Genomic DNA, 144,179 nt, shown 5'->3' with positions numbered 1-144,179 from the left:
CACTAGACAGTGCTCTGAACCTTTTTTCTTCAATGATTTGTGATCTTTACTGGTGTCCATGGATTACATGGAATCTTTCCACCTTTATCCACCTTTGTCATGGTAGGGAGAACACCTCAATGGAAGGGGGGGGGGGGGGGGGGGGGTCACCTAAGATAGCACAAGGGTTAAAAAGAAGAGGTTCTCTTTCGGTCCCATTCAGAAACGTCTAGTGCATGGATGGACATCACATTTTTAGACCTCAATGACTGGGATGCAGATTTTTGGGTTTGGAAACTGTAGTGGAGCCACCTATATATATATATATATATATATATATATATATATATATATATATATATATATATATATATATATATATATATATATATATATATATATATATATATATATATATATATATATGTGTATATATGGAAACCCTAACAAAATATGCAAATTCAAAATATGACCTTTGATTTAAAGGGAAGCTGTTTTGTTTTAAAACTGGATCTTTAAAGGTCTTATCCAAGCCTTTGTCACTTCATGGCTGGATCCAGATGAACCTCTTTTTTTTTTTCAATGTGAGTCAGTTCTCCATCCCCCCCCGTAACTTATCAATATGAGCACTCACCCCCCCCTGTTATTTTTTTTCATTTTTTCTCCGTGCCTTTTTGTAAAGTTTCTTTATTGTCAATGTTTTCATATTAAAGACAGTGCACAAAGTTAAATCAAAACGGCTTTTCTCTCAAGCCACCGTGCAGGACAGAAAAAGAGAGAAGAAAAATAAAATGAGAAGCTACATTTTTGGTCAAATTTGACAAAAACAAATAAAAAGCAAATCACATCTTAAAAACTCACCTGTTGTCTTCGGCTTTAAAAACTCTGTGATGCTGATATTTAGTAATTACGCTTTACAACTATGACTGCACTGCTGCTTCTAACAGAGCAGATATGTCCAGATGTTGAAGTCAACCCCTGGACCTCAGTGCCACCCAGTGGTGACAGTAATGTTAAGAAGGATGTTGACAGTAATTTCAAAAAGTGATGACAGGACTATAACACATCCATCTTACCTACAAATATTGTCAGAAAAAGGTTGATTTGAAACGTGCTATAAACAAGGGTCATATTACAGGAGTTATAGACAAAGATTTTAGAAAAGCCTTTGGCAGTCAATCATCAATTTTTACTAAATACACCTTGTTCTTTTCTTTTCTCCTCAGAATTAGATATGTTTGATCACACTGAAGTGACAGGTCTCAAACTGTAAAGATCGCCTTGGTAACATCACAAGCACTGTAATGTTGTATGGGCGTTCCACCATGCACTATTTTGGGACCATTTCTTTTTGTTTTGTACATTAATGGATTACCTCATGTGCTACATTTTTTCAGTTTTCTTCTATATGCAGATGACACTGGTATTTTCTTGAATGGTCTAAATATTACTACAATTGATAACAAACTTAATGCAGATCAACACTTCCATGACTGGTTGCACAAGAATCACTTAACACTAAGAAACTTAATGCATGTATTTTTCTTCATTTCCAAAACTGTTATCCATATCTAATCCTATCACCCTTTCTGGCAACAAACTCTCAGTGGTCCCTACCTAAAAGTATTTGGGGGTCTTTCTTGACTCTCTCCTCAATTACAGAAATACTATTCAAAATGCAACCAGAAGGCTAACAAACACTGAATGATTATGGCAAAATTAGATCACATTCGTCTCTGTCGGTTTCTGAAACATATCTTCATGCAATCATCATGTCTACTGTATCCTATTGCCTGTTTGGTCACTTACAATAAATGAAATTCGTGAACCAATAGCAAGACTTTACAAATGAGCCTTTAAGATCCATCATAGGCTCCTGGGGCCTCATTTATAAACGTTGCGTACGCACAAAAGAAGGCGTACGCCACTCTCTACGCAATAGTTGAGATTTATAAAAAGCAAACTTGACGGGAAAATGTGCGGTCCTCCACGCAAGCTCTGACCCAGGCGTACGCACAAAAACGGGTGAAATGAGAAACGGCGACGCCGTCGGCAGATGGAAGAAACACGTGAAAGTGAAAATGACAATACTGCCTCTGATAAATAACATGAAGACTTCACAAAGCAAGTCTTACAATTAACAGCTACACCAACACCTGTTGGACCGATCAGCAGTGAAACAAACAAAAAAAAAAATCAAACGAAAATTACAACAGAAATTCAAATGAACACTTATTTGGAAAAAGAAAAGTGAAATATGTTCTGCAATATTGGCATGTTGTGCAATTCATCCTCATAAATAATATAGTTAACAGAACGAAATAATGTACAAAACTGATATTCTCGTCAGTGTGTCCGTCTGGAGGAGCAGACAAAGGTGTGGGCGTGCGGACGGACAGACAGACAGACGCACTAATTATCCACTGGGGAAAGTTGTTTTCATATTAAAACATTTCTTCATAAGCTATGGAATTATTCATGCATATGCCTTTAGTTTGTTTTATTTTTGATAAAACAATATATGGCGTATGTCTCAACCATTCAGAAAGCAACAAGAAATTACATTTGCGCTGATCAATTTCCCATTTCCACGTCGATTATTACCGACATCTGCAGCTTGTCAGATGTAATTAAATAGATGGAAATAAAATGCCCCATCACAATGCGTAATGACGCACAATGGCTGATCTTACGCTCTTAGAAGATGTGGCAAATGGAAGAATTCGGAGTGAACGAATCTTTAGACAGCAAGAAGACGTGCTGGCAAATGAAGACGAGTGGCTTATGAGTCGGTTCCGACTTCCTCGAGCCGTCCTGTTGGACCTCTGCGGGCTTTTGGGCCCGGCGTTACAGAGGAGCACTCGGAGGAACCACGCGTGTCACCCGGTGCATCTGGCGCTCCGGTCCCCCCGGCGCATGCACCTGGCGCTCCGGTCCCCCCCCCCCCCCCCCCCCCCTGGCGCTCCGGTCCCCCCGGCGCATGCATCTGGCGCTCCAGTGTCCCCCCCCGCCCCCCCCCGATGGAGCGCTGTAGCCTCACAACCTCGAATGGTTGTGAGGCTACAGCATTAACGGCGTCCGCCACCGTCTGCCACTCACGTGCCTTTTTGGCATTAGTAATGCCCACACTGTGCCCTCCAAACAACACTTTTCTCCTCTTTTCCACCTCGCCAACGATAACTTCTACTTCACATTGAGTGAAGTTACGTTTTTTTGATTTCCTCTCGGTGTTTGCCATGGTTCCGCAATCAATGAATATTCATTTGTGGGCGTTTCACGGACTATTTATGGGCAACTATGGGCATGTCATGAAGCCGCAAAAAGCTGCGCTGCATTTAGAATCGGTTGTGATTTATTAAGGGAAAGATGCGTAGGATGTGCGTGCGCACGGTTTTATAAATCCGAATATTTCTTTGCGTACGCATGTCCCATGTTTCATCCGTACGCCATTTCTGACGCAAATCCTACGCAAAGCTTTATAAATGAGGCCCCTGGGCTGGATTCACCATTGCTTTGTATTATCACTGCCAAATGCTTTAATGTTTCAGAATTATACAATAAGAATCAGAATCAGCTTTATTGGCCAAGTACAATGCACGTACAAGGAATTTGGCGTCGGAGTCTTGTGCTCTCGTGCATCATTTTAATTCACCTTGGTGTGAAATAAGAAATAAGACAAGGTAAAGCTGGGAAAACATTTGTTTCAGTTACAGCTCTACTTTTTCTTAAATAAAAGGCATTTGAAACTTGGAAGAACAAAGAAAAAAATGGGAGACAATAGATTTGTGAAGTGCCAGTTAGGAGAAAAAAGACCTGACTGACCTCTCCTGGCTCACAGATGTGTGTAGCTTCACCACAAAAGTCCAACTAACAATTCAGACAAAAAGAATTTAATCCAAGTTATTAATGCATTAAATTATTCCCCAACATCTACCATGCTAATCCTTACAAGTTGAAGCATAACATTCTGGTTTGGAAATTTTCAGGACTGGCAGCTAAATCTGAGGCAACCCGTATAAAGTCCAACAACAACAACATCTATAAAAAAATCTGTTCAAATTCCACAAATATTAACCGGCTGTGCTTTATAAATGAATGTGCCTTGGAATCTTGGAGGGCGTACGTTTCTCCAGGCTGGTTCAGTCAATCCCTGCACTGGAATTTAAGTCAGCCACAAAGGGGGGGGGATTTCCATGTGTGCCTCAGTTACTGTGCACGGAATACATGCCATGAACTTCTGTGGCATCATGCCTCAGAGGATCACCTCATTTCCTTGTAGCTACAGGGCATAAGAAGAACAAACTTCCACTTGTGATTAAGTAATGCTTGAAACACATGTCTGGTAAAGACTGAATTTATTTGCCATAAGGGAGTCAGGCTTTGAAGTCAACACCTGGACTTCAGTGCCACCCAGTGGTTACAGTAATGGCAAGAATGATGTTGACAGTAATTTCAAAAAGTGACGACACAGAAATGATGACAGGAATATAACACAACCATCTCACCTACAACTATTGTCAGAAAAAGGTCGATATCAAACGTGCGGAAGAGGATTAGGGCCATGGAGAGAGAAAAAAAATGGCATAGAAAATTCTGTCTTTAAACTCAGAATTCTGATTATTATGGAGAAAAAAGTTGTTTCTTTTTGCCTGTGCTGGGGGGGCTTGCAGGGGTCCTGCCTGCGCCGGAAGGGCTGCCCACTTCACCTGGGGCTGGGGGAGGGGCTGTTTCACCATCCGTGGGTCAGTCCACCAGCTGTCCCTGGCTTACTCTCCTTCCTCTTACAACCAATTATTAGGGTGATGGGGGGGGGGGGGGGGGGGTGCACCTTGAGGGGATGAGCTACTTGGCAGTGGTCCCACTCCCATGGTTGCGGTATGGAAACGGGCCCCTTCCCTCTCGATTTTAATTAGACCTTAGACATGTAGGGCCCCCGCCACTTTAAACTGCACCCTATAGTGCACACATCCTTTAGCCCACAACAGTTCACACTCACACACGCACACATTCAAATTCAAATTCAAATTTTATTTGTCACACACACAATCATACAGCGTACAATGTGCAGTGAAATGCTTAGGCGACCGCCCGCGACCTCAAACAAGAAAGAATATCAATAGGAATAGGAAGATAGATATAAAATATAGGAATATACAAATATAAAAACATAAAAACAGAATGTCCGAATGTGTGCAAATATGCTCTAAAAGTGACATGTGAAAGTGGCTTGTGTGTATAGTGTCCATGATTACTGGTTAAGAGTCCGTATCGCCTGCGGGAAGAAGCTCCTCCTCAGTCTCTCTGTGTTAGCCTTCAGAGAGCGGAATCGCTTTCCTGACCGCAACAGCGAGAACAGTCCGTTGTCGGGGTGGCTGAGGTCCTTTGTTATCTTCCTGGCCCTGGTCCAGCACCTCCTGCCGTAGATTGAGTGCAGGTCAGGGAGCTCGGTGTGGATGATGCGCTCAGCTGAACGCACCACCCTTTGGAGAGCTCGTCTGTCCTGCATGGTTCTGTTCCCGAACCAGGTTGTGATGTTTCCCGTCAGGATGCTCTCTATGGTGCAAGAGTAAAAGTTCCTAAGCACCACAGAGGGCAGTCTAAAGTCTCTCAGGCGTCTAAGGTGGTAAAGACGCTGCCGGGCCTTTTTTACATATACACAAACACACATACAAAGAAAGTGGGACCTCTGATCATCTGTCCTCTACCCCATCTCTATCGGGGGTAAACCAGGCCCTCTGAAACGGCTGCAGCACACTTGGGTGCTGGCTTCCTGGGCCTGGTCTCTGGCAAGACCATGAGCCGGGGGTGTCCATGTCCCTGAGGTGTGGGTTCTGGTCCTTGCCCTTGAGCACCTGCGTTCTCCAAAGCTCCAAATGTAGGTGAGCCTGGTTGGGGAATGTTCACAACACTCCTTGGGGTCCCCTACTTATCTTGGCTGTCCTCCTCCAGGGCAGGAGTGGGCGGCCCCTGCCTTGCCTCTCCTGGTCCTCCCTTGGGCTGGGTGTGTGGCTGCCTCGAGCATAGGGCGAGTCTCCCTTGGGGGCTCCTTGGTTTCTGTTAAAAAATAATTTAATGTGAAGTGTATTAACGACAAGACTTAATATTGCCCAATTTTTTGCATTTATTGGATTACAAACCATCCTTTGTTTAATATTTTAATAAAATGTGGGATCGCTAGTTCTTTTGCTAATAATAATTACTGACGTGACTCCACCGGTTCAACAAAAACTCAAAGACGCTTGTATTCGATTTTTGCGTTTGTATTTAGATTTTTTGAGTTTCTACGGTGGAGGGTAGACGTGGAGATGAAAAGCACACCGACCCGTCGGCTTCCTTACCGGCTAAGGAATATTTGAGCTGGTTCCACCAGTTGCTGAATCACTACCAACCGAAGTTTGTTCCCCTGCATGGAGAAATGACATCAGAAGTGGACAGAAAATATCTGGAAGATAATCGTAGAGAAAAATTATCATCCAGAGCACGTCTTTGATATGAATTAAATCTGCCTCTTTTCAAAGAAGATGACCTCTCCCACTTCTCCCACCCCAATGGAGTGTATACAACAAACAAAATATGGACTTTTTTACCCTCCTCTTAGGCCCAAAGCGCTTTGACCGTCGCAGTCCCATTCACCCACTCACACACATTCACACACTGGTGGGGGCTCCGCTGCCGAACAATGGCGCCAACCTTCCACCAGAGGCAGGAATTGAACCAGGAATCTTCCGATCAGAGGTCGACCCCCCAGCCGCTGCACCACGGCCGCCCATGAGTTATAAAGTAAGCTATGGTACAAGTCTATTGCTCTGACTAAAAAAAAACTATGTCGAGCAACATTTCAATGTTCTTTAATAAATGTTTTCCAAAGCATCTGAAATGTTTTAGAAGGGTTTTTGATGAGGCCGTGGGGGCGGAGGGTGGGGATTCGTAGGTGTCTCTGGTCCCTAACCCGCGTGAATAAGGGGGGATACTGAATAGGTGCAAGTTTTTTTTCCACACCTCACTTTCAGCAGTGGCAAGGAACACATGCATTGTAACTTATCTAAATTCCAATACAGCCAGATCATGCCTTGACTCAGGATCATAATGTGTACAAGGTCATAAAGTTAAATGAAAGACAAGAGGATCTTGCTTTTCCCTTGAGAATTTGTTTAGGACTGGAAAAAAAATAAAGTAACGAGTAGTAAATTACTTTTTCAAATAGGTAATGAGAAAATTAATTTAATTACAAGTTTGATCCAGTAACTAAAATAAAATAATCAATTACATTTTAGAAGTAAATTCCCCAATAATGGTAACAAAACTACATTTAAAGGCAGTATTTATTACCTCTCCACCTCATCTTCATTTGAGGCTTCAAGCTGCTCTAAAACGATTATTTGAAAAATGCGGCACTGCATACAATCATACTACAAATCTTTTTCTAATATATGCCAGTTCGTGTCTAGAATAGATAAATGTGCAAGTCTTCGTCTGTGTATGATTTTCACATTTTTCCTCTGGAGTTATTCCAAGTGTCTTGTTATTAAATCTTTGTAAATACTTGAAATGTCAAGTGAATGATGAGAATGTTCTTTTCTGCTTATCAGCAATGAGCTGCACACATCCAGCAGATTTTTTGGATTTTATAATTTTTAGACGTGTTCTTAATAAATCTGTAAAAGATTGGGAAAAAAAAACATGCTTATTACTTTGGTTATTTATTTTACTAAATTTGATTACAAAAACATAATTCTTTTAATGCATTCAGCTGAGACCAAGAGTTTATATATTGTATGGTTAGACAAAAATATTTATTTCCCTGACAACTTAACATTTAAAAACTCTTCTCTTGTTTTAGGGCAGTAAATATTATAGACAGTTTTTTCATACATGCATAAAGAAAAGGACAACCATTTATTTAGATGTCTTTGGTACTCATTAAAAATGTATTAACATCAAGATTACTGAGCCTTTAACCCTTGTGTGGTGTTCATATTGTTGTTACTCAGCCAGTGTTCGTGGGTCTGGTGGACCCGTTGCATGTTGTGGTTTTTAATGCCTCACAATCAAACACTTTGATGTTAAAATACTCGACAGATGTTTGCTTCATCCATTTACAATCAGTATATTTGGTTAATTTTTGCCCTTTACCTTTGTTAGATCACATTCATAACTCATTATTTAAAATGTGATAAAGAAAATCAATTAAAATCAAGATATGAGTGGAAACAAATTTTCAAGTGAAGCAAGGGTTTTCAAAACTACTGACTTTTATTTATTTGAACACAGAAACTGAACCCATTCAGCTGCACAACACAAGCTGAACACATAGAGTAAACCTATTAGTCAAGACAACACATCAGCCCCATTGAACACATGGCCTTCTAGCCACTAGCCTATACAACACATGGTCCTGGCTGCTGACGGCCTGGTCCTGTGGCTGGGTGCTGATGGCTTCGTTTTGGAACTGGCTGATGCTCAATCTAAATGGTAAATGGTAAATGGCGTATACTTATATAGCGCCTTTCTTCCAACAAGGACAAAGGGCTTTACAGTCACAGACCCATTCACCCAGTGACACACACATTCACTCACACATTCAGACACTGGTGGCGGCTCCGCTGCCAAACACAGGCGCCTGCCTACCACCAGAGGCAAGGTGGGGTTCAGTGTCTTGCCCAAGGACACTTCGACTCATGGGCGTGCAAGGCGGGAATTGAACCTGCAATCTTACGATCATGGGCCAACCACCCGACCGCTGCTCCACGGCCGCCCCAATCTAATCATCTTCTTCAGAGTCACTGTCAGACTCTTAATTTTCAGAAATGTGATCCTCTAATTCTGAAACCTCCTCTTCTGAATCGTCTCCCTCTACATCATCATCAAAAACGTCACTCTCTTCTAAAATCGATTCCAGGGCCCTCTGCGCAGAAAGCCTTTTGGCCATTTTGATCAGTTGTGATAAGAAACCACACTGGCAAAGCTATATTTAACGTGTCCCGCCTCCAATTTGTAGCAGATAAAGAGCGAGACATGAAAGATTCCCGCAAGAAAGTCAAATGTGCGGGAGAACGAGAGCAAACAGAGTTGATTCTTGAATTATTCTAACAATGTTGCAACCTTGCGCGGGAACCGCAGGTGCAGAAACAGAACTCACATTTACAGTGAAACTTTCTCTCTCTGTCACTCTCTCTCTCTCTTTCTCACTGGTCACACATACACACACACACCTACACACACCCAAACACACACAACAGGCCCAGACAGGTGGAGGACAGAGTGTAGGTACATAAAACATCAATTTCCACACTTCTATTAGCCCCGGGTCCAGTGGACCCGAACATCTTATATGTAATAGAAATGTGTTGGGGGGTATACGGTGTGTGGTCATTAAAAATGTATTCTGATATATGTTCTTCACAGAAAATGAGCCAAGGCCAGTGAGTCTGAGTTTGAAAAATTAATTAATTGTATCATTTTTCTTTTGATAAAAAATGAAAACGGGTCCCACAGACCCGAACACCACATAAGGGTTAAATTGAGCCTGAACTCTTATAAAAGCTTCAGCTTTCCCAGTTTACCTCTTCACTGCATTTCTAACTAACACAAGACAGAACAGGTTTCAGCTAATTTACTGTTACACAGTCAAAAAAAGAGTACACTTGTATCGTTACATTCAGCCTTATCGGACATGTGAAGAAGAGAGAAAGGATTAAAAAACTGCTACTGAATGTTTGGATTTGTACAGCTGCAACAACATGCCGGAAAATAATTCAACTCAAAATGCAGAAACATTTTTGGAACTAAAAGAGAAAGTCAGCTGTGGTTTCCAGGTTTGTTGGAAAGACCTCTGCTGCTGGAAGTCACACCACGCAGAGCTCTGCTTCCTCTTTGCATCCAGGGGACACTTGTAAAGAAAGATTCAGCAAATGTTTCCTGTTCATTGTTGCCTGATCCCCCCCCCCCCCCCCCACACACACACACAGCTGATCTGGGCCTGCACTCCTGAAAATAAAGCTGCTCCATGATTACATGAAGCAGCTGAGAGTTTGCTGATGGTTGTTCCTCTATAGATGTCAGTCCACAAAATGTTAACGGTAAGTTAACATCATCAGCTATTAGTCACCATGGGGGGGGGCATCACTTCAGAGTAATCTTGCTTTCCCAAATTATTAATGTTTAAACTTGCTGTCTAAATTGGTGGTTCTTTACTGAAGAACATGACTTCCATTTGTCTCATGTTTGCATGTTAAAAAAGCAAAACATCACACGTGAATGCATGGACCGACAGCTTTCCCATAGCATTTAGTCCTGATTCAAGTCCATAGCTGTACTGTCGGGAGTACGGCAGAAAAACCCTGTGAAGTTCCAGCAGAAAAACTTTTGTATGCGTCACACTAGATGTGTGTTACTTCTTCTGCATCTTCTGCATTTGCAAATAATTCCAGAGATCCTTCACCACCTGAAGAAGGTGAGGAGAAAGAAAGATCAAAAGAAAGGGGAAAACAAGGGTAAAACATTTGAATGAAGTGTGATACAGTACAGGGCACATGACTCACTTTACTATGACATGCTTTTGTGTGTTTTGCCTGTGGGAACGATGTGCTTGGATGGGGCTGCTTAGAAACGACAAGGGGTTGGGTGGGGGTAGCTGTACATACCAGAGTATATGACTAGGTGCTCCAGGTCTGACAGATCTCAGCCTTGGCTGATGAAACTAAAGCACTTCCACAGATGTTTCTACACACTGGGATCAACAAGCCCTCCCTGAAATGACCCCACCCACACTCTTCTTGTGCACTTCCTTGTATTACTCTAAAGAACTCCCAGCAGCTCTCGCATCTGTATGCTTCGCTTTTGTAACACTGCCATTTGAAATGACAATTAAATAATCTGATTCCAGTGAACGTTACCTTCCAGCAGAAGGAATGCAGCTTCAACATTGATCTTAAATTGTAATTCTGCTTTGATTTCCTAAAATTGATGGGAAAGTCATGCTATACAAACAGAGGGTTCAAGTTTCTCCCTGAGACTGACAAACAGACGAGGAAAAGATTTCAGTTCAACTTTTGGTCAAAGGCCTTGAATTGAAAAAGACTGGCATAATTCACATCCCACCATTAAGGCAACAAAACACAAACTGCTATCAATCATGCAGAGCTTCGCCTTGGCAGGTGTACTCCCATTCCATCTCGTAAGAGCGGTTCGACACAACAAAAATACATTTCATAAGGAACACTTTGTGCTGAAGAGTCAGCTGGGCATACCAGCCAGTGTGGGGACTGTGTGAGAAGCAGCAGGAAGGATCCATCAAAACGAAGAATTTGAATGCACCCTTTGTCAAACATAGGAATATTTATAAAACTTTCACGTGTTAGAAATTAGGAAGGGTTTTTTAAGCAATACAGGAGACTGCAACTTTTGTAATTAATATAAGGATAAGGATAAGGATAATGCTTTATTGTCATTGTACAGTCAGACTTGGTACAACAGCACAACAAAATTGCAAGCTGTCCCACATTGGTGCAAAGAGAAATAAGAAATCAACAATCATCTCACACACAAAAGAGTGTATAAAAAATATATACAAATATATACGTATATCTATGTACACAAATATATATACAAATATACAGATATGCAAATGAACCCAGGTGTATATACGGGATCTACATTCCTCCATCTCCTAGAGAGACTGAGCCATATGTGTGTTCATGAGGGCTATGACTATTTTTAACATCATAAAATGTAAACAAGGCAAGGAATGCTTTTGTTTCTTACCTGTTTGTCTTTCATTTTAAATGAAGTCTTCACAAAATTTTCAAACTTTTCTTCAGTTTTTGGTAAAGGTTTTCCCTTAGGGAAAAAGAAATATCTTAGCAATGAGAATTAAGAAGAAAGAAAAAATGGAAACAATTTCAGAGCCATCTTTACCTCTTTGGTCGCTGTGGACAACTTGTTGTTAATTTGAGTCAAAGACAGAGAATTGGATGAGACAGCCTGGAGCTCGTCTTTTCCTGGGGTATGTAACTAGGCATCCAGACAAGAAAATCTAGTTTAATATGTCAAATAAGACAGACTGACAAAGTTGCAGATAACATTAAAGTTTAAAATTCCAGAAATGTTTTATTTTTTCCCCCCTCAAGGTCAGGTCTCAATAATCATTTCACGTTCTCTGTTCTGGTAATAAAAAATAAATATATAAAAACAAGAGCTTGAGATACTGACAGGAACTATGGTCTCAAAACACGACATCATAGCCTGGGTCTTTGTTTGTGGGCTCAGTGTGATGAATGAGCTGGAGGAAAATAAAAGCATTACAAGGGGCTAAACATTTTAGTTTAATGACATTATTTTCCTCGTTTTTAAACCAAAAACACCAGGTACAAATTAAATTCTTTGCAGAAGCAAGCAAACGATGACTTTTTAATAACTGACAGAGTGGTTTTCAATTCACAAAGGGCAAATGCTAAATTTTATTGTTGCTTTACTTCTGATACAAAAAAGGCATCCTTTCAAAAAAGATAACAGTTGCAGAAAACAAACACAGCCACAATCAGTTTGGCTACAGTAAAAGTGTTCTTCAAAACTCTCCTGTGTTTGTGTTCACCATGAACATTGTGTATTCGAAGGGTACACCCAGACCAGGGCAGCCAAAGTTCCAGACATCTTCCATTCCCTTAGTGTGACACATCAACATACAGAGACTATGAAGCACAGCTGCATGCTACAAAGCCTGTCCTTACACGCTAAACCAGTTTGGAATCTGGTGAAATTGCAGGGTTTCATTAATGGCCAGAAATGCGTTCAAAAGGCAACAGAAACAATTTTACTGAAAAGCCTCACTCTTGTGCTTTCTCTCACAATCAGCACTGTCAACACCACAATCTACTATACTATAGGAATAGTAGATGGTTCCTATGTTGTTTTATTGCTCTTTTAGGAGTTTAATGTCATTTTCAGTGGGGCAAAAAAGCATTTAGTCATCTAACATTTGTGCAAGTTCTCCCACTTAAAAAGATGAGAGAGGCCTGTAATTTTCATCATACGTATTCCTCAACTATGAGAGACAAAATAGAAAAAATAAAATCCAGAAAATCTAATTATCTGATTTTTAGAGAATTTATTTGCAATTTATTTTTGGATCCTCTCTTCTCCACTCGTAACCTGTATTAATGTCTCCTGTTTGAACTGAATGTCTGTGTGAAAGACACCTGTCCACAACCTCAAACAGTCACACTCCAAACCCCACTATAACAAGAAGTGTCTAAGGACACCAGAAACCAAATTGTTGACCTGCACCAGTCTGGGAAGACTGAATCTGCAATAGCTTGGTGTGAAAAAACCAACTGAGCAGTTATTAGGAAATGGAAGACACAAGTTTCACCCAAAGACCACCATACTTACTGTAAAGCATGGGGGGGGGGGGGCATCATGCTTTGGGGCTGTTTCTCAGCAAAGGGCTCAAATCCACTGATCAGTGTAAATGCAAGAATGAATTGGGCCACGTATCATCAGATTTTAAGTGAAAACCTCCTTCCATCAGCAAGGGCATTGAAGATCAAATGTGGCTGGGTCTTTCAGACAACAATCCCAAACACACTGACCAGGTAATGAAGGAGTGTCTTCATAAGAAGCATTTCAAAATATTTGACTGCTGTCATTGCCAACAAAGGGTATATAACAAAGTATTGAGTTGAACTTTTGTTATTGACAAAATTCTTATTTTCCACCATAAATTACAAATAAATTCTTTGAAAATCAGACAATGTGATTTGCTGGATTTTTCTTATTTTGTCTCTCATAGTTGAGGTTTACAGTCAGGACCATAATTATTTGGACAGAGACACATTCTTTCTCATTTTGTTTCTGTACATTACCACAGTGACTTTTAAATAAAACAACTCAGATGCCATTGAAGTGCAGACTTTCAGCTTTTTTTCCATGGCTTGAACAAAAAGATTGCATAAAAATGTGAAAAACTAAAGCATTTTTTAAACACAATCCCTTCATTTCATGGGCTCATAGGTAATTGGACAAATGAAATAAGTGAAGACAAAATGGTCATTCCTAATATTTGGTTGAAAAGCCTTTGTTGGCAATGACAGCCTGAAGTCTTGAACTCATGGACATCAGCAGATGCTGGGTTTTCTCCTTCTGAATGCTCTGCCAGGCCTTTACTGCAGCGGCAAACAGTTGCTGTTTGTTTGTGGGCCTTTCTGTCTGAAGTTTAGTCTTCAACAAGTGAAATGCTGCTCAGTGGAGTTAAGATCAGGTGACTGACTTGGCCATTCAAGAATATTCCACTTCTTTGCTTTAATAAACTCCTGAGTTGCTTTGGCTGTATGTTTTGGGTCGTTGTCCATCTGGATTATGAAACGAGAAATGAGAAAGAATGTGTCTCTGTCCAAATATTTATGGTCCTAGCTGTATCTATGATGGAAAAAGAGGGAGAACTTGCACAATTGGTGGCTGGATAATTACTCTTTTGGCCCACTGTACATGATGTTACAAGCATGAACCGTAATGCCAACTGTCAGTATATTTTTGGGCACAAAAACAACTGACTATACTGACCTTTTATGTGGACAACCATCTCTATTCTAACAAATAGGGAGCAGAAGGGAACATGACTCATTTAAGTATAATGTTGTGCTAATGTCACAGGCCTTCCTGATAAAAGATAAACCAGTTGATAGTTTGTTTATCTTTTTTAACTTTGGTGGAATCATCATGGGTGAAGCAGATCTCAGACACACCTCTAATTGTTTTTGAATCATGCTTTTGAGAACTCTAGACCTATTTTAGCATTTTTAAATTGTGTAATATAACAGTTAAACTGCTAAATAATTAAAATAGTTTTTCTCTTTGTTGTTTTCATTTAATTATCTAAAAATATTAGGAGGCACTTTTCTGAGGCTTTCTGTTCAGCCTTCACACAACCACTTTCCATAGTGAAATTGTTCAATTAAAAAAGTGAAAACCTAATTTATCCATTTTCCAAAGCCACTTAACGGCTTTCACAGGGCAGCTAGAGATCATCACAGCCACTATTAGGCAAAGACAAGGTACAGCCCAAATGGTTTGCCAGCCCATCACAGGGTCATGCAACCAAATTGTTACCTAGGGACCAGGGGACAGCTGGAGAAGAACAGTCCTTCTTTCTCACTGTGAGGCAAGAGTGCAAACCACTACACCACTGTGAAACCCAGAGGATGAAAGTACATAAGACAAGTCTAAAAAGCAATGCTAAAGACTGCTTTGAAAAACTACAACAACAATGCCTGACTTCTTGACTTCTTTCCAGAAACAATGGCTGAAAAAAGGCTTTTGTATAGTACAGTAATCCCTTGCTATATTGCGGTTAACCTTTTGCGGTCTTGCAGATCTGCTTCCTGATTGGCTGTTGACCTCATCAATCAATCTCCTTCATGAGGCGTCTCCTGCACAGAATGTGTTTAGCTTGCCATATTTACCCATTTACAAACGTAAGCTGAACCTTGTTTTTAATGTCTAGTACTGATCGTATATGGATTCAAGGCATTTTTCTGCCCCTATTCAAAAGTTCAACTCGCTGCACTCAATGTCAGATCTTTATGCAACATATCATTTTTAATCAATAATCTTATCTCTTCTTTTAATCTTGATTTTATGTTTTTAACTGAAACATGGCTTGACAAAAACACAGGAAACATAGTTCTAGTCGAATCAACTCCCCCCAACTACAAACATGAATCGGAAATACGAGAAAATAAAAAGGGTGGAGGCGTTTCTGCACTGTTTAGAGATAATATTGCAACCCGCAGACTATCATTTGGTGTGTTTTCATCATTTGAGTATGTGTCCTTTAAGATTGAGTTAAAACAAACTCCTCCCTTACTCTGCATAGTTATGTACAAACCTCCTCAGCACAGCCAAAGTTTTATTGATGATTTCACTGAAATGCTCTCAGTTGTGTGCACAGACTTTGATGGTCTAGTCATTACAGGTGATTTTAATGTTCATGTTGATAATGTCAATGACAGAAATGCAAAAGAGCTCAATGCTGTCCTTGAAACCTTTAGTCTAATTCAGCATGTGAGTTGCCCCACCCACAGCAGAGGGAACACTCTGGACCTGCTCATCACAAGGGGGGTTACTATTTACAATGTCAGTGTGGTTGATGTCGCCCTCTCTGATCATTTCTGTGTATTCTTTGACCTGTCTGTTGCTCCCAAACCACTGCCTGGCCCTGCAGTTGTCCAAAGGAGACAAATAAATGAGAGCACTAGGGCACAGTTTGTAGAAATGATAAACCCTGAAAACGTCTCTGGTGCCAATGTTGATGAAATGCTGAATTCTGTTACTTCTAGCATCTTGAATGTTCTGGATGCCATTGCCCCTATGAAAGTTCAATTGAGAAAACATAGACAGAAAGCTCCCTGGAGGAATGATGATCTAGTCAGGGCACAGAAACAACAGTGCCGCAGAGCCGAGCGAAAGTGGCGCAAGTCAAAACTCCAGGTTCATTATGGAATATATAAGGCGGAGTTGTACGCTTATAACCAGATCTTATGCAGAACAAGGGAAAGGTACTTCTCTGAAATAATTGGAAGTTGCAGCAGCAACTCTCGTATCCTGTTCACAACAGTTAACAGATTAACTAACCCTCCAACCCAGCTACCAATAGAATTGGTTTGTACACCTAAATGTAATGAGTTTGCTGTATTTTTCAATGACAAGGTTCAGGGCATTAAAAAAGCCATCAACTCCACAACACATATAACTATCGAACGGCCACCTACTCACTCTAAGCTGACTCACTTTATACCTGTCACTGACCAAACTGTCCAAGAGACCATCACCCGTCTGAGCTCGTCTACATGCTGCCTTGATGTGTTACCCACTAGATTTCTAAAGTCTGTCTTGAACAGTGTGTTGCCATCAATTACTCAAATAGTTAACATGTCTCTTCAATCTGGAATATTTCCAGAGGCCTTAAAAACTGCAGTCATTAAACCCCTCCTGAAAAAGAGCGGTCTTGATCCCACTGTACTGAATAATTACAGACCTATCTCTAATCTGCCATTTTTAGGAAAAGTCCTTGAAAAAGTTGTCTACCAACAGCTCACTGACTTTCTCTTATTAAACAATTCGTTTGATGTTTTCCAGTCAGGTTTTAGACCCCATCATAGCACAGAAACTGCTCTTATCAAGTTAACCAACGACATCTGCCTGAACACTGATGATGGAAAAGTCTCTGTCTTAATCCTGCTAGACCTGAGCGCTGCCTTTGATACTGTTGATTATGGGATCCTTTTGCACAGACTCCAAGACTGGGTTGGCATCTCTGGATCTGCCCTAAGTTGGCTCAAGTCTTATCTGGAAGACAGGAAATATTTTGTTGAAATTGGGAGTTGTGTCTCAGACTACATGGCCTTGACTTGTGGTGTGCCCCAGGGATCGATCCTGGGACCCCTTCTGTTCAACCTCTACATGCTGCCACTAGGGCAGTTAATACGCAGTAATAACATATCTTATCAAAAACTATGCAGATGATACTCAGATCTATGTGTCACTGACAACAGGTGAATATGGGCCGGTGGATTCTCTCAACCACTGCCTCCAACAGATCAGTGCGTGGATGCAGAACAACTTTCTCCAGCTAAACTCAGACAAGACCGAAGTTATTGTTTTTGGCCCACAGAAACAAAGAGAAATTGTCAGCAGCTACCTTCATTCTCTGTCTCTTAAACCCTCAAATCAAGTCAGAAATCTAGGGGTAATCATGGACTCTGACCTGAACTTTAACAGCCATATCAAGTCAGTAACATCAGCGGCATTTTACCACCTGAAAAACATTGCCAAAATCAAAAACATAATCTCAAAGCGAGACCTGGAGATACTTATCCATGCATTTGTCTCCAGTAGGTTAGACTACTGTAACGGCCTGCTCACCGGCCTCTCCAAACGAGCTGTAAAACAGCTTCAGTACATCCAGAATGCTGCTGCTCGAGTCCTGACCAAAACCAGGAAGTATGATCACATTAGTCCTGTGCTCAGGTCTTTGCACTGGCTCCCTGTACCTCAAAGAATAGACTTCAAAGCAGCTCTGCTTGTGTACAAGTCTCTCCATGGCCACGCACCAAAGTACATCTCTGACATGTTAGTGCCATATGAACCATCTCGTACTCTGAGGTCCTAAGGGGCCGGCCTCCTGTTGATTCCCAGAGTCAGAACTAAACAAGGGGAATCAGCGTTTCAATATTCTGCAGCTAAAATCTGGAACAGCCTCCCTGAAGGCGTAAGACAGGCCTCTTCTGTGTTCATGTTCAAATCTAGACTTAAAACATTTCTGTTTAGCCGTGTATATGACTGAAAGGTCCTATCTGCACCTTTCTTTCCTTCCTTTCTTTTTAAATCTTTTTTTTTTCCTTTTCTTTTAAAGTAAATTTTATGTTGATTATTTCTATGATGTATTGTGATTTTAATGCATTTTTCTGTTTTGTGAAGCACCTTGAATTACTTTGTGTACGAATTGTGCTATACAAAAAAACTTGCCTTGCCTTGCCTTGCCTATGTTCTACAGATAACAAGTCAAACAGCTGCCATTTATAACAGGTAGTGAGTGGAGGATAAACTAGCTTTTTAAATAAGCAGCACGTCTTTAAGGGACAGAATTATTGATTGTATGTGGCGAGAAAGATATACAGAAAACTTTTGGCCTCTGTCATTGCCAACTAGGCTTGAGGTATTGAGGTGAACTTCTGTTACTGACCACCAAATACCTTTGATCTGCACCATTATATGTATACATTATTTAAAAATCATACAATGTGATTTCTTTGATTATTTATCTGTGATGAACACTACAGAACTTTCATCTTCTACACTGTAAACCCGAATAAGTTCAGTGAACTCAAAATTTTTGAGGAATAATTTTTAAGTTGACTTACTTAAAAAGTATAAGTTATTTGAACTTAAAATCTTTGAGTTGAATAAAATTAAAAATAACAGTAAAACAGTAAATAATAACAGTTAAAATAACAATTTAACTAAGATTAAACTATAATTTCTTATTTAACTAACTTAAAGATTCTTACTTTACTGAACTACAATATTTTGTTTTTATTGAACCTTAATACATTAGTAAATTAACTAAAAAACTTTAATATATCTCAACTCAAAATTAATCATTTGAAGTCTAAACTACTCTTATTTGTCCTTCTTAGTCAGGACCATTCTTACAAAAGAAAAACTGCGGCAGAATTGTAATTGCAAGTTTAATTTTAAACCACCTTACACAAGTACATTTGAACAACTTGTGGTACTAGAAAATGTAAAACACTGCACAATTTGTGTAAAAAAAAAAAGTGCACAAGCCATAAAAAAATACATCAGTCTTCAAGAAAAGCAAAAAATGAGCACTAATCTTTTTTACACCATTTCCTTATACAACTTTATAAAAAAGAGCATTCTTACATTTCAAGGAAAGCAAAAATGGTTTATTAGCCTTTTTTTTTACACTTTTCCCACATAAAACAGCATTTTCTTAGGATGCCCTTTCCCTATAAACATTAGCGCTCAAAAAAATACCCATTTGGGAATGTCGCCTACCACAAGCTCATCTTCCACCACAACTGCTGTACTGAGCGGACAGAAATGAACTGAATTTGTATTGTTCTTGTTGACGGTCAGAATGCCAACAGAGGTGCTGCTGATGTCTGCCTCTGGTGACTAATCTGCAAAGAAAAAAAACCAGTGTAGTATTAAAGAAAGAATTGATCGCTTGAGGGAAGAAAACTTTATGCAAAAACTACAACCTGAAATTTACATTTTAAGAGAAGGTCAGAAATTACACATCAGGAAAATTATTAAAATTGATTTAAATGTATGATTTCAAGCATTGTAGTCAAAGCAATAAATAATTTACACATATTTATCAAACTCATTACAGAAATGATGAAATGTATAGATTAAAAAGACAGAAAATAAAACAAAAACGTCACTTAAATCACATTTGCTTAATTCAATACAGTGATCTTTAACTAAAGTCATGTAGAGCTTGATTTATTGCTTGAAAAGGATCTGGAAGAACAGAGCTTATATAATACGAAATCAAATGAAATCAAAATAAGACTACTTGTAAGAATACTCATGATTCCATAAGGCACTGTACACAAAAAAATAAACAAAAGCTTTTGTAACATGACAATCTGAAAACAGGATCACATTTATTCACCCAAACCCCACCCCTCCCTCCACCTAACCAGTTTCACCAACATAACTCTCAGCTTGTGCTGGATGCTCAGCACCTTTCAGGACACGACATCCGGCCCAGCTTCTTACCTAGTATTTACCCTCTGGAACTCTTTCCTGATGTCATGCTCTCACAGTTAGCACTCGTTACTCTCCACCAGGTTGTGTCTTTGTTATGGGGCAGTTTTTCAACTACAGCACAGAACATCTCCATAAAAATGACACAACCTGCTGGAAAGAATGTCACCTTCTTGCCAATGCAACTTAAGAGCAAAGATTCAGTTCAATTTTGTTTATATAGTCCTATGTCACAACAGAAGTCGTCTCCATGGGCTTCATACCGACAATTGTACAAGAACATGAAATCATAATACATTAGGTATTGGCTAAACTAAACTAAACAGACTAAACTAAACTGGGCATCCCTGCCATTAGACCCTCTTACACAGTTAGTAAAAACTCCTTTATAAAAAATAAGAAAAAGACTCCTCCCCCAGGACGGACAGGCGATGTACCAGAACTCTTAGAGAAGAATTACATTTTCTAGCTCAACAACTGCATTTTTAAAGTCCAGCAGATTGGCGTCATCCAGATGAAATAGGGGACGGCTGTGGGCCAGAGACGAGCCATAGTCGAGATCCACGGTAAGGTACAGGAGCACAGATGAGCTGGAGTGCAATATTTTAGGAGACTATGTGCTTTGCCACATAACATTGCTTTGGCACGACTTTCTGGTTAAGTTGTATTACCCACACAGCTGGAGTATTAACCAGCACACTTTCACTGGTACTATTTAGTGAATAAAACATTATCCGTCATAAAGTACTTACATTCCAAACTTTGAAGAACTGTGGGTCCTCCTCACGTTTGTATATTAGAAGCCAGTACAGGACAGGAGTACATTTGACATCAGCAGTCTGCTCTTGCTGCATAGAGACAAAGACAAATTAATATGGCAAACATATATCAAATGACTGCACCCTTTGGTCTGGCTCAGTTCAGTTCATCTAGTCTTTTTAATAATCTTAAAATTGTACAGTTATTTAAAAAAATACACCAAACATAAGATGACATTAAATTCATATTTACAAATGCATTGGGATCAACGTTGATGTTTTTTTCTCCAGTGAAGTAAACATTTACAGTCATTCACTTTATTAGAAACGCTCAGTAATTCATATGAACCGATCCAAGTCATTCCCGTCTTTTAGCTATACTAATGCATAATGTTGATTATGCCATGCAGTTACACCTCACCTGTTTATCATAGAGGTGCAGAATGTCGCATAGAGCCTTCCGGTTCGTGCTGCCTTCTGTCTCAAAAAGATCAGCATCCTCTGCGTCTGTCTATCCAGGTCAAAATAAAACCGTTTTCGCAGGTTGACATTTGTGATGCGATGAAACTCAGCTCACATCTACAAAAAAAAATTGAATGTTACACAATTTAACAATTTAAAGCTTTTTCAAGCTACTGGTAGCTTGGAAAAACCGCTGCATTTTACAATGGCCTCAATACTCTGTCCACAATATGTAATCTAGGATGCATATTAATATTTTTTTAATATTTGTGCATTAGCTAAAATGACATATTTCAGAGGATGTTTTAGGAAGAGACAAAACAGTTTTTTTAAAATATTTGACATTGTGAAACACAAATCACAACCAAACCATTGGCCAAAATACCGTTTTTTGAGTCTTAAGCAAACTATATGATACATTTAGTATTTTAACTCGAGCCCAATTCAGGACAAAGTTATAACTGTTACATAACATTAAGGTAGCTTGGACATTTTTACTTATTTATAATTAATTTAATTTGTCAATAAGGTCAAATGTTCTCCATAGCCGGAGGATTCATTGGACTGGGAGCTGCTCGTGTCTTAAATATTGCAGCCATGTTATTTACAATCAAAACTTACCTCCGCTCTTATTTTTCAAACGCACCGCCCCGGTTCACTAAAGAAGATACGAGAACACGTTAGCGTAAGGCAGCTAGCTTAGCCCACATTTGCATTTATTAGGTTACTACGTGAAATACAAGTTACACAAAAACATAACGATTACCAAATCACAGAGCCTGTGGTAAAAAGTAGTAGAAAAAAAGGCAATTCCCACCGAGTCGTATATGTGGCTGTGGCAGCCGCTCTGCCAGAGCTAGCTAGCGGTTAGCTAGTAGTAACGGTTAGCTAGTAGGAACGGTTAGATAATTTAAAATGTGCGCCAACCAACTCGGTAAACGTAAAACTTGAAACTTTGCCCCAACAACTTCTTTTAACCACAAGCAATAATTCTCTGATGACATGATACTGCAAAACATACATAATTGTTTAATTCAGAACAAATATTCGAAGATACATACAAACTCGTGGAGCACGTCATGAATACAAAGGATATACTAGAAGGAACATCAAAATAAGCAACAAATATATAATACAGAGGCGAAAGTCATAAAATATAATAAAAAATAAAATAATACGACTTACCTAGACGTATGTGAGTTATCAACTTGGGCCAGCTGACACTCGCATCATACCTCCGCCATCTTGAAGACTTCTGTGGCTGAGTTCACGTTCATGGGCGTACGTTATGACGTCATCACGTCTCATTACTCATAAGTTTTGACTCCAAGGTTTCGTTTACTCAAAATGTTTTAGTCCAATAAAGTTATAACTGTGGTCAAAGTTGAATCGGCTTATAGGTTTTAAGCTGACTTAACTTGTTTGTTACTTTTGAGTTCAGTGATTATAAAACTTTTGAGCTCATTGGACTATCCGGGTTTACAGTGTAGAGTCGAAAACTTGCAGAATTGTGCCTGACAAATACATTTTCCGCCTCGCTCTAGTAGCTTATCAGCAGCTAATCTCCTAGTCATTGCAGGAGGAGCAGTTTTTCAAAATGGAGAATTCAATCGTACACACATTGGTGGAAAGAACAACAAAGTACTCAACACTTTCAGCTACATTTATTGGTCTTGAAGGTGTTCCCTTCACCCAGCCTGATTACAGTGGATCGTTGAAAGTTTAGGCTCACTAGAAAAAAAGCATCTTTACAGGGATTAATAAGACATGCAGCTGATGTAGCACACTTCAGTCAGTTGCTATTACAATGGCTTATACCCTCTAGAGACAGGGCTGTGTAAAATGGTTAACAACTTTATGATGGTGACGTATACTGGAAGGCATGACCTTCTCCAAAACCATCAATCACCAAACACCAGCTGCAAGTTTAGCTATATCCCAGGGTCAGCTGAATTAAAATGAGTTGGTTTTTACATTGAGCTTGTTTCACACATCAGAGTGCAGCTACACTCCAGGGATGTAAGAGGTGAGAACGTCGGTACTGGCAGCAAATCTGACAAGCTAATCTAATGACCCTTCACCTGTCTTTACAAAGGAAAAAACCAGACATCCACGCCTGCTTCCTTGCTCCTCAGGGGCATCTGGAAGTGCAAGCTGCACTAGACATCAAACGCTATAATGAGAGCAATTGGGAGAAGGTGTGTCTAGGAAGTGAGGGGTGTGAACAGATTGTAGAAGGAACAGTTGTGAACAGTGAAGAAGGGATGGGAGTACTAAAAGTACATAAAGCCAGTGTGTTCAACTGCTGGGAAAGTTTTAGGAGTTTCCTTGCCCATCTGTGAATTCCCACAAGCACAGAAAAGCTGCTGCTTTATGTCTCAGAGAAAACTACTGCCGTGTGTAACATTGCTTTTAAGAGCTCAACTTTTGAGCCTTTATAGTTAATAAATCCTGCAGCTTAGTGTTTGATAAGAAACGCACACAAACTCTCATGACCTTAGACACAACAGTTTCCTCATGAGGCACAAGTTTACATGTTTTGTTACACCTGACGCCAGCATTGCCATGCCAACATGTAATATCTTATCTAAAGAGTTTCTGCCAAAAGATGTTGTGTAACAGGAATAGGTTTGGGAGATATTCAAGCTTAAGTTTACCAATAAGGTTGTTTCTCGAGTGCTTATGAGCTACGAAAAGGTGAGGGGCATCAAAGGTGGCTCCACCTTAACAGAGAAGGGGTCACAGGTTTAAACCCTGCCCCAGGAAATCCATTTAGAGGTCAGGTGTGTTTGCTTAAAACAAAGCTGGAGTTCAGATGTGGGTTTGGAAAGGTGTTCGTCTAAGACATTCCATCCAAGAAATTAACCATTAGGTTGAACTAATTGTAGAATGTATTTATTACATTCTTTAGCTTTGGAATGGAAAAGCCTGCCGAGTTATTTCTCCCTCATACTATGTGCATTTTAAGCAAAAATAATTGTACTCGCATTTTGCACTTGTTAGTTTGGGGTCTAATTTTTGGTGAGCAATACATTATACTAGCACAATACATTTTCATGACACCATACATCCTGTTATTAGAAAAAAATGGTGCTAGTTTCGGGAAGTTTCACTGGGTTTGAGGTTTCCCTTTCCGGTATTTCCTGATTTTTAAACCATAAACACCATTTGAAAGATTTACTAAGTACAATTTGAAATGTCCTTTATCAATGTAATAGTTAACATAATAAAAACCTCTCAAAAAACTTAACTGGTTTCTTACATAAATAATACTATTTATATTTCTAGCTAAATAAATAAAGACATATAATTAAAAATATACATGAGAATGAACTAAAAACAGCTTTAGGAGAAGAGAGCTAACCTATTTTATTTAGCAAAGAATATACAGTCTTTTTCTATTTGTTTATAACTTCTGTCAAGAAATCATGAGGAAATTCCACTCATGGGTACATCAGCAACAGGAGGTGTACTCAGAAAATAACGTGAGCATGGCAAACAGCAGGGGGATAATAATACTACTGGAAAACACAAGATGGCTTTTCACTGAGATGAAACCCGTGTTTCAGACATTGTGTATATTTGTGAAGCTGAATGGACACAGCACTGTAGGAGTTTAAATCAGCTTAATGTTCAATTAATCATTTAAACATATTTCAACGTGTCTACAACACACAACTATCTATCACAGCCATTATGGTTTGCTTTTTTTAAGTATATGGCGATATCTGGATGCTCCACTACGAACAGTACAGATAATTCGTAAGCACACATAATAACATCACAGTTGAACAACAAATGAAGAATCAGCCCAGAAAAACTTCTCTCTAGCTCAAAGGTGTAAAGATGACAAAAAACATAACAGAAAAGGGGGGGGAGGGGTATAAAAAAAGAAAGGCATCAACCACTGACTTCATGTGATGGACTTCTCTGAAATGGAATTCTCTGAAATCTCTACTATGGCAATACGGTTTATTTTTAACCTTTTTTAAAAACCTATTGAGATCAAGAACTATTTTACAGGGGTGGCCCGGTCAAGAGGTCAGCAGCACATGCACATAAATTTAGTTTAACTTTGGATTAAAGAATCAGAAATATAACCAGCTGAAATAAAATGCTTGTTAAAATAGTCTAGTATGGCTTATTTCTCTGTTACATATTTGACATCTTTAGTTAGGAAGTTCGGAAGGTCATTTGCTTGTGCGTGGTCACAAGTGAATTTCACTGTCTACCAAAACTTTTTAGGAGTAAGCTTTTTGTTGTTTCACCAAGATAGCATTCTGATTTTGAATCTCTTTTTACCAGGATATGCGATTTAGTTTTGGGGAATTGGACATTTTTAAAGGTGGCAACTAGAGCTGTGACAGTGTGGGATTTTTGATGAACCAGCAGGGAGTGCGGTGTCGCGGTTAACCGCCCCCCCCCCCCCCCCCCCCCCGCCAAACACAAAATCCCCCGGCGGCTGCGTTGCAAATGAATATTATTACAACCCAGTATTCTGACAAATAACAGTAACAACTAACTACTACCTATCTAACTAATGAACTAACTAAATAGGTTTTTTTGTAGAATGACTATGTGTGTGTATCAGAGCGCTGCGTATGTAGGAGGATGGAGCACACACAAGTGTGTTGGGGGTGCGTGTTGATTCTTCTGCAGCGGACTGCTCTGGAGCTGCAAGCGAGCCTTCACCTGTGCTCTCTGGTACAGACATCTTCTCAGATTATTATATATTGCCCAGTAATAAACAGACTGCAGACACTTTGTCACCTTTCCGGTAGCCATGAAGCCTGACACCCATGAAGAACGCGGGGCAGGAGGCTCCGCCTTTGTTTTTACAGACACGCAACTTTGCGCTGCACAAAATAGTTCCCAAACAAAACATGTAGTGACATTTTTTAACAGTGGGCGTTCATGTTTGGTGTTAGGGAGTGAAGGAGAACAGTAATAAAGCCCCCCAACACAAAATCCTCCGGTGGGCGGCCGTGTCGCGCACTCAAGAACGCACGCTGCTTGTAATGGAAATTAAGAATTAGAACACAGTAAATTTGTCGTATTTCTCGTGAGCTGGAAACTTCTGTTGTAGAATGAGAATGTGTGTGCTGCTAAAACAGCGCGCGTGTGTGTAAGAAGAGGGAGCGCGTGCAGCGCAAGAGGGAGTGAAGGAGAACAGTAATAAAAGGTTTCCCCCAGAAACCCTTGAAGTCTGAACACAGGACTAGCAGAAAAGTAAATTATCAGCAAAGATGAATGTTTTTTAATGTGTTTATTATAGTTCCAATCATGCACCATATGCAGAACTTTCACACACAACCCCCCCCCCCAAAAAAAAACAAGTGCGGTTATTGTCACACCCCTAGTGGCAACTTTTTTGTTTTTTTTTTTACAGTTTGGGTTTTTTACAGTTTTTTACAGACTTGGGTCGTTTGCAAAAATACATATAATCAGTGTACTTGTGTGGGACAAAATAAGATCAATTAAGGAGGATCTAGAGGGGCACTTAATATTATGACGGGTAGGACTATTGATTAACTGAGTGAGCTTCAAAGAAGCAAAGTCAGATTTCAAGCTATCTGATATTGGACTTCACTAATAGATAAAATAATACGAAACTACAAATATTTGATTAAATATTTGTTCCTTGTCTCGAAATGCAACCCAGGGCCGGTTGTAGCCACACAATCCAGCCGCACACGGCTAGCTGCCAAGTCAGCTGCTAACGAGCAAGTCGCGCTCCATTAGAGTAGAATTACCCAGCTACCAACATGGCTACTTGACTTCAGCACACCACTTAATGTTTTTAGATCTTATTACTGTGTATTACATTAAACATTTTAATTTAAAACCAGGTTGTCATTTATTTCATTGATCATCACAAAACAAAAAACAAATGAAGCCTTGGCTCCTCCAATTTACTAGGAACAGGGTACTGCTAAGTAAGACACACAGTAAGAATTTTATCAACAAACTTTTACAAAAAATAAGTGCCGTCCAATTTTACTAAAAAAATCCAGCATTAAAATGACAGTGTTTCTTTGTCAATATCTGACCAAAGCTCAGAACTTTTACAGTTTTGAATACCTCTAAAATGTCTCGAATTTAATAATTTCATGGAATTTTACAGATTACAGATAAGAATTTGGTTTTCTGTCTTACAAGATACATTGACTGATGCCACAGCCTTTATATACCTGATGTCTCACTGTTGATCCAAAGGATCTTATGGAGATTTGTGGTTCACGGTCATCTTGTTAGGTTTATCAGCAATCTGGAAAAAAAAAGCATATAAACAAAAACAGCCCCAATTTTGCCATTTTATTTATGTAAAACTGTGAAAATTTTTTAAACAGAAAAATCCTTGATTAAATAAAAACCATAACTCCTCTTTTTATTACACTCAAATTTTCCCTTAAGACAAATTAAACAAAGTATACATGCCACTTTAGAGCTGTTTGAGAGGCATCCCCATATTTTTTCTTACAGAATTAATTTTCTTTCTACTTGTGATAAAAAGACTTCAGTACTTTGTAAACAATGTAACCAAATTGTACAGACAGAGTTCGCCACAAAATGGCCGCCAAGCCGTAGGTCGTGTGGCCGTCCCATAATGATTTCAAAACTTTCTTGGGATATCCCCAACATGTGTGTTTGGTTTCGTAACTGTTTTGAAATACATCTTTTTTGGCCCCATAAGAGATTTTCGGCCCATTCCTTTTTTTTTACGGGATCGCTCGCCGTGATGTCATCGTCTTCGGGGGTTACGTTGACTTTGTGGAAAATTAATTTTTAATTTATCCTAAGTGTGTGCAAATTTTGGTGACTTTTCGAGTATGTGGCGGGGGTCAAATTTTTTAAAAAGTGATGCAATCAAAAGAAAGCCACAACGGAAGTGAATCAGGGATTGTTTTGCCGGTGACACCTCTCTGTCTGCCAGCAGCCAGCAGTGCGGGGCTGGCGGAGCTCGCTTGCTTGTTACGCCTGCAGACAGAGATCCACTGCAGGAGGAGACGGCTGCCTGCTTGGGCATTCCCTGCTTGTAGGCTGTCCAACAATGTGATCCTGAGCTCGATGTCGAGGCCGTGTGTAGGAGGAGCTTTCAGCTAATGCTTTTAGCCTGATTGCTACATGGACCAGTGTCTGTGTTTATGTCATTTACAATGCATGGAAGACACAAGTGGTGTTGAGAGATCAAGTTCATTTGTTATGAAGAGTTCTACTGTAAACTCTACTCAGTAATCACGTCTCCATTCAGAGTTCATGAGGCTACCGGCAGCTTCACACTCGCTCTGAGAGCTGTCTGCGTGACAGTTGCTTCCGCAGTTCGGTAGAGTTAAAAAGATATTCAGAGATTCGGACTTCCGACCTCGATAACTCTTCCGATAAACGTTCAAATGTGACAACAGGTATCAATCATTATGTATTAACACAGAGAGTGAACTACAAATGCATTTCAAAAGATAATAGATCATTTTTTATTGCCTTAATGAGTTGTGTTGTCATTACAGTAACTACCTCTAGATACTTTACCTTAAAAACCTTAAAGGACAAACGAAAAGAACAAACATTTTGTTTCTGTGATCGAAATCACAATTGTGATAACTGTTTAATGTTGACTTGATTTAAAGTTTGAAGTTTTACTCTTCCACCTACCTCCCTTTCCTCCTGTCTGTCTAAAATAAAAACCTGGTTCACCTTAAACTTCCTAAAAAGTAACAGTGATAAAACTGACTTACTCCTTATAGGTTCCAAATCCAACCTTTCCAAAGTTTCCAATTTGACACTTTCCATTGATTGCTCTCCAGTTTTTCCCTCCCCTCAGGTAAAAAGTCTGAGTGTCATCCTTGACATTACATTATCCTTTCAGTCTCTACGGTGGCCGAGAAACGCCATTAAAGCAAAAAAAAAAAGAGAGCAAAAAAAAAAGCAACTGCAAACAAAAAGAAAATGAAATGCAAATAACAAAAGAGAAAATGCAAATAATAAATAAACGCTGCAAATAATAACTGGCATCACAGCAAACAACAAAAAAAAGCAATGCTAAAAAAAGAAAATGAAATATAAACATAAAAAAGCGATGTATCCAGGAAAACAGCTGCAATTAGAAGGAAAAACTTAGCGGAAGTGACATCATCATGAAAGTGACCCCACAACAGATGAGGTGTCAGATTGCAGAATGTACACGAAGAAGTGGATTGGCTTTTGCTACACACACCGCTGGAAAAGAAGGAAGAATCCTGGAGTATGAATCGGAAACTGAACGAGAAAGTGAAGTAAGTGAACATGTTGGTGTTAAATGTTACTATGTGTAATTTTGATGTTTTTTGGTCTGGCCAGAGGTAACCCTAGGTTTTATTCCAGTTATTGTTAGCTTTGGCTAACACACAGACACACCCAGTCCAGTGTAAAGAAAGACCACTAATGAAGCTGTGTTCACGCCGAACACGAATGATTCACGGGCACATTTGTGTCTTCCGCCTCTACTTTACCGCGCGGCAAAGTCTCTGCTGGCCGTCAGTCTAAAAAATGTATTTCAGAGCTTGTAGCTAGCTACTAGCTGCACACACTTGGGAGAAGCTCTAAGCTAATGTTTTTATCCTGATGGCTACATTGTGGACCGACGCTGAAGTTGGCTTCTGTTTCACAGCTTTCGCGCTTTGCGAGGGCACTAAAAGAACATTCTACTGCATTTTTTGCACTATAATCAATCAGCTAAAACCAGGCCCTGTTCAAAAACCACAGGACCTGGACTGCTTAAACCTGGATTAAATTATGCATTTGATTCTAAACATTAAACACAGTTTCTGCTTTGTGAAAATGTGAAAAAGGATGATTTTTTTATCGCATTTTATGCACTGAGTCCACCTCAGACCAGGTCCTATTGAAAAACTGCTGGACCTGGACTGCTCAAACCTGGATTCAATTATCATTTAGATTGTAAAGAATACATTAAACACAGTTTCTGATTCCTTAAACCTTTTCCCTGATTTGTGAAAATGTGAAATAGTATCATAAAAGTGTAAAACATGATAAAAATAATCCTATTATCATCCTAAATTTTAATAAAGGTGGTTTGTATTGTCAATTTTTTCTATCTACTTTTAGAAGATGACAGCGCCGTGACCTTGGAGGAGGTGTTAATGTTAGCTGCAGGTGTGCCACGTGTTCCTCCTGCTGGTATGAGTCCTCTGCCACGCCTTCACTTCATATCTTCCTCAACATCAACATTACCAATGGCGAATACCTGTGCCAACATTTTAAAGATTCCTCTTTTGGACTCCTATAGTGCCTGTAAAGCCAACATGGACTTGGGAATCAATCAAGAAATCAAGAATTCCCCTGGCTTTGGGTGCTTTTAGACCAATGAATTTTTTTTCTGTAAAAGTTAATTTTGCCACACCCAGTTATATTTCAGTGCTACAATATTTGTTATACTTTATGTTACACTTTGAAACATGAGTTGTACTGCAACATTTTACTCTCTGTAATAAAAAATACTGGACTACAGACATTTTTGTAAAGTTTTTTTCAGGCACAGAAAACTTTATTTGACACATGAAATGACAGGAGAGAGAGGAAAATGACATATAGCTAACACCATACATTGAAAGGTTGTATTAGTTTAGTTCTGGGTGCCCAAACCCAGGTTTGAGAGTCTGCTTCCTGCTGATTTTGGGATCCCCTGGTTTAGTTACAATGCAAATACATCCCTAAAGGTTTTACAGACCAGCAATGTTTTTTAGGGTGATGTAGTTCCCAATAGCTGATTCCCACTGCAAAGAAGCTCTTAGACCAATCTGTTGTTGTAGTTCTCCAAAGAGGGTTTCATGCTCATGCCCACCAGGAGTTGCTGGCACTGGCAAGATGCTGGTGATGTGGTTCAAGGTTTGGTCAGATGCCAGGAAACCGCAATTGCTCCTATCAAATCTAAAATAAAGTACAGAAAAACGTTAAACGTTCATACTGATGTGATCATGTGGGGGGATTGCATGTTTTAGTGTGTTTTTTCTTCTTTTGTGCATGTTTGTGGTGCTACCTGTGTTTTGCATGCTTTCTATAGACACACCCATTGGTCGCACGCCAACAGCAGGCACACGCACGCGGTGCTCGATTGGAACGCCGGGAACGCCAGACGCTGGGAGGACCCCTGTGATCGGGGCACACGCTCCGAGAGTGCTTGGAGCGCTGGAACCACCAGTCTGCAACGCAATCAACACGCAGGGGCAGGGCAGGGTAGTAAGTAGCTGGACGTGCTTTAGCAGAGTGGTAGAAGTAGGCGGGAAGGCTGGTGGCAGCCTGCATCAGGGATTGATTACTTTTTGTGCTGCCGCTTGCCTGTTTCCGCAGATTCCAGCGTGTCCAGGGGAGCCAGCTGGAGGTGACGCAGAGGGGTGCCTGTGTGACGCACAAACCCCAGAGGCGGAGGGGAGCCCCGCCTCCCAGGTCTTAGTGTGCATGATCAGAGGGATCCTCGGATCAGCGTCGGGAGAAGTCGACCCCAAGAGCCAAGTCTGGCGTGGAGAGGAGGCCCCCTTGGTTTGGGATCCGTGATCCCTCCCTTTAAGCTGCCTTTTTAGACCAGTTTTAACTGTTCTTTGGACTTTTAGCCTTCCTTTATCCTGTTTTAACTGGTTCTGGGATTTTTATCTTGTTTTACTGTTTTTAATCTTTCCCTAGAATTTTAGAATGATTTTATGCTCTTTTAAGTGTGTTTAACTGGAACCCAGTGGCGATTCATATTTTTATTGCCCAATCATTGTGGCCAAGAACTCGGGTCCTCTTTTGTGGTCTGTGTGCTCTCCCCAGATCATTCCCCTAGCTGTTTAATATCCTTATTCATTTTATTATTTAACCCATCTTTCAACCCTTACAGGCCTTACATACCTTTCTAATTTGGCTTCGTCGGCAGGATCTGGGTTTCGAGCACACTAACATACCAAAGAGGTACCAGCCAAGATGATGATGATGATGCCAGTGTACCCAGGTGCTCCTTGGCTCCCAAGGTTTAAGGGACCAGGTGAAGAGTTAAAGCTCTGTGATTGGAAGGAGCAGATAGATGGTTTGTTGGGGTCTCAAGAGGTCACAGAGCCCAGGAGAGTGGCCATAGTCTTGGGAGCATTAGCAGGGGACGCCAAGCGGCAAGTTGGTGTCTTGCAGGAACCTGAAAAAGACACTGTTCGGAAAATCTTTCTCTACTTGGACTCTCTGTATGGGGACCGGACCCCAGTTGCTGTTTTAAGGTCACAGTTTTTTAGTTGTAACCAGAAAGCAAATGAAACTGTTCCGTCTTTTATTTGTGAGTTACACTGCAGGCTGCAGCAGCATGACCCTGACGAATCTCCCTCTGCTTCGGCTCTTAAGGACCAACTACTCCTGCGGTTGTGGGCAGGACCGCTAGCCCAAGCATTAACAGTGTATGCCCGTCGCCACCCAGAGGAGGATTTTGAGGACTTGCGGCAGGAGGCCTTTCTGTTGGACGCTGAATATGGAAACTCATCTGCTGTGGTAACATGCTTCATGGTCAATAACCAACCCAATTCATCCAAAGGGCCGCTGTTGGATTAGAAAGAAACCCTCAAACAGGAAATCCTGGAGGAGGTGCGGAAAGAGATGAGAGGAGTAACCAAGAACTAATTAGAGAACTCGAGCCTCACCAGTCATCTGCTACAGCCACCACTGAGCCACCAGTGGCAGCTAGGGGGCTTCGTAGGCCAGTCACATACAACCAGCACGATGAACAAGGTAGGCCCATCTGTCGACGGTGTAAAAGAGCAGGACATATCGCTAGGTTCTGTCAGGCACAATCCACCCCAGAACCAGGGTTAAACTAGTAGTACCCGCCGCCGAGGTCCGTGGGGTGGGGATGGCTGAGTTAACATCAGCGTCAAGGGCCACTGAAGCATTCGTAGGCCAATGTCCAACAATAAAAATCACTGTGGAGGGGGTTGAACTAAAAGGGCTGCTGGATACTGGGTCGCAGGTCACCCTGATGGCGGAGGGTATGTTTAATAAACACTTCAGCCAGACTAGGCTTGGGAAGACCCCACCACTGTTCAAACTACGAGCAGCTAATGGTCTGGAGATCCCCTATGTTGGCTATGCCATCGTGGACTTAGAGGTTGAAGGGGTAAACATTCCTGGCCGAGGTGTGGTGGTGGTAAAGGATGATGACTGTACTCAGCCTCTCATTGTGGGCATGAATGTTGTGACTGCATGTCAAGAAGTCCTTGCTAAGTTGCCTAGAGAGTCTCCTCCCCCACCACAGAAGCTGGGTAGCCCATGGAGGGAAGCTTTTGCAGCCTGCCAGCATATTGAGGCCACCACCGCAGAAGATGGATTTCTGGGTCACGTGCGGCTGGCTGGGGCGCGACCGGTGACTGTTCCCCCTAACAGTGAACTGCTGGTGTGAGCTAGAACCTGACTGCAAAACGATGGACGAGACTACTCCGCCTTGGTTGAGGCCTCACAGAGTGCTGGAGAAGTGGGAGTGGCCAGAACTATCGGTGTGGTGAGAGATGGCAAAATTCCTGTACGCATCTGTAATCCGCATCCCTACAGTCAGACAGTTGGCCACTACCAAAAATTTGGACGTCTTTACCAGATCAACCCAGCAGATGTATCCGGTCCAGACAAAGTTAGCCTGTCCTTGGAGGAAGGAGGCGTGGTTGAGGTGGCGCTTGTACACAGCACTGCGGATACTAGACAGCATAACCTGACTGAGGGGGTGAGAAACCTAGTTAATAGGCCAGACCTGACAGAACAGCAACAGAAAGAACTGGCCACTATGCTGCAGAAGTGGGAGAAGGTGTTAGCGCAGCATGAGGAGGACTTTGGGTGCACTAATGCAGTCCTACACCGCATTCACACCGGAGAGTCTTTGCCAGTTCGTGAGAGGTTTAGAGCACTTCCACCATCACTCTACAAAGAGATGACCTCACTGCTTGCTGCTATGTTGGAAAGGGGTGTGATTAAGGAGAGCAAAAGTCCTTGGGCAGCACCAATAGTTCTAGTAAGGAAGAAGGATGGAACTCTGCGTTTTTGTGTGGACTACAGGAAGCTCAATGCAGTGACCCACAAAGACGCATTTCCGCTGCCACGGATCGAGGAGACACTGACCAGTTTGAGTCAGGCAGAGTGGTTTTCCACGCTTGACCTTGCCAGTGGCTACTGGCAGGTTGAGATGCACCCACAAGATCAGGAAAAAACAGCATTCACTACTCCTCTGGGGCTGTATGAGTTTGAGCGTGTGCCGTTTGGCCTTTGCAACGCCCCTGCAACTTTTCAACAGCTAATGCAGCAGTGTTTAAATGGCCAGATCGCCCAGTCCCTGCTCGTCTACCTGGATGATATAATAATTGACTCACCTGACTTTTCTTCCCACTTACAGCATCTGGATGAGGTCTTCAACCGGTTGTGGCAACATGGACTCAAATTGAAGCCAGACAAATGCAGACTGCTGCAACCAGAGGTTAAGTTCCTGGGGCACGTTGTTGACCGTTCGGGGGTAAGACCGAACCCGGAAAAAGTGAAAGCAGTACTAGATTGGCCGGTACCATCAACTGTTAAAGAGCTGCAGGCGTTCCTAGGACTGGCCGGATATTACCGGAGGTTTGTTGCCGGGTTCGCAAAAATTGCTCGCCCCCTGAATTCCCTGCTAGTCGGCATATCGGCAACCAAAAGATCAGGTGCACAGAAGGTTCTATGGACTCCTGACTGTAAGGCATCTTTTAATGCTTTGAAAGAGGCACACAAGCACCAATTCTGGCTTATGCAGATTTCAACAGGCCCTTTGTGGTGTATACTGATGCCAGCCATCAAGGACTTGGAGCTGTCCTTGCTCAAGTGCAGGAGGGGAGGGAGCGCGTGATAGCGTACGCCAGTCGGAGCTTGCGTCCTTCTGCGCGTAATGATGCGAACTACAGCTCATTTAAGTTGGAGTTGCTGGCACTTAAATGGGCTATCACAGAGAAGTTAAAGGACTATCTGATGGGGGCAAAATTTACTGTGTTCCCGGACAATAATCCACTTGCACACCTGCAAACTGCCCGTCTGGGGGCTGTGGAACAGCGTTGGGTTGCCCAGCTAGCATCTTTCGACTACACCATCAAATACCGATCAGGAAAGAACAACACTAACGCAGACGCTCTCTCCAGATTTCCTCCCTCTGTGATTCAGAAAGACCCAGACACGGATGCTCCGGCTATAGCTTCCACTGCAGCGGTGGAGCTGATCCCAGAAGGGAAGAAGCCCAAGCTGCCAACCCAGACATCCAGATGGTGAGACAGTATGTGGAGAAGAAAGAAATGCCCAGGAAAGCAGACCGTCAGGCCATGTCCACCAGGGGGCAACGTCTCCTACAACACTGGAAAAGGCTGCAACTCAGGCATAACGTCTTGTGCCATAAGCTAATGGACAACAAGTTGCATAAAACCCATTACCAGATAGTCTGCCCAAGTTCCAGGTGTCAAAAGGTTTGGAGGAGAGTTCATGAAGCTGCTCCCCATGCAGGTTTTGACAAGACCCTTGCGAGCCCCGAAAGAACTTTTATTGGCCTGGCATGGAGGGAGAGGTACGTCAGTTTCACCAGGGGTGTGCTGCTTGTAGTTTGCAGAGGAGTAGGGTGGAACCCAAAGCCCCTTTACACCCAGTGGCTGTTTCTTACCCCCTCATTGCGTTGGACTTTTTGTCGTTGGGCTGGGCCGCTGACAAATTCCCAAATAATTTAGTGGCTACAGATCAGTTCACTCGGTATGCGTGGGCCATTCCTACTAGGGATCAAACGGCGCAAACAACAGTTAAGGCAATATCCGCAAACATCATCCAAAACTTTGGTTGCCCAACACGTTTCCATTCCGACTGGGGGACCAACTTTGAGTCAGCTCTAATGAAAGAGTTGTGCGAGACTTATGGGGTTGTCAATAGTCGGACCACACCTTACCATCCGGCTGGTAACGGTAGTGCTGAACGGTTCAACCAGACTCTGCTTAAAATGTTGCGTGCCTTGGGGGAGGAGAAGCAAAACTGTTGGCCACAATCTCTGGCTGAGCTTCTGCATGCCTATAATAAAACTGTTCATTCAGCCACTGGTTACACACCTTCCTTTTTAATTTTCGGTCGTCATTTGCACCTTCCGGTTGACCTTAACCTAGCTGTGGGGCCCCAACAACCCAGTCACCTTGTGGGTGGGTGGGTGAAGGACCACCATCAGAAAAAATGTCTGTAGCCTACGCATTGCTAGAGACCAGATGAAGACTGCTTCCTTCCAGCAGAAGAAACGTTATGACCGCTCTGCCAAAGCGTTGCCTTTTTTGCCTGGTGAAAGGGTGTTGGTACGCCTTCGGAACAAGCGGGGTAGGGGAAAGCTGGCACCGTGGTGGTCTCCAGAGCCATTTGTTGTTTTGGAACAGGTAGGAGAAACAGGACTGGTTTACAGAGTTCGTCCTGGGAGAGGAGGACAGGAGAAGACATTGCACAGGAACTCTTTGAAACCCTGTGTTCTGCCCCCGGCTGTGGAACAGCCAGTTGAACAGCCTCAAACTGTGGGGGGATGTGATCATGTGGGGGGATTGCATGTTTTAGTGTGTTTTTTTCTTCTTTTGTGCATGTTTGCATATTTGTGGTGCTGCCTGTTTTTTGCATGCTTTCTATGGACACACCCCCTTGAAACACAGCTCGCCGACCCACGACACCTGCTCCTCATTTGGGGGGAATTGTAAAAGTCCTGAGGAGGAAAGTGCACCAAGTAGGTCTCACGCCGACAGCAGGCGTACGCACGTGGGACGCGATTGGATCGCCGGGACCGCCAGACGCAGGGAGGACCCACTGTGATCGGGGTACACGCTCCGAGAGCGCTTGGAGCGCTGGAACCACCAGTCTGCAACGCAATCAACACGCAGGGGCAGGGACCCTGCCTGTGTTTAAGTAGCCGGACGTGCTTTAGCAGAGTGGTTGAAGTAGGCGGGAAGGCTGGTGGCAGCCTGCATCAGGGATTGCTTTTTGTGCTGCCGCTTGCCTGTTTCCGCAGATTCCAGCGTGTCCAGGGGAGCCAGCTGGAGGTGACGCAGAGGGGTGACTGTGTGATGCACAAACCCCAGAGGCGGAGGGGAGCCCCGCCTCCCAGGTCTTAGTGTCCATGATCAGAGGGATCCTCGGATCAGCGTCGGGAGAAGTCGACCCCAAGAGCCAAGTCTGGTGTGGAGAGGACACCCCCTTGGTTTTTTAGACCAGTTTTAACTGTTCTATGGACTTTTAGCCTTCCTGTTCTAACTGGTTCCGGGATTTTTATCTTGTTTTACTGTTTTTAATCTTTCCCTAGGAATTTTAGAATGATTTTATGCTTTTTTAAGTGTGTTTAACTGGAACCCAGTGGCCATTCATATTTTTATTGCCCAAATAAATTGTCATTGTGGCCAAGAACTCGGGTCCTCTTTGGTGGTGTGTGTGCTCTCCCCAGATCATTCCCCTAGCTGTTTAATTTCCTTATTCATTTTATTATTTAACCCATCTTTCAACCCTTACAGGCCTTACACTGAGCAACACATCAAATAAAGTTTAGCCTTGTTAATTTTTTTAGTTTGATGGTCATTCTAATTAATTCTGTCCGCAGAGTAGCAAGTGGATTGTAGTTCAGTCTTCTGGTCAGGCCTGCATCTTTTTATCCTCGTTTTAGATCGCAAAGAGAGACTGGTATGTTGTGTTTTGTTTTCAGTAAGTCGATTATTATTTCATAACTTTGGCCCTCTGTGAAATATTTTTGGATAAGTCCATCAGGTGAAGTAGCTTCATGATCTGAGGGTTTAAAAGGAGGACACTATTTTAGAGGCTAACTGATGAACTGCATAATATTTCTTACTATTATTTACAGAGGTGAATATATAAGATTGTTTCCATTATCATATATGTGTGACTTAATAGTGATTTGAGTTCTTGGGGAATCTTACAATTCAATGTAAAATCAATTAATTAAAAATGTCTTTATATTTAAGTAAAAGATTGCTTTCAAACAAGTATTATAATAGTCGGTAAGGAAATAAATAACTTGAGTAAGAGATTTTTTTACAGAGATGAGTCTGGGGCAACTTCAGGAATTTTTTTTTTTACTGGAAAAGCTTAGAGGTTTCTAAATGACTGTAAGGAGTAGCTACCGTATTTTCCGGACTATAAGTCGCCCTTTTTTTCATAGTTTGGCAAGGGGTGCGACTTATACTCCGCAGCGACTTATATTAGAAATAAATTGAAATAAATACATTGTTAACCCTCCTGTTATGTTCATTTGTGAGGAACAGAGATGATGTTCCTGGGTCAATTTGATGTATGAGGTATGTTAAGTGTTAAAAGTATGTTAAGTGACTCAGAGAATCAGCAAACTTTTTTTACAGTAAGATCTTGAAGGCTAACAACATAATATTCTATTTTCCAATGATTTCATAGATTCAGAAATGCAATAAAATGACAACTGTTTCTACAAATACAGGATGAAAACAGAGAATTAGTTGGCCAATGATGCTTCATGAAAAGAATAAATAAATAAGTATGAGAAAGAATTACTGTGAAATTATGAGATAAACAGTCTGCTATGATTGTGTCATGTGAGGTTGTGAAAGTTATTAGTTCTTGGTCACAGATTTTGTCAAATAAATTTCCTGTCAAAATGCGACTTATAGTCCAGTGCGACTTATCTGTGTTTTTTTCTACTTTAAAGTGCATTTTTGGGCTGGTGCGACTTATAGTCCGGAAAATACGGTAATTCATTTTTCTGTCAAATTACAATTCAAAGAAGGAAAGTAACAGGGATGCATATTCATACAAGTCATATGACTTCTGGCGGCAGTGGCTCAGGCGGTTGAACGAGTCGTTCAATGATCGAAGGGTCGGCGGTTCGATCCCCACTCCCTCCAGCCAACTGTCATTGTGTCCTTGGGCAAGACACTTCACCCTCCTTGCCTCCAGTGTGGCTCCACTGGTGTGTGAATGCGTATGAATGATCCAGGTGATGGTCAGAGGGGCTGTAGGTGCGAACTGGCAGCCACGCCTCTGTCAGACTGCCCCAGGGCAGCTACAACCGTAGCTTACCATCACCAAGTATGAATGAGGAATGAATGAATTATCGACACAATGTAAGCACTTTGAGTGACTTGAAAAGCGCAGATAAATACAATCCGTTATTATTATGACTAACAGTAAAAAAAAATGAACCTTCATCTTGAAGACTCTTTAGGAACCTGACATTTTTACAGCATGAGCTCCAGTTTACCAGGATGCAAGGTTCACCCCTCAGAACGGTCAAAACATGACCTGGTAAATGACAAAGAAAAAGACAGCAAAGTTTGAAATTAACTCAGGTACTTTCTCAAAAGTCCCTCTGTTTAAAAACTTATTTAATAAAATGCACACTATATTAACCCAACCTTTTTGTTAAACATCGTAATGTTTGGCTTAATCTAAAAAAATTAAAAAATTTGCATCAACATGATTATTTGTCTGGCTTAAATACAACATATGACAAATACAAATAATTGAAAAAAAACCCTCCCATAAAGAAATATTAACAAATTAAAACTCTACCTGGAACACTTCAGTGGTTGACCATTGTGACACCCGGTAAACCCGAACTTAGTTATATTTTTCTTATTTTCATAGCGACAATGAACACTTGTGCTATCCTAGGCACTTTAATGTTCGGAGTTGGGTCATCTAGACCCACTAGACAGTGCTCTGAACCTTTTTTCTTCAATGATTTGTGATCTTCACTGGTGTCCATGGATTACATGAAATCTTTCCACCTTTATCCACCTTTGTCATGGTAGGGAGAACACGTCAAAGTAAGGGTGGGGTCATCTAAGATAGCACAAGGGTTAAAAACATGCAGAACCGGAAGCGGCGGTCAGGCAGCTCTCCTTCTGCCAACCAGCCTGCAGCCGGGGAGCTGATGGAGCAGATGGAGCCGGCGAAGCTCCCTCGCTCATGAACCCTGAATGGATGACGTGATTGCCAATGTTTTTGTAGAACTCTTCATAATAAATGACCATGATCTCTCAACATGACCTGCGTGTCCAACGCATTGTAATCGAAATGTGATAAACACACACACTGGTCCACCATGTAGTAATCAGGCTAAAAACATTAGCTTAAAGCTTCTCCCACGTGTGTGCAGCTAGTAGCTAGCTACAAGCTCTGAAACACATTTTATAGACTGACGGCCAGCAGAGACTTTGCCGCGCGGCAAAGGAGAGGCGGAAGACACAAATGTGCCCGTGAATCATTCGTGTTCGGCGTGAACACAGCTTCATTAGTGGTCTTTCTGTACACTGGACTGGATGTGTCTGCGTGTTAGCCAAAGCTAACAATAACCGGAACAAAACCTAGGGTTACCTCTGGCCAAACCAAATAACATCAAAATTACTCATAGTAACATTTAACACCAACATGTTCACTTACTTCACTTTCTCGTTCAGCTTCCGATTCATACTCCTGGATTCCTCCTTCTTTTCCAGCGGTGTGTGTAGCAAAAGCCAATCCACTTCTTCGTGTACATTCTGCAATCTGACCCCAGATCAGTTGTGGCATCACTTTCGTGATGATGTCACTTCCGCTAAGTTTTTCCTTCTAATTGCAGCTGTTTTCCTGGATACATCGCTTTTTTATGTTTATATTTCATTTCTTTTTTTAGCATTGCTTTTTTTTGTTGTTTGCTGTGATGCCAGTTATTATTTGCATTTCCTATTTTGTTATTTGCATTTCATTTTCTTTTTGTTTGCAGTTGCATTTTTTTTGCTCCTCTTTTTTTTCTTGCTGCAATGGCAGTTCTCAGCCACCGTAAGTCTCACACCAATAGCATTACTCTGTCTGCCTACTTTCATTTATGTAATATTAATAGTCTCCGCTCCTCCCTCACGTCCACTCCGCTTCCGTTTTAGTTCATAGTCTGGTCAATTCTCGCCATGACTGTTGCAATGCACTTCTCTCTGGTCGTCCCAATAAAACTCTGAATAAACTTCAGTTGGTCCAGAATTCGGCGGCCTGGATCATCACCAGAACTCCTTCCTTCCATCACATCACTCCCATTCTCGAGCAGCTGCACTGGCTTCTAGTAGCTTTCAGGATTTTATTCAAACTTTTCTATACATTCAAAGCCCTCCATAAACTGGCTCCCTCTTATCTTTCCAATCTCCTCCATATTGACACTTTCTCTCGCTCCTCCGGTCTTCTTCCCTTCAGCTTTCCGTCCCGTATGGTCACTATGGAGAGCCGTGCCTTCAGCCTTTCGGCTCCCCAACCCTGGAACTCTCTCCCCCCAGACCTCCGTAATATTGATTCCTCTTCAATTTTTTGATACAGAATCAAAACCTGTTTAAATGTGTTTTTTCAAATCACAATTTTTCATCATTTGTTTTTTGATTGTGTTAAGATGTCCATTTATTTATTGTGCTTATAACATGTTGTTATTTTATTGTGTTTTACTTTTGAATCTGTACGGTGTCTTTGAGTGTTTTGAAGAGCGCTTTTAAATAAAATGCATTATAATTATTATTATGATTATTACAGTGAGCATTTAATAGTGAATAATATGTTACATTTCTTATATTATATTCTTATATTTCTTAGATTTGTAACGGTTTCGGTTTCTTTGTGTTTTGTTTCCTTGGTTTCCTGGTTTATTTTGTAGTATTTCCTGTTTGGTTGTTGTTTCATGTTTTACCTTTCCCCATCAGTCCGGAGTGTTTCCACCTGTGTCTCGTTTGTCTGCATGTATTTAAGTCTTGTCGTTCCCTTCCTCCTGTGCTGCTCCGTAGGTTAATGTTTCCCTGTCTAGTGTATTTCGAGTTTCGAGTGTTTCTGGCCTGCTCTGCAGTGGTTTTTGGTTGGTTTAGTTTTGTTATTAAAGTTCCTGTTCCCCTGCAACCTCCTGCCTCCTCTCCTCTCTGCGCCTGGGTACGTCCCCCCTATTCCCCCTGTAACATTATTTTTTTTTTTTTACTTGTCCTGTCCAACAGCTAGGCAGACAGATGAGAGCTGAGGGCCTCTTGTGTTGGACATATTTTACTTTAACAAAAGGGGTTATTAATCTTCAGACAAACCAAAGGTATGTCTGAATAAACCCCTTTTGTAATTGAGGCCAAACTTTATTAATTTCAATCATGTTTGAAAATCTTTGGTGTTGGACCGGACGGAAAAGGAAAGAGGGGAAGAAGAGAGAGGGACGTTAGAGAGAGAGAGAGAGGGGGGGGTAGGACGGTGATAATAGGAGGGGAAGGGGGGTAAGACCATGAAGCAGCATAAAGCAACAAGTTTACTGGTTGTTAATCATTATGGTAAGGTTCAAATGTAGTACAAAGAGGGCGGGGCCTGTCCACTAACACGCTCAAATGTTATAAACACACCTGCTAGCTGCAAAAATGTCCACCTGTCGACATGTACACAAAACAGATAGTGTTCACACGTATACTTATGCCTTAAAACCAACTAGTGTGAAATATTTCAGTCATTCAATCATGCAAACTGTTAGTGCAAAGGTGAGCTAACACCTGTGCTCAGGTGAGTGTTTATGTTCTTCTAAAATGGATGGTGGAACGTGAAAAGAAGGAGGGAGGGTGCCCAGCCATCCCCACCCCAAGACCCCCACCGCAGCAGCGGCAGCCGGAATCCCCCCAACGCCACACGGGAACCGGCAGGGAACAACCACCGCCCGGGCGACCAAGCCCGCCACCCAGGCCAGGGCCAGCAGGACCGCCGCAAGGCCCCCAGAGCCAGAGAGCAGGGAGGCACGGAGGGAAAAGAGAGCGCCGCCCCAGCCCAACCAGGAGAGCAGCCCCCCCGCCGCGCCGGGAGCGCCCAACGCAGGGCCGCACCGGAGAAGGACGCCCACAGCCCCGGACGAGCACCCCACCACCACCCAGGTGTTCCGGGCATCCCCCCGCCCCAACCCCAGGTACGAGCCAGGACCCCCCAAGGGAGACCCGCTCTGCACTCCAGGCAGCCATCCGCCCGGCCCACGGTTGGTCCAGGGAGGAGCAAGGCAGGGGCCCGCCGCCCCCGCCCAGGAGGGGGAACCCCGGGGAAAAAAAGAGGGCCCACAAGGGGTGTTGTAAATATGGCCCGACCAGGCTCGGCCACAGTTGGAAATTTGGCGGGGCCCAGCGCTCAGGACCGGGGACCAGAACCTACCCCCCAGGGACACGAACACCCCCGGCTCAGATGTAATGTGAACCCCCCCACTGCGCGGAGAGAGCACCGCCGGGCCCAGGAAGCCGGCACCCCGGGGACACGGCCGCCGTTGCAAAGGGGCCCGTACCCCCCGCCAGGGAAGAGGTAGGGGACAGATGGTCCTAGGTCCCACCTTCCTTGCAAAATATGTGTGCGTGTATGTGTGTTTGAGAGGGTGTGTGTGTGCATGTGTGTGTGTTTATGTTGGGATGTATATATTGAGGGGGGAGGGGTGTGTGTACTAAGGGCGGTGCAGTTAAAATTGGTGGGTAGGGTGCTAGGAGGACATCTGCTGCTTGCTGGCAGTGATGTCCAAGCACCCCCCCTACCAAGGGCCCTAAATGTCTAAGGTGCAAATAAAACCGAAAGAGACAAGATTTTTGGTTGACAATTTATTTTTTCTCCTTACAGACTTTTTCTTTATTTTATTTCTGGTCCTGAAACATGACATTGTACGACGGAGTATTAGGGCCACCAAAAAAAAAAAAAATTAGAGCCACCAAAAAAAAAAAAAAGTAAAATTACGAGATTTTATCTCGTAAATTTAGGAGATAAAAACTCGTAAATTTACGACTTTTTATCTCATACATTTACGACTTAAAATCTCATAAATTTACGAGAAAAAAGTCGTAGATTAAGGAAAAAACACCGAAGTTGTCCGTTTATCGGAACCTAGCTTGAAGATGAAGTATGTGGAGCCTTTTGTGAAGCTTCATTTCCGGATTATTATAGGTTTAAAACAAAGAGATTCTGAACCTTTTGGCGACTCAAAATCAGATTATTTTCCGTGTAGCAGTCTTTCCGGGGTTCAGTGTCAGTAAAGCGGAGTTTAATATGTAAAATAAGGAGCTCAGAGACACGTTTGGGTGTAGACAATCGCTGCAGCCTTTATTCTCCTTTTCATTCACATAACCTGAGGTTCATTTGTCTCATTACGTCATGAACCTGTCATTCCAACACCAATGCGGAAGTAAACAGTGTTACAAACGCCCCCTCCTGCAGATGAAATGTCCCGTTTCAGCATAAAACAATAAAGAGGAATGAAAATAGTGTTTTATATTAGCTTTGGAACGTTGAAAATGCCAAAAAAGTGCTCCTCCTTTTGTGTGACGGAAGCGTCACACAGACGTAGAGTCTTGTCTTTGGTGAAGAAAGGATTCAAGCGAACAGCTGCAGGGACACCGACGACGGCTTCATCGGGCTGCAGAGATCCTGCAAACCAACCATCAATAAATAAAACTTTAATGAATTGTAAATCAAACAAATGACCTTCCAGACATTTGGAACGTTATCAATAAACATTCAGCTCACCTGTTCAACAAAGTTTAGTCGGTCTGCTCTGCTGCTGCACGGCGTTCACCTGCTGCTCTGCATGCTAACTTCCACTGTAATCTCCTAAAATTACGACTTTTTTTCTCCTAAATTTACGAGTTTTTATCTCCTAAATTTACGAGTTTTTATCTCCTAAATTTACGAGATAAAATCTCGTAATTTTACTTTTTTTTTTTTTTTGGTGGCTCTAATTTTTTTTTTTTTGGTGGCCCTAATACTCCGTCGTAACATTGAAAGTAACTTTTGTAAAAATGTATTTAGATGTAATTCTGTTTTATGTGAGGTATCCCATTGCAATAGAAATGTCATTAAATACTTTATTATAATTTTTTATTTAATGTTATTGTAGGGGTTTAAAGAATGCAGGTCGACCAATTGGCTGTCACTCATTTTCCCCTCACCAAATCTGGCCCTCTTCCCAAAAACACTCTGGCTTACACAGACTGGCAGATAGCTGCTGAATTTTTCCAAGCGGCAACATCTTATGCAGTCAGGTGAGAAGTGTTCAGCATTCATGGTTGGTGTAAGTGAGAACATGCTGAGTAACTCAATAACATGTCATTGTTCCACTCTCTGAATGCTTTCTCATCAGGTTAACATTGCTTAGTCAAGCTATGTAAGCTATGTAATTACCTCCTTACAGCCAAGACAAGCACCTGCATTCCCTCAGTTCTAGCCTTCTTTGCAAAACAGGTTTTTAGAATTGACAAGAAGTATACATCAACAAAACTGCTACAAGGCAATTACATAAGCAAAATAAGTGGTGAAAGAAAATAAACAAAAGTAGTTGGAAATTACACAGAGGATTTAAAACTTTTGTCAACCGATTTCCTTTTTAGTTCAAATAGATTCATGTTACTTCTGTCTCACATTTTTAAGTTAATTTTTTTCTTTCTCATAATATTAAATATACATTAACACAGTTGAGAATGCACAGTGGCTGTTTAACATATGAACCCTTTTTTTCTGGAATCAAACAGTATGGCATCTGTCTGCCATCCACAGTAGCATTAAGGATTGCTCATGTGGAAATAGGTCCAGTTGCTTTGATTCTTAGGTCTGATGCGTGCAGGGTTATTTATATGACTTCCGTTGTCTATGTCAACCTGTCCTAGGATTCTGAAGGGCAAAAGTGATACCTAATGTGACATGACCGTATTATTGAGTAAAGTTTGCATCATTCTGAAATGGCCAATTGGGCAGGACCATAGATATAAGACTTTTCATTAAATCAAGAGACCAAGAGTCAACTCGTATGCCAATAAAAGGATACATTTCCCTTGTTATGCACAAGTTTGAGCTCTACTAAAATCAAGATGGCCAAAATCAACACTTTCAAACCAAAGCTTTAGCTTCACTTCTTACATTCTTTTGACTGATGCAACTCTTCAACTCAAAACCCCATTAACGTAATTCCAATGGATTCTAAAGCGTGGAGAAAAGCAGCCTTTGTGATATACAACACTTCCATGCAATGAAGTGTTTACGCACTCAGAGTAAATCCGCTCATCCTGTCTCCAGGAAAGGTGGTTTTGCACTGTTACACAACAATTTACATTAGTGATGCGACATATCGGTGCAGAGTCGAAATAAATAATGAAAATGCTGCTTTTCTCCATGTCATATTAGCCAATTCCCATTGATTGGGTATATGGTCAAAGAATTGTTGTATGTCAAAGACTATGTGTTCTTTAGGTGTTGCCAGCGCCATCTCCGGTGTAAAAGGTTTAAGGAATAATTGGTGTAATGATTAGTGAACTCCGGCTAAGGCCTACGTTTTGGTGCTTCTTCAACCACTACATTAATGGCATTCTTTTCCTCAAGATGAATCATTTCTGTTATTTTTCATAATGCACTTGAACACAACCAGGCTTATTGGGATTAACTTTTTGATACCTCTGAATCTTTAACAAACTAAACAATGCAGGATGAGATTACTGCATCACCATAATCCCCTCCGCTTAAGTATGATATAAGGTGAGCTGACCCTATTGTCTGCACACAGAGTGGTTTGAGTACGGAGCCCGTGTCCTGACATCAAAAAATTAAAATATATCTCGTTCCCACAGATTAATATTTTGTTCCCACAAATATCTTGTTCACACCAAATAATATTCCATTCCCACAAAATAATATTCCGTTCCCTCGAAATAATTAAGTTGTGCGAACGAAATAATTATTCACGTCATAAATCACTAATATGTGACGGTTTCAGTTTCTTTCCTTTTGTGTTTTGTTCTTTGTTGGTTTTGGATAGGTTGTGTTACTTCCTGTTTTATTTGTAGGGTTTCCTGTTTTGAGTTTTACTTTAGTCCCCATCCTTCCTGATTGTGTTCACCTGTGTCTCGTTTGTCTGTATGTATTTAAGTCTTGTCATTCCCTTCCTCCTGTGCTGGTCCATAGTTTATATTTCGGCTCTTCCCCTGTTTCAAGTGTTTTATACTGTTTTGAGTTTTCTAGCCTGCTAATGCAGTGGTTTTTGGTTTGTAGCCTTTTGTTAATATTAAAGCCCCTATCCACCTTGACCTCATGCTTCATCTTCTCTGCGCCTGGGTACTCCCCTAACCACCCGCCGTAACATTATGCACCAGCCTTACCTGTACCCAGCAGAGAGGGACTGCCAGGAGGATCCGGGAGACGCCCCGACCCATCCCCGCTCCCAGGAGGATCCGGGAGAAGCCCCAACCCATCCCTGCTCCCAGGAGGATCCGGGGGGAAGCCCCAACCCATCCCTGCTAGCTTCATAAACACGTATATGAGCGTATATGAGCAATAGTTGGATTTACAGCCGATCTCTTCACATTTCTGTCTGTGTGTGTCTTATTAAATTGCATTGAAGACACAGAGGATGTTTCGAGATCAGATTTTTTTTTTTTTTTAAAGCACAAAAGCATCGGTAATTACGTTTTCATGTCTGGGTTCATTCACACCCTGGTATGCTCTCCTGCTGCAAAAGCCGTTTTCTGCCGCTACTTCCGTGTCTCTGTGACCCACATTACGTTCAAGAGGGGGAAAATAAAAACAAGAATGATCGATCTATTATTGTCTCGATGAAAATCAGAAAAATATCACAAGATTTAGGATGCCCAAGCTGGCTGCTTCGACTACCAGACTAAGCTCCGAGCATCACAAACACTGATGTGAGCAATATCTCATCATGCATCACACAGATCCCAAGATGCATCTTGACCAATCACTGTGTCCCTGTAACTCTAGTATAACAACAAGACCAATGATTGGCTGGTCGCGATGCATTATGGGTATGCTGAAAGCTGCTTTTGCAGCCGGACCAAGAGCACATCCGTGTTTATGAATGACTTATGACGTGAATAATTATTCCATTGGCACAAATTAATTATTTCGAGGGAACGAAATAGTATTTCGTGAAATACTATTTTCGTTTCGGAAAAAAGTAATATCTTGTGTGAACGGAATATTATTTTGTAGGAACAAGATATTAATTTCTGGGAACAAGATATTAATTTGTGGGAACGAGATATATTTGAGTTTTTTTAACGTCATGACATGGGCTCCGTATTTGAGCCCTCTCCCACCACTGAACAGGGGGCATGCATCACACAAAACGTTGACACATGCCAAAATGGGACGTTTAGAAAATAACTATAAAAATGCTCAATAATAAAAATAACACGACCCCCCACCCAGCTCAATCTTTTATTAATTGTATTCATCTGAAGTTCAGCTCTGAGGAAGTGTGTTGTTGCACTTCAATTAGAAAAGGCAGGTTCGCTTAGAATACAAAAATCAACACATACTTATAAAGAAAGTAATCACTGGTGCACACCTTCCATCACAACTCTGGACACACTTTAAGTTTGATGACATTTACCCTAAAATACAACCAAAAAAAAAGCAGTCAAAGAAAAAATTGTTGCCATCAGTTTTCTCCAGCTCTTTGTAGTTTTATGATTAAAGAATGAGTCAAAGTATGTGAGGATTAAACACATGCATGCCAGGGGGTCTGGGCTACACGAAGACAGGGATGAGAAGACAACAAAATCATCAACAAGGGACAGAAATGCTCAGCAGTCATTTGACCCTCAGGGAAGGGTCAGCACTCATGCCGCAGGTATGCACATCTGTCCTGCTTTGATCTTTTGCCTGGCACAATTTGCACTTGAATTGCATGCTTTTAAAAAGAAGAATCACAAACAGATACCGATGTAAAATTTAAGCAGATACACACATGCGCTCACTTGCAAGTGATTGTGGAAACACGCAAAACAAATGTTCAAAGGCAAAAGCCAGGTGCAAGCTGAAATGGTATGAGAAAACAATAAAAATGGAGCAATCATATTAACAGTGGGATGACAGAGGGACAAAGAAATGCAGCGCTTCAGATAAATGGTTGTAGATGTTTCCTATAACTAAAAAAGGAACCCTAAAGGACGGAGGATACACATGGTCAATGCTTGCAGGTTTTGTATTATGCAAGTGTTCAAACACATTTCCAATAATAAATGTACAGTGTGTAACTTTGAGGTTTGTGTGTGTGACATAACATGGCCCTGCTGGTGAGGCGATGAGATTTGAAGGAGATTACAGAGGGGATATCCAATCATTACAATTCACTAACCCTATATTTTTCCTGGAGAAAACAGGTGGGACCAGGATGAAAAAGATCCATGTTCTGTCTCATCCACAGACCTGGACGGTCAGTGGGTGCAGGAATGGGTCGGGCTTTTTGAGATGCAATGCTGCTATTGCGTATAGTCTGTTGATGTTTAAGTGATGAGGGAGAAACAAGACTGAGCGGGCAGATGACACCTACAAATGCCTGTGCAATGAAATAAGTATGAAGAAGTCAATGACGAAACTGACACCTAGTGGACAATAAACGACTGAGAAAACAGCCGAGAATCTGCTGTCTAAGGCCAAGTAAACTTTTACAGGTAGCACTCACGTTTTGTATTTTTTTGGCTATAATGATTTGCCCAAGCTTTTATCTGCAACATTGTTTTACCCTCGACAGTATCAAATGTCCATTTCTTCTGAGAGTTTAGGTGATGGTACATATGGCTGCTAACACAATGTTGTTATTTTTTTCAGGTAACCAAAGTGCAATACATTTAAAAAGAAGAAGCTGGAGTTTCTTTTGTCTGATTTTCCATTTCTCTGTGTGCTTCAATTGTTCAATTGTTAGTGGACAGAGCTGTGGGAGGGCCAGATTAACATCAAAACTGCAGACTTGTCCAGAGGTGACATGTCCAGAAAGCTTTGGGGTGGCAGTTGCTCAGTGATGTTGATGTTGGGTGTGTATATAGCAAAGCTTGTGATTTCAAACTACATAAATCAGTGTTTTATAATAATCAAACAACTTTTCAACTGCCATCTGACCTCAGGAGGTGCTCAAGTTCTTCAACTGCATCCATACATTTCGCAGTGTTTAACCTGACTAGATCGGTTTACAGTAAACGCTTGTTTTTCGTGGGGGTTATGTTCCAAAAAAAAACCCGTAATGGGCAAAATCTGTGAAGTAGAAACATTTTTTTTGTTTTTTTTTAATTATGACAATTAAATACTCTATAATACATTGAAAAGACAGAACAAACCATTTTACAGGCTCAAGCATTTGTTTCACAGATAAAAGTACTTTAGAAACATTTTTTTCAACTAATAACTTCTGTACTGTACTGTCAAATAATAATTTTAATCATCAATGTGAACAAAAGGCTTCAAATCGCGGATATTAGTACCGCCCACCGCGACCCGAGTAATTGGATTAAACAGGAGAAAATTTAAAATGATTATGAAAAAAATACAAAGTACAGTGGGACAAATAGTGACTCAGGTGTATTTCACTGCTCTACAGACTGAGCTGCTGTATCCTGACTCCGTTCTGCAGTGTTTTCTTCTTGAAGCCCGCGGTGCAGCTGTGTTTGTTCAGGAGAAGAACATAGTGATAGGCAGTTGTTGTCGCTCTTTTTATTATGGATTTTAGGGAAACTCGAAATTGCAAGAGAATTTGCAATTTGGCAATGTAATGTAATGTAAATTTGGCAAGCTGTTTTACGTACGTGTACATATTAAACTGCAACGTTATTGACGCACAGGTAGAGAAGAAGCAGAGAGACTTTTTAGCCAATCAGAATGCAGAACACAATGCACAATGCAAATCCGTGAAGTAGCGAAACCGTGAAAAGTAAACCGCGTTGTAGCGAGGGATCACTGTCTTTAAATGTGTCAACTATGTGTCGTTTTGACATGTTTTTTAAAACTTACGATAACTTTTTTTGTTTTCAAATCTGACATGCCTCTTCTTCAGTGTCATACAACATGGCCCCTCTTTCCACCGTCTTGTAAATATAGAGCATAGTTGTTTTTAAAAAAGGCTCAAGACCCATCTTTTTAACCTGGCTTTTAGCTAATTTGACTACTTTTACTATCATTTTTATAATTTGGTTTCTTTTTCTATTTTAATATTCCTTATTTCCAATCGTTTATTGTTTTTTTTATTGTTTATTGGTTTGGTATTTTTACTTTTTAATTCTTATTTGCATTTTCATTTTTTTTTTTTGTTTAATTGATCTGTTTTGTTTTAGCGTCAAAACTTTGCGTTATTTTTTTAATAGGGATAGTGCTAAATAAATAAAGTTTGATTCGATTTGTTCATGCTTGACTTCAAGTGTCAAATGTGGTACTGTGGCCCTCCACCAAAATTCTCCCGACCTCCGTTTGTAAGTTGTTGCTTTTGTTAAGACAACCCAATAGAGACACTTGCTGTCAGTTTAAAATGTTTTTAAATGAGTTACTGATCCCCGAATTCTGAATCTGTTAATACAGTCAGATCCATAAAAAATGGGACAGGGACACAATTCCAACATTTTTGGCTCTATACACCACCACAATGGATTTGAAATGAAACGAACAAGATGTGCATTAACTCCCGACTGTCACCTTTAATTTGAGAGTATTTACATCCAGATCAGGTGAGTGGTGTAGGAATTACAACAGTTTGCATATGTGCCTCCCACTTGGTAAGGAACCAAAAGTAATGAGCCAATTGGCTTCTCAGCTGTTCTATGGCCAGTGTGTTATTCCCTCATTATCCCAATTACAATAAGCAGATAAAAGGTCCAGAGTTTTTGAAGTGTGCTGTATGCATTTGGAATCTGTTGCTGTCAACTCTCAAGATGAAATAACAACTGTGGGGGATAACCGAAGAATTCTGTCCCTGGTGAAGAAAACACCCTTCACAACAGTTGGTCAGATCAAGAACACTTTCCAGGAAGTAGATGTGTGTGTTTTGAAGTTGACAATCAAGAGAAGACTTCCCCAGAGTGAATACAGAGGGTTTACCACAAGATGTAAACCATTAGTGTGCCTCAAAAACAGGAAGGCCAGAGAGTTTTAATTAGAATAGAATTAGAGTTTGCCAAACGACATCAAAAACAGTCTTCACAGTTCTGGAACAAGGACACTGGACAGATGAGACCACGATCAATTTGTACCAGAGGGATGGAAAGAAAAGAGTATGGAGAAGGAAAGGAACTGCTCCTGATCCTAAGCATACCACCTCATCAATGAAGCATGGTGGTGGTAATTTCATGGCGTGGGTATGTATGACTGCTAATGGAACTGGTTCTCTTCTATTTATTGATGATGTGACTGCTGATAAAAGCAGTAGAATGAATTCTACTGAATGAATGAAGTGTTTCGGGCAATATTTTCTGCTCATATTCAGCCAAATGATTCAGCACTCATTGGACGGCGCGGTAACGCTTTCTTTTACAGTACAGTACTTACAGTGTACTTAAGTATTTACATGGTACTTTTTGTGTTACTACTGGGTACTTACAGGGTATTTTTTGGTGTGTACTCAGTACTTACATGGTACTTGCTGTGTATTTATGTGGTACTATTTGGTTCATACTCATGTGGTACCTACTGGGTATTTATAATATTGGGGACTACTTACTGGGGATTTACATGTTGTGCAAAGGTTTCTTTTGTGGTACTTACCACATGTAAGTACAAATAAAGTACCTTGAATTTAAGTTTGCACTCATATGTTTCATGGTATTTGCCATGCATTTACCACAGAAACTACCCCTTAAGTACAATGAAACTGGACTGTAAAAGAAAGTCAGCCCTATTTCCACTTAACTACATGGTACTTTCAGCAATAAATGCTGGGTATGTACACATGAGTATTACTTTCTTACCAGATCTTTTAATTTCCAACATTCCAAACACCCAAGAACGTCTTTGCCATGTTGGCCCCAGGCGTCTCCATCCGTACTTAAAAAAAAAACAAAAACAATTCATATAGAAAAAATGACCACCAAACAATTATTATAAAACTCGTTATTTCATCAAACCAATATTACAAGACTGTTTCTCTAAATTCTTTTTCCCCCACAGGTTTATCTTACGAATGCAACTGTAGAAACGTAATGTATATGTGTAGGAAGTCAAAATAAAGCAAAGTGAAACCTAAACATATCCATTTCTGCCCTTCATGAGCAAAATAGAAATTTATACATTAACAATTTATGTATGTTTTTGTAGTAATGCAATAAAAATTGTAATGAAAGACTATTTCTTTGCATTATAATTTAAGATGTATTTTAATACACAAAGTAATTACTAAATCAGTAACTGCTCACCTTTCTTTTGTGTCTGAATTTGCTCTTGTCAATGGCAACAAAGGCTCTTCTTCCACCGATTTTCATCCTTTTTCTTCTCTCAAGTCGCTTGACAGCTTTGACACAAACCTTCCGCAATGATGTAGTCACTCTGGTCAATGACTTACAACTTCCACAATCTCCGTCTTCCAGCATGTCCACCTGTGTCTTTCTCAATCCCTGTGAGAGACTAATCAAAATGCAGCTTTTAAAAAATCGTCATAAATTACAAAACAGAGATATTTACTTCTCCCCCTGATTTGTATGCAAGTGACACATTTTCAAATATCTGCCTCTCGTTCACAGAACTTCTGCTCTGAACTCCGCCTGCCATGGGTTTCTTTGTTGTTTCCAGCATTTGCTGACAGGGCTGACTTAATCAGGGACTTAGACCTCTGGATGGGACCAGTAACAACATGTTCCCAGGACAACACACACATGTACAGTACATTTATTGTAATAACTAATAAAACCGGTTTTCCAAAATAGAAATAGGATACTTGCAGCATTTTGAACCACAGAGGGCGTTTTGAAGGATTCAACTTTTCAATTCAATATCAGTGCATCCTTATACAAATATTCATCCAACTATTATTAATCAAAAGGGGAAAGAGAACAAATTGATGAAAACAGACCAGTGCTGAAATTTATGTAGCTTAATTCAAAATATAGGAAGAAAAATCTTTATCAGCAGATTTTCTAAGGCCTTTGATTCAGATCCATCTTTTTCCCTGACTAGGTACGAGGCTCATGGGTCAACGATCAAGCTCCTGACTATAGAAACAGCCCAACAGTGTCCGAAACAAGGGTGCTGGTTAAAAACATAAATACAGGAGCTACCAGAAGAGTCTGTGAACGCTGTCCTGTCTTTAAAAAAAAAAAACACTAAAGTTATCACAAGCCTTTTCCACACTTTCACAGACTGTCTTTGATTTGTTTTAGACCTAAGATTGTTTTTTGCATCGATGGTTTTAGATGCTAAGAAAAGTGCAGGATAAAAGTAGCACCATAACTTAAGAAAATATATTAAATATCTATAAAATTTAAAATCCATCGGACCTGTAAATGATTTTTTATCCATGATGTCAATGGAATGTGGGATCTGGAAAACACTGATCCATGTCTCAAAGATCTTGTGATATTTTTACCTCTGTGGTTTACCTTTCGGCAGGTCCTGAAACAAAGTGAAAATTACAAAACTCAATCAAGACAAGTTATCACCTGTTTTACCATTGCACAAATTTGTAAATTAACATTAAAATTATTTTGTTAAAATATATTTAAAACTCCACAAAGAATTAAAAAAAAAGAAAGAAGTCAAATATTAGAAAATGTCAACATTTAACAATCAAATTATTGGTCTATTATTTGAGTCTAAAAATGCTTGATAGAGCAAAAAATGTTTCTCTACTTTAAAAATAAATTAAAAAATTAATATAATCTAGCTGTCAATTCCAACATGTAAATGGCATTGATACTCCAATCTTACCACCTATATCCATCCTTAGTCGTGCTGGTTTTTTGAAGTTTCATTCTGCTGTTGCAAGCAGGGCATCTTTTTTTCCTTCCCAGCAGCCTCTGTTTCTGGAGCCATCAGATTAAACCTTTTCCTCCTTCAGTTTTCTGAAGTAACAGTTTGGTGAGTGTCATAATACTGAAAATACAAATACACATTTGGAAGTATATTTTACACATAAATTCACATATTTGAATGGTGATGTCATGGTTTTAGTTTGTTTTGTCTTGGTTTTTGTTTTAGTTCTTGTTCTGTCTTGTTTGGTTATGTTTCCTGTTTTATTTTGAAAGGTTTCCTGTTGTGTCATGTTTTTGAGTTTTACTTCCTTGGTCCCCATCTGCCCTGATCATGTTCACCTGTGTCTTGTCTGCCCTGTCTGTATATAAGTCTTGTCTCTGCCTTCCTCTTGTGCTGGTCCATTAACGTCTCTTAATGTCTTCATGCCTCTTCGTCCCAGACTGTCTTTTCCTTGTTTCATGCCACGCCACAGTGAGTTTTGTTTTGTTTGGTTTGGTTATCCTGCTCTTCAGCGCCTTTTGTTTGCTATTAAACCCTTTTGTCTTGGAGCCGTTTGCCTCCCGCCTCTGCATTTGGGTCCTACCTGCTCTCGAGCCCCCCGCACATGACAGGTGAAATCTTAAAAGGAATAAAAGCTTTACATTTATTTGACCAAAGCACAGCTTTTCTTAAATGTTTATGTTAAACTGTGAAATAAGTTATACTGTTACAGGGATGCCACAATTACTTTAAGAAAGTAATCCAACTATTGCACTCCTTTATTAAAGTCCCACTCTGATAAGCCTTTGGTCTATTTTCAAAGCGGTCAATATCATCTTTGAATTATGATCATGCTGTTTTTACCCTAAATTGAAAAACGTATGTTGTTTTTTGTAGGAAATAGTTCCTATGGAGCAGCAGTAGTTCATAAGAATTTCACTAACAACTTCTGGCCAGGACTGTTAGCGTGTACTAAGCCTTACCTTCATCTTCCATCATCCTGATTTTTACACTCCCTCCGACTAGCTTACAGCCCCTAACTCCTCCAAGCTAACATTAGCTGAAGACCTTCATGGATTTATTTGTCTGCAAGTGGATTCATTAGAATGGAGCAGAGAGCTCGTGGCTTGCTAACAATAAATCTGCAAGCACTTTCCAACTACAGTTTTTTGTCTGCTCCTGATACACTACAATTTCAATAAAGAAATACTCAGAATACAATTTTAAGCTTATACATATCTTTAAATGCAGTTCATCATTTCTGTAATGAGCTTGATAAATCTGTGCGAATTCTTTATTGCTTTGTGTCATGGTGCCTCTGTCAGTTCTCCTCCCCTCTCTCATCGTCCCAGAAGATTGGAACCAGCTGTGGACACTCGGCTCATCATCACACCGCCTTCATAAGGAGATCCAGCCAAGCACTCATCGCCAGTTCGTTACCTACCCTGGTGCTTGCTTGGTCTTGAAGTTTTGAGTTTTGACCAAGTTTTGACTCGCTACTTACCTTTCCTTTTGATCCACTCCCAGGTTCCACCAGAACGAGGGTCCACCTGGAGGATCTTCATCAAGATCCACTCCTACCATACTTGCCTCAAGCCACGCTCCTGCCACGCCACATCTCTCAAGACCTTCCGAAAGTTTCCGGTGTTCTTCGCCTCAAGTCACGTTTTGCTCCAGCCACGTCTTCAGCCCTAAGCTCCAAAGGCTCCGCTGACTACTTCTACGTTGCTCCTACTTCAAAGCTTCAAGCTACTGAACATAAACATCAAGAACTTGTTATTTTTCCTGCCTGGAAAAATTAAAACTCTTATGCTACTCACTCTTCGCCTGAGTCTACTTCCGGGTTTCAGCGTCTGGGTCTGCTACGTCATTCATATCATGACAGAACGAACTGGCCAAAACACAGACCCAGCTGACCCGGAAGGACTCTGACTAGCCAGGGATTAGCCTTGGGGCATCAAGCCGAATCTCTGACTCAAATGGCCTCGGCGCAACAAGATCTTTTCCGCCACCTTGACGGCATTACTCAAGCCCTGATGGAGTTAACGGGTCAAAATCCGGCGAATACCGCTGCCTCGGCATCCATTCCTCCATCCAGCAGCTTCAACACTTCCGGTTCAACTCCGGAGAACTTCCGACTCCAATCTGAGACCTTCCATAGTGATGAAGCATGTGGAGGCTTCCTCCTTCAATGTCAATTAATATTTCAACAAGCACCCCATTATTATCAAGCTGACCACAGCAAGATAACTTTAATTGTAAACTCACTACATAACAAGGCCTTAGTGGGCTCAGGCTTTTCTATCGCAACTGTTCCGTAAGTGATATAGAAAATGTATGTTTTCATATCTTATTCTTTATTATGTTACAGGTTTATCTTTAGTGTGAAGTGAACTCATTTTTAATTCTCAGGATTTATTCTTCTGTGACATTTCTTTAGTTTACAGCTGCAGCGGCAAGGCTTCCTCCCCTGCACACCTCTGTAAAAAAAAAATAGAATGTTCTTTGTGCAAATCTAGGAGTTATCCAGAGAAGCAATAAATATGCCATGGACTACATTTCTACCATCTGGGTTGAACATCTTATCCTTGGGAAAGTGTTCAAATTCGTGTTCTCATGTGGAGGTTGGAGCCGACCTTCACCCTGGATGCCTGTAAAGGAACCTAAGGTTATCCAGGAATGATTGATGGGGACTCTTCATCGGTGAAACGATTGCACCCTCGTATCTGGTCCGACGGCAGGGAGGAGAGAATCCAGAGGCTGATACTCCAGCTATTGGCCAGAGGAAGCAGGCGGGCTATCGGCTGACGAATCAGAGCGACCAGAGGAGGAGTTTCAACACACATGTTTAAAAGACTGTTTTGGTACTTTTCTGTTTTCAAGAATATCTACAAGTAATTCGCATGTAACTTATGCATCTGTAGGTCTCTTAACTTGGGAATCCAGATATATCTGCATTAATGTTTTAATCTGTGTTAGAACTATTGTCAGGGCAATAAACTTTGTATTTTTAATCCGGTTGAATCCTTTTTTTCTTTACCACTCTCGACTACTGAACACGCACGGATGGAAAGAACTGAAAAGCGGAAGATTTCTTTCCTACAGTGACCACCTGATTGCCGTATACTGGCAGTGGAGGCTGGCTGGCCGGACATCGCCCTGAAAGGAATTTTCTACCAGTCTTTAAATGACTAAGGATCATTTGTGTTCGCAATCAGAGTCTCATAGTTTTGAAGAACTTGTTTCGGCAGCGCTACGATCGGACGTTCGTATCAGAAAACGACAGAGGGAACGCATCCGACAGGAACGAAAGGTACCTCCGGACCTGAACACTCACACCCCTCTTAAAGAACCGTCCCAACCACCTGATTTCAAGTTTCACGTTTTATGGTTCTTTTTCGTCGAAAAGAAGGATAACACCCTGCGCCCATGCATTGACTTCCTTGAGCTAAATCAAATTACTGTAAAGGATAAGTACTCTCTTCCCCTCATCAGTTCTGCTTTTGATACCGTTCAACAAGCCCGGGTTTTCACTAAACTAGACCTACGTAACGCTTACCATTTGGTCCGCATTAAAGAGGGAGACAAGTGGAAGACTGCGTTTAACCCCCCGTTTGGTCACTTCGAATACCTAGTCATGCCCTTTGGACTCACTAACCCCCCCGCAGTTTTCCAACGCCTAGTTAATGACATTCTCCGTGACGTCCTCAAACGCTTTGTTTTTGTTTATCTTGATATCCTCATTTACTCTACCGACATTTCCCAACACACCAATCATTTGCGTCTCGTTCTGGAGCATCTACTTGAAAATCAACTTTTTGTTAAAGCTGAGAAATGCGAGTTTCACGCTCCAACTACCTCATTCCTGGGTTAAGTCTTTGAAGCAGGGAACATTAGACCTGATCCTGCTAAAATCGAGGCAGTCTCCAATTGGGAGTCGCCTGAGAACAGAGAAGTTTCAACAGTTCCTAGGTTTCGCCAACTTATACCGGCATTTCATTCGTAATTACAGTACCATAGCTTCACCTCTTACGCAACTCACGTCCACCAAGAGGCCCTACTCCTGTGGTCCAGAGGCTCAGTAAGCATTCAATAGACATCCCTAAGGACATTGTTTCAGACCGTGGACCCCAAGGTGAAAAGGTGAATTTCCGGAGAGCCTCGAGGCGCGCGCAACAATTCAAAGCTCTCTTTATTTGTCAGGTAAGCCAGTGTTTTAAATATAGAGCCCTGAGTATATCTATGTTTCCAAAGTCTGTCAAAAATATACACCTACAGTGACTTGCGTTTTTTACCTTTATATGATTATGGTTTTCACATCCTTTGTAACATTTCAATGATACCGGCATTACTGGGGACTAAGTTTTTTATTTTAAAGCCCTGCACGTTATTGACTTTTTTTTTATATTGGATGAAGGATCAATACATATTTATACTGATTAGAAACTCATAAACTAACCTCGTGATTTCAAGCCGGTTTCTATGTTTGAAACGTGAAGAGCATGTCTGTTACTTTAAAATGCAAAAATTGCAGGTATTTCAAAATGTATTACTTATAGAAGTTTGTGATAAAATTAAAAACATTGTTGTAACTTACCACGAGAAGGGCCACTGTAAAACAAGCAAGTTGCATAAATGATGAAGTCTGTTGTTTGCTGCACATTTTGAGCGCGCTTCTGGGAAAATCAAAGAAAGCTGTTTATTTAAAAATAATGATGACGCACTTCCGTCTTTTTACCGCTTCAGAGCAGATATTGTGAATACTTCCCTGAATAATCCGTGAAGCCACAGCAAAATAAGCCAAATTCAAAGTGTCTTGACAATATATACACCAACTCTTCGTAAGTTATTTTACATGAATTAATAAACTTTTCTTTCTCTCTCTCTCTTTTTTTTTTTTTTTTTTTTAGAAATGCCGAGGACTCGCCGTGCTAACATTCCGTGCACAGTCTCAATTAACGAGACAGAGACAACAACACCACCCAACAGGGAAGGTAACTGGTAACATTACTTTTGTAATTCTGTGTCTCAGCAAATTTGCTTTTTTGCTTGATTTTCTTTTTTGTGTGTGTGGTCTCGTATAACCATTAAATTACTTCTGGATGATTTACAAAAATTACTTCTTGTTCCTTTTTGTTTTTGATTATTTTCCTTTGCAAAGCTGACTGCAAAACCTCACTAATTTTTTCCCCCCAAACAAGTAATATATCAGCTTTTGTATTTAATGTGTAATGCATGTCAGGTTTATTTGAACAGGTATATTTATATAAATATTTTAACATTATTAAATGTTGAGGATCAGGATGTCTTAAAGAATGATCAAAGTGTTCCTTTCTATATTTAGCTTATAATTACAAAATGTATGTTTAATAATTTTATAATTTTGTTTGTTTTTCTTTTTTTTTCTTTTAGAGAAACAACCAGAGGAAATTGCTCCAACCATGGATATAATTCGTGAGCAATTAAAAATTGCAAAGGAAGAAAATCTGCTTCTAAGACAAGAGAACCAGCTTTTGAGAGAAAAGTGTGATTTCTTCAAACAAAAAACAGAAAATGGAGGGCAAACTGCCCCTAAAAGTTCCAAGGGTAATGAAAACATATTACTCTTCAAATGAAAATACTGAACTGTGTACTTTAGTTTATTTGCATTTTGTCATTCATTTCTCAAAAAGAAAAAAAACTATAATAAATTTAACGTTTATTGCTTTATCTTAGGATCTCGCAAAGGGAAAATAAAGGACAACTCGGATACATCCTCCATCACTGAATCTGATTCTTCTTCTCCCTCTGCCCAAGAAAAGAAGAAGAACCTGCACTCAAAATTTGGGAAATTAGGTTACTTAGCTTACCGTATTTACAGAAATTTAGGCTACATTCACCCTGCAGGCAGAAACGACCCAATTCCGATTTTTTTGCCACTATCTGAACTGTATCTGATCTTTTCATGACAGTCTGAACGACACAGATCCGAAGTTTTCAAATGTGACCCAGGCCACTTGGGTATGTGGCCCTGAATCTGATATGTATCCGATCTTTTGAAATGCGACCTCCGTCTGAACGGCCAGGTCACATGTATCCGACCAGTACGTCATTGATACGCTACAAAAGGCATCATTCTGCGTTGAAGTAGGCGGAAACGAGAACATAAACATCAACCATGGCGGACGATGCTGCTGAGACCAGTCAGTGGAAGGGAAGTGAAGTGACCGATTTGATTCATATTTGGGGTGACATTTCCAGCCAAAATGGCCGAGCGTGGTGTTGAACCTTTCTTTTTCTTTCCGACCGTTGTCAGAACCGCGGGGGAGACCCTCTCCAGGGCTGAAAGCGGATCCTCCTTCGGGGTTCACTTCCCCGCTGGGACCCTCAGATTCTCCAGAACGGGTTAATAAAGAGTCAATAGCAGTTCTTCTCGGGGAAACCTTCTTTATTACCGTTCTCCTTCTTCCATAAAACACAACATGAATGCGCGCCACCAAAGCTGCCACCTTTCACTCCCTCCTGCGCTGCACGCCCTTTCTCCTCTCTCTTACACACACGCATGCACGCAGCCCCAGCACCTACACATCCCCATACCACAACAGCGGTTACAGACAATCTTGGCTCCAATGCTTTCTTAAAATGAGAAGCTTTTAATTGTGCTGGCTCCTTTGTGAAATTGAATTTAAAAATGAAAAAGAGCTCCACTGTTGACAACACTGTTGTTGACATCCATTATTAACGTTAGCTACTTACACAAACAACGAGTGACGTCGTTCACCGTTGAGTACTCGTCTGCGCATGCGGGTCACTTCTGGGTCATTTCATGGTCACACAGGAGATCACAAAAGTTCACATTTAATTGGAAATGTGAATGGCCTTGCAAAAAAATCTGATTTAAAAAAAAAAAAACTAAATTGAGCATTAAGCCCTGCAGTGTGAGCGTAACCTTAGAAAAGAAAACACTGCACAACTTTTACAACCTTTAAAATCCTACCCAACTATGTTGTTACTATTCTTAAAAACGTTTCCTAGTGATATTTTATTTACAAATATGCGGTTTTTAATTTAAAACTTAAAAAATGCCTGTGCCGCTTTTAAAGGACCTATATCTTGCATGTATCCTACATACATACATACACACATACATACATACATACAATATACTTTTTTTTTTTTTTAACTTGTCCTGTCCAACAGCTGGGCAGACAGATGAGAGCTGAGGGCCTCTTGTGTTGGACATATTTTGCTTTAACAAGAGGGGTTATTAATCTTCGGACAAACCAAAGGTATGTCTGAATAAACCCCTTTTGTAATTGAGGCCAAACTTTATTAATTTCAATCATGTCTGAAAATCTTTGGTGTTGGACCGGACGGAAAAGAAAAGAGGGGAAGAAAAGAGAGGGACGCTAGAGAGAGTGGGGGGAAGGGGGGTGATAATAGGAGGGGAAGGGGGATAAGACCATGAAGCAGCATACAGCAACAAGTTTACTGGTTGTTAATCATTATGGTAAGGTTCAAATGCAGTACAAAAAGGGCGGGGCCCGTCCACACACACTCAAATGTTATAAACACACCTGCTAGCTGCAAAAATGTCCACCTGTCGACATGTACACAAAACAGATAGTGTTCACACACGCATACTTATGCCTTAAAACCAACTATTGTGAAATATTTCAGTCATTCAGTCATGCAAACTGTTAGTGCAAAGGTGAGCTAACACCAGTGCTCAGGTGAGTGTTTATGTTCTTCTAAAATGGATGGTGGAACGTGAAAAGAAGGAGGGAGAGTGACCAGCCATCCCCACCCCAAGACCCCCACCGCTGCAGCAGCGGCAGCCGGAATCCCCCCAACGCCACACGGGAACCGGCAGGGAACAACCGCCGCCCGGGCGACCAAGCCCGCCACCCAGGCCAGGGCCAGCAGGGCCGCCGCAAGGCCCCCAGAGCCAGAGAGCAGGGAGGCACGGAGGGAAAGAGAGCGCCGCCCCAGCCCAACCAGGAGAGCAGCCCACCACCACCCAGGAGTTCCGGGCATCCCCCCGCCCCAACCCCAGGTACGAGCCAGGACCCCCCAAGGGAGACCCGCTCCGCACTCCAGGCAGCCATCCGCCCGGCCCACGGTTGGTCCAGGGAGGAGCGAGGCAGGGGGCCCGCCGCCCCCGCCCAGGAGGGGGGAACCCCGGGAAAAAAAAGAGGGCCCACAAGGGGTGTTGTAAATATGGCCTGACCAGGCTCGGCCACAGTTGGAAATTTGGCGGGGCCCAGCACTCAGGAGCAAGGACCAGAACCCACCCCCCAGGGACCAGACACCCCCGGCTCAGATGTAATGTGAACCCCCCCACCGCGCGGAGAGAGCACCGCCGGGCCCAGGAAGCCGGCACCCCGGGGACACGGCCGCCGTTGCAAAGGGGCCCGTACCCCCCGCCAGGGAAGAGGCAGGGGACAGATGGACCCAGGTCACACCTTCCTTGCAAAATGTGTGTGCGTGTATGTGTGTTTGAGAGGGTGTGTGTGTGCATGTGTGTGTGTTTATGTTGGGATGTATATATTGAGGGGGAAGGGTGTGTGTACTAAGGGGGGTGCAGTTAAAATTGGTGGGTAGGGCACTAAGGGGACATCTCCTGATTACTCACAGTGACGTCCCCTCACCCTCCCCACCAAGGGGCCCTAAATGTCTAAGGTGCGGTTAAAATTGGCGGGTAGGGTGCTAGGAGGACATCCGCTGCTTGCTGGCAGTGATGTCCAAGCACCCCCCCTACCAAGGGCCCTACATGTCTAAGGTGCAAATAAAACCGAAAGAGGGGGGGCCCACTCCATACGGCAACCATGCGCATGCACGCAGCCCCAGCACCTACACATCCCCATACCACAACAGCGGTTACAGACAATCTTGGCTCCAATGCTTTCTTAAAATGAGAAGCTTGTAATTGTGCTGGCTCCTTTGTGAAATTGAATTTAAAAATGAAAAAGAGCTCCACTGTTGACAACACTGTTGTTGACATCCATTATTAACGTTAGCTACTTACACAAACAACGAGTGACGTCGTTCACCGTTGAGTACTCGTCTGCGCATGCGGGTCACTTCTGGGTCATTTCATGGTCACACAGGAGATCACAAAAGTTCACATTTAATTGGAAATGTGAATGGCCTTGCAAAAAAATCTGATTTAAAAAAAAAAAACTAAATTGAGCATTAAGCCCTGCAGTGTGAGCGTAGCCTTAGAAAAGAAAACACTGCACAACTTTTACAACCTTTAAAATCCTACCCAACTATGTTGTTACTATTCTTATTGGTGGGTAGGGCACTAAGGGGACTTCTCCTGATTACTCACAGTGACGTCCCCTCACCCTCCCCACCAAGGGGCCCTAAATGTCTAAGGTGCGGTTAAAATTGGCGGGTAGGGTGCTAGGAGGACATCCGCTGCTTGCTGGCAGTGATGTCCAAGCACCCCCCCTACCAAGGGCCCTACATGTCTAAGGTGCAAATAAAACCGAAAGAGGGGGGGCCCACTCCATACGGCAACCATAGGAGGGGGGCCACTGCCTAGTAACCCCCCCCCCCAAGGCTCATCGCAGGCTAAACCCCCACCCCCTCACCCTATTATGAGGTTATATGAGGAAGGGGGTAAGTTGGGGACAGCTGATAGACTGTCCCCCGATGGTCAAACAACTGTCCCCCCCCCCCCCACCCCCCCCAGCAAGGGGGCCAGGCCCACCCAGCCCAGGGGCCCCACCCCTGGAGGCGCCGACACCCCAGGCCCAGCACCACCCCCCCCCACACAGAGAGAGAGGAGCCAGAAAGTGTCGCCCCCCCGGAGCAAGCCCAGGCCCCCACCCCCAAACGCCGGCCCTAGAAGAGCTCTGGTCAGGCCTTGATGGGACCGAGGCAACCAACCGGCCGGGGAAACCGCAGATGGCCTCAGCGGAGACCCCGACCCGTCAACCCCCCCTGCCCCGTACCAATAGTGCCCCCCCCCCTCCCCCAGAATGCCCCCCCACAGGACAGGGCCGACAAGACCCCCCACCCCACCCCCCCAGACCCCGCAGCCGAAGCGGATGACACCCAGAGCGACCGGGGGCCCCAAGAGGGTTGTCCCGTCCCGCCCCAGAGCCAGGGAAGGGCCGATCCCAGCCCCAGGTGTAGATGGGAAGCCCATCCAGCGCCGCTGGGCCCCCCCCCCCGAGCAGCGCCCCCGCCAACCCCCCCCAGCACAGGCAAATGGACCACCCCCCCAAGCCAAGCCAGACCACCACCCCACCCCCCCACCACGCACCCCCACACCCAAGCCCAGAGGACCACGCAGCGCCCCAGCCCGCCCCACCCAGGCGCCGGACCCGACCCCCCGACCAACGGAGCCCCCACCACCCCCCGCCAGGCACCGGAGGCCCCGACCCCACCCCGGCCCACGGCAGAAGGGCAAGGAGCAGCAACGACCAGGCCCCCCCCCACCCCCTAAGTCACGGAGTTAGCTATGGGAGACCAGAGAGACCGAATTCTTTCAAAGTTACTTGAACTTTGGGCTGACATTTTTTCCAAGCTGATATGATCAAGCAGCAGATTTCTGTGTTGAGTTATATTTATATTTTTTTTGCTTTTCCAATTTATTCAAATATTTTTTTTAGCAATGCAAAGAGTTATGAAAATGATAGAGCCTAATCCTCCTTCTACATCGATGGCACTCATGTCACCAAGCACACAAAGTGACGGTGAAGCTGTGATTGAAACCTTAAGCCAGACTGATAGATCGGCACATACCTGCTGCCAGAGAGCCTGGACAGGCGTGCAGAACCATAGTGCATGCATGTAATTGTCGGGTAGATTACTGTCACAGTGCTGACAAATGTCTGAGTTACTGAGACCCATCTTGAACATCCTCTGTCCAGTGTAGTAAATTCTGTGTAGAGTTTTTAAATGGATTAGCTGCAGATTTGGACTTTTTGTCATTTTAAAGGTGTTTAGACAAAGTTCTGACCAAAAACTTTCATCTGTGCTGATGCTCAAATCCGCATCCCATTTTGTTGTCGGAAGTGAAATATTGTTATCTAAATTGCATAAAAGTTTGTATATTTTGGAGAGAGTTTTATTCATTGAGAAATTGATCAGAGTGGTAACTACATCTGGTAGCTTTAAATCGTTGTCTCTGTATTTAAACTTTTTAGTAATAATTGATTTAAGTTGCTGATATTCCGAGAAGTTATATATTCCATGTTTGTCTTGAAGTTCCTGGGGATTTATGAATCTTCTATCAATAATTATGTGCTCTAGTTGTTTTATGCCCCTTGCTTGCCAAGCTGGGAAGTGGATAATTTTTTTGTTTATGAGGATGTCTGGGTTGTTCCAGATGGGTGTCATTTTGCACGGTTGAATTGATGATTTTGATATTTTGAGAAATTCCCACCAAGCTGTTAAAGTGGCATTTATATTAATACTTTGGAAACAATCCTGTTTTTTTACTGTTTGGCTAATAAATGGAAGATCTGACAGGTTGATCTTTCCACATAACGCCTGTTCCAAGTCTAACCATGAGTTGGTTTCTGGATTATTTTTTAACCATTTCAAGATGTATTGTAATCTATTTGCAAGAAAGTAATTGTGGAATTTAGGTAATTCTAATCCTCCACAGCTTTTTGCAGATTTTAAAGTTTTTAGACTAATTCTTGCAGGTTTATTGTTCCATAAAAAGTTTGACATGGATGAGTCTAATGTTTTGAACCATTTTAATGGCGGTTGTGTGGGAATCATTGAGAAGAGATAATTAACTTTGGGTAAGATTTTCATTTTTACCGTGGCTACCTTGCCCATAAGGGACAGAGGCAGGTTGGTCCAGCGTGTTAGATCGTCCTGTATGTTTTTCAGTAATGGGGTGTAGTTTAGCTGCACCAGTTCTGATATTTTGGGGGAAAAATAAATACCTAGATATTTTATATTTCCTGATTTAACTGGTATTGTGAGTCTTTGCTCCGCATTATTGTTCAGTGGTAATAAAACAGACTTATTCCAATTAATGGAATAGTCTGATATAGAGGAGAATTCATTAATGATTGTTGCCGTTTCATTTACAGAATGTAAATTACTTAAAAACAGTAATATGTCATCTGCATAGAGACTAATTTTATGATGGCTGTGTTTGGTTTTAATTCCTTTAATGCTCTCATTCTGTCTTATTGCTGCAGCTAGAGGCTCAATAAATATAGCAAAAAGAGAAGGAGAGAGTGGGCAGCCCTGTCTGGTTCCTCTTCCAAGAAAAAACCTGTTGGAAGTCTGTTTATTAGTTCTAACTGATGCATTGGGGTTGTGATATAATATTTTGATCCAATTGATGAATGATTCTCCAAACCCAAACTTATGGAGGGCAGCAATAAGGAACTTCCAATTTACTCTATCAAAGGCTTTTTCAGCATCCAGTGATAGTATAGTCATTTCCTGGTTTTTGATGGTGGCAAAGTCTATTATGTTAACGAGTCTGCGGACATTGTCATCCGAGTGTCTGCCTTTGATGAATCCAGTTTGATCAAAGTCAATTATGTGAGGAGTGACTTTTTCTATTCTCTGTGCTAGTGCTTTGCAGATAATTTTTACATCTGCATTAATTAAAGAAATGGGGCGATAGCTTGAAGGACTCGTGGGGTCTTTGTCTGGTTTTAGAAGGAGGATAATGTTGGCGGAGTTCATGTTAGGTGGTAGAGATTGGCTTTCATTGATAAATTTTACCGTTTTATAAAATGTTGGTGCCAGTTGTTCCCAGAATTCCTTATAAAACTGCAGGAAAGCCGTCAGGCCCTGGTGCTTTACCATTAGGCATAAGTAACAGAGCTTCATGAAGCTCAGACAACGAGAGCGGAGAGTCTAAGTTTGTGATTTGATCTTCGTTTAACCTGGGCAGGTTTACATTGTTGAGAAATGAGTTGATGCTTTGTTCTGATGGATTGATCTGTGGAGTGTATAAGTTTTGATAAAAGTCTTTAAACGCATTATTAATTTTTACCGGGTCATGGGTGACATTCCCTGTTTGGTCCATAATAGAAGTGATTGTTGATTTTTCTTTATTAATTTTAAGCTGATTAGCTAGAAATTTGCCAGATTTATTAGAGTTTTCATATCTTTCCAGTCGAAGCCTTTGTATCTGGAATTGTGTTTGTTTATTGATGATGTCAATTAACTGCAGCTTTAAATTTTTCAGGTCGCCCAGTATGTGTTCCTGTGCAGAAGCAGCATAAGCAGTCTCCAGGGTTTTGATTTTATTTTCTAGTTCTAATAAATCTGCTTTCTCTTTGCGTTTGCGAAGCAAAAGAGATCTGATTGGAAGGATGTTTGAAAGGAGGGGAATGAGCGTGTTAGCACTGAGTGAGACAAAGATGAAAGGGAAGGGTGAGTGTGTGTTTGGAAGTGTGAGTGGGAGAATGTCTGGTGTAGAGAGCGGGAGAGCAAGAGAAGGTGTGGCTTTGCTGGTGAGCTGTGAGGTGAAACGATTTGTGGTTGAATGGAAGGAGGTTTCACCAAGACTGATATGGGTGAAAGCGAAATTTCTGAAAGAGTTGTGGGCGTTCGTGAGTGCATATGGTCCTGGCAGTGAGAGGAATGAAGAGGAGAGAGTGACCTTCTGGAACGACTTGGATGAGTGCTTGCAAGGATTTGGAGCAAATGTGAATGTAGTGCTGATGGGAGATCTGAATGCTAGAGTGGGTGATGAGAAAATTGAGGGTGTTGTTGGCGTGCATGGTGTTCCTGGAAAGAATGATAATGGTGAGAGACTGATAGGAATGTGCACTGAAAGAGAGATGGTGATTGGGAATACATGGTTCAGAAAGAAAGAGATCCATAAGTATATGTGGGTGAGGCAGAGTGGTGGAAGAGTGATTGATAAAGCACTGATGGATTATGTGGTGGTTTCAAAGGTTGCATGTAGTAGATTGCTGGATGTAAGTGTGAGGAGGGGAGAGTGTGGAGGTATGTCTGATCACTTTTTGGTGGAAGGAAGGTTGCGTGTGGGTATGCCATGGGTGAGATCGAGAAAGAGTGGGGAGGCAAGAAAAGTTCTGAGAGTGAGTGTTTTGAAGAACAGAGAGAAAATGTGTGAGTATCAGAAGGAATTAGGTGGCAAGTGGAATATGGTGAAGGAGCAAATGGTTGTTGGAGTGGAGGAAGAATGGCAACAGTTCAAAAGTGCAGTGGTTGGAAGTGCAGAGGAAGTGTGTGGTGTGAGACGTGTTGGGGGTGGTCTAAGAAAGGGAAGTGAATGGCGGTGCGAGGATGTAAGGTTGGCTGTAGTTGAGAAGAGATGTGCGTACGAAGTATGGCTGCAGAGAAAGGACAGGGAGTCATATGAGTGTTATAAGGAGAAGAAAAGGGATGCTAAGAGAGCTGTGCGTGAGGCAAGAGCGGCTGCGGACGAAAGGTGGGGCAGACAGTTGACTGATAATTTTCGAGAGAACAAGAAAATGTTTTGGAAGGAGGTGAAGAGGGTGCGAAAGGGAGTGTCGGGGAGGGAGGAGAAAGTGAAAACAGAGGATGGAAGGATGTTGAATGAGGGGAATGCAGTAAGAAAAAGATGGGCAGAGTATTTCGAGAGGCTGCTGAATGTGGAGGAAGATCGGGATGCTGTGATTGGGATGGATGGAAGGGAAAGTAGACTGAATGTATTAGAAGAGTTGAATGAAGCGTTGATAACAGGAGAGGAAGTTGTGCAAGCTGTGGGAAAGTTGAAAGTAGGAAAGGCTGCAGGTGTGGATGGGTGTGCTGTGGAATGCCTGAAGTGTGGTGGAGCGATCGTGATTGAGTGGTTAGTGAGATTGTTGAATGTGTGTTTTGCAAATGGGCAGGTGCCGCTTGATTGGATGAGTGCGTGTGTGGTTCCCCTGTACAAGGGTAAGGGTGATAAGTATGAATGTGGTAGTTTTAGGGGTATTAGTCTGTTGAGTGTTGTAGGCAAAGTATATGGGAGAGTGCTGATTAATAGGGTAGTGGAGGGAACTGAGTGTATGATTGGTGAAGAGCAGTGTGGTTTCAGGAGAGGTAGAGGGTGTGTGGATCAGGTGTTTGTTGTGAGACAGGTGTGTGAAAAGTTTTTGGCTAAGGGGAGGGAGGTGTTTTGGGCATTCATGGATTTAGAGAAGGCGTATGATAGGATTGATAGAGAGGCGTTGTGGGTGGTGTTGAGTATGTATGGTATTGATGGTAGATTGTTGGAAGGTGTGAAGAGTTTTTATAGACACAGTAGAGCGTGTGTGAGAGTGGGAAATAGCATGAGTGAGTGGTTTCCTGTGAGGGTTGGTCTGCGTCAGGGATGCGTGATGTCTCCGTGGTTGTTTAACGTGTACATGGATGGTGTGGTAAAAGAGGTGAATGAAAGGGTGTCGGGTACGGGTGTGAGCATGATAAATACTGACGGCAGCGAATGGAGTGTGAATCAGCTGCTGTTTGCAGATGATACTGCACAAGTGGCTGACTCAGAAGAGAACTTGGGACGTCTGGTTGAGGAGTTTGGAAGGGTGTGCGACAGAAGGAAGTTGAGAGTGAATGTGGAAAAGAGTAAGGTGATGAGGGGTACGAGGTTAAAGGGTGAACGCAGATTGAATGTGGCATTAAATGGGGGGTTGTTGGAAGAGGTAGAGTGTTTTCAGTATTTGGGGTCGTGTGTCTGTGTGGATGGTGGAATAGGGGGAGAGGTAGAGTTTAGAATGAATGAAGTACGAAAGATATGGGGGGGAATGAAGAGAGTGTTTGAATGTAGGTCACTGGGAAAGGATGCAAAAAGGAGATTGTATGAGGGTGTGGTGGTGCCTGCAGCGTTATATGGGGCTGAAACATGGAGTCTGAAAGTGGCGGAAAAGAGGAAGCTGAATGTAGTTGAGATGAGATGTTTGAGGAGTATGTGTGGTGTGACGCGTATGGATCGTGTGAGAAATGAAGTTATCCGAGAGAGAACTGGTGTGACGCGAGAGTTGGCTTATAGAGCAGAGCAAAAGGCACTGGGATGGTTTGGACATGTTGAAAGAATGGAAAGGGAGCGTTTGGTGAAAAGGGTATATGAATCTGATGTGAGTGGAGTGAGAATGAGAGGAAGACCGCGAATGGGATGGACAGAGGGTGTAAAAAGAGCGTTGAATGCAAGAGGGATGACTGTGGTGCAGGGGAGAGAGGCTGCTCAGGACAGGGATGGGTGGAGAGAGTTTGTGTATGGATGAATGGATGGGTGTGGTAGAGGTCTGGTCTTGGGATGAAGCGGCAAGGGGAAACCAGCCTTGGCTGAGGCCCTGCAGTGGAGGTGCCCACACTGGGCTGTGCAGCTGACCCTGGTGCAGTGTGGTGTGGCTTAGACCAGGCCTCAGACCAGTCGCACGCACATACGCACACACGCACTCACGCACTGAAGGAGGAGGGTTTGGGGAAGAGACAGAGGGAGCTAAAATTGTGTGCCTTGTCTAGGCTACCCCACCTTGGTGGGACACAGCCTTGGTAATAATAATAAAATAATCTGCTTTCTCTTTGCGTTTTTTATGCGTTGAATAAGAGATGATTTTCCCTCTCATGACTGCTTTTGCTGTTTCCCAAAGAAAATTTGGTGATATTTCAGAAGTATTGTTGAATTCTAAGAAGGTTGCCCACTCTTTTTTAAAGAATTCAATAAATTCCTGGTCTTTTAACAGAGACGTATTAAACCTCCAGGTTGAACCCGAGGGTGTGGGTACTTCCCTTGAAATAGTAATAGAAACTGGTGCATGGTCACTGATAATAATTGGATGAATGTTGGAACTTTTAATTTCTTTCAAAAGGGAGTTACTGACTTATAAATAATCTAAACGAGAGTGTGAATGGTGAACTGGAGAAAAAAAGGTGAACCCCTTAGCGTTTGGATGACATGAGCGCCAAGCGTCGCAGAGACCCAGATCATTCATGTACTGCTGTAGGATACATGCAGACTGCCATGTACGCTGGTTTGCTGCTGTGCTGAGTCTGTCAAGTTCAGGGTCCAAAACAAGGTTGAAGTCTCCTCCTATAATGATTGTGGAGTCAGAGTGAGCTGAGAGTGAGGTGAAGAATCTGTGAAAGAAGGAAGAGTCGTCAACATTAGGGCCGTATACACTCGCTATACAAAAGTCCTTATTCTGAATGGATATATTAATGATTACAAATCTGCCTTCTGGGTCAGTAACTGTATCCTTATGAGTAAATGTAACATTTTTATTAATCAAAACTGCAACCCCTCTTTGTTTGGAGTTGAAACTGGCAGAATACATAGCTGGATACTGGGAACAGCACAGGAGATGACCAGCTGATAAAGATAAATGGGTCTCCTGCAGTAAAGCTATATCTGCTTTAAGACCATCCAGGTGATTTAACACTTTCAATCTCTTTGGCCCAGAACCAAGTCCACGCACATTCCAGCTAACGATGTTAAGACTGTTCATAGCTGTTCTAACCGGGAGAGTGCAAGGCTAAATAGTGCGTGTGCCCGTCCGTGTGCGCGTGCACGCTGTGCGTTCCTGCTACACTGACAAGCGCTGTGCGTTGTGGGTGAACGTGTCTTGGCTGTGAGCTGCATGTTGCGTGCGTCCTGTGTGAGCCTAAGTGAAGTTTTTGCAGTTTATCAACGTGTGTGTGCGGGATCGCGTGTGCATGCTCTTATGAGTCAAGATGGCGCCGGTGTGCTTGGCTAGCCTTCTGTCTCTACGAGTGTTGTTTGTATTTGCGCTTTGTTTACTGACTTTAGTGACGAATGTCAACTTGTTGCTGATCTACGATCGCCAAACTCTTCTGAATCTACGTCCCCCCTTCAGAAACCCGTTTCAAAATCCGCTTCAACTTAAATTCCCCGGGCAAGAATCGCGCTGTCCCCCGCTTTTCTCAAGCATACCAGCTCACCTGTATCGTGCTCCGCTCCCGCGATGGCGGCGCAGGCGGTGAGGGAGACGTAGCGGTTTACTGGTGAAACTGAAAGCTGTACGTTGTACGGACCCGGTCGCTCCCTGTTTGGTTTCTCTGGTCGGCGTGGACGTGGAGCTGCGGGGCCGTCGACCCACCTTGCCGTACCTCCGCAAGCGGGGGAGAGGCCTCCACAACCTGCGGCAGCTTCCTCGCGCTCTGCCAATGAAGGGCACTCCAATCCCGGCTAGGATGGCGCTCGTGAACGCTAGATCGCTAGCCAACAAAACCTTCATCCTAAAGGATTTCTTCGTCACCCATCGACTGGATTTCCTTTATGTAACTGAAACTTGGATCTCTGGATCTCCCTTAGGTCAACAAATCAGACACAGCTGGTCGTCTCGAAGACCAGGAGAAAACTGAGAGGTGACCGAGCCTTCTCAGTCTTCGGACCAAAAATCTGGAACGAATTGCCCCTGTACCTCAGACAGATAAACTCACTCAGTATTTTTAAATCTGCTCTTAAAACATATTTTTTCACTTTGGCTTTTAACTGAGTTGGAATCCGGACCTATTTTATGTGTTTTATGCTTTATATTTTCATGTGCTTTTATTAATTTTTGTATTGTTCAGCACTTTGGTGAACCTTGTTCTGTTTAAAGTGCTTTATAAATAAAGTTGAGTTGAGTTGAGAGTTGAGTTATGCGCGCTAGTATGCGCGCGCGCCCGTTCCGTGCATAAATAAATACTCACCGTGGTTGCGTTGACTTTACCTGATTCACATATGAGGAAATGGGAAGGGGGGGGGACAAGAGAAAAGAGAGAGGAAAAGAGAAAGAACAAAAAACAAAAACAACGAAACAACAACAGAAACATGAATGTGAGAGAAAGAAAAGACAGTTTTCCTGAGAGGTGTGGATTATTGATGATCCGATTATTTCCTATTCAATTAAATAAGTTTGCTGGTTTCTTCTGGGCGGCGCAGATGTCAGTGCGCCTCTGAAAGCCTTCAGCACAGCCAGGGTGTTACCTCTGGGTCCCGGAACAGCTTGCCGTTCACAAAAAGTTTATCAACGGCAACCACCGCACGGGCTCCAGCAGACAGGTGCTTCCTCCTTAGCGGGAAGAGGATTTTCCGCCGGCGGAGGATCTCGCCTGGAAACTGGTCATTCACGCTGTAATGCGTGCCTTTCAGCTCTCGGCCTCTGCTTTTTACCAGGTCCTTTTGTTTATAATGTTCAAATTTAGCAACAATAGGACGGGGGCGCTGATTGTCCGGCCTTTTTCCTCCGAGCCGGTGAACCCTGTGGAAGGAGATCTTCTGGACTTCTTCCTTGGGGAGCTTCAGGTGGACCTCTATGAAGGACTTAACAATGTTCTCCGGGTCTTCCCCTGCCTCTTCTGGAATCTCTGCGATCACTAGATTGTCCCTCATGCTCCTCGCCTGAAAATCCAGGAGGGTTTCCTTGATGGATCGGTTTTCCTCAGAAAGACGGGCGGTGTCGTTGCTCAGGGTCTTCACGGTCTCTCTGAGGGCCTGGTTCTCCGCTGCGAGCTCCTGCACCTGCTGTTGGCTGAACTCCAGAGACTCTCGCAGACCTTGAAATTCCTTATGGAGGATCTCCAGCAGATTTAAACGTCAATCAAGGCTGGAGAGCTTTTTATCAATTGAATCCAGGATATCACTCATGTTGCTGCCTGGGGAGGAGGCAGCCCCCGGGGAGTCTTCGGGGCGGCCTCGTTTGGTGGACGGAGTGGCGGTGTTGGATTTCCTCATGACGCAGGTATTGAAACACTCGTCGATGTAATACTCCAGATCCTCCAGGTCATCCAGGCTGGCAAATGCTTGACAAACTTTTTCAGATTTTTATTTTTTAACTTTCTGGATTATTTAAATATGGTGGTGTAATGAAATAAATCAAAAATGTTTGTTCACAACTTACGCGCCGCCAAGTAAACTCACCACACTCCTCTCGTCGGCTCTCGCGATACTACAGCATCACGTGTCCCTACAGCATCACGTCTTACGACAAGCATATATATATACAGTGTGGCAAATAAGTATTTGATCACTCTGTGATTCAGCAAGTTCTCCCACTTAGAAAACATGGAGGGGTCTAAAATTCATCATAGGTGCATTTCCACAGTGAGAGACAGAATCTGAAGAAACATTCAGAAATCACGTTGTACGATTTTTTAAAACAATTTATTTGTATATTACTGCACCAAATAAGGATTTGATCACTTGATTATCAGATAGATTTCTGACCAGCAAAGACCTGCTGTTCTGCTTTTAAATAGTCCAACTCCACTCTGCTCTTGATTCTAAATTGGTGGCACCTGTTTGAGGTCGTTAGATTGCATAAAGGCACCTGTGCCCCCCCCCACAATCAGTCATAAGTCTAACTACCAACATGGGCAAAACCAAAGAGCTGTCAAAAGACACAGGAGACAAAATTGTAGACCTTCACAAAGCTGGAAGTGGCTACGGGGCAATTGCCAAGCAGCTTGGTGAGAAAAGAACAACTGTTGGAGCAATTGTCAGAAAATGGAAGAGGCTAATGATGACTGTCAATGTCCCTCGGACTGGGGCCCCTCGCAAGATCTCGTGCGAGGGGGGTATCGATGATGCTAAGGAAGGTGAAGAATCCGCCCAGGACTACACTGGAGGAGCTGGTCAATGACCTGAAGAGAGCTGGGACCACGGTTTCCAAGGCTACTATAAGTAATACATTAAAACGTCATGGTTTAAAAATCATGGATCGCACGGAAGGTTCCCCTGCTGAAGTCAGCCCATGTCAAGGCCCGTCTGAAGTTTGCCAATGACCATCTTGATGATCCAGAGGAGTCATGGGAGAAAATCTTGTGGTCAGATGAGACCAAAATAGAACTTTTTGGTCTTAACTCCATTCGGCGTGTTTGGAGGAGGAAGAAGGAGGAGCATCATCCCAAGAACACCATACCTACAGTGAAGCATGGGGGTGGAAGCATCATGCTCTGGGGGTGTTTTTCTGCACAGGGGACAGGACGACTGCAATGTATTAAGGAGAGGATGAATGGGGCTCTGTATTGTGAGATATTGGGCAAAAACCTCCTTACCTCAGTCAGAGCGTTGAATATGGGTCGTGGCTGGGTCTTTTAGCATGACAATGACCTGAAGTACACAGCCAAGAAAACCAAGGAGTGGCTCCGTAAGAAGCATATCAAGGTTCTGGAGTGGCCTAGCCAGTATCCAGACCTAAATCCAATAGAGAATCTTTGGAGGGAGCTGAAACTCCGTGTTGCTTAGCGACAGCCCCGTACCCTGACAGATCTAGAGAAGATCTGTATGGAGGAGTGGGCCAAAACCCCTGCTGCAGTGTGTAGAAACCTAGTGAAGAACTACAGGAACCGTTTGACCTCTGGAATTGTTAACAAAGGCTTCTCTACCAAATTAAAGTTGTTTAACTCAAGTGATCAAATACCCATTTGTCACAGTAATATACAAATAAATTGTTTTAAAAAAATCGTACAACGTGATTTCTGAATGTTTTCTTCAGATTCTGTCTCTCACTGTGGAAATGCACAGTGAGAGACAGAATCAACTTCTAGCAGCCTTTTAAAAAAATTGTTATTGTTATTAAGTTTAATTTAAACACATTAACATTAAGTTAAATAATCTCTGAATACTAACTAGTCTGACAATAATCCTGTCCAAAGAGGAATGTTTTAAGTCTAACTTTGAATGTAGAAACTGAATCGGCCTCTCTTACATGAGCTGGGAGTTTATTCCATAAAACAGGGGCTTGGTGGCTAAACGCTCTACCTCCAACTCTACTTTTACTAATTCTAGGAACCACAAGCAGTCCTGCATTTTGCGAGCGAAGTGTTCTGATTGGATGGTAAGGGACTATGAGGTCCTTAATATAGGAAGGGGCCAGTCCATGTAAGGCCTTATAGGTTAACAGGAGGATCTTGACCTTGATTCTAGAATCCACTGGGAGCCAATGGAGCGAAACTAACACAGGAGTGATGTGATCTCTTCTGCTAGTTCCTGCTAACAATCTAGCTGCTGCGTTCTGAACAAACTGGAGACTTCTTAAGGAACTCTTAGGACACGCTGCTAACAAGGAGTTACAGTAATCCAATCTAGACGTAACAAATGCATGGATGAGTTTTTCAGCATCACTCTTAGAAAGTATATTTCTGATCTTAGCAATATTCCGCAGGTGAAAATAGGCAGTTCTACACGCCTGAGATATGTGAGCCTTAAATGATAAATCCTGGTCAAGTAAAACCCCAAGGTTTCTAACTGTGGAATTGGGGGCTATACTTATGCCATCCAGGGAGACTATCTGAGCAGACAGAGCATCTCTGAGGTTTTTAGGACCTAGTATAATGACCTCAGTTTTTTCTGGGTTCAAGAGGAGGTAATTAATTGTCATCCAGGTCTTGATGTCACTGATGCAGGCGTTCAGTTTCTCTATATTGTCATTCTGGTCAGGCTTCATGGATAAATACAACTGCGTATCGTCGGCATAACAATGAAAATTAATGCTGTGTTTCCTGATTATGTTTCCTAGGGGTAGCATATAAAGCGTAAAAAGGATGGGTCCTAAGACTGAGCCCTATGGGACTTCATAGTTAACTGGAGCGCACTGAGAGGACTGTCCATTTACATTAACGAACTGATATCTATCGGACAGATAGGATTTAAACCACTGGAGAGCAGATCCTCTGATCCCTATGTCCTGCTCTAATCTATGGAGGAAAATACTGTAGTCGATAGAGTCAAAGGCTGCACTGAGGTCCAACAGGACAAGAATAGAAAGTAGTCCCTTTTCTGAGGCCAATAACAAGTCATTAGAGACTCTAACTAGTGCAGTTTCCGTGCTGTGGTGGGGTCTAAACCCCGACTGAAAGTCTTCAAAGTGGCTGTTGTCCTGTAGGTGGCAGTAAAGCTGCTTAACTACAACTCTTTCTAGGATTTTAGAAATAAAGGGGAGGTTTGATATTGGTCTATAGTTGGCCAAGATGCTAGGATCCAAACTGGGCTTTTTCAGAAGAGGTTTAACAACTGCATTTTTAAAAGACTGTGGCACGTAACCCGTTTCCAGAGAGGTATTTATCATTATTAATATGGAATCATTAATTAGGGGAAAAGTTTCTTTAAAAAGTCTGGTGGGAATTGGGTCTAACAGACAAGTTGAGGATTTGGAGGATGTAATAACTGATGCTATTTCCACTTGATCCACAATAGTCAAGCAGTCTAATGTTACAGAGGTTTCTATGGATGCCTCCACTTCTACCGCTTCAGCCTGTTCTGGGCTGATAGTAGGAATAACTTGATTTAACTTATGCCTAATATTTGAGATTTTCCAATCGAAAAATGTAAGAAAATCATCAGAGCTGAGAGATACAGGAAAATGTGGTTCTACTGAGCTCTGACTGCGAGTTAATTTAGCAATAGTGCTAAAAAGAAATCTTGGATTATTTCCATTCTGTGATATTAAGGTTGAATAGTACTAGGACGACCTAACCTGCTGGGTCAACCTGCCTCTGTCCCTTATGGGCAAGGTAGCCAGGGTTAAAATGAAAATCTTACCCAAAGTAAATTATCTCTTCTCAATGATTCCCACACAACCGCCACTAAAATGGTTCAAAACATTAGACTCATCCATATCAAGCTTTCTATGGAACAATAAACATGCAAGAATTAGTCTAAAAACTTTAAAATCTGCAAAAAGCTGTGGAGGATTAGAATTACCTAACTTCCACAAATACTTTCTTGCAAATAGATTACAATACATCTTAAAATGGTTAAAAAATAATCCAGAAACCAACTCATGGTTAGACTTGGAACAGGCGTTATGTGGAAAGATCAACCTGTCAGATCTTCCATTTATTAGCCAAACAGTAAAAAAACAGGATTGTTTCCAAACGTATTAATATAAACACCACTTTAACAGCCTGGTGGGAATTTCTCAAAATATCAAAATCATCAATTCAACCGTGCAGAATGACACCCATCTGGAACAACCCAGACATCTTAATGAACAAAAAAGTGATACACTTCCCAGCTTGGCAAGCAGGGGGCGTAACATTACTAGAGCACTTAATTATTGACAGAAGATTCATAACTCCCCAGGAACTTCAAGACAAACATGGAATAAATAACTTCTTGGAATATCAGCAACTTATATCTATTATTACTAGAGCTGTGACGGTGTCGAATTTTTCATCACCGCGGTAATGAACCACCAGGGGGCGAGGTGTCGCGGTTAACCGCAGCCCCCCCCCCCAAAAAAAAAAAAACGAAAAAAAAACACAAAATCCCCCGGCGGCCGCATCGGAAATAAATACAATTACAACGTACAAATCTTTATTAACAAACATCAGTAACAACTAACAACTACATATCTAACTGGTGAACTAACTATAGGCGTTGTAGATTGACTGTGTGTGTGAGCGCGGAGAGTCTTGTGTAGGTAAAGGAGGAAGGTGCGCACACGTGTGTTGGGAGTGCGTGTTGATTCTTCTGCAGCGGACCGCTCTGGAGCTGCACGCAAGTTTCACCTGTGCTCTCTGGTACAGACACCTTCTCAGAATATTATATATTGCCCAGTAATAAGCAGACTGCAGACACTGTCCCCTTTCCGGCGGCCGTGAGCCTGACATCCATGTAGAACGCGCGGCAGGAGGCTCCGCCTTTGTTTATACAGAAACGTAACGTTACGCTGCAAAAAATAGTTCCCAAACAAAACATGTGGTGATTTTCATGGAAATCTAACAGCGCACGTTCATGTTTGGTGTTACGGAGTGAAGGAGGACAGTAATACCCCCCCCCCCCCCCCCGCCCCCCTCCAACACAAAATCCTCCGGTGGGCGGCCATGTCCCGCACTTAAGAACGCACGCAGCTTATAACGGAAATGAATACAATGGAAATTAACAATTAGAAAGCAATGAATTATCGTATTTCCTTGCGAGACGGAAACTTCTGTTGTAGAATGAGGATGTGTGCTTCTGAAAGCGCGCGCCTGTTTGTGTAACCGTAAAGGGAGCCGCGTGCCATGTGCAGCGCAGAGGCAGACAGTGAGAGCACGCGCGGTGGGAGAAAAGGAGACAACAATCTGAAAGAATGAAGGAAAGTCTGAACACAGGACTAGCAGAAAAAGTAAATTATAAGCAAAGATGAATGTGTTTAATGTGTTTATTATAGTTCCAAACACGCACCATATGCAAAAAGTAAAAAAATTGCGTAAAAAAAAGTGCAGTGATGCGGTGATGCGGTTATCGTCACAGCCCTAATTATTATTAAGAAGTTTAAATACAGAGACAACAATTTAAAGCTACCAGATGTAGTTACCACTCTGATCAATTTCTCAATGAATAAAACTCTCTCCAAAATATACAAACTTTTATGTAATTTAGATAATAATATTTCACTTCCGACAACAAAATGGGATGCGGATTTGAGCATCAGCACAGATGAAAGCTTTTGGTCAGAACTTTGTCTAAACACCTTTTAACTGACAAAAAGTCCAAATCTGCAACTAATCCATTTAAAAACTCTACACAGAATTTACTACACTGGACAGAGGATGTTCAAGGTGGATCTCAGTAACTCAGACATTTGTCAGCACTGTGACGGTAATCTACCCGACAATTACATGCATGCACTATGGTTCTGCACGCCTGTCCAGGCTCTCTGGCAGCAGGTATGTGCCGATCTATCAGTCTGGCTTAAAGTTTCAATCACAGCTTCACCGTCACTTTGTGTGCTTTGTGACATTAGTGCCATCGAGGTGGAAGGAGGATTAATAAATATAATTTTCATAACTCTTTGTATTGCTAGAAAAACATTTTAATAAATTGGAAAAACAATAAAAATATAAATATAAGTCAATACAGAAATCTGCTGTTTGATCATATCAGCTTGGAAAAAATGTCAGCCCAAAGTTCAAGTAACTTTGGCTTTTAGCTATGGGAGACCAAAGAGACTGAATTATTATTCAGTCTCTTTGGTCTCCCATAGCTAACTCCATGACTTAGAGGGTGGGGGGCCTGGTCGTCGCTGCTCCTTGCCTTTCTGCCGTGGCTCGGGGTGGGGATCGGGGCCTCCGGTGCCCGGTGGGGGCCGGTGGGGACTCCGTTGGTCGGGGGGTCGGGACCGGTGCCTGGGCGGGGCGGGCTGGGGCGCTGCGCGGTCTTCCGGGCTCGGGTGTGGGGGCTTGGGGGGGTGGAGTCTTTGCCCTTGCTGGGGGGGGGTTGGCGGGGGGGTCCTGCTTGTGGGGGGGGGGGGGGTCCAGCGGCGCTGGATGGGCTGCCCATCTATACCTGGGGCTGGGATCAACCCTTCCCTGGCTCTTGGACGAGGCGGGGCAACCCTCTCGGGGCCCCCGGTACCTCTGGGTGTCATCCGCTGGGGCTGCGCTGGGGGAGGGGGGGGGGGGGCGGCTTGTCGGCCCTGTCTTGTGGGGGGGGGGCACTATATGTGCGGGACCTTGGGGGTTTGACGGGTCGGGGTCTCCGCTGGTGGCAATCGGCGGTTGCCCAGGCCGGTTGGCCGCCTTGGTCCCGTTGAGGCCTGACCAGAGCTCTCCCAGGGCCGGCGCCTGGGGTGGGGGCCTGGACTTGCTCCGGGGGGCGCGCTTTCTGGCTCCTTTCTCTATGTGTGGGGTGGGTCGTGCTGGGCCTGGGACGTCGGCGCCGTGGGGGATGGGGGCCGGGGGACCTGGGCCCTATGCTGGGGGGGGGGGGGCGGGGGGACGGATGTTTGACCACTGGGGGACAGTCTACCAGCTGTCCCCAACTTACCCACTTCCTCACATAATCTCATATTAGGGTGAGGGGGCGGGGGGTTTAGCCTGCGATGCGCCTGGGGGGGGGGGAGGGGGTACTTGGCAGTGGTCCCCCTCCCATGGTTGCCGTATGAAGTGGGCCCCCCCTCTCTCGGTTTTATTTGCACCTTAGACATTTAGGGCCCCTTGGTGGGGAGGGTGATGGGACATCACTGTGAGTAATCAGGAGATGTCCCCTCAGTGCCCTACCCACCAATTTTAACTGCCCCCCTTTAGTACACACACCCTTCCCCCCTCAAAATATTTCAACATAAGCACACACACATGCACACATACACCCCCAAAAATCACACACCCATTCCGCAAGGAAGGTGGGACGTTGGACCATCTGTCCCCTACCCCATCCCTAATAGGGGATACGAAAAATAAATAAACATAAAAAATTAAGAACATAAAGTGTTTTATTTCCTCATTATGCAACAATGTTTTTCTAACAAAACCTTTTACTTTATACATTTTTCCAACTTCAAAAGTAAAATACATGCAAAAAAAAGTTATTTAAAGAAAAATAAACAGTAATGTTTTGACATATTGCTGTCATGATGTAAATATAAAGCAAATTAAATAAATGTTTGACAGTGACGTGCGGTGAGGTTAATGGCTGGTGAGGCACTGACGTCATCAGTCAGATTTACAAACATATGAACCATACTGAGTAACTTATTCACCATTTGATTGACAACAGTTAACGTGTTTTGTTTAAAATATCATTTCTACATGTGTTTTTTTCATATACAAACTGCAGCATAGAAAAAAGCACAAACCTTATTATCGTCTTACCTTTACTTGTAAATATAGTCCATATGCCGCTCCTTCTCAAGAAGACTTGCCGCTTGCTATCACTTATTCTATTATTTTTAGCGTCATAATCTCAGGGCTCACCGGCGCCCCCTAACATGAGGCACGAGAACTGCTGGCCTCACCCAGCGGTTTTTTTGCCGGCGTTTAGCGCTCAGCACAAGAAACACGTCCCTCACATACAGTTATTTATAAAAACAAACACTGGACATCATATGCATCTGCTAAATTATGTAAACTCAGCTCATATAGTACAAGTGATTGAACCGACACACAGAGAGACAGCAGTACCGTCTGACTGCATAGGTATTGCGCAGTCCAAGGTGAGGCTCAGCAGGCTGGTGCCTCATCGCACGTCACTTCTTAGTATCTGAACGGCAAATGCGGAAATTCAGCAATTTTGAAAAGAAAAAACACCCCAAAATGGCACAGTTTAATGGAAAATGACTGCAAAGCACAAATTACTGAGTAAATATAATAATTGAATTTTTTTTTTCTTTTCTTCCCCTAATGACAGGTGAGGCTGTGCCTCACCTGCCTCTCCTGACTGCACGTCACTGATGTTTGAGTTCCTAAGATCATCCCAGAGAGAGTCTCTGCTTCAACTCCCGCAGTGAAAGTTGCATCTTAATCTGACAACAACAAACAGAACTAAACAAAATTCAATTTAAACAAAACCAAATACGCCACAGCCGTAACACCCCCATACCCAAGATAAAACGTCTTTCCAAAAAAAGTTTTTACCCCAAGTGGAGCACACAAAAAAAAGTGGTGGCTCTAACGGAATACACCACACAAACACAAGATCCCACACAAACTCAAACCTCACACAAACTCAAACTCAAATTCGCATTCCGAATGGACGGTCGCGTGCCTCGAAGGGCGCGCGACCGTCCATTCGGAATGCGTACCCCTCTGGGCACGCGACCGTCAAACTCGGGACGCGTACCCCTCTGGGCACGCGACCGTCAAACTCAGGGTGCGCGCGCTGCAGGACACGCACTCGTCATATCAGGGTGTGCGCCCCCCAGGACACGCACCCGTTAAGTTCAGTCACCAAAGACTAGTCACACAAAACGAACTAATGAAAATTAACTACACAAAACCAATGTGTTGCACAGAACTAAACAAGTTTGGTTAACATTTTTTTTCCTACAAAATGTTGCAAATGTGCTTAAAGCACCGACTTCAAATGTTTTGGCCAGGCCACACAGGCCTCAATGCACCCAAAAAGTGCCAATACAAATTCAGTGACTTAAGAGCAAGGTGTTAACTCACAAACTGGATGAGCAGTAGAGGTCCTCTGTGGCAACCCCAGTCTGGAGCAATAGAGTTGGGTCTGCCCTTGCACCGGTTACGGCTGCAGGAACTTACGCACCTGCCGCCGCCCAATTGGGTTAGTGGCATTGGCAACACCTGCAGTAGCCTCCACTCCTACACAGTTGCCTACTCCACCTCCAACTGATGCTTCCAGCCAAGGTCTGCCTGAGGGTTGTAGCATTTCATTCTCAGACAACTGCTCTTTGAAAATGCTCTTGTCTCCAAAGCCAAACATGGCCCACAAAGAAAAAAAGAAGTCTCCAAATACAATTGAATCTGAACAAAACCCACACATCAAATATGAACAAATTATGAATGGTTAACAAATCCCGGACGAGCCCCCAATTATGTTACGCCCCCTTCAGAGTCTAGGGTTACCTAGGGGGCATAACATAAAAAAGTAAAGTTTCGTCTACTAAAGTGAAATTAACACACCAAACGAAGGTCTCCAAACAAAATATATCAAATTTATTTACAAATAAATAAACGACCACCAATAATAACTAAAAGTGAAGCAAAAAGGCTTCAGGGTGAACCCAGGCAAAAATAACAAACAAAACCCCAAATCAAAAGACTAAACAGAGTGGGCACAGACAAAACTACGAAGGACTACAGAACAAGGTGCAACACAAACTAAACAGGTGGTGAAGTACAAAACAAAATGGGGAAGACAAAAACAAAATGGAGAAGAGGGCCAAGCTGCATTGGAGACTTGTTGCAGCCAAGCTCCCTTCTCATAGACTAGAGGTCCGGTTGGGCGGTGTCCTGTCTGACGTGGTGACAAGCAGTGTGTGGGCCCCAGGGAACTGTGCTCTCTCCTTTCCTGTTCACTTTATACACCAGTGACTTCCAGTATAACTCAAAGTCATGCCATCTTCAGAAATTCTCTGACGATTCTGCGGTTGTTGGCTGCATTAATGGTGGGCGGGAGGAGGAGTATAAGGAACTTGTGGATGAATTCGTGAGGTGGGCTGGCGTAAACCACCTGCTCCTGAACGTGGAAAAGACCAGAGAGATGGTGGTGGATGGACTTCAGGAAGAAACCACCAGCTTCCTGGCCTCTCCGCATCTTGGGCAGGGATGTGGCAGAGGTGGAGGAATACAAGTACCTGGGAGTAACCGTTGACAACAGACTGAGCTGGAAAGCAACAGCACTGCTGTGAATGAGAAGGCCAGCAGCAGACCCTACTTCCTGAGGAGACTAAGGTCCTTCAACGTGTGCTGCAGGATGCTCGGGATGTTCTTAGCCGTCTGTTGTGGCCAGCACTCTGTTCTTCTCGGTGGTCTGCTCGGGGGGCAGCATATCTGCCAGGGACACTCATAGACTGAACAAACTGATCAGAAGAGCTGGCTCCATGATCGGATGTAAAATGGACATGTTTGAAGCTGTGATGGAGAGGAGGACTTTAAATAAGCTCGTATCCATCATGGATAATCTGGAGCATCTTCTCCATCCTGTTCTTGACAGCGGAGCTCCTTCTCCAATAGGCTAAGGCAGCTTCACTGTCACACCATCCGCTACAGGAGATCATTCATACCTCACTCCATTGGACTCTATAACTTGTCATCCATGTGCAATAGATAAAGTCATTTAAGGTCTGTCTGTTTTTCTCTCCTGATGTGGCACGCAATACAACTGTTCTTTTTCACTGATGTTTCTTTCTGATTGATTGTTCTGGTTCTATGTTGTCGTCTATTGTGTGTATGTTTGTATCTTGACCCTAACGCCGACGCTAGTGTCTTTATCTTTATCTTATCTTATCTAGTAGGTAAAAAAAAGAAAACCTTTTTGACTGCAGTTTTTAATTGTTCTGGAATATTCTACAAAAAGACAGTTAAATTAGATGAACAACAGCTGAACAGATGGAGTTGGTAAGGAAATGTGGACACACCAACTCAACACAGCAAACAAACGCTAATTAGGTAAACAACCGCTCATCAGAGTTGTGTGGTCAGGTCATGTTAGCTTGTTTCTGAGATGAACCAATAATAGAGAACAGAAGAAAAACCTGTGGACATCTATATATTTTCCCTTAAATAATTTTGATGCGAAAATTCAGAAGAGCTTACATTTAATGGAACTCGGTTAGTTAGTTGGTTGTGTTCAGTTGATGTTTCATCCTATGTATTATTTTTGACCAATATAAAATGACATAAATAGACAAATCACTTCATGTATTTCAATTAACATTACGTTATGTATTTCAAGCATGGAACTTACTTTTTCCAGGAACTAAAACGTGTCTTTAGACAGACATTGCAAATCCTTTTCTGTAACACACAGAGAAGTCAATAGTGTTATTGAAGCAATTCCTTCAGGTTTACTCCACCAACAGCCTCTCATCTGCATTATCAAGCTATAAGTAAAACAGACCCTCCTTTGAAATGTAAGGACATTGATTTCTTAAAAGGCCTGTACCTTGCTGCCAGCACCGCCCCCAGACTAACACACACACACTTTTTCTGCGGAGCTAGCAGTGTTTGCCAAAAACGCTTTCCTTTACCATGCACATCCATCTTTGACACGCTGCCAAGGCCAATTCTAGGATGATGTCATGAAATAGGCTGCACTCACAAGGACTAAAAGGCGGAGCCTCAGAGATTGAAACATCTTACTAAAATAACTAATATTTAATAAAAAGTCTGTTATTTTGTGTGCCAAAGGTTACATGAATATTGTTTACTATAAAAGACTTAAAGGCCCTATTCTTCAGCCTTTTATAAAATAATATTTATCCAACCAATATCTGCATGGTCAAATTTTCAGATATTGATAATAAGTAGTTTTTGTAATAACTCACCAGAATTGATACTCCACTTTTTCTATAATTGGAAACCACATGGACCTCTAGACCATGAGAAGGGAGCCTTGCAGCAACATGTCTCCATTGCAGCTTGGCCCTCTTCTCCATTTTTTTTGGACTTAACCACCTGTTTAGTTTATGTTGCACTTTACTTTGTAGTTCTTCGTAGTTTTGTCCATGCCCACTGTGTTTAGTCTTTTGGTTTATAGTTATGTTAAAAGAAAGCTGTCTTTGTTTTCCCTTTTGCTTTGTACAGGTAAGAAAACAAGATTTCAGTTAGGTGGAGTTTTGTTTGTTAAGCCAGGAGCCGCATGCGGCTCTTTAGCGCTGCCCTAGTGGCTCCCTGGAGCATTTTCAAAAATGTTAGAAATATGAAAGGATTGGGGAGAGAAATATATTTTTTGTTTTAATATGGTTTATGTAGAAGGAAAAACAAGACACAAACATTCTTAATGTTTTCCAATGTTGTCAGAATGTGTAGAATAATTATTAAATTTCAACATTTCTGTCAACGAAGATTTGCGTCATAGCCTGTGACACACGTTTCTACCAGCAGGGCAGCGGACCGCTAGGCAGGTGGCTGATGGAAATCAAACCACCGTCAGTTCCGTGCATTGCTTGATGAAGTTGAAAGCGAATATTCTGATCTCCTGCTACACAACACAGTCCGATGGCTGTCCAGGGGTGACGCTTTGCGTCACTTTGTCGTCTGTTTAGAACTGAACTACCCGCAACTGGAAGATCCTGAGTGGCTGGAAAAGCTGCACTTTTTGGTGGATATGACTGTGACAAGCCACCTAAACGAGCTGAATGAAAGTCTGCAGGCGCCGCAAATGCTTGAAGCTGTTCTGTCATTCGAGTGCTGCTGACTGTCTTTGCCAGAGATGTACAGCGCAGAAGAGAAGAGGATGCTGCTGCGTTTTACCCGTGCACTGACTTGCTTGGCATTTGCGCAAAAATCAAACTCAACTGTGTTAATTTGATTTTATATACTTTATCTTTTCAAAAGGCATCTGTTTTATTTTTTTATAAACCCAGGCTGCGTTTTATTGCACTCTGTCTGTTTAGTACCCAGAGAGGAGCGCATTATACACGTTCCATTTTGTTGTTTTTCGTTCGAATCCTCAAATTAAAAATGAGATAAAAAATCTGATTTCTTCATTGCATTTCTTTAATTTTATGAAGGCAATGAAACATAATTCATTAATATTGTAATGAAGTTAAATTTGCACAACAGAGCTGTCACGTGACGCATCGTTCTCCGCAGAGTGCACTGCAGGGCAAATACACATTTAATCATGAATGCTTATAATGTACTAATATAGCTAATATAGATACATATTGCATGTGTTGCCTTCATGATAAGGCTTAAATAGGGCTTTGAATATTTTGCGTCTCCAGACATATTTGTTTTTTGTTCTTTTGGTCCAAAATGGCTCTTTCAACATTTTGGGGTGCCGACCCCTGTGTTAAGCCTTGTTTGCTTCACTTTTAGTTATTGTTGGTTGTTGTTTGTTTATTTGTAAATAAATTATCTATACTTTTGTATGGAGACATTTGTTTGGTGTTTTTGTTTTTAAGCTTTGGTAGCCCAAAAACTTTTTTTATGTTATGCCCCCCTAGGTACCCCTAGACACAGAAGGGGTGTAACATAATTGTCTTCTATTATTTTCTTTTTAGAATGATTCATAAATTGTCAATTAAAAATAAGTATTGTCATATATTTTAAACACAAATACCTTTTTTGATTGTAAAAACATAAAAAAACGGTTCTGTAAATGTGTTTGGATGCAATAAAGTTTTTTAGGACAAATGTTGCATTCTGTCGAGTGAACACTAGATGGGAACCTCTGATTAGATTGTTCATCTGTCAAAAGATCAACTAGCCCTTGTGCTATCCTAGGCACTTTACCATTGGGAGTTGGGTCATCTAGACCCACTAGACAGAGCTCTGAACCTTTTTTCTTCAATGATTTGTGATCTTCACTGGTGTCCATGGATTACATGAAATCTTTCCACCTTTATCCACCTTTGTCATGGTAGGGAGAACACGTCAATGGAAGGGGGGGGTCATCTAAGATAGCACAAGGGTTAATTATGGTTTATTGTTCATTCTCCTGGCGAACGTGAAGATTGTATTTTGCACACAGTGAAAAAAAAAGATCAACTAGTGCAGATAGGGGGGGCTTTGCTTTCCTTACAGCTCTTATGACGTGGCGGATCAATGTCGAGAGTCCAGAGTTAGGAATTCTCCCTTATCTTCATTAAGACAAAGGGTAATTTTTACAACTGCCCCAACACACTCTTTTTTAAAATTCATTTTACTTCAATTTATTTTCCTAAAACACTGAGTTTTCCCACTGGGCACAGACACATCTGTTGGATATCTAAATCATGGCTGTTTCAATGTTTACAGCTGTACATATGCAGAATGCCCCTGACATCAGTTCATTGGGGTCTTTTGCTCATCATCATTTAGATCTCTAGCAGATGACTTTGCATGCCTTGCACGCTGTAAACTAACCATTTGGGTAGTTTCTTCCCACCAGGCTCAAAATGTCTATTAGACAACTAATATTCATCTATTGTAGATGTCTACTGGACATTTGAGACAACCTTATACTGTTACTCTATAAGATGTCCACCACTATTGTTCTGAAAGCTATCTGCATATAGAGGTCTACTACGCATCTACCTGTAGACATCTTATCTTTTGATAATTTTAGATGTCTAATAGAGTACAGTTTTAACTTATTTTACTTTAACAGAAGTATACAAGTTCTTTTCAAAATAAAATATACCCAAAAAGGGGAGTCAAATTGGATCCTCTTGCTGCAGCAGATTTACTTGAAATGAAACCAGCAGAGAAGCAAAGTCAAACATGTTTCTATGAATGTGACTTTGCTACACCATAATCCTTTTTCTCCTTTCTCTGTCAAATATTAACATTGGTTAGATGAAATTGTCTTGTAAACACTTCACCTCTAAACAGCAACTAGACTCTGTTGTGCAGCAGAAGATAAGAAAATGTGCTTTTAGCTCATTTTCATAATGATTCACTCTGACAATAGATTCAACCTTTTCCCATCATTTTGTTCTGTTATATGACACGTTCAAAATCTAAACAGAAATATAGATGCTGGATTTGGTGAGGGTTTCTGAGACCTTTAACCCCAGGTACTTTTACTGAAATGTACCTGGAATGTAGAACTTTGTGATTACTAGTTGTCTGTGAATGAAAAGGCTGCATGGTGGTGCAGCAGCGGTTAGTTCCTTCACATCATTATGCAAAGTCAGATGGGACTCTTTTTTATGAAGCTTGCATGTTCTCCTCATACATGTTTGCACCAGCTTTCTCCAACAGTCCAAAAACATGTTTCAGGGGTTAACTGCTTGATGGCAAAACTAGTGACCTGATTAGAGTGTACCCCACCTTCTACAGTAGCCAGATTATAACCAGGACCCCAAAGGATCCAGTGGGTTCTGAAGATTAGTGGATAGATGTAAAATTGCAGTATTTGTTTTATATCTAGTAAAAAAAAAAATCCTCTGATAGACATCTAAAAATATCCCAAGATTAGATGTCTACAGGTAGATGTGTAGTAGACCTCTATATGCAGATATCTTTCAGAAGACTAATAGAGTAAGAAAATAGACATGTCTGAGATGTCCAGCAGACATCTACCATGGATTTAAACAAGCTATCTAATTGACATCTTGTAAAAATTGTATACCTAAATATATTCAATTTCCTGGATTCATTTCCAGTTTGCACTTTCTATCTATCTGTCTATCTATCTTTCTATCTAACTATCCGTTTCAAGGTAGATTACGAATGTTGATCATGCAGAAAGACGGTCCATGGAAAAACCTCAGACATCTCAGTCCAGAAAAGCGCAGTGCTTGAAACAGCTAAGATACTGGGCAGGACCGTCAAGCTCAAGCCCAGGCAACTCATAGAGAACCTGAGCTTGGGTGAGAAACCACCCACTATATATAGTAAGGCAAGTCCTGAATAGCCAGCCAAAGGTGCTCTGCTGACTGTCAATTACAGGATGGTGAGGATGCTCAGGATTATCCATGATGGATACAAACCTCTCCATCACAGCTTCGAAGGTTTCCATTTTGCACCTAATTACAGAGCCAGCCTTACTAATCAGTTTGTTTAGAGTCTTTGTGTCCCTGGTAGCTCATTTTCAAAAACAACAGTCTCTTTTCACAAAACCGATGAAGAATCAATAGAGGCATCATTTAAAGGGGCACTCGTTCTGACCAAGCACATGAAGCCCTTCTCTGATGGCGGGATCATTAGAGAAGCAATACTCGCCGTGGCGGAAACTCTATTTCAGGACCGTAAAAATAAGACAGAGATTCTGTCCACAATTGCCGACGTCCAGCTTGGTGCAAACACTGCGGTGTGGAGGGTGAGTGAGCTGTCTGCAGCTGTGGTCAGACAGCGGGAGTCAGACCTGGACAGGTGCGTCTGGTTTTTACTGCAGTGTGATGAGTAGGTAGACTCCAGTGATGCAGCTCAGCGGGTCGTTTTCACACGGATGGTTGTTAATGACTTTTCCACAAAAAAGGTAACCATTAAAAAACCTGCCTCAGTAACAACTGATGGGGCACCAGCAATAGCAGAATGCCACTCAGGATTCATGGCTTACTGCAAGGCTTACCCAGAATTTCCTAAGCTTTCTGAGATATCATTGCATCATTCGCCAGCATGTTCTTTGTGGGAAGGTCATGGGATTCGATCATGTTATTGCACCTGTTCTTAAAATCATCAACTCCATTCAAGCAAAAACCCAGCAACACAGGAGTTTGCAAACAAAAATGAACAACCTGAACCAACAATTACAAGGTAAAGACAAAAAAATATAACATGGTCAGTGCTGAGAAGGTATTTAAAGTAAAGCTAAATTTATGCATCCAGTAAATAAAAACCAAAACAGATGTAGTGGGGCAATAAAGTATTTGTCATTCACAGATTCTTCAAGTTGTCCCACGAAAGCCTTAGTAACATGCACACATACAGTACAGGAGTTGACCCTTACAGGTGCTGCAGGCTACTGGGTTGTACAAGACACACAAGTCTTGTAGTTCCCTTGAGGCTCATACGGCAACTTCAAGGTGCATCATAAAAATGGAACATCCAACTGTCATCCATGTGGTAAGTGTTTCATTAAATATTAGTAAGGATAATGTCGTTCGGTGTCCTTATGCAACATTCTAGTTGTTAGTAAAGTGCCGGTACTGGGAAGTGCACATGATGCGCAAGTGTCTGGGACACCAGTAGGATGACATGGAAGAAAAAGAAGATTACCGACAACCTGGGGCTCCACGCATTACCATCCCTAGAGAGGTATAAATTACCCTGGAACATGGAGGTAACAACTCAGAACTAGTCAGGGAAACTAGTCAATGACCTGAAGAGAGCTGGGACCACAGTAGGAAAAACAGGTTAGTATTAGTTAGAAACACACAAGCTTGTCATGGGTTTAAATCCTGCAGGGCTCCAAAGGTCCAACTTTGGCCCGACTAAAGTTTGTCAGAGTTGAAGACATACTTTTTTCACAAATTTTGAAGCCTTTTTTATTCATGGCAAAAGCTGATTGGAGGAGACCACATGTAGAAAATACTTCATTCATCTTATGTAATGATGTTTTTTTGGATAAAGACCATGCTGTATGGTGGCAATAAATAAAGAAGACAGACACAGAGAAAAAATCTATAAGATCCTAAAGTAAAACACAATGTAGAGTTTTGAAAACATTGAAGGGAGGAATTTTTCTCAAATGACCCAAGTCACGTCTTCAAGGCTCAAGACAGAGAGATGAAAGCAGAGAGGGGGATAGAGGAAATAGGGGTAGAGGAGGCATCACCTGGAAAGATCCCAACCAGTTGCGAAACCCTAAAAAAATTGACTTGACTGTTAAATGTTGAAAGCAAAGAAAAGTAGGTGTGGCTGTACTAGCAAACAGCTACTTTAATTCAGTTCATCAACTATGTGTGAAGACAGATTTTGAGTCTTGAGCAGGTAGATGTCAGTCAAAAGGTGTTCTATGTTTACATTAAAGTTTCCCAAACACATGGAACGGGTCTTTTTCAGATGCAGCCAGAGGAAAGAATAACAAGATGCTTGCGTTATGCCTACAGTTCAATGAAAATGAGCAATTCCCTGTCAATAGACAGGAGAAAGGCGCAGCAAAGCCGTTTCCTGTGACGTTTGTGGTGATGATGGCTCATTCAGTGCAGGAAACCTGAATGGTGTGTTTTTGTTCCTCCAGAAAGGTGGTTTTTGTTATGACTTGGGCGATAAGCACTGCATGAGGCGATAGTGAATGTTTACGACTGTCTGATGTCTAGGTGGTCACGATTCACAGAGTCAACAACGAAAGCCACAAAAAGGTATGGGAGCTCAGAAGAAAAAAGAAAAGGCTTATTGTTAAAGTACAACACCAGTCAAGTTTAATGCTAGGAGTGCTTCCACGTGAGATGTTAATAAAAATAATATTATTAGTAGTTTTCTTAGATCATAACATTTGTTGACCAAGTTCAAAGTAGATATAGGGGCGTATGATTGGATTTAAATCATTGCAGCGGATGCTTCGTGTCGGTCAGAACTGTGAATACATTTGTTTTTCCTGTCTTTCTTTTCCAGCCACTAAATAACTGTAAACCAAGGATAAAGAAAAAAAACGTTTCAAACAAATACTAGACAGCTGTATTTCAAACATTTATCTGATAAATTTACCACCTGTGCTTGGTCCTCTTCTTTCACTTTTGCACTTGCATTGTTCTTAAAGCTTACTTACCTTGCAGGAGTCGCTGTGTTTTAAAATGTGGATGTCTGATTCCTCAATAAAAACCATGCTGTGCTTCTGATACATTTGTGTAGCATTTTGGTGGAATAACCACAGGTAGATCTCAGGAGGCAAAAAGTGTTATAAGTGTTATAAGTCATAAATTGTTTTTAGAAATCAATTGAAGGTGAAGGAAATCGCCCAGTGAATATACCACGAGGGAAGAAAAAGAGAGTTTTTTTTTCATCCTTTCAAAAAAAGACAATAAAGTTTAATATAAAACACTTTTGAATGTAGCATCATGGGTGATCCATGGTTGGGATCAATCCACCAGCATCTGCACTCTGCAGTCAGGAGGAGACCCACCTTGACAGCCGACTCCAACAATACTTTCAAGTGCACACAGAAAAGGGTTGAAACATGCATTCACTACATTGTACAAAGTTAAAAGCAAAAACAAGAGTTCTTTTACTTTGCTATGACTGACAGAGAGTCTCTGCCACCTTGTAAGGGATCCAGAAGCAAATGGGGTGGGGTGGGGAGGGGGGGTGAGGTGGGGCAGTCTTGAAAGCTGGGCATGGATAGAGGTGTCTCTTTGTTGCCGGGCACTTAGGGGTTAGTGCCCTCTTCTCTTTCAGACCGACAGCTGAAGGGAGAGTGAAAACTTGGTGTAAGGCAGGATATGACTCAACAGACTTTAGATATTAAAGATAACAGTTGTAGACTTGAAACAAAACGTTGAAAGTGCAGCCTTCAAGCTGGGAGTTTTTAAGTGTTTAGCTGTCTCGGGCTACACGCATTCCCCAACCATGTTGCTGGTAGTAATCAGTTATTAGTGAAGAACAACGTCCATTTAAATGTTTAGTGAAAGTAGGCATCATTTCTTTATCAGTATATCCCCAGTTTCATGTGAAAATAAAAGGATAAATTGTCCCTTTTGGCCGGTTCAAACTCTGATAAAGGCCCTTCATTCCCAGCCTCCTTCATTTTCCCTCCCTAACTGTTTTTCGAAGTCACATTCATACACACGCACTCACACCATGGAAGCCACGGAGGTGACGGAGGTCACCTTATTGTCTTCTGCCCACGGCTGCAGGTTCTGCAGGGCGTACAGGGAGGAATTGTGCAGGCAGAGCGGGTCCGGCTGCAGTGGCTGGCTCAACGTCTTTTGGAAGGCTTCTTGTTGAAGCTGCAGCATCAAGCGGTTTGCTTGCTGCCTCTCAGCCTCCCTCTCCTCTGCAGTCTGCCTCCTGCAGAGAGAGGCAACACAAACGGAGGCAAGAGGCTAAATGATCAGTGTCATTTTATGAAGGCAAAACAGCAAATGAGCATTTAAAAATATTTTGAGGTTATTCTTACGGGTATTTTTTAAATTGTTAAGACCTAAAATATAACTTAGATTTATTTTTAAAAATAGAAATTATGAGTAGAAGCGCTTACATCAACAAGCAAAATAAAAAAGAGTCGTATCGTTACCTTAGCTCAAATTAAAACTAAAAATATTTTTTTGAAAGTGAAGCCAATGACGGGACGGGACAACACAGCACTGCAATGCAATTTAAATCTAAATTAACAATGTGCACTGAAAACTCAGTTTTTTTGGTTTGTATGTATGTGTTTTGAGGCATTTTTTTTCATAAGACCATGAGCAATAAGTTAGCATGGTTTAGACAATAATTATGAAGTTAAAGCAAATTCTGCAGATTTAAAAAAAAAATTCAGCTATGCCTGATGATTGTTTTGACAGATTCCATGCCAGATGGCAGCTTATTTCTTTTCTTTTACTCTCTCTTGCACAAGCACAAGTTACACTTCTGTTTTTTTTACAAGTTTTATTAATTACAATGATGTTTTACTGAACAACAAAAACAAATGAACAAAGAAAAACTCCAATCTCAAAACTATAGCAGAATGTATGTTTTTTCACAGAGATGTACAGAAAAGACACTTAAACCAACAACCAAATCCAAATGTCAAGAGGCCATCACAAAGATGAGCACACCTATAAAAAAACCTTTCATGCAAACCAACCTCCATCCATTAGCCACACATTATTGTTAACAACATTATTCTAATCCAATTCCCTAGTTGATTTGATCATCTTCGTGTAACTAGCCTAGTTGTCACACAGCGCCATCCCTCATGCACATCCGATCAGGTGCATGAAGCTGGGAAATGACACACTTTTTATCTAAAAAAAAATGATTAGAACTGCCTCACTGTAGTTTCTTTTTAAAGCAACAATTAACCCTAATTTAAATGCTCAGTATTTCTCACAGTTGTCAAAGCTGATCAGTTTAATCAAACCACAAAATGAAGGTTCTCTGTGTATGTGGGGTGTGTGTGGGTGTGAGGGTGTGTGTGAGAGTATGCATGTATTCTGTGTGTGGACTTGGCATTCAATTGCTTCTATGAGTCTCCAGTATTGCTTCGGGCAGCAGGTTTCTAAAAGGCCTTTCCAGGAGGCTATGGGGTAATTGTGCTTGGTCCAGTCAACCAACCTCAACTGGCAGCACAGCTAAGCAAAATAAAACAGGTGTTGTGTTGCACTGCTCCCTAAATGCTGATACCTGATGCGTTTTCATCTGCATTTAAAAGAAGATGTCAGTAGACCGTGTGGAGATTAATGTAAAACAGATGCATTCATAGTTTTCATTTAGGGCAGAAGAAAAAAGCATTTTGGCTTCATGAAGGCAACATTTTCTTTCTTTGGCTTCAGGAAGTCATGTTGGTTTGAACACAACTGAGTTATGACATGTAGTGGAGAAATTTGAGAGTGAATGTACAACCGGCTGCCGTCTTACCGCCATTTTGTCCGCCTGTTCTGAAACCAAGTCTTAACTTGTGCATCCGTCATCTTCAGAGCCTTTGCCAAGGTCGCCCGCTCAGCTGATGCCAAATATTTCTGCCGATGAAAACGTTTTTCCAGCTCGCAAATCTGCACCCGGCTGAAGGAGGTGCGAGGCTTTTTTCTTTTGGGTGGTGTACGATTCTGGTACGGATGGCCAATCCGACGAGTCACAGAGAAAGGTGAGAGGGCAGCTAAAAACAGAGGAAAGGTGTGAAACTTCTTTAAACTTTATGATATTAACTTACAAGAACAAACATAAGCTATCAGGAAAGAATTGGAAATTCCCAACTCATACACTTTAGGGAGTGGAACAGCACACCAATTTATGCAGGAGAAACCAGAAGAAAAAGTGTGATATGTTGAAATGTTTTTGTCGCAAAAGAAAACGTAAAAAGTCGATGCAAATGCAGGGGGTTCAAAGTTAAGGGTGACAATGGGATGCTCCCAAGAATCAGTTAACAGATATAGGAACGTGTGGGGACTCACCTGGGCAAGCCCCCTTCGAAAAAGGGTATTCTGCCAGAAGGCCATTGCTGTCTCGCAGGTGAGTTAGCTCAGGATAATAACATTTGGCTAATGTCTCCACCGTGCTCCAGACAGGGACCCTGCCGATGTCTCCCTTAGGGAGGGGACAGAGAGCCTCTGGCCCTGATGTGGCCTCCCCAGCTCGGGTCTCTTCTGCCTGCTCCCCTAAAGGAAAGGGAGACACAGTAAGGTCCCACATCTGGAGCACAGCAGCAGCTGCAGCCGGGCTGGCACCGATGCACAACAGCTAATCACATGAAGAAGGCCTAGATTATGAACAGAGTCCACTTTAATGTCATTTGATTTGATGCTAGACCCACATTGTGATTGGGATTGTTTTTGGGAAAAAAGACAATAAACATGAGCCATTCAAAGAAATCACAAGATAGAGTTATAGTGGCAAATCAACCGGCCTATAAGACAGTAAAGCCATCGCCATCGCGTTTTTTTTAAAGTGCTCTTCTTCTTTCTGCATCTCGGTGCTGCATCTGTAGTTTATATGTGGTATTAATACCAACATATCCTTATAAAATATCAGTGAATCCTGTCTATTTTGTCAGCCGGGGTAAACAGAAGATCAATAACTGTAATGAGATCGTTTGCCACAGATCTAATCCTCTGCCACGTTGTCTGAGAAAGAGTAAGAAAAGACAATATTCATTGGGTCTTCCTCACTCTCTGAATCAGCATGTTGTTTTTCCTGCTGTCATACAGGGTGTTCATTTGTTTTTGTTTTGTCAAAAAAGCTCACCAGGAGCTGAAATGAATATGGAAACCCCAGCACGGGTGTCCCCCTCTAGGCTACCAGCTGCTGCTCTCAGAGTTCAACAAACTGGAAATTCATTTGCTGAACACACGATGACACTTTGGATGGAAAATGGAACATGAAGCCATTATGTGCTCCTGCAGTCCCTTCATGGGAGCCGGCAGTGTCCCCTGATGGTGCTGAAGTCGGGCTGCAAATTGAGGCCATTACATGCGTTGATGATTGTAAAGTACACATGAGTAGCTGGATCCTGCCATTATGACAAAGGTCACATAAAGTTTACATTACCAATGTCTAAATCTGCAGAATTGAATTTGGTTTCTGACCAAAAAAAAAAAAAACTGGCTGATTTTATTGGTTGATGCAAGAAATTCACAACAAAAACAACCTTTCAGGCTTTTTTTTACAGCCTATTCATGTAATATTCAGTCTTAAATGACAATACCCTTGACTCTCATTATGAAATGCAGTTCTATGCAATGTCTTTTTCTGGGTACCCTGTATGAGTTAATGTAAGTCGTGAGCTACTGCTCGGCCTTTTACAGGTAAAGACATGAGCCCAAACAGTCCTGCTATTGGGAGCATCAGTATAGGTCTGGCCAAACAATGGAGCCTTAGAGGGCTGCTATTCTGAGCCAACTGTGGGGGACTTATGAGCCAGACTTACACAAGCACATTAGGAGTCAACCCAGCCACAGAGGGATCTTCAGGAGATGCAAACTGCAGGGAAACAGCAGATAAACGGGTAGCATGTTGACTGCCCCAGAAGTGGTCAAACCAGAACAACTAGACAACAGTGAAACTTCTAAAAATGTAAAAGGTACTCAATTTAGGAAAATTGAATCAATATTTCCACAGCTGAAGCTCACGTACATTTCTTTTGTCTCAAAATGTATTTAAAAAAAATAATTTTACAGATTTGTAATAGTTTACTGTTAGTGCTGAAAGGTTTCGGGTCTATGCAATTATAATGGTATTAATAATAATAATAATAATAATAACAACATAAGGCAAAACACAAAAATGTATCATACGTGGTATAGAATCGAACAGCATAGATTTAACTAGATTTAGATTTAATTGAAGTTATTTTGGAATTACTTTTCACAATGTGGTTGGAACGAGGAAAAATGTCTGCGCCCTCTTAGGATTCTATGATCCACACAGCCTTGCAGGTTCTGAGAGGTTCGACATCATTCCAGATGCGTCAGAGGAAAATGATTTTCTCCAGCCGCTGATGTTTTCCTCAGAGGCCAAAAGAAGAATCGGAGCATTCACAATACTAAAATTTTTACTCCTCATTTTTTATAAAAATAAAAAAAAGCTTAAGAAGGGAACAAGAATGAAAAAACAAACATTCAGAATTTGACTTCGTCCTCATCAAATGAAAAAGGAAACAGGAGAACATACTAAATCTGCTGCCCTGGTAATACAATTTAGCATAGGCATTATCGAAAAATAAAATGCCACCATGGAGAATCTGTTTCCCATAATAAAACCACTTATACTCAATAACACTTCTAGGTGACAGCGCCTCGCTTCCCCACTGCGGATATTACCTTTGCGGCAATCTAATAAATACATCCGCGCAGGATTCTAAAGGGGGATATTGAAATATAAGGCCAACATACATTGCTATTTATTACACTACACGGGACAGAAGCAAAGAGCGTATTTTGTGCTCAATCGTCTGTTTTTTTTCCTTCTTTCTTTTTCTACAGACCGAGGAAACAGATCTGCGGGAAAAAGACGCTCCGCCTCGCTGCCTTTGACTCCCACAGAGAGAGATGCGTCATCCCGCTTCTAGTGCCGCCGCGGCTGAAGCGCTGCAGGATAATGACGGGCTTTATTGTTCAAATGCATCAACATTATGTTTCGTCATTAATATCAACGTGCGATCAGTGTGATCCCTGTGGTTGTTCTAACATCTGCTCCTATGAGGGGATTTATCGGCCGGGCTCACCTGCAGCTTCCTGTTACATAAATCCAACTCACATTTCTGGATCACTGCTCTGTTACATTCGTCACCATGATGACGAGATTGACGGTCTTAGCAATGCAGCCTATTTACTTAGAAAGGCAAAAAACAAAAACAATTTTAAAAGAAAAAGACATAGTTATTCATTTTATTGTAGTAGCCTAGAGAAAAAACAGCAATTCAGACAATTGTTCTTAGAATGGATTATTGGACGGCCAAATAACACAAATAACAAAACCATTATTATTATAATTATAATTATTATTATTAGTATTGTTATTATAGTTGGTGTCGTCATTTTGAATTTGCATCAAAGCATTATTCCGTCGTGGTATCAGTTAAAGTTCGGTGTTAAAAAACGCCACCAAAGCGTGAAAACCTCATTTCATCTCGCAAACATCATCAACATTCTCGCATTTTCTCGTCGATGCTTTCCTTTGAACGCAGACTGATCCTCTTTCTCAGCTGTTTCCTCCGATAAAACTGTGGAGCAGACATCAGCTGATTCCTAAGCTTTTATTGAGTGGGCGAAGCTGAACAATATGCCCTTTTGAGTTGGTAAAAATATTATTTCGGGGGCAAAAAAATTGATATATATATATATGGCGTCTTTTTCCCTTCTTGAAAATGCAGAGCCTCGTTGGGTATTTGGATTTTCTCGCGCCTGGTTCTCTCCTGAGCGACAGTCTCTGGACTCTCGGCCGCTGAGGAGTGCAGCCTGGCGGCTGTGAGCGCGTGAAGGACCGCGTGGACCTGCTGATCAATACGAAGATATAAACTGCCAAATAATTACAGCGACACAAAGTTGAAAGAAATGAAACGAGAGGCCCTCAGTGACCATGAGTACAATTGATAAGTTCATTTACACAGTATCTTTTTGCAGATGACATATCGCTCCCTATATTGAATAATTAATCAGGTTGAGAGGACTGAAATATTAATATTTGATGCCAGGAGAAAATGGAAGAGCGCGTGCACCTACATATCACCGTCTTTGCTATAAACAATAAAATATGCCTTTCTTTTAAAACAAAAGACTGCTTACAATATTTTTATCAAAGCAAGTTTTTGTTGTATACTTCTTAATAATTTATTACTAAAGATTTATTTGGCATAAAATCTTTTTATTTTCCATGTCCAAAACCAAATGTGTGGGAAGACGCTGTTACATTTAGTGATAAAAATGCTATATTTTGATAAAGAATTTTGTGCACATTTTTCATGCAACTTGATTATTTTCAGAATACATTTCATTGTATTTATTTGTTTAGGTAAAATGTTTTAGCGTAGCTGTTGGTTATTCTTGCCCATTCAAGACTTTAATTTCTCTCAATGTACAGACCGAGGAAACAGATCTGCGGGAAAAGACGCTCCGCCTCGCTGCCTTTGACTCCCACAGAAAGAAATGCCGTCATCCCGCTTATTGCTGCCGTGGTGCTGCTGCATTCATTAGACACAAATTATTTTTTAAATTGAAAAAACCGCACATAATAATTGCCGAATTGTGAAAAATAAAAAATAAAAAAATCTGAAAACCATCCTTAGCCCCGCAGCAGAAGTTTATGACAAGAGAAACAAAAATAACCAGCAAAGAAAATGGCGTTAAAAGCTATTATTATTATTACTACTACTACATACTGTATTGCTATTATTAGTAGTAGTAGTATTATATTAATAATAATACATTAAAATATTAACGCATTCCATTTGCTAGATATTTTTTTCTCTTGTCAAAAATCCCTAAATACTCATTATTGTTATTATCAATATTAATGTTGTTTTTTATTATCATTTAGTGATTCTGTCCTGTGATTTATTTCTTTCCAGAATCAGCTGGCTCGTAAGTTTCAATGATTTGGTGGAAAACCCGAACAGAACCGTGAGAAAACCGAGACACTGCATCGCTGGTCCGATCCAGACTCATCCGCGTGTTTTAAGTCATTCACCAAACCGCCCTTTGAGCAGATTGAAATAGTGCGCGCGCAGAGATTCCCTTTGAATTAGCGCCTTCAGGCCCTAAATGCGGTGACAAACAGTAAAAAGTCGGGCGCTCTGGTCCAGTCCTGCTGGAGACGCACTTTTCTCAGAGCGCAGGGAAACGTGCGCCACTGGATTGCTGCTTTATGTCGTCTCGCTTTCAGCAGGAGGAAATCTTTTACCTGTCAGTCTGTCTTTGGCGAACCTTCTGCTGCTCTCCATCCACGGAAAGGTGAAGTTCGCCGCGTTTCCCATCCCCATCCCGGCCACTGAAGGGATGCTGGAGCCGATCCCCGCTGGATGAGTCGGAGGGGGCGGGTGAGGGGCTGCGGCGGCGGGCGCTGGAGGAGGGGGCATGGGTCTATGCGCGGGAACCCGAATAACCCCACCTGCACCTCCGGAGTTGACGTTCACGTTCATATTCATGTTCATACTAACGTTCATGTTCATGTTGACGTTATAGGAGCCGGCCAGCCCGGCTGCGGCCGCCATGGAGCAGGCCGGGTTGTAGACGCTGTTGTAGCCGTTAGAGTAGACGTTAGAGGCCAGGGCGTAATCCGGGTCAGCGGTCCGGTTGGGAAGCATGCAGCCGCTGGACTGGTCCGAGCTGTTCAGGATCTGGTCGATGCCGAAACTTATGGGCTCATGCTGCTGCTGCTGGTGGGTCTGGTTCACCTCCTCGATCCCAGTGTGCTCCATCGTTTGCTTCTGCGTTTCCTCGGTGTTCTGCGGAAGGTTCTGCTAGACTTTTGGCATGTAGTGGTTTACGCCGAGGGAAAGTAAATGTTTGTTTGGATGATGCAGAACCGGGCCGGTATGTCACCTTCAGGCATTGACACAATCCAATAACGTGTCCAGCGCTTTCCAAAAGTGTGCCATCATTTTGGCCTGGAATCGAGTATTTCCTAAAATATGAGCCTCTTGGACGCAGTAGGAGAAAAGCCTAGCCTGACCATCTTTAATAGAGGTTTGGATCCAACCCGATCAAACAAAAAGAACCTTTTGAGGAAGAGAAACAAGTGGCAGCTCCAAAGGGATCTCCTGAGAAGTCTGCTTAGACATTCAAATCCTTTCTGAGGGAGGAGGCAGCGCTCTGGGTGCGCTTTGTTCGCCTACTGTGACACAGACAGTCCACGCGCAGGGGACACGTCAAGACAACCCGGCTATCAAAACAGGGCGGGAAATTAAAAACACGAAATAAACGGACTAAAACGGAAACCGAGCGCTGACCTCGCTGGCGTGGACATGTATTAGACTGGAGCTCCAAAGCGAGATTTGCTGAGCGGTGAAGCGCGGTTCAGCAGGTGAGACTCCCCTCTGCGTAAAAGCTGCCATTCGGTACTCCGGCACTCCTCCCTTTCCCCATCTCCCTCCTCCTCAGCAGGCCAGTTGCTTTGCTCAGCTGTCTTAAAGAGGCCGCAGCCTTCTTCACCTCCTGCAGTTTCTCTCCTTCCGAAACGCAAAGGTGTCCAAACATTCCTTCTTAGATTCAGAATGAAGGACAGAATGTTTCCGTTTGTGCATGTCTCATTGTTTAAAAAGAATACTTTTAACGGAACACATAGATGAACCACGGAGCAACGAGACATATTCGTGAAGGAATTCAGTTGACGAGCAAAAAAAGTTTACTTTTTTCTACTTGAGAACTCAGAAGAATACTTCAGAAAAACACGTGTCTGCTCTTGTTCGCCTCTGCATTTCACAACATATTTACACCCAGATGGATCCACGGAACTCCTCCAGGAACCCTCCAAGGACGCACCGATTTCTGCAAGTCTATCGTTCCAGCTTGAGAGCAGATGGTTGCAGAAATAAAACCAAAAGAAGAAGAAGAATGGGCTCTAGGAAAAAAGGTTTGCTCAGCAGGATGCAAAAACTGCGAGGAACCTCAACGGGGGCGCATAACCAACGCAGCCGCAAAACCACGGTTACTGACGGCAGGGGAGCGCGACAGGTCCAGGAGGATGGCCCTGGATGGATGGATGGATGGATGGATGGATGGATGGATGGATGGATGGATGGATGGATGGATGGATGGATGGATGGATGGATAGATAGATAGATAGATAGATAGATAGATAGATAGATAGATAGATAGATAGATAGATAGATAGATAGATAGGGCAGAGACGCGCGCGTGCTTTCTTAATATTAAAGCTCCTCCTTGCTGCTTTGCCCAAAGGCATTGTCTATGGTTGCCGGCTGTGCGTGATGAATCGTTATCTCCAGGCGATGCTGCTCGCCTGGGTAATAAAGTACCAGCAAAGCGGAGACAAAAGGAATTTGTCACAGTTGCTCCCCGGTAAGCTATATTAGTGACCTCCCGGCCCCTTTAGCTTTCATTTGTTGGGGACCGGTGCGCGGGGTAAAGGTGGGGGTGGGGTGGGACAAAGTTTCGCGACGGGTAAAAAACAAGTCTTAAAGTCCACCAACTGACTCCATATTTTTGTCCATTCTAAAATTATTTTTCTTATTACAACAAACTCTGTAAAAGTTTGTTACGTTACACTGTAAATGTAACTAAGAAGTAAAGTTGATTTCATTTGGAGCATTTTTTCTTATAATTGAAATGTAGTATTTGTGCAAAAGACAATGCCTTCTTATGCGCTTCCAGCTGATGTAGCTGCAGAACACTTTATTCAGAAAATAAAATGGTAGAAAATAATGTGTTTCTATGTTTCTTGCAAAATTATTTTATTTTTGTGAGAGTAATAAAGATAGGCAGCATAGAGTCCATCAATACGTTTGAATACCAACTCGGTAGGCACAATACAGAGGAAACAAACTAAACCATCTCCACAGCAGTGACAACGAGAGACCTTCCGTCTGACAGGTACTCTTAGAAAACAGCTGCACTGAGGGGGGGCACAGCTGCCTGCCACAACAAACACGCACTGACACCAAACCAGTGGTAGATTTTTTCTTCAGGGTATAAAATTCTTCAAATTCCAGAAAATTCAGAGGAAATGTCAAATAGATCTTAAGTATTTTCCACTATCAGACTAAATTAATGAAAAAATAAACAAGACTTTTGAAGCATCGAAAAAGTCTTCACCTGAAGATGTCAATGACAGAACCTGCAGTCATGGTTTAATAACAATTTTCAACTAAATTCGTTGAAATTTGCTCAGGTTTTTGTTTCTCCCTCCAGTTTATCAAAATGCAGTTTCATGTACGCCTCACAAAAACCACATAAAATGACATTCTGTCTAAACTGTAGTTTATTTTAAAATATTTTTTATGTCTATGTAAGATATAATCACAGCATGTTTGATCAATTTTGGACAAAAAGAACAGCATTATATTCATGTTTATTCATGTTTCTAGGTTCGCACAAAAACGTGAAGTTATATTTGCTTTTTTTGTCTTACTCAAAAATGTAGCTGTAACAAAAATGTCTTATTTCTTTTTGGGAAATTAATTTTTTTCATTTAAGTTGTGTTTGTTGGAGACCTCACCTTAATGCTGGTTCTTTTAGGTTAGTATTTGCATTTAACTTGACTTTAAGTTTTTCAAAAGTGAATAAAGTCTGAAATCAAATGTGTCCTTTAATCTGGAGATTATTAGAAAGCAGCGGTTTATGAAGATGATTTGGACCAAACTCTGGAATCTCTGACTTTAATTGCTTTGTTCTCCAAATAAACGGTTTTCCTGATTTCATCATGAATACTTGCAGACTGTTAGAATAGTTGTTTGCTTGTTGTGTTTCATGACAGTTAAGAGCAGCATAGCAAGAGACACCGTCAAATTAACGCAATGCATCATGGGAGATGTGGTGAAAGCAGTGATGCTGATGCTGAACAAACTTACGTCTTCATTATTTAATTCACTTTTTAGACGGTCTAATACCGGATCCCGCGGGAAGGCCACTAGCGGGACACGGATGACCCGTACGGCTCCCTTTCAGCACGCGTGCCGCGGGTTGCCCCCCACTATCTTTCCTTTCCGCCCTTCATCATCTATCCGTTCACATCACATTGAACACTATTCTTACATCAAATTTGCAAATTCGCGTCCTTCACTTTTGTTTTAACCAGCGTCAAAGTCGCTGCTGGATGTTTGTCCAAAAGTGTGTTTAGAAACCTGCCGCGAGTGGGAGGAGCTGTCGTCAAAAGTTTTTCTCCCCCTTCATATGAAAGACACAGAAGATGTTGAGAGATCCGGTGCATTTATTTCAAAGAGTTCCACAAAAATGTTTGCAAACTATTCAGTGGGCATGGGCCTTTTTGGATGGACACACTTGATAGTCTGGTGATGGTAACGGTGTTTAGGTCACGGCACACCTGACCATCTGTCACGGCACACGGCGCAGTTGAAAAACACTGCGTTAGATGAATTTCAGAGCAAAGAGTCAAAAGAACAGATTTAGGAGATGACACATATTCTGAAACCTCTGGATCCAAAAAGTGCCTTTTCTGTCAGCCATTCTTCTGGTTTCTTTATAAATTAAGGAGAACACATTTCCCTTTTGATCTGTAACAAATGATTCCTTCATGATAGAAAAAGAGATCGATCATCTGTGAATTTGAAAAGCATCGCTCGAGGCTATTGTCCGGCCAATTATGTACATTTTATCTATTAAATATTATTCAGATATCAAAGTCCAACAGCAAAGCAGAAGTGCTGCTTTGGTAGACACTTGTTTTATACAAGAGTGTGGCGGTCTGAATTTCGTTCAATTCATATTTCATTAGACTCAAATGAAATAATTCCAAAAGGGCAGCACTAAAACATTATGCTGTTCCCACAGGAAAGTGATAATTGCAAAGAGTTTCCACGTTTACACTGATTAGAATTTGACATTGAGGGCCGCAGATTGGTAAGCTTAAATAGCTTTCGTAGTTTTATTGATTGATTTTATCCACCGGTGCTGTTTTCTCTTATTGGGATTGAAAAATGGGTTATCTGTTGCAAAAATAATGTTTGTCAAAAAATGGAAACCTCCTCGCTTAAATCCAAGTACAAAAGCTAAAATCTGCAGCATCTTCAGTGTTTTACTTTCCTCCAGATTCTCTTTTTTTATGTCGGCACACGAAGAGATCACAGATTCCTTCGATTTTCATTCTAAAGCGGATTTAAAGGAAGTATTTCCCTGTTGTTTTTATTGTCTCGACATTAAGTCATTTGGAGCCAAAGTGTAAAATATTAGCTTCTACATTTTGTTTAGAAGTTTCAACTCTTTACCCGTTTGATGTGCAAAGTTCATTTTTTGTATTTTTAAAAAGTGCAGGTAGGCACAATGCAAATGTCCTGCCCGTTGTTCAGATTGGATTTTGTTGTATTTCCTAAATGCTTGGTGAAGCGTCCTTAAACTTTTTAGCTTCTTTTCAGCAACGGAGCAGAGAGATTCGTGAGTTTTTACGCTCAAACTGCAGGTTTTATTCTAAGACTTTGACTTGTTTTCATCTGCGCGAAGCTGCAGCCGCGTGCACGAAGCCTACCGCGGCTTTCAGCACAGGTTACCTTGTCCCGCCGTAAAGGGGGAGGGGGACTAGATCAGGACACATTTGTTTTTCATTTACTTGGTGTGAATGGCAACAGCACCACTGCCTGAAGATCAATATTTCCATTTAAAGTATGTGTAAAGAGAAAAACGCGCGCGCGCGCAGCATCCTCTGGAATGAGTGTGAAGCAGCTAATTGTAGGTGTTGCAGGGCATGAAGCCGTTCAGCTGTGATTAACCACAAACAGCTTGGAGTGGATGAAGAGCCTGCAGCAGGTCCGACAGCTCCCTGCAGCCCCGAAGAGCGGGGACGCGCCGCGCAACGCTTTTTATTGAGAGGCTAGAATTACATTATTCTGCGTTTGAAGGCTTCAGTCCTTGACTCTCCAACTCCCTGAGGGAAAACCTGGCGCCTCCTGTCCGCATCTGAAGACTGGAAACTGGACCAAACAGAGAGGAGGAGGAGGGAGGAGGTGGAAGAAGTAAAAAGAGTGGAATAAAATGAAGGATGGAGAAAGGCTGCGTTAACACAGGTTCATTCCGTATTTTTATTATTATTGTTATTATAGTTGTTGTCGTCATTTTGAATTTGCATCAAATCATTATTCTGTCGTGGTATCAGTTAAAGTTCGGTGTTAAAAACGCCACCAAAGCGTGAAAACATCATTTCATTCGTTTACGGCAACATTGTCGCATTTTCTCGTCGATGCTTTCCTTTGAACGCAGACTGATCCTCTTTCTCAGCTGTTTCCTCCGATAAAACTGTGGAGCAGAAAACACTATTTTCATCGGTCTCGTTTCTTCATTTCTCAATTTATTTGTCTTTTATCAATCCTTGTTTTTTTTTTTATTAGCATTAACACTATTTTCTATGAGAACTGTAAAGGTCAATATCGTCCGAAAAAACAGTTTAGGTTACAGAAAAGGGAAACTTGAAAGAAAAAGGCCAAACTTTAATATTTAAAACGAATTAGCCAATTTTTAGGGCCCGAGCACGGAGTGCAAGGACCCTATTGTATCTGTAAGAGTTATTATTATTATTATTATTATTATTATTATTCTTTTTCTTCCGACGGAAGAATCGCCTTTTTGAGGCCTTTAACATACCCCAAAACTCACCAAATTTGGCACACACCTCAGGAGTCGCGAAAAATTTCGTATTTTACAGGAGATTGGCATGGGCGCACAAAAATGGCTCGACAGCGCCACCTACAGTGACATTTGTCCCGAGCCCCCGCATATGCTTTAACATACAAGCTTGATTTTTTCAGGACATGTTCATCAGATGGAAACCTACAAAAAAGTCTCTTGGTACCAAGCTGTCAGTCGCACAGGAAGTCTGCTATATTGGTGTCAATATGTCATTTTTGCTCTATTTTGGACATTTGTAGGCCTCCTTCTAGAACGAACTCCTCCTAGAGATTTGTGAATAATTACTCCAAACTTTGGTTTTGTAAACTAAACACATGTCCGATGTTAAATTGCGAAGCTTTTAAGTTTTTACGGATGTTTGTGACCGTGGCGGCGCGTCGGATTTCAAGGTCATTTCGAAAACACGCCATGAAAAGACAAATGGCCATTACTCAGCCATGCATAATCCAATCTGATCCAAAATTGATATGCATGATTGTAGTCTGACTCTGAACACATCTGCAGTGAAAGAATCTGGAAAAAGTGTAGCGCCACCTGCTGGCAAAAGGAAATGACATGTTTGACTTGGAGCATCACTGCTCCAAGTAGGATGAGCCGACACACTTGAAAATGACGTCCACCTGTTGAAAAGCCATTGAAGTTTACTCTCATAAAAAACCATAACTTTCAACGCAGGGGTGTGGTCGTGACAGAGCGGCTAAGTTGGGCGTCTCGCCGTGCACAGAAGAGTTGCTCTCACGTGCACATTCCTTGTCTAATCTCACTGAAATTCGATGGAGGTGATGAGGCTTCCATTTTGAACCAATGGATATGACAATCTTGGACGAGCTCTATAGCGCCACCTAGTTATTGAAAAACACAGTTTTTGTCGCATTCTGACCTATCTTTTCTCTGTGCTTTTTCCGATGTTCATAAAATTACAACAGGAGATACTCACAAGGGTTTTCTCTCATCGTTTAAAGTTTCATGGGTGTACACCTGATGGTGCCTGCGCAAGCCACCGCCAAACAGGAAGTGGTTGATTGCGTTGCAGTCAGATAATTAAAAATTCATAAAAAATCAGCCGTTTGTATCACGAGGCTGAGATTTCAGAATGAGATGCCTCTTACATATCTCCAACTTATATAGACAGCACTTGCATAAGTGCACAAAAACGGCTCGATAGCGCCACCTACAATGTTTGTTTTCGCGAGCCCCGCCATGTTCTTTAACATACAAGCTTGATATTTACAGGACATGTTCATCAGATGCAAACCTACAAAAAAGTCTCTTGGGACCAAGCTGTCAGTTGCACAGGAAGTCTGCTATATTGGTGTCAATATGTCATTTTTGGTGTATTTTGGTCATTCGCAGGCCTCCTTCTAGAACGAACTCCTCCTAGAGATTTGTGAATAATTACTCCAAACTTTGGTTTTGTAAACTAAACACATGTCCGATGTTAAATTGCGAAGCTTTTAAGTTTTTACGGTTGTTTGTAACCGTGGCGCGCGTCGAAAATGGAGGTCATTTCGAAAACACGCCATGAAAAGAAAAATGGCCATTACTCAGCCATGCATAATCCAATCTGATCCAAAGTTTATGTGCATGATTGTAGTCTGACTCTGAACACATCAGAGGTGGAAGAATCCGGAAAAGGTGTAGCGCCACCTGTTGGCAACAGGAAATGACATGTTTTACTTGGAGCATCACTGCTCCAAGTAGGATGAGCAAACACACCTCAAAATGACGTCCACCTGTTGAAAAACCATTGAAGTTTACTCTGATAAAAAACCATAACTTTCAAAGCGGGGGTGTGGTCGTGACAGAGCGGCAAAGTTGGGCGTCTCGCCATGCCCAAATGTTGCTCTCACGTGCACATTCCTTGTCCGATCTCACTGAAAATCAATGGATATGATGAAGCTTCCATTCTTAACCCATGGATATGACAACTTTGGACGAGCTCTATAGCGCCACCTAGTTATTGCATGGGGCACATTCTGCCCTGTATTTTCTCTGTGCTTTGTCCGATGTTCACAAAATTACAACAGGAGATCCTCACAAGGGTATAAGTTTACTCTGATAAAAAACCTTTCAGCTGTTTGTCTCAGGAAGCTGAGATTTCAGAGTTAGATGCATCTAACAAAGCTCCACGTTTGATAAGCAGCACTATAGGGTCTACGAGAAACATTTAACCACCTTAATCACCCTATTCTGTTGGCAAAGCAGTAGAGACGTGGAAGACTCTGTAAAATGGAACATTAATGTATTTCATTGAGGAAATTAAATCTCATTTTTTGAATGTTTCTATTTATTTTTGATGTCTTACATTTTAGTTTATGAAGTATTTTTAAATGCTGAAAAATCTTGTGTTTTTTTTTTACTGGGTGAAAAATGAAAGTATTTAATAAATGAAAGTATTTTTGTTTTCAAACAAGTGATATGGTTTGACTCTGAATAAAAAATACTAAACTTTGAACTCAGGTGTCAAGTGTTTCATGTAGTTAGACTATACAACTCAATGTTGAAAAAGAATGTTAAACTCTTACCCAGCAGATTGTGTAACCTTAAGAACAATTAGTGACAAATGCTTTAACTAAAAAAGTTAAACTAAAAAAAAAAAAAACTTTAAGTTTGACTCACAGGTTGTTCATGTCTGGCCAGGCCATCCAGAGGAAATCTTCTGAGACGTCAACTTCTCCTCCTTGCTGTCCTGTGATGCTGCATATCTGCTCGTTTTCGGTTTGATCTCACAAGAAATGGTTGAATTATTGCCAACAGGAACAGGGTCAGATTCATATTCAAAGCTATTTTCAGTAAGACGGAAGAGAAAACTACTGAAAAAAAGCCTCCTCGCAAGACCCTGTAAATCGTTCAGCGGCAAAAAAAAAAAATATTGCCATAGACTAATGACTTGAGGGTTTATTTCTGAACAAATACATTAAATCGCCACCAAAGTGTTTGTAATTTTATTATTTAGAAAATCGGCCACGTTTTCCATGGTCAAAACATAGCAGATTCATAAATAGTCTTTGTAAAATGTTCATATGTATTATGTTTGTACTTTGACAAATAGGTGTCATTCTCCGTGTTAAATAGTAGTAGTTCCCCTCCAGACTAGGTGGTGGCGGTAATGCGCCACTTTTGTTTCGTGTCAAGCGCTTTATGTAAACACCTGAGATAGAAAAGTAGAAAGCACGGGGTGTCCAAATTGTTATGAAATTCAGGGAACTGCATGATGCCGATCTTTGAAGGCTTTCCAGGAGTTACAGGAGAGAACAGGAATTCTGACAAAGTCTGAGTCTTCTGAGGATCACTTGATGATCAACTGTTTTGCAGGAGACTGACTCTATTCAGAATGAACTGACGTTAAGTTGAACCAGCCTGTATCTTGGAACACCTTTGTTGGCAACACCACCCAAAGTTATGGTTTTTAAGTTAAAAAATATTTTGGAACTCTACCCTTCACATCATACAAAGCACATCTCAACAGTACTGTAAAATTATTGCTTATTGGAAACAAACTCTCCAAGGGATTAAAAAGAGAGTTCTTTTGAAATTTCCCCCACCAGCAAAGCATCATGGGAAGTATGACGTCACGACCCCGGAATAGCACACGTTTCTTGTGAGAATTATCTAACAGAATCACCCACAAAACACACAGACATAACACAAAGAAGACAGCACACCACCACTTTGGGATTGGAATGTAATTTTATTAGATTTCAACCCTTGGGAGTCAAACTAAAAACGGAGCTGTCTGATTGGTCCATGGGAGAGCTCATGCAAATGAGAACAAACTCAATAGCTAGAATGTTCAACAACGGATTAATGATCAATACAATAATTACTATAAAATGTTCTACACATACATAAGGAACTAAACTAAGTAGAACTTCTATTATTTCATGAAAAAATAACATGTAATCAACCTACTTCATCAAATACGAACGAGAAAAGGGAAACCTTGAGTCAAGCAGCTGGTCAAGCCAATCACCCCAGGGGATTTTCATATCAATCTTCCCTCTACTCGACCCCTGCTGGACGACTGGAGAACCACACCCCACGGAGAATTTCACTCAAGGTTGCCGAACTAGAGCAAAAACAGCTCTTTTAAGGGCTTTCCTCATTTCTACTACACTTCGATCTTCGACGCTCCTGACCAGCAAGGAAGACCACCGGACCCCCAGTGAGAAGAAGGAGGAGGTCTTCAACTTTACTCGAGGTTAGTCACGACCATTATGAATTTTCCCGCGACTTTAAAAGGACCGTTACTGTAAATCAACGACCTTTTTCACACTAAAGGCCCGTACACACCGGGACGAATATTCGCCAGGCGTTATTCGCCAGCGTTTTTCGCCACGTTTTTTGTGTTCACACCCAGGCTATTTTCGCTGACGATGAGTGGAGTGAACATGCAATTTCATTCCCTGACATTAGATGGCGCTTAATGTAAAACAGAAATACTCCTGTACACAAGGTGGCGCTGCGCAACTTTACGCTTCTTAAACTCGCTTTTCCCTCAGAAGAAGAGAGCAAGTATTTACACGCTTGTCAGAATCAAACAAAGAAAACATGAATATTTCAAGCACCAGTAGCTCCAACTGGTGCTTGGTTCGGGGATGTTTTAGAATGTCCGTCATTATTGCTTCGCGGCTGTGTAGACGCTACTTGGCGTCTATCTTCTTCGCTGGTATGTGTGCTCAGCAAGGCAGTTTTGTGTTTGAGCGCCCCCAAGTTGTGTTTTACTGTAACTTCAGAAGCTCCAGACACGTGAGCAAAAGCGCCGTTCTCATTGGTCGAGTAGATTTCGACGCGACGCGTCGAAAAAAAAAACGAACCCGAGGCGTTTTTTTTTTTTGACGCTTTAACGCCTGGCGTTTTTTTCGCGTCGGTGTGCACACTCTCGTTGGTGGCCTTTGTTTAGTCACGAGGCGTTAAACGTCGGCGAAAATCGCCGGCGAAATTCGTCCCGGTGTGAACAGGCCTTAAGACAACACTACTCACCCTCTGATAAACAATTTTTTTGAATAAAAACCGTACAAGTTTAAAATCGATAGGACGAACGTAAATGATTTGAACTTTTCCTTCGTTGAACCGGAAGTGGTCATGGCAATTTGATTCGAACGTAATTTTTAAAATACTTTTTAAAGCAAACCAACCGACGAATTTTCTTTTTAACGGACACAAATGTACAAAATGACACGTAGAATCGATACTGATCGACAAACAACAACTTTCTATCCGTTTCAGAGATCGGTTTTTGTAGTCATTCCGCCATCTTTATAGTTCTTGGAATTCGAACGTAGTTTTTACAGTTTTTAAACCACATTAAGTAGTGAAACTCCTTTCTAATTGATCAAATATATAGCAGTTCACATAATACTTTTTAAACACCGCGGTCGACATCTGTGGAAGTGCGGTCTCGCTAGCCGTCACTGACTTTTTGCATGCGCGTTGACATCATAGTTTACATCATAGTTTACATCATAGTTTACGGTGCACACCGCCAGCGAGCTGAAAAGACGGTATAAAGTGTTAATATCACCCATGTCAGTTACTCATCAAATAACATGTACTGTGCTCAGAAATCAATGAGAGATATTGCAGCTCTAGATTGTCTTTTGATGTACAGATTTATTCCTTTATTGCATGTCTGACCATTCTATAATCAACTACCAAGAATGTGTGTGTTTGAAATATATGCAATCAGACAGAATGTAAAAGTGAGTTTGAACACTAACAAGAGTGTTTTGTGTGTTGTTGAGCACGGCATGGAATGAAACAGAAATAAAGATTCTCCACGTAAAATGACACATCTGGTCCAGTCATGTCAATTCATTCTAAAGTGGCTTCTGTCCAAGATTACACAAAACTTTCAGTGGATTATTGTTGTTAATGATGTTCACTAATATAACAGCAAGCCTGAAGAAGATTTACTGTATAAAATTAGAGATATTGATATTATAGTCTCATTCAGGCTGTCTCCTTCAGTCAGCATATAACATGGAAACCACCCAAAATGCCAATTTATTAAAAGATTACACAAAAAAGTCACTGGATTATTGTTGGTAATAATGTTCATGATAATCTCAGCAATTTTGAAGAATATTGACAGGAGAAAATTACAGATATTAAAGTTTAATTCTCCTAGGCATCCTGCCTTCATAGTTAAAGAACATTTGATCCACCCAAAATGCCACTTTAACCGGTTTATAAACATTTTATACTATGAATAAGGAGGCCTGAATTGGTCTATTATGTCAATATCTTTACTTTTCTACAGTCATTCTTCTTCAAACTTGCTGTGATGATCATGGACACCATTACTAACAATAATCCAGTGAACGTTTAGCGTCACCTTTGAAAAAAGGGTATTTTGTAAGGTTTAAATATTACACTATGACTGTGAAGTGGTCTATAACTTGACTTTCTTATATTCTTCAGTCAAATTTGTTTAAACTTGCCGTGTAGTTAGTGAACAACACTTCCAACAATAATATGTTAAATGTTTGGCGTCACCTTTGTACCAAATTTTATTTTGGATGGTTATACGTAATACTATGAATGAAAAGGCATAACTAACAATAATCCATTGAAATGTTTGTGTAATCTTTTAATAAATTGGCATTTTGGGTGGTTTCCATGTTATGCTGACTGAATGAGACAGCCTCAGTGAGACTATAATGGCAATATCTCTAATTTTATACAGTAAATCTTCTTCAAACTTGCTGTTATATTAGTGAACATCATTAACAACAATAATCCACTGAAAGTTTTGTGTAATCTTGGACAGAAGCCACTTTAGAATGAATTGACATGACTGGATCAGATGTCATTTTACGTGGAGAATCTTTATTTCTGTTTCATTCCATGCCGTGCTCAACAACACACAAAACACTTGTTAGTGTTCAAACTCACCTTTAGAATCTGTCTGATTGCATAATTTCAAACAAACACATTCTTCTTGGTAGTTGATTATAGAATGGTCAGACATGCAATAAAGGAATAAATCTGTACATCAAAAGACAATCTAGAGCTGCAATATCTCTCATTGATTTCTGAGCACAGTACATGTTATTTGATGAGTAACTGACATGGGTGATATTAGCGCTTTATACCGTCTTTTCAGCTCGCTGGCGGTGTGCACCGTAAACTATGATGTAAACTATGATGTAAACCCGCATGCAAAAAGTCAGTGACGGCTAGCGAGACCGCACTTCCACAGATGTCGGCTCACCTGACCGCGGTTTATAAACGCCTGCCGACCCGTGGGTATTTCCACTGAAGATCAGTTCCAACGTATTTAGTACTTTTTAGGTTTTATGTTCAATTTTCAGTGTTTAATAATCTAATATAGGACACATGTTAAATTTGTGTATAAATTTCTTCAAATAATCTATAAGTGTGTGGCAGCCAGTATGAATATATTTGCAGGAACACAGATTTTAAAATGGCTGCTTGGCCTCCTGTTCGCTTTAGGATTGATGTTAAAGTTTTTATTAGTTTATAAATGTTTGTATGGTCTTGGGCCTTCATATTTATCTGATATTTTAAAGTATGATCCCCTCTGGACCCTGAGGTCCTCTGATACAGGCCTTTTGGTTATCCCAAAAGTTAAAACACACTGAAAGGCCTCATTCAGTTTTAATGGACCTCCTCTATGGATTAGCCTCCCAGAGAGCATTTACCATTTTATGTCTATTAAAGTTTATGTATTTGTTTTAAATAAATGTTAATTTTTTTTATTCCTTTTACATTTTATTTGTAACTCCAGAGTTTTGCTCTGAGGGATCTTCCACACCAGTGGCTGACCATTTCTGGACAACAGAGAGGAGCTGTTTGCTGGTTTTTCCAGAGAGCCTTTTGTTTTGTAAGCCAGTTAAGAGTTTGGTAAAGGTAAGTTAAATTTGCAGTGTTTAATAATCTATAGCAGTGCTCCCCAACCTAGTTAGCGCCACGGCCCGGTATGACGTAATTCAAGGTTTTCACGGATAAGGTTTCTTTTTTCAATAAACTTTATTGCACATTTTTTAAGTTAATGGATCGGTCTTTGAGATGTTGGTGGAGGATTACTGTAGCAACGCCACGCAGAAGGAGTAACAGATACGTGACAACACACATCCCGAGCTTTAATTTTGACACCCATGAATGGAACATTGCATGGGTCTCATCATCCTCCCCCCTTCTCATACTCATGGTGCAAAAAAGTACTGTCTGTTAAGTGTAGCTTTCTTTTCTGGAAGTGGAAGGCTCCTCCTGTCTCCTGGCCGGGCCTTTTCCCCTAGGCTCATTTTGCTAGCTTCTGGGTTTTATTTTAGCAGTAACTTATCACGTGGCCGAGAGGAGCACCTTGGTCTGCGTTACTGTTGACAGACGGGTGTGACAGTCACACAGAATCGGGCAACTTTTCTAAATAAAACTTCTTTCAGATTCAGATATAAAAAAAACGGAAGTAAGTTATTATTTCTGTGCGGCCCGGTACCAAATGACCCACAGACCGGTACCGGTCCGCGGCCCGGGGGTTGGGGAACACTGTATTTTAGGACACATTTATTATTATTTTTACTTTTATTTGTGTAGAACTATTTTCCAATAGTCTGAAAATATTGTTTGTTTTTGATTATTGGTCTGTGTGGCATAAATGTATTGCTTTAGGTATACATAATAGAAATGATGATCTTATTTTACTGGTGGTTTCATTTTTATATATTTTTTTTATAGATGCCACGAAAGAAGGGATTTAATATGCGTCGCACCAAAGTGTGTAAGGTTCAAGAAGAAGGTAAAACTTCTGGTTGTGTGTGTCAGGAGCAAATACAGAAGCCTTTGATTTCTGGAATGAAAGTAAGATTAACACATTCAAGTGATAGTACAACATCTCTTACATGTTGTGTTGTGGCTGCAATCAACCATGTTGTTGCTCCAGTGTGTACATGGAGGGACGCTGATGTTGACAATATTAGAAATGAAGGTGTGCAGTTGGTTTGTTCATTTAATGGAAGTGATGGATGTGTGAACAATTCCGAAAAGTTATTCAAGGTTTCTGAAAAGCTCAGTGTGTTTGGAAGAATTTGGGATGTTGCTATCAATGAGCCTGTGTATTCTGGTGATTCAAAGAGTGAAGATTTTTCACTGTATGAAATGATGCAGGAGCGACTGATGGAGGAAGATCTGTGTTTGTTGGATTTGCAGGGTTTCGTTTGTGCTGTCATTCATCACAAAGAGTATTTTGTTGTGGTCGATTGTGGTGCACGAGATTCATCTGGAATGTTTTCTAATATTGGAACATCTGTGGCTGTTTTCAACAGTTGCTTTAATGACTTGATGTTGCACATTTGGAACTTGAAAAAGTCTTTGAATGCAGAATGGTTTGGCATCAGTTCAATGTTTGTGAAAGAAGCTTCTTGGGATGGGTGTAATAATACATTTGGTTTGGGAGCAGAGGATGCACGTGTGAATCAGTCAGTTTTGGGCAAAAGACAGACTGGTTTTATAAAAGAACATGTTCAGGAGTTAAATGACAAAGTTGTGGTTGGCGAACAATGTAAAGTGTTAATGGAACGCAAAAATTCATTGAAAATTGGAAAAAAATGCATTAATTTAAAAAAAAAATCATCTTCAGTGATTTTAAATGAAAACAATTGTAACAGATTTGACACAGAACGTTGTGTAAGGGGATCTTTTCATCAAGGAGATCGGCAGCTTCAAAACAGAGGTGTGCAGTGCATGGCAATAGCCCTGGTGAGTATGGCTAAACACACGGATCGTAGTGTTTTTGAGTGGGAGGCAACAGACTTGGACCATGTTGTGTTTCTTGGTGATCAGCTTTACTCCTCGGTGTGTGAAAACAAAATCATCCCTGGAAATTTGAAGTTTTTGTCAGTACCTGATTTGCCCATGGATTCTGAAATTGATGGTAAATTATTTAAGTTTGAGTATGGTGAATACGTTTCTGGGATTGTTAATGTGAGTAATGGTAAATTTGTTGACAGTGGTGAAGTGATAACTCTTAAAAAGGGACTGGAGCACATGCTTGTCAAGTATAAAACATGTTTTTTGACCATAGGCAGTAGTACTTGTGCTGTTATTTCAGAAAACGGCCATTATGCTGTGGTGGATTCACATGCACGCAGTGGTACTGGAATGGCAGATGTAAATGGAAGAAGTATTATCATGTACCTTCCTAGTCTTAATGATTTATACAATTATATTTGTTGCTTGAGTATTTCACTTGCAGGGAAAGAAGTGGCTTTTGAAATTGCATTCGTTGCTGTTACTGACAATGATCATAGTGAGAAAAATAAACAAAGTGTGCTTGAGAAGGATTGTAAAACTGGATTAAATACTGGGTCACAGTTTGGTTTCGGGTGCAGTTTAGATGTTCAAACTAGTCCCTTACTGTTGCATGAAAGTAACAGAAAGCGTAAGCTTTCTACTGTGCAACGTGAATCAAAGAAGACAAAATGGTATGATGCTAATGAAGCTAGTTTGGATGTTGAGTTTCTTGGTGATGTTTCATCAAAGAAACTTGAGTTTTACCCTGTTGATTTTGATGTTACACAAGCATTGTGTAAACAACTGAATGTGCATTGTGAAAACACTGCTTGTTCTAACCCTCTAGAGGTTGATATGTTGGGAATTCCATGTCAAACTGATCATATAGTAGCCGATGGCAATTGTTTTTTTAGGGCTGTGTCCAAAGTTATTAGTGGTACAGAGAAAAATCACATAAAGTTAAGACGTGCAGTTGTCACACATTTACAAAAGAATGTTGGAAATTATAGTTCTCTTTTGAGATCTGAAAATATGTCTGTGGATGAATATCTCAATGTTTCTAGAATGAGATTTTCTGGTAGTTGGGCTACAGAGGTTGAAATTCAAGCTACAGCTGACTACTTGGGTGTGAGTGTGTATACATTTCACAATGAACGTTGGTTGAAATATGCCTGTCAACGTAAGGCCATATCTAAACAAGGCATATATTTGCAAAATATAAATGAGTGTCATTATGAAGTTGTAACTTGCGTTGAAATTTTTCAGCAGCAGCGTTGTTTTGGGTTGTGTAAATCTATGGAAAAAAATAATTTGGGTCATAATATGAGGCAACGCAAAAGAGACTCAGAAATGCTGTCAGAAGGAGATTGCAAGAGTGTTAAACATGGCAGGTCTGAAGTTGGTGATTGTAATGAAGTTTTGTTTAGTGCATTGGTTAACAATGATCACCAAAACAGTGAAATCTATCAAAGTAACAATTTAGTTGAAAATGCTTTCAGTTTGTATCCATTGTCGTTTGAGAGTGCAGTTTTGTTGTCAAAACATATTGATTTAGATTTTGTGAAGCAGTATGAAGACATTCCAACTAATAATGTAACGCTTGGTTCTATTTGTAAGACAGAGGTCACATTAAATGATGGCAATAGTTTTTTTCGTGCTATTTCTCGAGTCATTAGTGGATCTGAAAATTGTCATAGAAGAGTTCGACTGGCTGTTGTTAAGTTTATGCTAAAGAACAGTGACATTCATATGAAGTTGCTGGAGAAAGGCTATGGAACAGTGTCTGAGTACATTCAGAAGTCACGTATGAAATATGTTGGCAGTTTTGTATCTGAGATTGACATTCAAGCTACTTCAAATGTTTTGGGAGTAGAAATTTTTGTACACAATGGTAGCATATGGAGAAAGTATAAGCCTGTAAATAGAATATTTGGAAATCAAGGAATTTATTTGCGAGAATGTGATAAGAAATATTATGAGGTTGTTGTCTGTGTTCATTGTAGTGGTGAAGCTGGATGTGCCAATTGGTGTAAAAGCAATAGTATTTGTTCTGACACACCACTGCTAAGATGCCGTTCTTTTCAACCACATAATGTTAGTTGTGATTCAGTTGGTGAATCTTCTTTTTCTAAGTATCTAAAAAAAAAGAGATCCTTTTACCACAAAATGCATTATCAAATAATTGAACAGCATAAACAAAAGAAAAAAGATATGAGTAAAAGGAAATATGAATCTGATTCTTTGCATAGATCCAGAGCATTGGAATTGAGTAAAAATAAGTATAAGAAAAATGCTATCTATAGAACGTGTGTTAAAGAACGTAGTGCTGCAAAATACAGAACTGATCCTTTACACAGAGATAAAAAAAAAAAATGGAAGTAAAAACAAGTATAAATTGGATTTGTTACACAAATGTAATGTTAAGGAAATGAGTAAAAGAAAATATCAGAGTAATGTTACTCACAGAGAAAATGTTAAAGCCCTGAGTTCCAGAAAATATCACAGTAATGTTACTCATAGAGAAAATGTTAAAGCACTGAGTTCTAGAAAATATCACAGTAATGTTACTCATAGAGAAAATGTTAAAGCACTGAGTTCTAGAAAATATCACAGTAATGTTACTCATAGAGAAAATGTTAAAGCACTGAGTTCTAGAAAATATCACAGTAATGTTACTCATAGAGAAAATGTTAAAGCACTGAGTTCTAGAAAATATCACAGTAATGTTACTCATAGAGAAAATGTTAAAGCACTGAGTTCTAGAAAATATCACAGTAATGTTACTCATAGAGAAAATGTTAAAGCACTGAGTTCTAGAAAATATCATCAAGATCCTCACTTTAGGAAAAGTGTGTTGGATGGGAATAAATTGAAGCGACAATTGAATAAAGAACGGTTAGAAGAGTTTGATGTTGTGATGAAACAATTTTTGGATAAAGTTAAGGATGGACCCGGGTTTGTTTGTTGTGTATGTCATAGGTTGTTATTTGAACATCAAGTATTACATTGTAGAAAAGAGTCCTACAGTAATGCAGGACTTGAACTTATTGCTGATCAATGTATCACTTCTGATTATTTGCATACCTGTAATGCTAACTGCTCAAAAAATTGTGAATGGATGAAAACACCAAGAAGCAAGTTGTGGATTTGTTACACGTGTCATGCTAAAATAAAAAAAGGTCAAGTACCAGCTGAAAGTGTTAAAAATAACTTAGAACTTGAACCTATACCAGCAGAATTGGCATGTTTAAATCAATTAGAACAACATCTAATAGCGTTACATATTCCATTTATGAAACTGTTAGCATTGCCCAAAGGTGGGCAGAATGGTGTGCATGGACCTATTACTTGTGTTCCTGCAAATACTGAACAAACCAGTTTTTTGTTACCACGCATGTCTATTGAGGGTTCTCTTGTGCCTGTGAAATTAAAACGGAAGCTTACTTATAAAGGACATTATGAATATCAGTATGTTGATACGGAACGTGTTAAGCAGGCTTTACAGTTTTTACAAAGCCATAATTCTTATTATAACAACGTGAAATTTAATAATGATTGGATTAATGGTTTTTGTAAAGAAAAATCTGATGTTGTAGAAAAAAATGTTGAATGCACTGCAGATGTTGACGTTTCAAATGTTTTAGGAGATGAACTTCTGCATGATAGACAGCAGCATTGCATGTTCCAGGACACTTGTCTAATGCCAGTAGACATTGGTCAAGAGGCTTTGGATCAATATTTTGATCACATTTTGAATGTAGCTCCCGCTGAAGGCAATAGTCCGGTGAAGTTGTTGTCCGATATTACAAATGAGGCTAAGTGTTTTCCTGTGTTGTTTCCCAAGGGTGGACCAACATATCATGATGGAAGACAACATCCTTTAACTCTATCACGATATTTTAACAACAGGATTCTTAATGCTGATTGTCGTTTTGCACAAAATGTGGAATATATTTTTTTTGCCCAATATATGACAGAATTAGAAAAGGTCGTTTCAAATGTTTCGATTGCAGTAAGAAAAGGTAAGTATAATTTTAAAAATAAACGAGTAGTTACTGGAGAGTTGTTGAATAGTGATGATTCCATTAAAAGGATGTTGGAATTTGATGATGGGTACCGATTTTTAAAACCAATTAGAGGTACGCCAGCTTTTTGGCAGGCGGCCCAGAAAGACCTCATGGCTTGTGTGAGGCAGCTTGGAATCCCCACATGGTTCTGTTCATTTTCTTCAGCTGATATGCGGTGGAAGAATTTACTTTCCTGCATTCTGAAGCACGAAGGTAGAACTGAAACTGTGGAGCAGTTGGAATGGGCAGACAGATGTGAGCTTTTGCGTCGGAATCCTGTCACTGCTGCTCGGATGTTTGATTTTCGTTGGCATTGTTTTCTGAAAGAGGTTCTTATGTCGCCTGCATGTCCTATAGGAAAAATTAAGGATTATTTTTATAGGGTGGAGTTTCAGCAACGAGGCTCACCACATCTTCATTGCCTGTTTTGGATAGAGGATGCACCTGTAATTGACAGAAATACAGATGCTGAAGTGATTGCATTTATTGATCGTTATGTGACTTGTGAGTTACCATCAAATATTGACTTACTGGAAATTGTAACATCTGTGCAAAAACACTCTGAAACACATGCGAAAACATGTAAAAAAAAAGGAACTGTGTGTCTTAATTTTCCTAGACCACCTTCTGCGCGTACATTCATATCACGTAGCACAAGTGCTGAAGAGACACAGTCTTGTCAATGTGTGTTATCACAGAAAGAGTCTTGCAACTGTAAAGAAAATGCACAGACACAGCAATTGAAGAAAAAAGAGGCTTCTGCATTGATTGCACACATTAAAGCTGCTCTCTCAACTGATGGGCCAACTTGTGACAATGTTGAGGATTTGTTTGAATCTGTTGGGTTACACCAAAGCACATTTGAAACTGCATATAACTGTTGTGCTCGGAAAACCCATGTTGTGCTGAAACGTCAACTTAAAGAAGTTTGGATTAATCAATATAGCAAGCCACTGTTAAAATGCTGGAATGCTAATATGGATATACAGTTTGTTGTCGACGCATACGCATGTGTTGTGTACATCATTTCTTACATCTCTAAATCAGAGAAGGAAATGGGTTTATTATTGCAGTGTGCACAAAAGGAAGCAAGCAGGGATGGAAATGCTTCTGCCAAAGAGAGTCTAAAAACATTAGGCAGTACATATTTGCACAACAGAGATGTATCTGCTCAAGAAAGTGTTTATAGACTGACAAATGCACATTTGAAAGAGTGCTCTCGGAAAGTTGTGTTTCTTCCTGTTGGTGAAAATACTGTTAAAATGAGTTTACCGTTAAAAGTACTAAAAGAAAAAGCATCAAAGCATTCTGTTAGTACAGATGATATGTGGATGACAAGCATTGTGGATAGATATAAGAACAGACCTAAGAGTGATGATTTTCCTTCAATGTGTTTAGCAGTATTTGCTTCCGAATTTCGTGTGTTGTCAAAAAATGAAAGTGCTGCTAAGCGAATAAAGTTGAACAACAACACTGGATATGTTGTGAAAAGAACCCGCACACAACCTGCTGTTGTACGTTACGTTAAGTTCTCTGAAACAAAACAGCCTGAACTGTTTTATCAAAGCAATCTGCAGTTGTTTTTGCCATACTACAGCGATAGCCAGCTGAAACCTCAAGGTTTTGAAACGTATCAAGACTTTTTTCATAAGGGCACGATAAGACTTGGTAATTCAGGTCTGCAGTTGGTAAAGTCCGTGGTAACATTAAACAGAAGTAAATTTGAAATTGATGGTGATAAATTGGTTAATGCTCAGCAAGGGATAGATAATGCTGGTGTAGTTGAAGATGGCTGGTGTGAATTATGCCCTGAGCAAGAATTGGAAAGACTTGAGTGTCAAGAGTTGTTGCAGAACCAAAAAAGTGTAGATGATGAACAGGAATTTGATATTCCTGATTTAAGAGTTTCAGCTCAACATAGCCATTTCTTTCAACTGAATAAAACAAAAATGCCTCGTAGTGATGGCTTGGCTTTAATTCGCTCTTTAAATGAAATTCAGATGGATATTTTTTACCAAGTGAGAAAATGGTGTGTGGAAAAGGTTTTGGGAAAAAAGCCAGAACCATTCCACCTGTTCATAACAGGAGGTGCAGGGACTGGTAAAACTCACCTAATTAAAGCAATACAATATGAATCAAATAGACTATTGTCTCCTCTTTGTCGTCATGTAGATGACATCTGTGTTTTGTTGACAGCTCCCACAGGAATTGCTGCGTTTAATGTACAAGCAAGTACTATACACAACACTTTCTGTATTGGTAAAGATGTCCGCTTACCTTACACACCACTGGGTGAGGAAAAATTAAATTCTTTACGTGCCATTTACAGCAGTTTACAGATTTTGATAATTGATGAAATATCCATGGTAGATCATAATTTATTAGCATATATTCATGGGCGTCTGAGGCAAATAAAGCAAACTGGTAACTCTGCATTGTTTGGAAATGTTTGTATTATTGCAGTTGGGGATTTCTTTCAATTACCTCCAGTGAGAGGAAAACCATTGTATGTAGAAAATGTGGGTATGGATCTTTGGTGTGGTGTGTTTAAAATTGTTTGCCTGGAAACCATTGTACGCCAAAAAGATCAGGAATTTGCCAAATTACTCGGCAGAGTTAGGACACGATGCAAAGGTACTGAAATGTTAAAAAGTGATATCCAACAATTGAAGTCACGTGAAACGGGAGAAGGCAGCGCTGCTTTACATATTTTCCCAACTAATGGTCAAGTAAACCAACATAATTTAACCCATCTACATTCATCCTGTCCAGATTATGTAACTATTAAAGCTCAAGATTATGTAAATTGTAAGGAAACAGGTAGACAAGTGTTACTAAGTGGTAATCATTCAAACGCTAACAATACTTGTTTAGCAGGAAGACTTCTTTTGGGGAAAAATGCACGTGTCATGCTTTGTAAAAATGTTGATGTGGCAGATGGTCTTGTCAATGGTGCATGTGGAATTGTGACTGATATTGTCTATAGAAACTCTGACTTTCCACAAATTGTTTTTGTGAATTTTGATAATAAAGACATTGGAAGACAACGGAAGAAACAGTATGAAAATCATCCAGGGCTTGTCTCAGGTTCTGTAGCCATTGTTCCAGAAGAGGAACGACTCACAGGAAGAGGTGGTCTGAGACGTCAGTTTCCTCTAAAACTTGCTTGGGCTTGTACTGTTCATAAAGTTCAGGGTCTTACCATTGATAATGTTGTTGTGTCTTTGAAAAAAACCTTTGCTCCTGGGCAGGCTTATGTTGCATTAAGCCGCGTAACAAGTTTGTCTGGTTTAATTATTCAAGATTTTAAGGAACAGGCCATTTATTGTAACAAAACAGTTTCTGAATATGTGGCAAACATGCCTCAATATCTAATAAATAAAGAAAATCTCACTTCTAGTTCATGTGACTTTAGCATTTTCCTTATGAATGTGCAAAATTTAGAGTGGCATGTAAAGGACTTAGCTTTGTGCACAAAACAGTTACATGCTAACTGCATAGCTGTAACTGAAACATGGCTTCCAAATGCCCCTTTTACTGATGCATTGAACATCAGTGGCTACAATTTTTATAGTATGCCACGCTCACTGTCTTATAGTGGAGTAGATCCTAGACTGAATGTCATTAAAGGCTTAAAACATGGTGGTGTTGGAATGTACACCGTTGAAAATATCCTGTTTGAACATGTAGAGGTACAAAGTGTAGATATTGAATGTTTAGTGCACAGATTTATTAAATCGAACATAGTCGTGGCAGTTCTGTATCGTCCACCATCATATGCCATTTCATTATTTAGAGAAAACCTTAAGAAATTAGTCGATCTGTTGGAGCCCCTGGGTGATACCATTGCTATAATGGGTGATTTCAATGACAATCTAGTAAACTCGAAGACAATAACTGATTTCATGGCACATAAAGGTTTTATTCAACTGGTTTCTGAAAACACAACGTTAAAAAATACGATAATCGATCATGTGTACTTAAAAACAACAAAATATAAAGTCGAATGTACAGTTGTACAAACATACTTTAGTGATCATGATGGGATTCTTTGTCGTTTTAAACATGTAAGTGACTGTTGATGATTGTGGCGAAGGAGAAAGGGACATCTTTATCTCTTTTAAGTCACAAACGTCTGACTTAATATAAAACGTCAAATGTTGAACTAAATACATGCTTGTGTCAGTTATTGTGGCGAAGGAGGCGGGGAGAAATGACGCATCTGCGACATTTTTATCTCTGTTAAGTCACAAACATCTGACTTAATGTAAAACGTCAAATGTTGAACTAAATACATGCTGGTGTCAGTTATTGTGGCGAAGGAGGCGGGGAGAAATGACGCATCTGCGACATTTTTATCTCTGTTAAGTCACAAACATCTGACTTAATGTAAAACGTCAAATGTTGAACTAAATACATGCTGGTGTCAGTTATTGTGGCGAAGGAGGCGGGGAGAAATGACGCATCTGTGACATTTTTATCTCTGTTAAGTCACAAACATCTGACTTAATGTAAAACGTCAAATGTTGAACTAAATACATGCTGGTGTCAGTTATTGTGGCGAAGGAGGCGGGGAGAAATGACGCATCTGCGACATTTTTATCTCTGTTAAGTCACAAACATCTGACTTAATGTAAAACGTCAAATGTTGAACTAAATACATGCTGGTGTCAGTTATTGTGGCGAAGGAGGCGGGGAGAAATGACGCATCTGTGACATTTTTATCTCTGTTAAGTCACAATCCTCTGACTTAATGTCAAATGTTGAACTAAATACATGCTGGTGTCAGTTGTTGTGGCGAAGGAGGCGGGGAGAAATGACGCATCTGCGACATTTTTATCTCTGTTAAGTCACAATCCTCTGACTTTATGGAAATGTGGTTTCTTTTCCTGCATCATGAATACATATTAGGCATTACAAATTTACATTTTTTTTCTGTAATTAGCAATTGAGTAAAGAATCAAAATGCTTTTTTTTGCATATTTCTAAATTTCAAACCATCTGATGTACAAACATATTCGAAGTACTTAAAAAGTACTTTAGAAAGTAATTGAAATTTATGTATCTATTGCATTCCTATGGCCTAGTTATTCATGATGCAGGTTTTGCTTTCCTTGCCATGTGACCTCAAAAAAAGCAAAAGACATTGGTAATGGTACTCTCAGTTACTGGGATGGGGTTCGATTCCCTACAATGTCCATGTTCTGAGGTCACATAAACACTTTTTTAATGTTAGTGCATATATGTGTCTTCATGAAATAACTCTCGTCTATTTTTAATCATAGAGAAATTTCTATAAATCTCGTCATAGGAACATCCCCACAGTAACCACCCTGACTGGAACATCAACGTGGTCCACTTCACAGCCGTGAGGCTGCAAAGTTAAACTCCAGCTGCCCCAGCAAGTGTGACAACTGCAGCAACAACCACCGACCAAGCCCTGACAGAAAAGATCCCCACAAGGAACACTGCAGGCTGTTCCATGAAAAATATAGTTTTGCCATTGCCTTGCAGATCACAGTTCAAGTGATTTAGTTTTCCAGTAATATCAGTCAAACTGCGAGTTCAGATTTACCATATTCATATTAACCATATTCAGCAGACTGCTCCTCCAATAGCACCTTGAAAATCCTGTGCCGTTTTGCTTTGCAGCAGAAGTTGATTTCACAATAGGAGTCATCATGTGTCTAGAGCCAAACACTTCTGCACATAGGGCCTACTGGTGAATGACGCAGCAGTAATGAAGACATTTTGGGAAGTCTGGGTCAGCTTTACAGTGAGTGATGAAACCCGTTTTTCTATTGATCATAGCAGGAGCCCTGTCTGCAGTCACTGCTACCAGCTTTTCTAAAGGTACCTTTTTCTGCACAAAAATTCCTTCATGTTATACATTTCAACTCCTCTTGTAGTTGTCTGTTAGGGCAGTTGTGTCAAGAGTTCTTCTCTTGTGGACTCCAAAAGTTTGTACTGCTGCTGTCCACAGACTCATCACATTGGACATCAAACCACCTGCACTTTGTAAGATCCCAGTCCAGCTAATTAACCAAGTTATCAGACATAGCTGACACTTGTCTAAATATTGTAGTAGAAATTAGAAGAGTTCAATTGTTCTCATCCTTAGGGACAGTGATGGCAATTATCATCATTGATTGTTTCTCAAACTGAAAACAACAAGCAACAGAATACAGTTCCCCCCCCCCCACAGGCTGCTGTCATGTTAACATTAGCTTGGAGCTCCAGAAAAGAACAAGAAAGAACAAAGAGAATGGCTCGAACAAGGCGTTGCTCACGGGGCGGTCGCTCGTGCCAGGCGGTCGCACGTGCTCGGGCCCGCTAAATGCTACTTGTAGCTTTAATTTGTATTTGTATTTGAGTCTGAAGATCCGGTTTGTCCCGAGCTCCACATTTCCTGCAGCATGCATCGGTGCAGAAAAGCTCGACTAACTCAATGCACGGCACTGCGTTCATTCTTTCATTCATTCTTCATTCGTTCATTTATTTATACAAACAAACTCAAGCCAATTAAAATATAGATTAATCAAATATGATCATTAGTTGCTTTTGTTGTTTTTTTTCTAGAAACTAACTATTTAAGCCTACACTCAAAAAAAGGAAATTACCAGCCAATTAAGTTAACGAAAAAGTAACTTGTCATTTCAACCAGAAAATTTTATGTTTGTAAATCTTACGTGAATGAATCATGTCGATTGTACATAAAAATAATCCATTTAAAAGTTACTAATTTCAATCATGTTGATCCAACGTGATACCATTAAATTGGATGCATTAGTAATCGCAAGGAATTGTGGGATACCATTTTCTTTGTCTATCTGGGCAGATTGGGGTTTAAGTGTGAGTTTTTGTCCCTGGGTTTTATTGTCTAGCTGTTTTACTCTGTTTTAACTAGTGATTTAAACTGTTATGTTTATTTTTTTTTTGCACCATGAGTTAAAGTTTGGTAGAGGATGATGACCAACCCCCTTGTGTGGTAAAATGTTAATGTTCCAATACTTAACACAGAGTTCGTGGTAATTGAGCTCCTGGCTTTTGATGTGGGACTTTGCTGGGTAATTCATGTCATTGATGTGAAAATTAAAAGACCCATTGGTTGTAACATTGGAACAACGTTCCAATTACAGATGTGTAAATAAAATTAAAGAAAAAAATAGAAATTTAAGTTAAATAAACTTAATTTTCTTATGTGTGACCAATTGAAGTGATTCAATTAAATTGGATCAACTTTTTTCTTTTTAGAGTGAGCAACAATATCAATTTAAAGTTGGGTGCAACTGCTCTATTTAAATTGAATCAACTTAAATTTATTAGTTTGAACCTAAATACATACATACATACCCAACCTAAATATATTAAGTTGAGCCAACCTAAATACATTAAGTAGGACCAACATGATTCATTTTTGTTAAAGTAACGCAATCTAATCATGTGGAAATCCTTTCCATAATTTTTTTATGTTCATTCAAAGTGAACGTTTTTTGAGTGTAGCTTATTAAAGCGTTAAATTTATTTAGGGTATTTTGTTTGATCGTTTGTTTTTATTCTATGAAAAGGGCCAAATTTGAGCTAAAATGCGGCTCATCTTTAAATTGTTTTCTTCCTCCAGATTTGAATCGCAGACTTTGGGCCGAGAGGAGGCGGGAACGCAGGGCATCCCCGGTCCTGCTGCGCGCGTGCGCGGCGCTCTGGTCCTGCTGCAGAGTAATTGGCGCGTCATTGGCTTTTGTCTTGTTTACAAAGCAGACAACAGGAGCGCTAATTTAATTTCCTCCGTTGGACTGAAGGGCCACCAGCTGCCTGTTAGGCGGAGCTCAGCCACCTTACCCCGGGCAGCGGCAGGAGAGTTGCCCGAGGCCTGATAGTGGCAGGAGGGGGCGGATAGAGGGAGCAGATATCCCCCCAATCCACCCACACACACACGCACACACACACAGACACACACAACAACAATAGTCTCCATGCAAGCCATGGCAGCTGCAGAAAATGACATTTAACACTTTGTACCACCAAAGTCTCAATCAAAACCAGTGCTTTTGAGCATCGATTATTAATATTTCACATGTTGAACCAGGAGCCCACATTTAGAGATGGTTTATAAAACGTTGAATTTTTATGTTCTAAAGAGCAATTCAGCTAATTCAATAAATCAATGAAATCAAACAAACACCTTCAAGTCTCCAGAATGTTGTATAAACAGATCAAATTATAATTTTAAATATCTAGCAAAAGTGGAATGTGGCTAGTCATGTGTTAGAAAACCATTTAAAAAAAAAATAAACGCAATTCCAAAGTGACAAGTTTTAACAAGTACAGTAATAACAAGTAAAGCTGCATTCATCGAAGGCGATTCACACAGTGGAGGCGGCCAGTTTTAATGTTAAGTCAACGGTGCAGATGCCATCTGAGGTCCAGCCGCGCGATATTTATGCCAACACATTGCAAATAAAACTTTCTTTGATTTTGCGTTCATAAGTTTCAGTTTAGCGTGACATATTTGCCACCAAGAACAGACAGAAACGCAGCGGAAGTGGCCGGCTTTCAGACACAGCAGTGGGAGAGAAGATCACTGAACTCTGAATGATCCCAGATAAACACTGACATGGTGCCCATAGCTCTCAGGCGAAAAACATTAGCTAGCAGCTCCTCCCATACGTGGCTGCGGCGGCGAGGCTAAAGAAACACAGCTTTGGTTTTTGGGCGAGCACAGGATTCACCACAAGGTGAAAGAGAGGCGGCCGATGCAACTTGACCTGGATGTGAACACAGTTTCACAGTTGTCATTTTGCAAAAACAAAAAAGTTAGATATAAAGAAAACATCAAAAACATGACAATAAAATAAGTCTCTTTTTAAAAGTTTAGTCTTTTTATCTATCTAAAAATAGGCTACAAAAAGCTGCAGAGTCAGTTATTGTAACTTTTTAGAAAACAAGTAACCAGTTACATTTTGTAGTACCAGTGTCAATGACAAATAAAGTACTACTGCTATAAGTAACATTTTTTTACAAGAGACCTGCATGGATGAACTCTTTATTGGCATTGAACATGAGAAGAAGAAAGGACTTCACTCGATGCTGTGCTGACATTGGTTTACACCAACAGAGAGGGAGGGATGGCACATTACACCTCAGGGCACATCATTATTAGAAAGTGATGCCCCCTTCATCTTCCTCCATCTCCAACCTGTCCTCTACCGCACACACAATCCCATGCACGTGGTTTTGGTTCAGTCACTGAGATGGTCCGGGCAAACAGGACTGGAGAGCAGAGGTGCAGAACGTGCTCTCCAATTACGACGTGATACAATGCAATATTCTTCTGCAAACGTTCCCATGTAAATTCACTTCCAAAGCTATTAAAAAGACTGTGGGTGCAGCATCCCAGAACAATACAGCAGGGTGGGTTTTACATCACAGTAAACTGTGCCAAGTCCCTCTGGTTGAATGGCAGCCTGGTAGGCATTAACTCAAAATAATGTCTCACAAATTAAAGTATTGCTGGGGCTACCACCACTGCGTCAGATAAATGTGCTCTATTAGGAGGCCCCAAGCTGTGAGCAAAACAATTGAATGCTTGTTTATGTTTTCATCCGGCATCTGCATTCATGCCGTGTGATGGATGAGACTTCAGCATCTCAAGCTGATGTAAGTTGATTGCAGTTTGTGCTTTTCTTCTTTTCTCAACCAGAAGAGTCAGCGCCAATCCATGAACACCCATTCTATTTTCTTTATTATTGCTGTAGAAAAGCAGAGAAGATGGAAGAGTGCAGGAGGGGCTGATGGGAGTTGAAGATAGACTAGTGTTGACTGCAGCTATGTTCACACTATGGAATTTGATCAGTTTGTAATTGGTGACTGAGTCATAGATAATTTTTTTTAGCTATTTGGTTGACACTTCATATGTAATTTTAAATGAAATCTGATTCCATTCCAGCTGATGCTGGGGCACACAGTTCAACAAGGCACATTTGCTTTGGTTGGAAAACATTTTCTGCTTAAATAACCACTTGAGATAAAGATGAGTCCTATAAACATTTCAGGTTTGCTGTGCTAAACAGGCAAAAGGGTTCACAACACCTGTTCACAGATACAGTATAAATGTAGACTTTTTGAGTTCCAGCCTCTATGAAGACGGAAACCACTCTAATTATAAAACAGTTATATTAAGTGATTTTTTCTAGAGCACTGGTCTCCAACCTTTTTCAGGCCACAGACTGGTTTAATGTCAGACAATATTTTCAGGGACCGTTCTAAACAGGGCCGAAGTTTGTATCATATTCTTAAACCTCCGGTCTCTGAAAAATCTATTTTTCGGATTAAAATACTGCAAAAATTTGGTTTGAAAAAAACCTGAAAACATACCGGTAAGTAGACTTTTAAATTTTTTTCTACAGATGACAAAGATTCAATTAAACAAAGTTTAAGAGTCATGCCATCTTCAGAAATTCTCTGACGACTCTGCGGTTGTTGGCTGCATTAATGGTGGGCGGAGGAGGAGTATAAGGAACTTGTGGATGAATTCGTGAGGTGGGCCGGCGTAAACCACCTGCTGCTCAACGTGGAAAAGACCAGAGAGATGGTGGTGGATGGACTTCAGGAAGAAACCACCAGCTTCCTGGCCTCTCCGCATCTTGGGCAGGGATGTGGCAGAGGTGGAGGAATACAAGTACCTGGGAGTAACCGTTGACAACAGACTGAGCTGGAAAGCAACAGCACTGCTGTGAATGAGAAGGCCAGCAGCAGACTCTACTTCCTGAGGAGACTAAGGTCCTTCAACGTGTGCTGCAGGATGCTCGGGATGTTCTTAGCCGTCTGTTGTGGCCAGCACTCTGTTCTTCTCGGTGGTCTGCTCGGGGGGCAGCATATCTGCCAGGGACACTCATAGACTGAACAAACTGATCAGAAGAGCTGGCTCCATGATCGGATGTAAAATGGACATGTTTGAAGCTGTGATGGAGAGGAGGACTTTAAATAAGCTCGTATCCATCATGGATAATCTGGAGCATCTTCTCCATCCTGTTCTTGACAGCGGAGCTCCTTCTCCAATAGGCTAAGGCAGCTTCACTGTCACACCATCCGCTACAGGAGATCATTCATACCTCACTCCATCGGACTTTTTAATACATCATCCATTTGCCATAGATAAACTCATTTGATGTCTGATGTCTTTTTTCTAGAGATGTTTATGCGAACAGATTGTTTTTTTTTCTTATTGTCACACATTGATTGTTTGTTTGTATTGAGCCTGTATGCAATAAAGTAACTTTTTCTTATCTTATCTTATCATATCTTATCTTATGCCTTTCAGAGTAAACTATATCCCTAAATATGAAAATGTATTACTTTTGGCAAACTAAAGACGATTTTTAATAACATGTCTGAGGTCTCAGTCAGAATACACTCTGGCTTTGTTTTTGGAACAAATGTATTTTAACACAACATGATAAAATACTTAGGGGCAAAACAGGGTACAACAGCTAGACAGCAAACACATACACAAAAACCCACACTGAAACCCCAATCCGCCCAGAAAGGCAAAGTGAATGGTATCCCACAATGCCTTGCCCTGCCAGATCCAACAGCATACCCAAAATGTCTGTGACCATCGCTACAATTTATAATCACTGGACAGAGAGGGGGTGACGTCACCCATATTAAGTCCATAACCTGAGGCCAAATGTCTTGATATTGATTGACCGAGTCGTATGAGTCAGATTTTTAGGGCAGCTAAAGTCGCCAATCATGAGCGAGCTTGTTGGCAGTCCACACCTCTCCCTCCACTGAAAGAGAATGGGTCAATCAAATGTTTGAGGTGGGGTAAGCAGGCGCATGCTTTTACTTTTAGGTACACAGTCAGTGTAAGACAAATGTATTTATAGACTTGACCTAAGCTCCCTCTTTCTTATTTCATATTATTATGCATATACAAAGGACTCTTATTTTTGTTGGTCAATGTCTACATTCAAACTTCTCTGCATTTTATGTTTCGACTTCCACAAAAGAGAGTACCGTCACTTTTTGTTGTACACTTAAAGCACACATTAAAGCATTTGGTCTCTCAGGCACCGCCTTTTGCTTCTTAAGGGTACCGCCCATTTCATGATGTCATTCTAGAGCCGGCCATGGCAGCATGTCTGCGTTTAAACATAATCCAAACTTTTTCAAAAATGGATGTGTAAGTCACAAAAGGAACTTGCTTTTGCTAATCACCGCTAGCTCTGCTGAGATAGTGTGTGTGTCTGGTGTTAACCAGACTCTTCCTGGAAGACTCTTCCTGGAAGACTCTTCCTGGAAGGGGCTGTTCCCCACTTTGTGATAGCACAATGTGAAAACTTGCTCATTTTTGTGGATTGGGAGGGGCTGGTGCTCCCAGCGCAGGTTTTTAGAGGAATGCTCAGAAATGTGTGAATGGATCAAAATACCACTTTGAAGGTGTTTTTTTGTGAGGAATGAACACTATAATACACTTTCTTAAAGCTCAAACATTAGATTTTGCATGATATAGACCCTTGAAATTGATAGACGCCAAATTACAGCTTGAGTACGAGGCTTGGGATAAGAGCTGTAATGTTTGAGATCAGCTCTTGGTTTATTTTACCAGAGCAATTAAATGACATGAGTAATAACTTGTCAGTGCCAAACAACATTCCTTAGACATGACTGTTTCTTTAAAAATTATGCCAAAACAAATTTCCAATTTATTAACTTCTTATGGTGTCTTATTGGGTTTCTTTTTGCATGTTTTTCTACGACTGATTCCTTAATAGAAATTGCTAATTGTAATAGTATCATTCTATGGCTTGAATCATTAAGATTTAGAGTTTTTAATTTATTACCTTTTTTGTGTTTGCTATCCACATTTCAAAAGAATTCAAATAGTCGTATTACCATTAGAAAGTTTTTAGGTAATCTGTTGTCTTTAACTTTTGATTTTTACGTTTGTGGCATATTTGTCAACTTGATGGTAGGTTTGGTTTCTGTGTATTGTTTCTTTTGGATGATGCCTCAGCACATTTCTTTATGGTTAATGTTGATTATCATGTAAAATGTAACTGTTTATCAAATTTCAAATAACTGGAATAGTAAAGTTGAGCCAACTTCAAAGGGGCACCTCCAAATAAATGCAAATATAGTCCTATAAATGTGACTCAAAGAAACTTGATAATGTTGCCTCTATCAAGCATCAAACAGATCTTAATCAATTTAAACTACTGACTACTTTAAAAAATGACAAAACATTTATTTACATTTTATTAATGAAATAATGTTATTAAAAGTAGCATTTACTGAGACAAACTTTGTTAGTCATACAATGCTATAGATTTCCATACAGGAAATGAAGTCTCCTGCTGTAAACTGGGTGTTTCATCTTGTGGAAGTGAGCAAACAAGAGGATGCCTGGCTGCAAGAGCAGCCACTGCAGCTAATTACATTTTCCATCCTGACAAGAATGGAAGATACCTTCCAATGTTATTAATCATAATGAGGGGAACATAATAAGCTACCATATATCATGGTGTTGACAGTCATAGTCTACAACCCCAAGCATTCTTTTTGTAATGGCTCCAAACTGATGAAGTTTTTTAACTTCACCCTACACTATTCCTACATGTTAGGAATCCTATTTTTTTCCAGTTTAAAGGTGCAAATATTCGTTTTTGCCGTTGTAAAGCAGCTTATATATACACAAATTACCTTGATGGGATATCAGTGGAGGGTTACTTCCGCACCAACAGTCGCGCCCACAACTGACAGGCCAATTTCTGATGAACTCCAGCGTCTGTGCAGAAAATATGTCTTCAAAAACCATACTGGCTTTTATGATTTTGGCTAAAAATGGCATAATCATAAACAAAAGACCACTGGGAACAATTTTACAATAAATCAATTGCACAAAGGGGTGCAATTATAAAATGTCTAAAAATTGTAAAATTTTGCCATAGATATTAATTAGTACCTAAATTGAATTACAGGTAAAGCTGAACAGCAGTACCCTTTTTTGTCAGCTGCAATTACAAAATATACAAAAACATAAAATTGGAGTTTTGATATTTGAAAAAAATATTCTAAAAACTATAACAGGTCATATGTAAAATAAATAAAGGGCTGCACGGTGGTGCAGTAGTTAGCGCTCTTACTTCACAGCAAAAAGGCCCCCGGTTCAAGCCCCGGCTGGAGGACCTGATACAGAACATCAATGGGGGACCTTTCTGTGTGGAGTTTGCATGTTCTCCCCATGCATGCGTGTTTTTTCTCCATGGACTCTGGGTCTCCGGCTTCTTCCCACTGTCCCAAAAAATGCTTCATAAGGTAATTGGCAACTTTGAATTGTCCCTAGGTGTGGGTGTGGGTGTGAGTGTGAGAGTGCATGCATGTGGGATTTGTGGCCCTGCAACAGAATGGCCACCTGTCCAGGCTGTCCCCAGCCTTCGCCCAGAAGTGGCCAGGATAGGCTCCAGCAGCCCGTGACCCCAAAAGGGAACAAACGGTTCAGAAAATGAATGGAAAATAAATATCAATTGATGAAGTACAAATGTGACATAAATGCATGGAACACTTTAAACAAATGTTATTTTGCAGAAATATTTTAAACAGTCTGCGCAAGCGTGATGATATTGCGTTATATTTAGTCTGCACCGGCCTGGTTGGAGGGCCTCCTCATCTGCGCCCCCCTTTGGGAGAGATTTGCCATCCTGGTACCTCGGGGGCTCGGCTTCTCACCCTATTTTATGGACATCCAGGAGAAAAATCCTGCACACGTGGATGTGCGTGCAGCCTCTGGCAAGCGATAGGTATCATAAATCACCAGGAAAAGTGGCGTAAAGAACAGGAATTTGGCTACCAAAAAGTAAAGTTTACTATGAGATGACATGAGATATTCTTTATTGACCCCATCCCACATTGGGGAAATTCAATTGCTACAGCAGTTCAAAAAGCAGAGAAGAATGATAGCAATGTGCAAAAGAAAAAGAATGAGGGGTGTTAAAAAATACTATGCACATTTTAAAAGTAGCACATAACTTACGCTGCTTTGTGTTGTTCCAAGATGGGCGTAAAAAGCCACATTTTTCGCGTCCAAAACCGCGCAACTATAACACAGTTCTAGGGCATTAAAAACCGCATGTCCAAAACGCCGTTGTACTGTGTTAAAAGTGATTCAATAAAGTTAATTGTGTCTATAAATTATACTTAAATTATTTTTCTATCAGACACTGGTTTGTTTTTGTTAAACGTGCCGAGATGTTTCGGTGGAATACCTTCCACCTTTGTCAGGGTCGTCATCAGGTGGTGGTGTGTGACGTCTTTTAAAAACAGATGGTTGTGACGGAGGCGGAGTCACCTGTCAAACTTTGACAAGTGACTCCGCCCCAATGGACCATAAAGAAGGGACAAAAACAGGTGGAGCAGAGGAAACACAAGGAAACAGAGAAGAAGAAACTGACAAGGATATCAGAAAACAAAGGAATGGTTACATTGCCGTTCATCAGAGGAATAACAGCAACTACTAGTACATCCAAAAGACCGAGCAAAATAGGAAATGCAATGTCATTTATGAAATCCCATGTCACACCTGCAACAAAAAATACATCGGAGAAACAGGACGCACCTTCATCACAAGAAATACACAACAATGCGAAAAGAATGCGAAAAGCAAACAAATAAAATATTAACAAGAGCAAAACCACAACAGGCAGTAAGAAAATATGAAATCAGCCATAACAGACCACTGCAAACAAGAAAACTACATCATGGACTGGGAAAAGGCCAAAGTCCTCCGCACTGAAGACAACAGACACCGCAGATGGATCATGGAGGCAGTGGAGATAAGAAAGCGAGCCCACACTTCCATGTACAGGGATGAGGGGGCATTCCTGCTCTCTCATACCTGGAGCAACATCCTCCAGCAAAAAACGGACATCAAGGGGCGGAGTCACTTGTCAAAGATTTACAGCTGACCCCGCCTCAGTCACAATCATTTGGTTTTAAAGACGTCACACACTACCACCTGATGACGACACTGTCGAAGGTGGAAGGTATTTCACCGTAACATGTCGGTACGTTTAACAAAAACAAACCAGTGTCTGATAGAAAAATAATTTAAGTGCTCAATACTGTGTTAAAAACCGTGCGTTCTAAATACTGTTTTGTTGTGTCCCATACAGTAAGGACCATGAATATTTGGACAGAGACACATTCTTTCTAATTTAGTTTCTGTACATTACCACAGTGAATTTTAAATAAAACAACTCAGATGCCATTGAAGTGCAGACTTTCAGCTTTTATTCCATGGGTTGAACAAAAAGATTGCATAAAAATGTGAAAAACTAAAGCATTTTTTAAACACAATCCCTTCATTTCATGGGCTCCTAAGTAATTGGACAATTGACTTCCATGCGATTGCATGGGCAGGTGTGGGCAATTCCTTTTGTTATGTCATTATGAGTGAAGCAGATAAAAGGCCTGGAGTTGATTAGAGGACTCGTGCTGCATTTGGAAGATTTTGCTGTGAACAGACAACATGCGGTCAGAGGAGCCTTCCATGCAGGTGAAAGGAGCCATCATTAAGCTGAGAAAACAGAAAAAAGACATGAAACCAGAAACTGCTACAGTATTAGGAGTGGCAACATCAACAGTGTGGTACATCCTGAGAAAGAAAGAAAGCACTGGTGAACTCAGCAATGCAAAAAGACCTGGGGCCTCATTTATAAAACTTTGCGTAGGATTTGCGTCAGAAGTGGCGTACGGATGAAACATAGTACGTGCGTACGCACAAAAATATTCGGAGTTATAAAACCGTGCGCACGCACATCCTACGCATCTTTCCCTTAATAAATCACAACCAATTCTAAATGCAGCGCAGCTTTTGCGGCTTCATGACACGCCCATAGTTGCCCATAAATAGTCCGTGAAACGCCCACAAATGAATATTCATTGATTGCGAAACCATGCCAAACACGGAGAGAAAATCAAAAAAACGTAACTTCACTCAATGTGAAGTAGAAGTTATCGTTGGCGAAGTGGAAAAGAGGAGAAAAGTGTTGTTTGGAGGGCACAGTGTGGCCATTACTAATGCCAAAAAGGAACTTGAGTGGCGAACGGTGGCAGACGCCGAAAATGCTGCAGCCTCACAACCTCGGACCGTGGCCGAAATAAAAAAGAAATGGTCGGACATCAAAGTCGAGGCAAAAAAACGTCTAGCGCTGCATCGCCAGAGTGTGTTTGCCACGGGGGGAGAGAGGGGGGGGGGGGCACAGGAGCTGACCCCTCTTGATGATAGACTGGCGGCAATTATTGGGGAATCCCTTAGTGGAGTGGTGACTGAGGCGCAGGGGGACACGATGCGCCAGATGCACCGGGTGAGACCCCCCCAAAAGCCAGCAGAGGTCCAACAGGACGGCTCGAGGAAGTCGGAACCGGCTCATAAGCCACTCGTCCTCATTTGCCAGCAAGTCTTCTTGCTGTCTAAAGATGCGTTCTCTCCGAATTCTTCCATTTGCCACATCATCTAAGAGCGCAAGATCAACCATTGTGCGTCATTACGCATTGTGATGGGGCATTTTATTTCCCTCCATTTAATTACATCTGACAAGCTACAGATGTCGGTAATAATCGACGTGGAAATGGGAAATTGATCAGCAAATGTAATTTCTTGTTGCTTTCTGAATGGTTGAGACATACGCCATACATTGTTTCATCAAAAATAAAACAAACTAAAGGCATATGCATGAATACCATAATTCCATAGCTTATGAAGAAATGTTTTACTATGAAAACAACTTTGGACAGTGGACAATTAATGCATCTCTATCTATCCATCTGTCTGTCTATCTGCACTTATATCTGCTCCGGACACTTTGACGGGAATATCAGTTTTGTACAATTTTTCGTTCTGTTAACTATATTATTTATGAGGATGAATTGCACAACATGCCAATATTGCAGAACATATTTCACTTTTCTTTCTGTAAATATGTGTTTATTTGAATTTCTGTTGTGATTTTCGTTTGATTTTTTTTTTATTTGTTTTACTGCTGATCGGTCCAACGGGTGTTCGTGTAGGCTGTTAATTGTAAGACTTGCTTTGTGAAGTCTTCATGTTATTTATGAGAGGCAGTATTGTCATTTTCACTGTCACATGTTTCTTCCATCTGCCGACGGCGTCGCCGTTTCTCATTTCACCCGTTTTTGTGCGTACGCCTGGGTCAGAGCTTGCGTGAAGGACCGCACATTTTCCCGTCAAGTTTGCTTTTTATAAATCTCAACTATTGCGTAGAGAGTGGCGTACACCTTCTTTTTTGCGTACGCAACGTTTATAAATGAGGCCCCTGGACGTCCACGGAAGACAACAGTGGTGGATGATGGCAGAATCATTTCCATGGTGAAGAGGAACCCGTTCACAACAGCCAACCAAGTGAACAACACTCTCCAGGAGGTAGGCGGATCAATATCCAAGTCTACCATCAAAAGAAGACTGCATGAAAGTAGATCCAGAGAGTACACTGCAAGATGCAAGCCACTCATAAGCCTCAAGATGTCCTAGAAAGGTCTGACTTAGTTTCAGCTGCGGTCTCTCCTGGAGGCCTTCCCCTTCCTGAGGTCTCCTGCGAGAGTCACAGGTGTTCTGCATCATGTGTATTATCTTCTCTCTATTTGAGCTGTGACAATTCTATGCTCTGTGTCGAAGCATCTTTATTTCTATGCTCAAGTTCGAGTTGTAGTTTTGCTCTTGGCATTAAACGCCTTCTAATTGGAATTGGGACCTGTGTCGATTATTTCTGCTCTTGAGTTTTCCCCCCTTGGCCTCACCGTCACAGAAGAATAGGAAGGCTAGATTGGACTTTGCTAAAAAGCATCTCAAAAAGCCAGCACAGTTCTGGAAAAACATTCTTTGGACAGATGAAACCAAAATCAACCTCTACCAGAATGATGGCAAGAGAAAAGTCTGGAGAAAGCGTGGAGAAGCTCCTGATCCAAAGCACACTACATCATCAGTAAAACACGGTGGAGGCAGTGTGATGGTCTGGGCGTGCATGGCTGCTAGTGGCACTGGGACACTAGTGTTTATTGATGACGTGACACAGGACAGAAGCAGCCCAATGAAGTCTGAGGTGTTCAGAGACAAACTGTCTGCACAGATCCAGGTGAACGCACCCAAACTGATTGGGCCAGAATGGAGCAGAGCACAGAGGCTTGTGGCTTGCTGTAGTAGCTTCTCTGTCACACCTAAAAGCTTTTTCAAATGAAGTTTTTGCATTTGTTCTTGATTCACAACAATTTGAACTAAAAAAAAAATACTCAGAAAAGCAATTTTTTGCCTAATATTTTTTATATACAGTATGTCCTCCATCATTTAAAAAAGCCAAAAACAAGAAATTCTTCAAAGCAGATCTTTTATAACAGCAAGAAAAATGAAAAAGCTGCTAAAAAGTAGCAATTCTTCCTAAATGGCTATCTGGAAAGAAACTGCAGTTCCATGTAGTTCATCTTGACTGGGCTAACAGCGCTTTGGCAAATCAGAGAACACTTCTTTTCTTCATCCTTCTCACTGCAAGGATGAGCAGGTAGGACTTTTTTCTGCTCTGTTAGACCTAAAAAGGCTTAAGTCTGGTCAGTGTTCCAGTAACTTCATCCATTCTGGAAAATGCAATCACAGAGTGTCCAGCTCCAAGCTATATTGCCCTTTAGGGGGTGAGAGATGCATTCATTTTGGTGTGGATGGTGCACTATCTTCTTTTGTAATTAAGAGTATCCAAATAAACTGTGTGTGTTACCCCTGAAGTGGATCAGTGAGAAGCAAATAAAAAGGCTAATGAAAAAATGATTACTCTTTCACTGGAGGAAGGAAAGGACAAAGTCTTTTAACGAGGACTGAAACGGTTACAACAAAGGCTCTAAATTAACCCACGCCAAATGCAGGTCAAACTTCAATGTGGCGGGTACAAAACAGTTTCACTAGCCACTTTGGTGGGTGAGGCGTTGTTCATCATCTCTGACAGGGGCCTCAAAGTCACAACTATGACTTTTGAGTATCTGCCTCCCCCCCACTTGGCTGCCACAAACCTCCATTCCAGAGTCGGTTCAAACATTTAATTTTGACTTTATTGCACAGATTTAATAGTCACATACGCCACAGCAGGAGGTGCATTCAAGGGCTTCATGGAATTTCCGCACTTCTATGCTTACTAGAGCCTACTATTGCTGCATTCAAGTGCGCTGAGAATTTCAAGCATATGCTCACACTGACTTCAGCCAACACAAACACACACTCATTTGTTGCTCCATCCATGTCACTGCAACTCTTTGAAATGACTACAACTCAGAACTACAACACACTGATCTGTAGGAACACGCAAAATAATGTAAAATGTTGCACATTTTACATTGGCGATATAAATGACTGCGTGTGTTAAAAAACTAAGTTTGCCACGGTGAAATGAAAACGTGATAAAGATTCTGTTTTTTTTTACCTGATGCCAGTAAAATGACAGGTGGGGTTAAAGGAATGTCTGTCAATGGAACGGGAGCGCGTGCGTTTAGGTAGATAACAAGAACCTTCATATTTTTTTATGCAGACAAATGACAGAAAGAGGTAGTCTCATGACATTTGTCTCACAAAAACTATCAAGCAAAAAAACAAATGCAACCTTAAAAAATTGAGATATAGTGAACATATAGTCAACTTTAGTGCAGGTCTGATTCATGGACAGATAACTACGGAGCCTGATATGTGTAAAGTAAATAAATAAAGCGTTCCCACCAAATAACATTTCATTCCCACGGAATAGGGCTGGAGGTGCAACCTCCAGTCTGTGAGAAGCGAGCTTTGCTGCAACCTGTCTCCACTCCAGCTTGGCGTTCTTCTCCACATGTTCTGTAACCCTTGTGCTATCCTAGGCACTTTAACATTGGGAGTTGGGTCATCTAGACCCACTTGACCAGGGGTGGCGAACAAGTTTGACACCAAGAGCCGATTTTTTTCACTGTGAGAGTCAAAGAGCAACACCACACACTGACCTGTCAAGACGTACACACACAAACACACAATTAAAGCTGTATTATTTTCCATAACACATATACATTACATTTCAGTTGTGTGCAACTTAAATTAATTTTTTATCTTTATTAGAATATCCTGCTTTTATATGTTTTTTATTTAAAATTGAAAGACTGACTTTTTGCATCAAAAGCAAATTGTTTATTAAATGTTGATACATTTCAATTATTCAGTTCATTTTTCAACGTAGTAATAAGCAAACAAGTGTTAATGTCATGGCCTGGCAGCTACTCCCTCCTCCCCCCTCCTTCCTGTGTTGGACGCGACCAGCTGGATTCACTCACCTCATCTACACCTTCCTTCATAAGCTCCTCCTGGATCATCAGCCGGTGCCAGTTCGTTGTTCCTCCTATGGTGCATAGTCTGGTCAGCTCATGTTTATGTCTCACGTCTCATTGCCTCACGCTCATAGTGTTTTTTCTCGCTCTGCCTCAGGACTTAAACCTATTGGATCCTCACCTGGTCGCTGTCCTCCTACGCTGCTGTCTATCCGCCTCAAGAAACCTCCAGCCAGCCGCCTCTCCTCGCCATGGTTCAAGCCTCGCCCACGCCGCAGAACTCCCTCAAGGAAATTCCTCCTCAAGATTTCTCCAGCTAGCCTTAGCTCTTTGACTAGAGATAAACCTGTCAAGACCTATTTCAGATTAAACCACTTGAAACTTACCATTGAGTCCTAGCCTCCTTCCGGGTTCCAGCATCTGGGTCATTCTGAACTCACGTCCGCATCATGACAGAACGAACTGGCCAAACCTCTGACCCAGCTGACCCGGAAGGGCTCCGCCATGCAGTTACCCAACAAGGTATTTTTCTGGGACTTCAGTCTAACTTACTCACTCGTATTACGTCTGTACAAGAGGATCTGGTTTCTCGCATCAACGGTATCACTCGGACTCTTAATGAATTTTCTGGTCAAACTTCAAGGCCCACAGTCTCTGCTCCGCCTCCTATTTCCGGCAACAACGCTACATCCGCTTCCACCCTCATCCCGGAAAATGTTCGA

General features: G+C 41.4%; 1 protein-coding gene and 5 long non-coding RNA genes across 10 annotated transcripts; 3 read left to right on the top strand and 3 right to left on the bottom strand.

The window, feature by feature from the left end:
• Positions 1-20,690: 20,690 nt before the first annotated feature.
• On the bottom strand, positions 20,691-22,819 carry LOC144994906 (uncharacterized). Of its 2 annotated transcripts, none has more exons than XR_013658597.1 (3): positions 22,119-22,819; positions 21,457-21,614; positions 20,691-21,125 (listed from the first exon to the last, which is right to left on the bottom strand). It is a non-coding gene; the product is annotated as an uncharacterized LOC144994906 (long non-coding RNA). The 2 variants fall into 2 exon arrangements; XR_013658598.1 differs by having other exon boundaries at positions 21,457-21,546; positions 22,119-22,147.
• A 6,685-nt stretch (positions 22,820-29,504) lies between these two features.
• Positions 29,505-31,001, top strand: LOC144994803 (uncharacterized). The gene is made up of 2 exons (XR_013658447.1): positions 29,505-29,767; positions 30,600-31,001. It is a non-coding gene; the product is annotated as an uncharacterized LOC144994803 (long non-coding RNA).
• A 17,334-nt stretch (positions 31,002-48,335) lies between these two features.
• LOC144994801 (uncharacterized) lies at positions 48,336-55,324 on the bottom strand. The gene is made up of 3 exons (XR_013658445.1): positions 55,167-55,324; positions 53,660-54,851; positions 48,336-53,291 (listed from the first exon to the last, which is right to left on the bottom strand). It is a non-coding gene; the product is annotated as an uncharacterized LOC144994801 (long non-coding RNA).
• A 37,440-nt stretch (positions 55,325-92,764) lies between these two features.
• tlx2 (T cell leukemia homeobox 2) lies at positions 92,765-103,279 on the bottom strand. 4 transcript variants are annotated; one of them, XM_078953798.1, is made up of 5 exons: positions 101,880-103,279; positions 96,938-97,141; positions 96,405-96,642; positions 94,638-94,850; positions 92,765-94,246 (listed from the first exon to the last, which is right to left on the bottom strand). In XM_078953798.1, the coding sequence occupies exons 1-5, from the start codon at positions 102,394-102,396 to the stop codon at positions 94,210-94,212; spliced, it is 1,209 nt and encodes a 402-aa protein (XP_078809924.1). In that variant the 5' UTR covers positions 102,397-103,279; the 3' UTR covers positions 92,765-94,209. The 4 variants fall into 4 exon arrangements, with proteins under 4 accessions (XP_078809924.1, XP_078809925.1, XP_078809926.1 ...); XM_078953799.1 differs by having other exon boundaries at positions 94,670-94,850; XM_078953800.1 differs by lacking the exon at positions 96,938-97,141.
• A 782-nt stretch (positions 103,280-104,061) lies between these two features.
• LOC144994804 (uncharacterized) lies at positions 104,062-133,397 on the top strand. The gene is made up of 2 exons (XR_013658448.1): positions 104,062-107,673; positions 129,734-133,397. It is a non-coding gene; the product is annotated as an uncharacterized LOC144994804 (long non-coding RNA).
• LOC144994802 (uncharacterized) lies at positions 112,311-125,182 on the top strand. Its single transcript, XR_013658446.1, has 3 exons — positions 112,311-112,493; positions 116,046-116,167; positions 116,993-125,182. It is a non-coding gene; the product is annotated as an uncharacterized LOC144994802 (long non-coding RNA).
• Positions 133,398-144,179: the final 10,782 nt, after the last annotated feature.

The sequence above is a fragment of the Oryzias latipes genome, chromosome 10, assembly GCF_053564925.1.
Source record: "Oryzias latipes strain Hd-rR chromosome 10, Olatipes_Hd-rR_3.1".
NCBI lineage: Eukaryota > Metazoa > Chordata > Actinopteri > Beloniformes > Adrianichthyidae > Oryzias > Oryzias latipes.
The sequence above is the reverse complement of the archived record's forward strand: the minus strand, read 5'-3'. Positions and strand labels throughout refer to the sequence as shown.

Excerpts from the sequence above, each read along its gene's own strand:
- tlx2 (XM_078953798.1), bottom strand. The coding sequence starts at position 102,396 with ATGGAGCACACTGGGATCGAGGAGGTGAACCAGACCCACCAGCAGCAG. Across the intron at positions 94,851-96,404 it reads AACAGGCGGACAAAATGGCG|GAGGCAGACTGCAGAGGAGA; the intron begins GTAAGACGGCAG and ends CTCTCTCTGCAG. Across the intron at positions 94,247-94,637 it reads ACCTCCGTGGCTTCCATGGT|CTGTCGGTCTGAAAGAGAAG; the intron begins GTGAGTGCGTGT and ends CTCTCCCTTCAG.